The 144,179-nt window shown below is 34.7% G+C and overlaps 1 long non-coding RNA gene across 1 annotated transcript; it reads right to left on the bottom strand.

The window, feature by feature from the left end:
- Positions 1 to 54,485: 54,485 nt before the first annotated feature.
- LOC105709233 (uncharacterized) lies at positions 54,486 to 122,837 on the bottom strand. The gene is made up of 3 exons (XR_001105481.2): positions 122,777 to 122,837; positions 119,526 to 119,569; positions 54,486 to 54,537 (listed from the first exon to the last, which is right to left on the bottom strand). It is a non-coding gene; the product is annotated as an uncharacterized LOC105709233 (long non-coding RNA).
- Positions 122,838 to 144,179: the final 21,342 nt, after the last annotated feature.

Here is a 144,179-nt window from a genome sequence, read left to right as displayed (position 1 = left end):
CCAGGCTCAGCCATTTCCGCAAGAACTTATTTATTTTAACCAAAAAAAAAAAAAAAAAGTAGATAAAGATCACAATCTACATTATTCTGAGGTTCCTATTTTTCCTAGATCTCTTCTATGGACAGAACTAAAGATTATACATCTGTTATAATGGATGAATCTGGAAATCATAATTCTCAGCAAACTGACATAAGAACAGAAAAATCAAACACTGCATGTTCTCACTCATAGGAAGGTGATGAACAATGAGAACACATGCACACAGGGAGGGGAGCATCACACACTGAGGTCTGTTTGTGGGGGCCAAGGGAGGGACAGTTGAGGGGTGGGGAGCTCGGGGAGGTATAACATGGGGAGAAATGCCAGATGTAGGTGACAGGGGGATGGAGGCAGCAAACCACATTGCCATGTGTATACCTATGGCAATAGGTATAGGCTCTTTTGAGAGCCTTTCCATATTGAGGAAGCTCTCAAGAGATAGTAAGGTCATATCAAAAGAAATCAGGAATCCTGCATGATCTGCACATGTACCCCAGAACCTAAAGTACAATAAAGAAAAAAGAATGTTTTATTTCTAATTCAAATTAAAGATTATAGAGCCTCTATTTGACCACTTTCTCTATTGAATCTGTATCTCCTTTATTCCACATCAAGATTTCTGGTACTTAAGAAGAACAGGATTCAAAACATTGGAATCACCCACTCATAGGTTTTATTCCAAAAACCAATACTAATTCTACCCTCAGTGCTTACACTCAGTCCAACTAAATAGTTACTAAAAACATTTTAAAAGCTTTATTTGTATACATTCTTTCTATTCTTCTTGCATTCAAAAAATTGAACTGTATCTTCATTGTTGTAAAACACAACCACTGTATGTATTTTCTCCCTTGTAGTCCTCATTTTGCCTTAATTTTACAAAGAATGAAATAATTAATATTCAACATTTGTCCTTTTTTCAGTGTCTCTCTAGTCATATTTATTTTCAACCTCCTTCTTTGGTAGATTACTGAAGGACAGCTAGTGGAACAGTATCAACTGAGTCTTGAATGTTAGTAACAATGTTTAAGGGCTTTATACATAAAATAGTTGGTGTTTCTGAATTTAAATTTATTTGTTTCACACTTTATTCCTTAACTATTTAAAATATGTCACTCGATTTTCATCTGGCATAAAGCACTGCTGTAAAATTTTAATAATAATCTAATATTAGGCATAGCATAGTGACTCACGCCTGTAACCCCAGCACTTTTTGAGGCCAAGGTGGGTAGACTGCCTGAAGTCAGGAGTTCAAGACCAGCCTGACCAATATAGTGAAACCCCGACTCTACTAAAAGTACAAAAATTAGCCAGATGTGGTGGCATGCAGCTGTAGTCCCAGCTACTCGGGAGACTGAGGCAGAAGAATTGGTTGAACCTGGGCAGTGGAGGTTGCAGTGAGCAGAGATCACACCACTGCACTCCAGCCTGGGCAACAGAACAACACTCCATCTCAAAACAGCAACAACAACAAAATTAATATTATTATATATAGAATTTTGTTTTAACTTTGAAATCAAGAAAAATATTTTATATCTTGGCATTGATCTTTCTAATTCAATATTTATAGGTACATTGTCTACTCTTTAAAAATGTAGACACTATTTAATTTTATTTACAGAATTTTTTGAGTTACAGTTTTTTATTATTATTCGGTTCCTTTACATTAGTTTCTGGCTCTTTGCCTGTCTTCAGTATTTGTCACTATTTCGTATCTCTTTTCAATTTTTTTACCTGTTGTGTGTGTGTATTTCCCTTTTAAAATGGGGAGGTTGGAGAGATTGAAAAGTTGGACTTCTGCCACTGTCATCTTCCCAGAATCTCACTCATGACTTGCATTTTTCATTTCACATGATGTTTTCACAACTCAGCCTCATGGATAAACGTAGCTATGCTCTATTACTTTCTCTTTTATAGCATATACATCTATATGGATATGCAAATAATGTATTTATCCGTTTGTTGGGTTACTTATTATTTAATTGCTTTTTTTTTCTATTGTGATGATGTTTCTATATTTTGTGCACTGGCACTCATACACGTGGAAAAGCTTCTCTAAGGAATTGCCCCTCAAAATGTGGCCCAAGTTTTGGAGGGAAACAGTGAAAATATCAGATAGGGAAAGATGCTAAAAGTGATGGTAGGCTGAGCATTTTGCAGGCTGAGTATTTTTCCTAAGTGAAACTAAAAATTACCTAAAAGGGACTATTTTTACTGTTAGGCCACATTAATTTTAAATTGGGTAAGACTAAAATTATTTTTTCTTGATTGTCAGAAGTCAGTAGGGGCTTGGGAAGAAGAGTCTATATATGATAGAGAGTACTGTAGTCCTGTAGCTTATCTGCAAATCTCAGTTGTATCATGAATAAACTTCCTGACCTTTCAATGCAAAGTTCTCCTAGCTTTGTCATAATAAGAGTTAAAATCCCTACAACCTGTTTTGTACATATGGCTCATAATTTAATTATTATTTCTTCCTTCCTCATTTGCATAAAAGTTTTATTATATAAGAAATAGGCAATCAGAGGTCAGGACATGTCTGGAGATAATAGGAACAGAGGGAGAAATACATCTACTCTATGGAAACTATGTTTATTTTCTGCTGCAGGTTGGAAAAAAACAAAAGCTGGAAAGAGTCCCACTAAGATGAGACAGGAAAAAATATTTAGTCCATGAACTAAAAGAGTTTCCATTCAGTGAGTTTCAAATGGTTTACAGAGGATGTTGTAAGAGACAGGGACTAATCCAGGACAATAATCTGATCTAATGTGTGATGATAGATGGCAGCAAAACTCTTATGTTTTTTGTTTGTAATTATTTCTTCTCTTTCCTGTAAGAAGATTAACTACCTTTCCTTTTTGCCATGTGATTTGCCATGCCTCCTGTGAGAAGAGAGCACAAACTTGCCTCACAGAGTTTCTGTTTGGCCATGTGATATCTTGGCCAGTGGTTTGTGAACAGACGTGATGTTCAACATGTCTGAGTGGAAGCAGTAATATGCAGCATAGCTTTAAGATGTTCCCGTGACAAGAGTATGATGTATATATAGGTCTCTCTTTTCAGGGTGCAAGAAAGAAAAAACAAACACCTGGAGGAGATATACAACCATTAGCCAAGTCACAGCTTACCTTCAGCTAGGAAATTAATGTTTGTTAAGGCAAATGAGATTTGAAGATCATTTGTTAGTGTGGCAAAACTGATCAACACAGAAGATAGTGAAGAGACACTGTGACATATATACATGGTATTTCCCAAGTTTATATTCTTAAACATAACCCCGTAGAGCTAATTGTTTAAAATTGGTTGCCTTAAGGTAAAGATCAGTCCTATAAACTGGAGAAAGAAGAACCTGGGAAAGAAAGTCAGGAGATCTTATTTGTTGGCAGTAGAAGAAAATGGCATTTGCTAACAAAAGGGCTTAAATATATTCCTTGATATTTTTAATGTTATGCTGCAAACCTTGGATTTATCTTATGTAAAATATAACATTTCATCTAATTAGCTTACAAAACATGAAATATTTCATGACAAATGATCTATTTACATCTTTTCCAAATAAAATTTACCATTTGCCACTCTATGCTTACGGGAGACACAAAATGTCTTCTTCCTTCTTTACTTCGCCTGACATTAGCAACTACTAGATGTCTCAGAAAAAAAAAAAAATGCTTAAGAAATTTTTTGGCTGCGCATGATGGCTCACACCTGTAATTCCAGCACTTTGGGAGGCTGAGGCAGGTGGATCACCAGGTCAGGAGTTCAAGACCCGCCTGGCCAATATGGTGAAACCCCGTCCCTACTAAAAATACAAAAATGAGCCAGACATGGTGGCAGAGGCCTGTAGTCCCAGCTCCTCAGGAGGCTGAGGTAGGAAAATCACTTGATTCCAGGAGGTGGAGGTTGCAGTGAACTGAGATGGCACCACTGAACTCCAGCCTGGATGACAGAGCCAGACTCTGTCTCAAAAAATTAAAAAAAAAAATTATTGACAGGCTACAATTTATATAACTTGGTTCAATAAGAATTATCTTCTGCAATTACTTTCAGCATTTCAGAATGTAATAGTTTGTAAACAATAATTGCTCACAATTTTAGAAATATTCATTTCTATTGAAGCCCTAAAATCTATTCCAAGAGAGAATGTTGACCTATATTCTTTACTTGCAGAAATAAATATACGCAAATAATTAGAAAGTTTCCTTTAAGCTTATAACCAATGACAAAATCTGTACTAGATTCCTTGTTTTCAAACTAGAAAGTCTAACAGACAATATTATTTCACTGACAGAGAATGTTTTAGAACACGGTCTTTTTTTTTTTTTTCTGCCTCTCACTGGCTTGTAACTCCTATTCATGTAAAAAGTTATAAATACTGATTTCTGTTGTTATAAATAACTATTATGAAAACGCTGAGAAAATCAGGGTGGTCTAAATTATTTTAAAAATAGTAAATATCAATTACAAAGATTTTCAAGTCAATTGAATGAAGAGTGAATATAATTTGAAAGTAATTTCAGTGTCATTAAACTTTTATATATTTCTGTTGTGTTTTTTACCTTAAAAATTCAACCTAAAAAGTAATTCATTCACACACATTCATTAACATGCAAAATGATGTCTATTCCTACTCAAAATTATGTCTAGTCCTTCTAAGTCTAGGACTTGCACAATGAAGTTGCATGCACATTTGAGAACACCTTTAGGCTATGTTATTTGACTCATTCTATGTGAATGTTCAACAGACCACAGATTGGTATCTTGTAAGCCCATTAAATTTTCAATCTCAAAAACTCATTGATTTAAAAGATAACTGACATTTTGGATCAGACATCTCCTCATCAATGTAATTTTCCGAAGGAGTCTGAATATAAAGTTTCATTAAATTGCAATTAATCTTTCTGTGGAAAAGAAACAACATTGGCTTCTCTCATGGTCTTTTTCATTATACCAGGGCACCTCTATAATCTTACATGTACTCTATTCATATTTTGGGGGAACCCATTTCTTTTTGTATTTTGTAAAATCTGAACATATATCTTTAGACCTAGGAAATAGAAGATAGTATTAGTATTTTAAATTACATTTAGCAACTTGATATCTCTATAATGTATTAATATATCTGTGCCTTACATTAGCCAAAGTATTTGTTTTGGCAGTAAACATAGTGATAATGAAAGTAAAATAAAACCTAGGAAGTGAAAATAATTTTAACTGAAGGAAATGTATACAGAAATAGATTAGTAATAATTATGTGTAAATCACTTGGCCGAAGTATTTTCATGTGTGAATTTTAGAAAATTATAATTTGCATTATAGTATAGTCGTATTACAATCATATTTCATTTAAGAATTTCAACTATGTGGGCCTAGCAAAAAATATAAATCATGGAGAGAGAGAAAGAGAGAGCAAGCAAGAAAGAAAGAATGCAATGAGCTTATGCCTGAAAGCAAGTGCAATATAAAACATCAGCTGTTCATTTCTGTGCATACCAGTTATCTTCAGCTTTTGTATCATACAGTGAAAGATTTTTTTCCAAAGAAGGCATTTTTTAAAAAATATTTAGTTGTTATTGAGTTTAATATTAGAAAAAATGGTAATGCAGACAAAATTTTACTTCAGTGTCTTTGTTGACCATGACATACCTGTAATTTATTAAATATAGATTGTTTATAATATACAGTGCATGTACAAAATAATGCCACATAGTTTTGGCACTTTGTTTTTCAGGATATTCAATAATTATTAGCACATGCAACAATACAAGCACAAATAAGGGATGGATAATTTCTTTATATGTATATAAAGTATTCAGAATATATTATACATATATTAATAAATATTTCACCAAATAAAATATATCCAGCATATAAAATTTAAAATGATAAAATTTTATCAGTCCTCTTCAGTTCTCAAGAGTTTTATGACCTGTGATCAAATCAGACTGTAGAAGTAGCAGGTTTGGAATGGTAAAATAGGAGAAACTTACTTTGTGACACATAATGATTTAGTTTTCTACCATTAGTAAAATTATGAGTAGATACTTAACTATACAAATTTCTGCACAGCAGAAATTCAGGGACTTCTTTATAATATTGATGTAAATTTGAGTCAAACATATTCACACAGCCTTTAAAGTAAAAGATTGGATTAGAACACAAATAGAGTAAGAGATATAGAAAACAGAAATTGATTGAAGATTCAGTTGTAGGGCCTTCCAAGCTTAGAAGTCCATATGATCTGGCTCTGTGTTCCCTTAGAAGGTGACATGGTCTGGCTCTGTGTCCTCACCCAAATCTCGTCTTGAATTGTAATCTGAATTGTAATCCCCATGAGTTGGGGGAGGAACCTCCTGAGAGATGATTAGATCATGGGGGTGGTTCTCCCATACTGTTATGCTATTCTCATGCTATTGAATGAGTTCTCATGAGATCTGATTGTTTTATAATGGGCTTTTCTCCCACTTTGCTCTGCATTTCTCTTTCCTACCAACATGTGAAAAAGGACTTCTTTGCTTCCCCTTCTTCCACAATTGTAAGCTTCCTGAGGCCTCTCTAGCCACACAGAACTCTGAATCAATTAAACCTCTTTCCTTTATAAATTACCCAGTCTTGGGTATCTCATCATAACAACATGAAAATGAACTAATACAGAAAAGAAAAAGATGAGCAATAAAAACTAAGAAAGGGAAGTCTGAGAAATAGGAGAAAAAGTAAGTGCAGATAGTGCCTTGAAAGCCAAGTGAATAAAATGTTTTAAGAAACAGAGTACAATCATGTCAAATTCCTCTGATAAGTTGACAAAGACGAATAATGAGAATTGGTTGTGTTTATTGTGTAGTTATATATGTTTATATACATAGATATTTATATAAGGCACATATATATGTGTGTGTGTGCACACATAGTTTAATGAAAACATCAAGCAATTTCTACTTGCTAAGTAGTGTTCTAAATGCTTTCTCATATATTAATAATTTAATTTTCTACCAATCATGTGAAGTAGAATTTTGTATTATTTCCATTGATGACTCAATACACATGGAGAGAGAGAGAGAGAGAAGTAAACTGCACAGGGTCATACATATGGTAAGTGACACAGCAAAGTCAAATTCAGGCAGCCTATATACACTTTCCCAATAACTGTTTCATTTCAGTTGTCTTCTCTTTTCATAACTTTTATATATGTGTATTTCTAATCCTGTAACTCAGACAGCCAATCATGGATCTGATTTAAATACTGTGTGCTCATAAAGCTTGAATTCCCTAGGATACCATTTTTAAGGCAAAATAAATTATTACAAATTCACGATGTGCTTCATTTTTCCAAGAGTGGTTTTGGATTCTAATTAGCAACATCAATATTTACAATCAGAAAATAGTCTAAGGATTTGATTCTGAAATTCTGTAAAATAATCATTAACACATCTTCATCAATGGCTATGACAGAGAACTGGACTCACATAGTGAGAGTTATAAAATACTGTTTTCTTTTAAGATTTTTTAAACTAAGCAGTAATTAGATCATAGAAGACTAGTTTTGATTTTATCTTTAGGTTAATGTGGAGCTTATTGAATGGATTTACATAGGGGAATATAGTGTGATTAAGTTTCTACTTTCAAATGTGTAGAGAATTAAAATTGAAGACCGATTTAATGAGATAAAGCCTATAATCAGGAAGTACATGGAAGAAACCTCCCTAACAAGTCAGGCAAGGAATGTGATGGAAGTAGTAACTAATGATGGAAATAAGCAAACAATAAAATTTAGTTAAATTCTATTTAACTATAGAAATGGCATATTTAGTGACTGATTGACTATGTGGCTCAAATAACAAGGAATAAAGAATAATCTCCAGATATTTAAGTAAATAAGCGGATGGTGATGTCATTCACTGGCATAGGGATAAAAGGAAGAAATAAATGTAAGGATCAATGCATTAAGAAAAAAATTAATTTTATTTTTAATCTGATCAGTTTGAGATGCTTTTAGAACCTTAAAGCAGATATTTCATTGTCAGTGCTATAATGAACCTAAATATCGGGCTATTGACCTGGGATGGAGACACTTCTTTAAATCTAGGTCAAAAATCATTTCAGGGAAATTTTTACCAAATTTCCATTGTGGAAAGGTACCCCTGATAACTGTTCTTGTATCAACCACATAGGAACATAGAAACCATACAAGTTATTTAAACAGAATTTAATATGATAACTTTTTATAAAGTTGCTGAAAATATAGAAACAATAATTACAAGCAGTAGCTACCACTCTAGAGCTATCAAAACAAAAAGAAGAGGTTACACCAAGTTTGCCAGCATCTGAAATTCTTACTGTTTAGGAAGGGGAAGCTGAGAAGATAGTGTCTACAAGGGGGGTTTCAGAGCTCTGAGGCAATGGCACTCTACTGCTAGTTTTGTTATCTCTGGTAGGGTTCTAATGTGGCAGGCTCTGGAAATATGAGAAAACCTGAAAACTGGAAACAGCTGCTGCTGAAAACAATTCCTGCTGTCTGGAGGATATTTTTGTTTTTGTTTTTTGTTTGTCTGTTTGTTTTTAACAAGAATAGCAAACAGAAAGAAACCATTGACTTATCCCCCTTTAGTGCCCCCTGCTAGCAGAAGCTAAAATAAATTTAACTTTCAAAAAATAAATGTAGTTATTCAAATCCCTGCCCAAGCATCACAGAGCCCATTAGGTTAGCTTTGTGAAAGAGAAAATGGCTTAATAGCAAAAATATCTCTTATAGCATCCTATACTTTCCCTTCATTGCATTTGCAAGAGTTTGCAATTATGTGTTTTGTAATAATATGTAGTTGTATATGATTTTTAAAGAGATAGTAGAGGTAAACACTTGTCATCATTTCTAGACTGTGAGCACCAACAGAGCAAAGAGTATGTACTTTGCTTAGCCGTGTAGCCCTAGTATATAGCATAATACCTGTCTACAGTAAGTGCTATTTGTTAAAGGAGTATATATATAAATAAATAAGATTTTGATTATAAAAATCTTTGGAAATAATTTAATAATCCAGTACAAAAATATTATTTGGACTGAGTCTTAAAACCTATACAAACATTAAAAACAAAATTTATGGTATGCCTTAATCATATGCCAGAGGTAGCAAATTGCCTGTATAACTCTCGGGTTTACTAATGTTAAACACTGAGAATTGTAGGAAAAAAAATAATAACAATTAAACCTCTTATTGAATGAAAATTTAAGAACAGTTAACAAAATATATGTTCAGATATGAATGAACATCTTTGGAACTTCTACATCAGAGAGCTTCTATATTAATATCACAGCCAGAAATAAGGCTAGGTGGGCTGGACAGAGAAAGAAAAATTCACACACTATAATAAAGGCCTACCTCTTATTTATGTTATTTCAACAGGAATGTCAAGAGAGCAAATTAGAAGTAGCTGGTAAGCAACTGCCAAATAAAAAAACAAAATCTAGTTTATTAATATCCTGCTGAACTTGTTACTGTGAATACGTAGTGGGAAAGCTGTGGTAGAATGCTTGTTTTCTAGCAACATGAGATCCAGGGAAATAAGTATGTTGGCAATTATGAATATAAAGTCTTTATTTTCATTCTATTAAATTATGATTCTGCTTTGGATTTTAAAAATCTGTATTTCAGAAGTTGGAACACTGGACAAGAATTTAAAATTCTTAAGAATATAGGAAAGCTAGTGCTAAAGACACATTTGCATGTTAATAGTCTCTGTCAGTAATTATCACTGAAAAACATATGACAAATATAAAATTATTTAAAGTTAATATACCTGAAACATTTTTTTATTACAGAATAAGTGAGACAATACAGGATTTTGTTCATTTAACTCCCACTTCAACTCACCTCATTCTTTTTATGCCCTCTTCACCATTTTTAACAGACAGGTGTTTGTTAAATGGAAAACAGAAAAAGTAAAAAACTCTGTTGATAAAAAAACATCAGATTACAGTATAAAAGAAGTTTCTGACCCCATGCAGACACGTACAGACAATGGCAGTGGGAATGAAATGTTCTAAGATTAAGGGAAAGAAAGAAAAAAAATCAATGTTCAAGAGTTTCAGACTGATAGTCTGATTAGCAATTCAGGTAAAGAACTTTTAAAAATTTAACTGTAGTCTCTGAATACTTATGATTATCCAATAATATTTTTATATTAATGAATCACTTCTTCCTCTTTTCCAGATACTGCAGGGCATAATTACGAAATCAAGCTAATTTCAATCTATTCTACATTTAAATCACATGTCCTGTTCTTGTTACTACACAAATGTCTTGTTAATAATTCTGGCTTTGTCTGAGCTTGGCTCTGGGTTGTTAGGTCAAGAATTATGAACCCACAATTGAGCCTCAGAAAAATGAAGCCGTGATTTTAATAACCTATATTTCAAATTAGGTATATATAAGTATAATGATATTAATGAGAATCCTCTTCTTGAGAAAGCAGATTAAAATGAGTTGTTTTATAAACCACACGAAATGTTGGTATCGTCAAAAAAATTTTCTTTTATTACTTATAAGTATAATTATTTTACAGTTAATTTTGTAGCAGGTACCTTACAGACTTTAGAAATACAAAAATAGGCCAGGTATGAAAGCTCATGCCTGTAATTCCAGCACTTTGAGAATCTGAGGCAGAAGGATCACTTGACCCCAGGAGTTGGAGACCAATCTGTGCACCATGGCAAAACGACATCTATTCAAAAAATTCAAAAATTAGCAGGGCAGGGTAGCACACACCTGTAGTCCCACTTACTTGAGCAGCTGAGGTGGGAGGGTTGATTGAACCCCATAGATCAAGGCTGCAGTTAGCCTTTACCATGCCACTGCACTCCAGCCTGGGTAACAGAGCAAGATCCTGTCTCAAAAATTAAAACAACAACAATAAAAAAAATGCAGAAATACAAAAATAAATAGACACAATAAAAAAACTGCAGAAATACAAAAATAAATAGATAATTGAGTTCTTCCCCTCTGGAATTCTCAGTTCATGAAGAACACAGATAGGTAAAATGTTAATAATTTCACAACAATTATACTTTAAATATGAGATTTCAGAGAGGGGTTGATTGTTTCAGACAAAAAGCTTACATGGCTCCCCAATTTCCCCAACAGTTTTATTCTGTCCTCATCACCCATCTACCTACAAATCTGTCCACTGAACAACAGAGAGAGCTCATCCTGAGAAAGCATGCCAGCTCAACCAGCAGAATGCTAGGAGTTTCCAGCATCCCACCATTTCTAAATGGTGGATGGAAAAATGGGTTATGGGGCATTGAATCTGGCACCATGTAACATATCAATTGTAAAGCAGCAATGTAATGTATCAAATGATGCAACCTGGAAGGGCAGAGATTTAGTTTCCCATGGTTGAACTTTGACCAACGGAAAACAGGAAATGTGGTGGGACATTTTACCTTCTTCCTTTTCTCACTGCCATGCACTTCTCTAAAGAATGGCTGTTCATGTAGTCTTTCCTAAGGAGTCCTGCACAATGAGCAAATGCATCTGCTAGGTGACCTGCTGTGCTTTTCCCTGAATCACAGTGAAGCAGTAGCCAGCAGAGTGACACAGAATTACTGATTGCTTCATATAAAGTATTAACTCCTTAACTCTTGCCCTAGGTTCTATTTCCTAGAGGACCTGAGTTCAGGTGATTAGCAATGGTGTGTTTCTACACAATATAGCCTCGAGATGCAATTTTATGTTTATATTGCCTATTTATCTGAAAGAAATAGGAACCCCATTTCTTATTAAGAAGAATTCTAATAAGTCTTGTCACATAAAAATATTGCACTTATTCTTTCATCTGTGGAAAACAGATGAGATAAAGGGCAGGAAAAGGTTGTAGCATTGATACATAAAATAGCAAGTAGGAGTGACATTAAGTATACATGAAAATGTAAGATTATGGACTAATCTGGCTGCTTCTGTGTTTAGAAGCAATTAGAGTTTCAGGAAAATAAAAGTAATGTAAGCACAGAAATGTCAATTGCTAACTCTAAACATGCTTTGAGTTGGCAATTGACATTCAAAGGGAACACACTGCCAATGTGCAGTGAAGGAAATTCAGTAGTGCAGCAAAAGATATATATATATATATCCTGAATTATTTCTCTAAGAATATATATATAATATATAAAATATATATAAGAATATATATATAATATATATATATTTATAATATATATATGGTTGGTAAGTTTGGAGCCTCTTCAAACTTGGAAGTCAACATATATTTCAACTTAGAATATTGTTCCAAACATTTATTAGGCAACCAAGGAGCCTGGAAAATTTGAATGAGTTCCAGAGCAAGATAGAGCTTTTTGGTAGATTTAGGCTATCAGTGCAAAGTTTTATTTTTCATATGCCATATGATCTAGCAGCTCTACGGTGCTAGTAATACCCTAAGTAATAATATTGGCACATTCAAATTTAAGAGTCTTAGCATTCTAGAGAAGGAGTATGCAGTCTGTGGCCAGATAAGAATCTCCTGTTTATGGAACTCCTGGTATCCCATTGTCACTGGATTGAGTCTCAGCTTCTGACCATGGGACACACCAAAAGACTCTATGACCTGAGGTTTATATCATGAGCTGGATCAAAAGACTATGTGACTGGAAGTTGATGTCATCAGCTAGGTGTTCTTCTCTGAGTAAAAAGGTGTGGATTTACAACTGCAACTTTTGTGTGCTGGAAATGGTATATTGAGGACTGAGTTTGTGCAGGTCCAGAATTCACAAGCAAATCATTTCAAAGCAGTGGCCTAGACCGCTGTCTACTGCTGCATTACTGAATTTCCCTCACTGCACACTGGCAGTGTGTTCCCTTTGAATAATGAATAGAAGAGGAACTAATTCTGCCAGATTCACAGATCAGCTGGCATAATATGTTGGTGCTAATCAAACATGGATAGCTGTCACATGACAGCTCTATCAAAGACCGTCTGTAAAATATGATGTGTGAAGGCAAATCCGTAGGAGTAAAGAGCTGGAGAAAAACTTGGCCACCTACTTCATGTGGAGGGGACATTTATCTAAGATACATTGTGGACTGACTCATGGGCAGATTTAAATGGTTTACTGATTGTTCAGGATCCTAGGATACATAAAACAGGAAGAAGAAAGAGAAAAGAGCATCTGAAAGAAGGTATGAAGATGAATTAATGTTTGATGGAAATGGGCTTAAAGTGTGAAAGTAATTTATTAGCTCATTGTAGCTACCCAAAGATCATATTCTTCTTAGTGTGCTCTGAAAAAAAAAACAGGTGGAAGACTTAAGTTCTATTTACGTATAATCAGGCATTTTCCTTTCCAACCACTCCAATGCTTATGGAAAGGTCTCACAAAAAGAACTAATATGCATGATGGCAGGAAAGAAAGCTATGCATAGGTGCAGCAATGCCTTTTGCCCATTTTCTTTCATGATGACCCATATGAGTTTTGCCATGCTGAGTATCTAACCTACCAGCAGCAGACACCAATACTGAACACTTAATAATACACCGTTCATTGGGTGAACAAGTGACCACTGGATTGCACTTTGATACTTTCTAAATCTGTTACCAAGGGGAGGAAGAATGTCAATTTACCCCTAGAGAATTTGATTTTGAAAACTCCAGATATAGGTGTTTTTCCCTGTCTATGTTACCTTTATCAGCACTGCCATCCCAGGGATTATCCATCTACATAATACCACACTTATCACATCAGTCCAAGGAATCTATATTACAGAAAAAGGTATGTGATGGCATGCTTTTTAAAATGAGGGGTTTTTTGTTTGTTTTACCACACTTCCCAATGCTCAGATACTGTTGACCTGTTAAAATTATGGTATGACTGAAGACACATTCAAGTTGTCCAAAACAGGAAAATAATACTCTTCAGTTGAGATACTGTTCCTTATACCTGAAGTTTCAGTATAAGCAGTGAATTGATAATAGGTAAATGCTACTTTGCCTCCTATTTCTAGAATACATTGACTCAGGAACCAAAAATTGTAAAGAGAAATGGCCTCTCGTTCACTGTTATACCCGATCACATACTATCACACTGTTCTCTCAGTTGTGGAATTTTTTCTTCCTTTTTCTGTAACCCTGAAGTTTTCTAGGAAAGAATTTCTGGTTCCCATTAAGATAAGACTTGCCACGGAATAAAAGTTCTCCAGGACAAGAACACATATAAAATTTGTCCTGAACTGGAAGTGTTGACTGTTATCTGGTCACTTTGAGTTCCTCATAAAGAAAGGAGATAGATCACTATCTCAAATAATAGATCTCCAGCACATAAGGATCCAGAGTTGCCCCTATACAATAAAGTTGACGATAAATACGTTTAAAACTCAGGAAATTCACTAATGTTTCTCTTTGTTGTTGCTTGCTTAGTAAAGAACACAAATAAGTGATAACAACAACACAGTTAGGATGGGGTAGCAAGAATTCTAAAAACCTAAGAATGGAGATATGGCAAATGTAAGCCAGACCATCTGACTTACTAGCAAAATATGAGATGATCTAAAATAGGTAGAGGACAAGGAAGATGATGAATGTAAGTTATGATCACAAGACCACATAGAGCAGCAGAGACCATATCTTATTTTATCATCTCCCTTGCTAAAGTCTTCTATTTTTTTTTTTTACTGGCCTCCAGTTTGAAGAATGGTAAACTTCCCCTTTGAGAGAAGTAGTGAGAATATCTTTATTTGCATAAAAAACTGTAAGCTTAATATTGTAAAATGGAATCTATATATAATGGGAAGACATGAGAGCATTGAGTGGTACAACAATTAGACTGTATCAGACAAATCTTATTTGCCTTTTTAGTTTTTCCTTACTGGTTCTTTCTGTCTGAATACACCTTCTACCTCTTGGACTATGCTGCCACAACCATGACTCTTGTTCTGGAACAGCAAAGCCTAATCAACCAGGTATACTCTGTGTTTTTTGTTTTGTTTTGTTTTATTTCTGGGTCTTCTCTCCAGTTTCAAAATTGAAATGCCATAACAGAGTTTGTGAAATATAAAATAATGAACATTCATCTATGTGATTCTCCAATGCAAATTGGATATGAGGGGAGGTTAATGTCACATGAGGTAAACTTCAACCAATGGGTAATAAGAGGTAAGAGGGAGTTTGGGAAAGAAATTACCCTTCCTTCTTCTCTTTCATGGAATACTCCAAAAGAGAGTTGCTCACTGGTCTGCAAGTCAGTGTGACTGTTGGTGACCTACTGTTGTCTTGCAGCTCATTAAGAAGTGTTAGCCTAGGAAGTGATGCACCTTTTCACATTGTTTCTTAACTTTCCTTGCCCTCATTCCTTTTTCACTTGCTCTTCTCTACAAATAAAGTATGGTCACTTTAATCCTTTTCTTAGGTTCAGTTTTTTAGAGGACCAGAATTAATAGTCTATTATTTGATCTTTATCGAGTAATTAAGTATTAAATTTTCTGATACTTGTATTAAGTTGGTGCAAAAGCAATTGCAGTTTCTCCCATTTAAAGTAATTGCAAAAATTACTTTTGCACCAACCTAATATATTGTAGCAGTTAAAAACATGGACTTTAAAAGGCAGCCACCTGACTGAAATCTCAGTTACTTATCAGCAAAATGTCTTTGGGCATAAAGAGAGAAGAGAAAGAAAAGTAATTTTACTGTTCTTCATGTGTTTGTGCTTCTATAACAAAATACCACAGACTTGGTAACTCGTGAACAGTAGAAATTTAATTATCATAGTTACAGAGGCTGAGAAATCCAAGATCAAGGCACTGGCTTTGGTTTCTGGTGAGGGCTACTTTCTGCTTTCAAGATGGTGCCATGTTGCTGTGTCCTTACATGGTAGAAGGCAGAAGAGCAAGAGACCAAATACCGTGTGAAGCCTCTTTTATAAAGACCTTAATCACATTCACTAAAGTTCTACCCTCATGACTTAATAACCTCTCAAAGATCAAAATCTCTTAGTAGCACCACACTGGTGATTATGTTTCAACATATGAATTTTGGAAAGGACATAAACATTCAAACTGCAGCAAATATTCTTTTGGATAGCTGTGTGTGGTCTACCCCAAACTTTTCTGGTAATCAACTCCCTACTCTCTATTAAAATCCATACGATTAAATAAAAATCTTTAATTTTGTAATACCTAACACAAACTCGACTCGCACTGATTTGTCCTAACCTAAAGCTGGGCATCTGAGCCAGACTAAGCTAATCTGAAGTCATTCTTGGGCATTTATGAACTGAAATCAAGAAAGACTTCAGTCTTGTGAGCTGAAGTTATAAGTTATAAAGGCCAGAAATGCCATTAACTATGTTTTCTGTCATAAAATATTTTTTAATTGTAGGGAGAGCAAATTTGATGGGTATAAATGAGCAGAGACGAGAAATTGAGATAGAGTCTTGATTATTGCTAAAGTACAGTTTCTAGTCATTGACAAGGCCCACTTCTACCTTTTCCCTTAGGGCAATGTGGATCTTCAGGCCTAATTTGAAGTTTTGAGTCAATACATTTCCAATTTTGCTTAAATTAATTTAACTGTACTTTTGTTAATCATATCTAGAAAAAAATAAAGAAAAAATAAATAAGCATTTAGCCCTGTCATTATATAGAATATACTTCGTAAGTGGCATTACACGTATTTGTAAAATAGTTAATTCATTAAAAATAGTAAAAGATAAATTTTTCAAAATTTCTCAGGGGCATACATGACACTGTGTAACTGCTTAATGTAGAAACACTAGTGTATTAACTACAACTCTAAAGGATTGTTTATTCTCACAAATAAATAATAAATAATCCTTTAGAGTTGCAGTTAATACACCACAACTCTCCCAAAGGGAAGAAACAACTAACAATGAAGTCAAATAATCAGAAAGATGGACGTTGACTCAGATGAGATCTCTTTCAACTCTTTCCCAGTGGTACCCTAGTTGAAAGTGACAAAGAAAATCCTAAGGCATTTCCTCAAGAAATAAAAATAATAATGAAATAAAAAGAATTTTCAGGCCTTTGGTCTATATTTCATCATTTCATACGTCAGTTTCTAGTTTCGAAGAAATGTTCAACTTGAGCACTGGAAACCAAAGATTTGCAGAAAGTATGCTTTCAAAGTTAAATTGATATAGGAATGTGATCATATAAAATGAAGAAATCTACTACGTCTTCAGAGACATTAAGGATTATTATCCTCAATTTTTGCTGCTAAAATGAATATTTGGGCATAAAAATTATATTCAGAGAAAATAAACAAGTGAATAGTTGAGAAATTGTCACATAACAGTGACAGTTACATCACTTTATTAAACTTTTTACGTTTTACACTATCCTAGGAAAAAACGTAAAGATTTATAAAAAGCCATTGTTAGAGTATAGTAAAATGTAGTAAATGTTACAATACTTAATTTTACCCGTTAACATAGTTATTTAAGAGAATATATGATAGCCAATAAATAGTTCGAAAAGCCATAACTATAAACTTAGAAAATGAAACATAATTTTTCTTAATGTGTGAAAGACAATGTATTCTTCACTTGAGACAGAAGAACATTATGCTTTTAACCTATGATTTCAGCATAGCCACTCACAAAGAATAATTAAAAGACAGTTATTTTAAGATGATTACTGGAATCTAAGTGGATTTACAAGCTAAAGCACATACTAAAAAATATTGTTAATTTTCCCAATTTGAATTCAGTTGAGATCACATGGAAGGAATTGCCCAAGAAAGAAATCAAAACCCCCAAATATACGAAAATAGTACATTGTTGAAAGAAGTGTTCAAGGATGACATTGCAACAAGATATGGCAACATTAGAGTCTGCCATGTCTTCTCATGTTTCTTGTAAGAACACTCACTCTATAAGACAATTTCCATCAGTTCTTAAACATCTCATCCCTACTTACTCATTCATTTCTTTCTCTGCTAAGCCCTTTCACTTGTATCCTTGGAACACTAAGTTTGTGTTCAGCCATAATCTCCCTGGGTACATGTCCTCCTCTAGCCTCAACTGGCCATGATGCTTAAAAACATTTCCAAGTGATATTATTTCCCTCCTACCACACACAGCACTGTGTTAGGCCAGGATAACCCCTCTGTTTCTAAGGTGAAGCTTTTGTTTTTAATAGATGGGGATTAAAATTAGCTGTTTGTTGAAGTTCAGAAATAAAGTGATGATATGGTTTGGCTCTGTCTGCACCCAAATCTCATCTTGAATTGTAGCTCCCATAATTCCCACATGTTATAGGAGAGCCCCAATGACAGGTAACTGAATTATGGGGCAGATCTTTCCTATGCTGTTCTCATGATAGTGAATAAGTGTCACAAGAGCTGATGATTTTATAAATGGAGTGCCCCTGCACAAGCTCTCTTGTCTGCTACCATGTGGGGATATGCCCTTGCTTCTCCTTTGCCTTCTGCCATGATTGTGAGGCCTCCCTAGCCACATGGAATTGTGAGTCCATTAACCCTTTTGCTTTTTAAATCACCCAGTCTCAGGTATGTCTTTATTAACAGCACGAGAAAAGACTAACACAAGTGGAGATTCTCCTCTTTCTTTTAGAGCTTAAGATAACCTGTTGACTCTTTAGTCAGATGGAGGGCTGTTAGTCTCTATGAGATTTAGTAACTCATCCGTTTTACTGTTATCATTCTTGTAGGCATATCTGTATCTAATTTTTTATTGTTTTTAGAGATACATCTATTACAGTAATTGTCCCAGCTCTGAATGCTTAGATTCATTATCCTAATTCTTATATTATACTTTATGATTAGTTTCTTCTCAGTGTAATTACAGTTTCCTTTTGAAGGTCATTTTACATTACCAACAAAGTACCCAAATCTAACTATATAAGTAAAATAATAGTTGCATCTTTTCCTTTAAATTTCAATTTTATTTTGTATATTCAACATTTTATAGAATATAAGCATGATTTAAAACTTCAATTTTCATTTTTATTACTTGGAAATTGTCATGTGTTTCTTGCTATTTTATTTTGTTTTTAAAATTGACAGCTTTGTATGTTTTTAACATATACAATGTAATGTTTTGAAGTATACATACACACACACATTTTGAAATGGTTAAATATTATAGCAGTTGCTCAGGAAACTAAAAATAGAACTACTATATGATCTAACAATCCCACTACTAGGTTTAGATCCAAAAGAAATAAAATTAATATAGTGAAATGATATCTGCACTCTAGTATTTATTTCAGAACTATTCACAATAGCCAAGACATGGAATCTACGTTCTTCTTTCATAGTTTGGTAGAAAACACCAGATAAGCCAATTAGTCCCGGGCTTTTGTTGGCTGAGAGCTTTTTGATTACTGATCTAGTGTCCTTAGTTGTTATTGGTCCATTCAGGTTATATATATATATATAATTGTGTTTTAGGTTTTGGGGTACATGTGAAGAACATGCAAGATCGTTGCATAGGTACACACATGGCAATGTGGTTTGCTGCCTTCCTCCCCATCACCTATATCTGGCATGGTAGGTTGGATATTTATATCCATTTCTTCTAGGTTATCCAATTTATTGATACATTATTTTCAAAAGTAGTGTCTTATGAGTGATCCTTTGTTTCCTCTTGTGGTATCCATTGTAGTGTCTCTTCTTTCATTTCTAATTTTATTTATTTGAATCGTCTCTCATTTTTTAAAAAAACTCTAGCTTAATGTTTGTCTATTTTGTTTATCTTTTCAAAAAACAACAACAGTTTCCCTGATGCTTTATCTTCTCTATTTTACCAATTGTTAACTAATAAAATTACTGAGCAAAACTAAGTACCTGAAAATATAAACCTAAATATCTAATATGTTTTACTGATTGTATTAGGATTTTAAGAAAGTGTGTGAACATCTACTTGTGTATATAACGTATTTTGTGTTGTGCAGATACAGGTTGATGACTGCCTTTTAATTTTGTCTATTGTATATTGTCTTCTATAATTGCAATGTTTTAATTCACATGAACAGTTTATTTTAATAGTTTGCTTTCATATAAAAACAATTATTATTGTATTAATGGTCTTCCTCTGCCACATATAATTTGTTATGAAGATAAAATCTCCAAGTGTTTGGATACCATTCTCTGAATTAACATTGCTGCCTTGAGCTACTAAAATGTGCTGTGGCAAATTTCTGGTTGAGATAATGAAACTTAAATTTAAAAGTCTCTTACTTGCATACATCTCTTCCAGTGACACAGGATGGTCCTAGCAACGTGTTAATGGGGTCATTTTGTCCTTCCAGTTTTGGGCCACTAAAATTGTATAATTGTGTGGTCTCTCAAGCACTAGTATTCACTGCGAAACATCAACATGGGCAGTGTGGTTGGATCCACGCAGTTTAGATACTTCTGACAAATCTCACAGTTTTGTTATTGTTTTGCTTTTTATGGATCCTCAGACTTTCCTATTTTTCCAGAATTCTATGTTTCTTACATAATTGAAAGAACAACATATTTTTAAACTATGATTGAATTGATGTAAAACTGACAGTGCAAGTGCTCTAGTCTTGACTCTGCCACCAACTCTGTGTGATTTTAAATAAATCACTTCTCTGAGGCTCAGTTTTTCCAGTTGTAACTACTGATATTCTCTTCTGTTTTTAGAGCCTATCTATGTCTTCTCTTAGGGGGCAGTGGTATTAGGGTGGTGTGGCTGTAGATAATTCTGCTTTTTAATTTTTTTCCTTATTTTCCATACTTCTTTTTGTAGTGATTTATCATTAGTTTGTCTTTTTAAAAATAATTTAGTAGTGATAATTGCATTCACATAGTTGTGCAGTAGAGCTCTAGAACTTTTTCATCTTGCAAAACTGAAACTCTGTATACATTGTAATATAGTTATCCATCTCCTTTTCCTCCAAGCTCCTGGCAACCACCAAACTTTCTGTTTCTATTAGTATACTTCATATACATGGAATCATACAGAATTGGTCTTTTCATGACCAGCTTTTTCACTTAGGAATTATGTCCTCAAGTTTCATTCATGTTGTATCATGTGGCAGAACTTCTTTTTAAAGCTGAATAATCTTTCATTGTATATATATATATCACGTATTCTTTATTCAATAATCCATTAATAGATATTTGGATTGCTTCCAAATCTTATCTATTGTGAATAATGTTACAAATCTTTTTGAGAACCTGTTTTCAATTCTTTTGGATATATGCCCAGAAATCGTATTGCTGGATCATATTGTAATTCTATTTTTAATTTTTTGAGTAATCTCCATACTGTGTTCCATAATAGCTGCACCATTTTATATTCTTCCAACAATGCACAAACATTCCAATTTGTTCACATCTTCACCAACACTTTTTTTAAATTATAGGACTGGGTGTGGTGGCTCATGTCTATAATCTCAGCACTTCAGAAGGCCGGCACAAGAGGATCACTTGAGCTTAGGAGTTTGAGACTGACCTGGGCAATATAGTGAGATCTCCTCTCTACTAAAAATCAAAAAAAAAAAAAAAAAAAAAAAAAGAATAGCCAGGCTTGGTGGCATGCACCTGTAGTCCAGGCTACTCAGGAGACTGAGGCAGAAGGATCACGTGAGCTCAGAAAAGTGAGACTGCAGTAAGCCATGATCATGCCACTGCACTCCAGCCTGGGTGAAGAAGCAAGTCTCTCTCTCAAAAAAAAAAAAAGGAAAAAAAAGGTAGTCATTCTATTGGATGAGTGTAAAGTGTTACCTCGTTGTATTTTTTATTTTTATTTCTATTTCATCCTAATAAATACCAGTGCTTATTAAACATTTGTATACATCATTAGTAGAAATGTCTATTCAAGTCTTGCCCATTTTTAATTTTTGCAGTTGAGTTATAGGAGTTCGTTATATAGACTAGATGTTAATTCCTTATTGTGAATACTTTAAAAGATTTCCTCCCATTTGGCAGAAAGGCTTTTCACTCTGTTGTGTCCTTTGATGCATAGAAGTTTTTTTTTTTAATTTTGATATAGTTCAAATTATCTAATTCTCATTTTTCCTGTGATTTTAGTATCATAAGCAAAAAATCATTGCCAAATCCCATGTTATGAAACTTTTCCTCTTTGTTTTCTTCAGGAATTTTATAGTTTTCGCTATTACATTTAGGTCTTTAATCTATTTGAGTTAATTTTTATAAATTCTGTAAGATAAGGTTCCAACTTTATTCTATTGTATGTGGATATATAGTTTTCTCAATAACATTTGTTAAAGAGAATATTCCCCATTGTGTGTCTTTGCATCTTTGTCAAAGATCATTTTGTCTCTCTATTCTGTTCCATTGAGCTTTATATCTATCTTTATGTCAATACCACCATTTTGATTAGTATACTTTTGTAATATGTTTTGAAATTGACATTTCCATACTTCCTATAATGCTTATATTACTTTTTATTTTAATAATAGATCTCTTAAGATATAATTCACATAATATAAAATTTACCCTTTTAAAATGTACAAATCAGTGATTTTTAGTATATTCACAGAATTTTGCAAACATTATCATTATCTAATTTCAGGCAATTTAGTTTCCCCCGAAAGTTTCAAATAGATTAGATATTTCAATATTTGATTTTTTGTGACTCAATTCCTTCACCTAGCATGCTTTCAAGATACATCCATGTTGTAGCGCTTATCAGTACTTTACTGCTTTTTATTGCTAAATAATATGTAATTGTATGGATAAACCACAATTTGTTTATATAATTGTGAGTTGATGGACTTTTAAATTGTTTCTACTTTCTGGCTATTACTAATAAGATTAATACTATGGCTAGGAGCAGCGGGTCACACCTGTAATCCCAGCATTTTGGGAGGCAGAAGTAGATCACTTCAGACTAGGAATTTGAGAACAGCCGGGGCAACACAGAAATACTTTGCTTTACGAAAAGAGAAAAATTAATTAGCCAGGTGAGGTGGCATAAGCCTGTAGTCCCAGCTACTAGGGAAGCTGAGGTAGGAGGATTGCTTGAGGCCAGAGGGTTGAAACTGTAGTGAGCAGTGATCATATCATTTTCTCCCAGCTGACCTGAGAGGGGAAGACCCTGTCTAAAACAAAAAGCAAAAATCAGAATACTTTTAATGCAAGAATTAAAAAGGACCTTTTAAACCATTTCCTGTAGAAAAGCTATATCCAAATTTATAATTTTTAAATTAAGCATAACATGTTAGTCATAATTTGTAAATATGTAAATATTTAACTGCAATTTAATTCTAATATTAACTGCCAAATTTGGTTCAACAGTGAACTTTGGATAGAATTAAACAGATTAGTGTTTTCTAAACATTAGCTCACCAAAAAATGTGAGGCTTACTGGCTCAAAATCAGCTGAAAAAAATATGTTAGAAAGCATGGCTCATAGGTCTTACCCCATAAAGTTCCAATTCTATCTCTGTGTCGGTAGGATTAGTATATCACTCAGGGCTCTCTGAAGAAAAAGAGCAATAAAGAACAGAGAGAGAGAGAGAGAGAGAGAGAAAATTTATTTTAAGTAATTGGCTCACACAATTATGAGTGTTGGCACGTTTTAAGACTGTAGGGCAGGCCAGTAGGCTGGAAACTTAGGCAGGAATTCTCATTTACACTTTAATTCCCTCTCTTCGGGGAAAGTCAGTTTTTGCTCTTTTAAGGTCTTTAATTGATTGAATGAGGTTCACCCTCTACTTGTAATTTCCTTTACTTAAAGTCAACTAATTGTAAATATAAATTACACCCACAAAACATGTTCACAGCCACATCTAAACTAGTCTTTAACCAAATAACTGATGATTATATCCTGGTCAAGCTGATGCATAAAATTAACCATGACAGCCAGTATTTTTTTCTCTAATTTAACATTGTCTTAATGTTAGTTAGAAATGGCCTGTGGAAATCAAACATTTGTGACTCTAGTTCCTTTTCCATTTTGAATTCATTTGGAAATGAACATCACATTTAATATATTCTAATGAAGAATGCATTATTTAGTATTGTTTTAAAATGTGAAAATTCTAAACCCAACATACTTTTATTGACCGTAATTGTATTAATCGATTGCAATTATTATGACTTGCTAATTTTTTTAATATTACTTTCTATACACTTTGTTTTCTCTTAATATTTCTACATGTGTAACTATTTTCCATAAATAGTACTTGAAAGAGGTATATGAGACAAAATTTTGTAAAGGTGAGTGCAAGGAGAAAAAACATACAAAATTTTTCACATTAGAGGGAAAGATGATCATTTGTTTCCCACTCCACCCATCTCCCACTGGTGCAAAGTTTCTCTCAACTGATACATGTGGATGTCAACAGCACTACTAGTGAGAGGAAAAGAATGGAAATATTCTCCATGTAGAAATTATTCCCCTAAGTCAAGGTGGCAATTTTACTCTGAATTATGGCTAAGGTTCTAGAGGAAAATTTCCCCTTACCTTCTACATATACAAAAGCTGAAATAACTATGAAATTATATTAGTAAGAAAAATGGTTCAATCCTGAAGACCTTCTCCCCTGTAGATATGCCAAATGTCATGCAACTTTTATATCAGTAAACACATTTATCTAATTAATGTCCTACTAATCGGATGAAAAATCAGCATGATAGAGCACAGCTAGAATAAGGTTTTTGAGAACAAGTCTATAGAACCCTGGCTTATAAATCTAAGCACAGTTTTGAACTGTTTATTTTATCAGTATTTTAAAAATAGATTTTTATGGAGGATGTTTTAAAAACCTCAACACATTTTCAGCAATAATTCATAAGGTCCTAAAGCAGTATCGCTAATTCAAAACTCCAATATTACTAAATTCTTTTGAAAAAGCACTTTGTTTCAAAACCACTGCTGATCTTAAAAATCAAAATTTATTTCTATCCTAATGAAAACTTACAAGCATTTAATTCAAGGCAAGTGGGTAAAACATAGGCTCATGACTGATTAAACAAAATGAAAATGCTACTAACATCCATTCGAAACTTGTTATTAAAAATCTGGTATTGAAAAGGGAATAAAGAAAAATGTAACTAAAATTTGCTTGGCATAGGCCTGCCAATAAATATTTAGTGGGATAACCAAAGTTACACGATCTGAAGTCTTAGTTTTAAGGAGTATAGCAATATCATATGGAAGCTTTTAGGATGGATAAAATGTAAAGATTTGCATATTTCTGTGTATGGCTTATTTAAAATCTTGGTGTCACTTCTGATAAAAAAATCTTCAATATAAATACTTAATTTTTGTTAAATAGTTAAGATGTTAACACAAAGTCACACTACAGAATTTAGGTTTCATTTCAAAAAAGAAAACATTTTAACACAACTTTGAGAATTTGTTAGAATTTTGATTCTGATGTCAAACAATAAAGCACATGCAACATTCTTATTCTAGTTGGGTTAAAAATAACACTAATATATTTCTATCATTTGTTTAATAAAACTATTTAAATGGTGTAACATGAAACATCAAAAATGAGCTCATAATCTTTGACAGAAAATTTTCACCTTTCTTGTTTTGGTCTTTATACTCTTCTTTTTTAATGATGAATATCAATTTTATCTGTTATTCATCACAATGACTGGAGTAGCTTAATAAACAAAATGAGGAAGCAAGCAATCAATTAAAAAAACAGCAAAAACTAAAAAGCAACAACAAAATAAGTGCCTGGGACCCCACTTTCAAATTTTATTTCATTTAGGCCAATATGAAATTCAGGAGGCATTATTTTTTTAAATACCAAAATGAGTATATTAAACATTTGCTTCTAAGTTTTTGTTTATATGTCTAGGTATACAGTTATATGACCTACAACCAATGATAATATTAGCTCCTTCTTTGAATTTTTTTGCATCTCATCACTTACTCTTCTGCAATTATTAATGCTATGTCTAATACATCCAGAATCAAATTATAATGGTATTTGGCAACTATTTACTAATTATGGTGAAGAGGTTTCTACTGTATTGCCATAAAGGATTATGCTATATTGAGATTGCTTTTTATCATTTTAATACAAGTTTTCTTTTTTAAACATTCTTTAATGCATTTTAAATGGAGAGAATAATAGTAGAACTGACCTCTGAAAATTCCAAAAACCAGAATGCCTCTTCTCCTCCGAAAGATCACAACTCCTCACCAGCAAGGGAACAAAACTAGATGAAGAATGAGTTTGACAAATTGACAGAAGTAGGCTTCAAAAGGTAGGTAATAACAAACTTCTCTAAGCTAAAGGAGCATGTTCTAATCCAATACAAGGAAGTTAAGAACCTTGAAAAAAGGTTAGAGGAATTGCTAACTAGAATAACCAGTTCAGAGAACAAAAATGAGCTGATGGAACTGAAAAACACAGCACAAGAACTTCATGAAGCGTACACAAATATCAATAGCCAAATTGATCAAACAGAAGAAAGAATATCAGTGATTGAAGATCAACTTAATAAAATAAAGTGTGAAGACAAGATAAAATAATGAAAAGGAATCAGTAAAGCCTCCAAGAAATATGGGACTATGTGAAAAGACCAAACCTACTTTTGATTGGTGTACCTGAAAGTGACAGGGAGAATGGAATATACTGGTAAGAAAACAGAATAATAATTTTGATAAATTGCTTGAAGCTGAACAGGCACTAGCTTTAGAGAAACAACAAATAATAATCTCTGGTATCCACAGTCTTTTATAAGCACCCAAATGCATGGGTATTTTCTCCAGGAATGCCACCAGGCTTTTACAGTGAAGAGCCAGGAAATATCCCGTCATGGCTGTAGAGAGAAAGGACAAAAGTAATTATTATTAAATACACCCAGAACCTACACAAAGAGGTACTCTTTATGCAAAAAGACTAGCAGAGCCTTATCCCAGCTAGGAGAAGAGCATTTGTTCTCTAGACTCAGTTAGCGTTCCTATCTCACTTAAGACATAGATGGGGAAGCTAAAAATCACTGTGAAGATACTAACCCAGGGATGTAGTCACATTAAAACACTGAGATTTAGTAAAACGATTATATTACACTAACCCTTCCTCAAACCTTATGAGCATCTACCAAAAGGGTTGCAGTAGAAAACAGTGGATTACAAAATACCTGCAGGATGTAGACTTTGTCTAAAGAGAGGTTTTTAGGGAAGCTCAAAGACAACAGGGGAGGCAAAATCAAAAACAGTAGTGGAATTTATAGTTCCTGATGCCTATAGTACAGAAAACATTAAGCAAGCCCAGCTTCAGGCCAGATTAACATGTAACCATATGTTAAAGACCTATTTATCCCAGTTTCTATTATCCAATAAATTATGTCCAACTTTAAACAAAAAATTACAAATCATGCTAAAAGACAGGACAAACATAATCTGAAGATGCAAAACAGGCAATAGAACCAGATTCACATATGACACAGATTTTAGAATTAAAAATAACTACTTAGGGAATTTAAAGACCTGTGATTAATATGTTGAAGATTTTCACAGAATAAGTAACTGTGAAGGAACAGATGGGTAATATAAGCAGAGAGATAGAAACTCTAAAAATTAATTTAAAGACAATGCTAGAGATTGCAAACACTGTAATGAAATCCTTTGATGGGTTTATCAGTAGGTAGAACACAGCTGAGGAAAGAATCAGTGCACTTGAAGATAAGTAATTAGAAACTACCTAAACTAAAATGAGAAGAAAAGAAGGGCAAAAAATCAGAAAACACCATTGAAGGACTTTGAGACAATTTAAAGTGTGTGACATATGTGTAGCTGGAATATCATAAGTAAAAGAGTGAATAGAGCAAAAAATATTTTTGAAGTCTCCATCTGCAATAGGGGATTAGTCTATTTCTCTTTGATAATAACTGAAAACTTTAAAAAATTAATGGCAGAGGGCAAAGGTAAGGTCTAGGAAGTTCAAAGAACACCAAATAGTGTGTATATAAATATATATACATATATATATATAAAATACCTAGGCATATTATAGTTAAACTGAAGAAAGCCAAAGATAAAGGGATGATCTTGAAAAAAACTGACATAGGGAGAAATCTTAACTGTAGTGTAAGTAAATAATGTGGACATATCACCAGAAATTATACAAGCAAGAAGAGAGTTAAGTGAAATATTTAATGTGTTAAAATCAAAGCAAAACTAAATATCAACATAATTTTATACCCAGTGAAATTATCCTTCAAAAGCATAGTCATATTTCGAAAAGCAATATAAATGAAGGCCCTGGTTATTACCTATCAAGAAAAACTAAATCCTAAATCATACCACTGCATACACTTTAAAATAGGTAAAACTGAAAATATGAAAATACTGATAATACCAGCTCTTGGTATTATGTAGTAACCTGAAACTTCATAACCTTCTGATAGGTAGATAAATAACTGCAATCACTTTGGAAAACAGTTTAACAGTATATACTGAATCTGGCCATATACCTATCTATGAGCAAGAAATTCCCCTCTCCAGAGAATGACTACACAAGTTCATTAAATATGAATAAGAGTGTTTATAACATCCATATATACCTATATGGCTCCAAACCAAGAATAATTGAAATGTCTATTGATATTATAGCAACTAAAATCAACACTATTTTGCTATGTTGGTAACTTACATGAATCCCACAACATAATGTTATGTAAAGAAATGAAAAAATGTATACTCTATTATTCTGTTTAAATAATTTCAAAAATAGATATTTTAAATATACACTTAGATGTTTCTAAATTCAGTCACTTTTACCTTATTCTGTAATAAAAGATTCATAATTTTTCTGTCAAAAATTTATTTTAAAATTTGGTTGATTTTTATACCTAAAACATCATTGCCATTCCCCAAATACCAACTTGTTTTCTCCATTTTAGAAGATAATATGAAGACACACTATTTCATTTTAGCACATAAAAATACTTAAATATTATAACAATTGAATAATAACAAAATTATAATAGTTTATTAAATGTATAAATGATAAATGATAACACATTTAAAATAATTTTAAATGATTCTAAATAATTTTTAATTCATTTCTAAAATTAATTCCTTATTATAAAAGCAATTGTGCTATCATTTAATAATAATGTATTATGTAGCTAAGAAATACACAAATAGGCCAGGCACAGTGGCTCACCCCTGTAATCCTAGCACTTTGCTGCTGAATCTGACTCCTAGACTCTGGCCAAGCTATGGATTAAAGGAGTTCGCAGACATAGGTGTTTTTCATATGAGAGCATGGCTAGTGGACCTGAGGGCTTACAAACCCCAAAGAGGGAGTACAGGGTGCACCCTTGATAAGCTGGAGAAGCTGGTATTAATTTTATAACAGATTTAATAACAAAAGTCCTGAGCAAACACAACTTGTGAGTAATTAACATTGCCAATCCCCCCAAGTAGAGAACAGTCCTGTGTGTGAATGATCAAAGGTTGGTTTTAGGACAACATGAGTAAATAAGCTATTTAGATAAACTCCTCTACATTCCCTTGTTATCTATTCTTTGCTATTAGCTCAAGGTAAGAGGATTAACCATAACTTTTTTCCAAAGCTTTTGCAAAACCTTTCGGCATTCCCAAGGTTTGCATCTTTCCTATAATTTTTCCCACTATACTGATCTATCTGCTACATATCCCCCTTTTCTGTTTTTTGCAACAGGTTTTGGTGATTGAAGTGTATAGATGTGTGCAGCAAAAGGTTTGTTGGACACTGCAGTTATAACTCATGTCCCAGCTTTGAATCCTAGAATTAGTAAATAACATAAGACAAACATAAGTATAATCAATCAGTAACATATTTTCCAAACAAGGAGTGACACATAATGTTATGTGGAACCTCAATCCAATGTGTGCCACTACTGAGGGACCCCACTGGGGGTATGTTAATCCTTTCTAGCCAAGTAGTTGCATCATTAGAGGCTGAGAAGAGAGCATCTGCATAAGTAACAGGCTGAAAAAAGGGCGATCCAGCAGATGGGCTTAACAGAGGTAGCAGGCAAAGTGAGAGAATAAAACAGGAATAAATTATCTGGAATGAATGGTGTTTGTGAGGAACAGGATTCACTCAGTCTCTTGAGTTCTTTTCTTCAGCATCCCACAGGTAATGTCTGGGGCCTGTGTCATCCAAGGAAGCCATTTCATCCAGGGTTGCTGGTCTTGCAGGGTCATTTCCTTCATTTCTGGTACTGGGTTGGGTCCTAGCCATGCCATGGTATGGTTTGATGCATCATGCTGGAATCCAAAGAGGGCCTGAGGGGGTGTGGACACAATCATATCCTCTTCCCCATGCTAGCAAATCATTTGGACCACACCATATATTACTATTTACATCTTTCCATAAAACTGAGGGTCTTGAGAGGTTTTAGCACTACAGGAGTTCAAGAAAAGAACCAAACGAGTGTGTTAGAAGGAAGAGCATGTTCTATATGGCCTGCATAATTAGAGAGTGCTATTTGAAAATCTAGTGATAGACACAATACTGCTACAAATTGCTTTTTACTCAAAGGAGTTCTTATGACATCAGGGTCATAACCTAGCAACAGATTGCATCATCCGCAGCCTGTATAGATGACTTTACTAACTAGCTGGATATAGGGATATTATGTTTTAGTCTCAATATGTGAGCAAAATATCCATTCTAGGAAGTACAGCCCTGAGACCATCTGTCCTGTTAAGGCTGAGGGGGAATGTTTAGTTGGACAAATAAAAAACCGGAGTTGCCTCTGAGAAATAGCTTGCTCTATTTCCTCAATTTCCTTTTTTGCTGCAGGGGTTAAATACCTGGGAGAATCCAGGGCAGCTTTGTCTTTGAAGATAGCAAACAGGTTTTGCAACATATCAGTAGTTATGCCGAAGGTGGGGCAAAGCCAGTTAATATCACCCAGTAATTTTTGATAATTGTTTAATGTATATAAGTTGCTAGTATTTAATTTAACCTTTTGAGGTCTTACTGACCAGGAAGTTAGAATGTATCCAAGATATTTATAAGGGGAGGACATTGGTACTCTCTCAGGTGCTATGATTAAACCTCTTAACTGTGTATTCTTTACAATAGAGGCATATAAACTTAAAAGTACTGACTCTGTTGGGATGTCAGTAATATATCATCCATAAAATGAATAATCTTACAATTAGGAAGTTCTTTTCTACTGAGGTGAAAAGCCTGATTTACATGATACTGACACATGGTAGGACTGTTCAGCATTCCTTGAGGAAGCACTTTCCAATGAAATTGGCGAGCTGGCCTTTTCATTGTTGATATCTGGTATTATAAACACAAATTTTTCTCTGTTCTATTCTGCAAGGGTAATAGTATAAAAGCAGTCTTGTAAATCAATAACGACTATAGGCCAATCTTGAGGAATTGCAATGCAGGACGGAAGCCCCTGTTGAAGAAGCCCCATAGGCTGCAGATTAGCATTAATAGCCTGTAAGTCATGCAAAAGTCTGCATATGCCGGACATTTTGAGAATGACGAAAACAGGCAAATGTTAGATGGTTGTATATGGTTGGCTTTTAATGGATCCTCAATTAATTCATGGGCTCCCTGTAATTTCTCTCCCTTTAAAAGCTACTGTTCTTCCCAAATAGGATTTTGAGAGAGCCATGTCAGGGGTAGGGGAGGAATAAAAGTGGCCATTATTAGAAAAGGGTTTGCTTTTCACCTAAGTCATCAAATTCTGCCCTCCAGTGGACATACTGACTGGTGGCTAAGGTTGTTTTAGCTAGCACTGACCAGTCCCATGGGCTCACATTGGAAGTTGTCTGCTATGGTTTCAATAAATGGGCTAGCAGCTCAGTTTTCTCTAATGCTTTTTCTTATCTCTTTATAAGCATACACCTGATTGCCTTGTTGATCTAGCATTACCAGGCAGGTCAAGAGCTCCCTTTCTAACGCTGCTTGCCTACAGTATCCCATAGCTGTAGTGTCTCCCTTGTCCCTTTTCCAATTTATTGGGGGGTGGGGCTCAGGGAGAATTTCTGTCTCCTCTGTGGCACTTTTACCCGGTAATTGTGGGGCTGAGGGAGAAGAAGGAGTCAGTAAGGTAGGTGATGGTTTCTCTTCCCTTCCTATTTTGGGCCATTCTGTGTAGAGCAGGGCCAGAACAGCCTTAAGTCCACAATGTTAAAGATGTTACTGGGACCCATTGCCCTTGTGCATGATTGCATTTAATATTTATCCCCACTTGTCCCCAGAGCTCTAGGTCTAGTGTGCATTCTGCTGGGAACCATGGACTATGGGAAACTACCGTTTGCATTAAATCCCTTAATTGAGCCTGTGAAACCAAGGCTCTGCTAGCTTTAAGCAGCTGTTTCAATACTTTTATATACTGTTTCTGTTGTGCTAACGGTTGTCCCATGATGAAACCCTAGCTTAAACAATTCCCTCAAACTTGGAAATCTTAAACAGATACCAATGACTTACTGACTTACTGACTGTGTAGTCTCTTCACCTTCATTTTTGAGGGTTCCGTCATGATCCGTTGCAGCATTCTTCATGAGGGGCACTAACTGCCAAATCTGACCCATAGCCGTTGGCTGAGTGACGAATGAAAGAAGTTTGCAGACACAGGTGTTTTGCCTGTAACAGTGCAGCTAGCGGACCCCACGGCTTATACACCCTGAAGAGGGAGTCCAGCTGTGCAGCCCCAATAAGCTGGAGAAACTCGTACTTATTTTAGAACAGATTTTATGACAAAAGTCTCGAGCAAACATCATTTGTGGGTAATTAACATTGCCGACCCCCAAGTAGAGAGCAGTCCTGCACACAAATGATCAAAGGTCAGTTTTAGGACAACATGAATAACCAAGCTATTTAGATAAACTCCTCTACATTCCTTTGTTATCTGCTTTTTGCTATTAGTTCAAGGTAAGAGGATTAGGCTGCCTTCAGCTATAGCCTTTTCCGAAAACTTTTGCAAAACCTTCCAGCCTTCCAAGAAGTTTTGTGTCTTTCCTATGATTTTTCCAACCATCCTCAGCAATCTCACACTTTGGAAGGCTGAGGCGAGTGGATCACCTGAGGTCAGGATTTTGAGACCAGCCTGACCAACATGGCAAAACCCTGTCTCTACTAAAAAATACAGAATTAGCTGGACTTGGTGGTCATGCTTGTAATCCTAGCTACTCAGGAGGCTGGGGTAGGAGAATCTCTTGAACCCAGGAGGCGAAGGTTGCAGTGAGCCTAGATTTCACCATTGTACTTTAGCCTGAGTGACAAGAGCTAGTCACATTTTAATTATCATTGCAACCTTACAAAGTAGCCATTTTTGTTATGTGCATTTTCAAGTGGAAGAAAAGGAATAATGTCAGAAAAGTGGTCAGAATATCACAGTTCTCTAGTAGCAGATCCAAGATATCAACCTGAGCCAGACTCACTCAAGAACTGAACTTTCAGCTTCACATTCTTCTGCCCTGATGAGCCCATTTAAAGCAGAGGCTATAAATTGACCACAGTTGTTTTAGTGCATGAGCAAAAGAGAATTTTAGAAGAACCTAAGCCTAACTATTGAGGAAAACTAGTATTTATGAGAAATATTAACATTTACATGTATACCTGTAATATTTACATGTGTCAGGCACTATTTCCAAGTGCTTCACTTACTTATTTAACCCTTATAAAAATCCTAGAAGATAGGAATCATTATCCCCATTTTTATCTATGAGCAATCTAAGTAGCTGTCATTAAATAACTTGCCCCAGATTCAAATTGCACAGCTGAGAATCAAATCCAAAGTCTATTATCTTAATTTTCATGCTACATTACCCCAGAGCAGAAGAGGAGAGTATAAAGATGGAATAGTAGTAGCAGGTGAAGTGTAATAGAAAAAGAGTAAAGTAAATCTTAAAGAAAGTCTTGGAAAATGTAAAAGACTTAACAATTAAGCTATGCCTTTAAGGAAATGTAGGGCATCAGGGCATCTACAGGCAGGAAAACAGTCAGGGAAGACAAGACACAGCAGGAGCCTAAGTGGGCTAGAAGAGCCTGAGAGCACAGTGACAGGTCATTTGTCCTTGGTGGAAGGATGGAGTGGGAGGTTAGGAGAAAAAGTCAGGCAGATTCAGACAAAAAAAGACATAGACATCAGGAAGAAGATTTATACTTTATGCTGTTGAAGATAAAAACAATATTCATGATAATTGAAATGGTAAGATTTGGGTTTTAGAATTTTTTAAACTATGTTGAAAATATAGTTTGATTCTAACCACATTTGTTTATGTCTATTTTCCCAGCAAAAGTATAAATAGAACCTCCTTTTCCTCTAAAAGATTCTGAGTTAGGATAAAATATTTTATGGTCACTCTAATTTGGACCAATGGTTATACTTCAGATTCACAAAATTCAAAATTTTGACATTATCAAGTGTCAGTGAATATCAAAGTTTTTAAATTAGAACAATTTGTAAAACAACCTCACAGTATTTAAAAAAAAAAAGAAGAAGAAAAGAAGAAAAGAAATACCAGGCTTCTATACCTACCCCAAGGAAATGTGAAAATGTGCATAAGGAGGGATGCAAAAAATATTAAATATCTCATTCCATTACTGAACAATTCAAAAAAACAATTAACTTCCAATACATAAATTTCCAGATAGATTCGATTATATATTTACTATGTACTACTATGCATCTGTTAAAAAGACAAAAGGTCATTCCCATGAGTACTGACATAAAAAACAAACAGAAAGAAATAATAGTCTTATTTTATTTTCTCTATTGATGTAAATGAATAATAAAAGACTAAAGGGAAACATGCAACTCATTAAAGAAGGGCCTTAAGGTTTGTGAGCTAATTAAGGAAGTGTTTATTCGACAAATAAACATTCAAGAGAACATGAGCTATCGTTGTGGCTGTATACATAAAAAGTAGTAGACCAACTCAAAGAATTAGATGAATAACAAGATAATTTAAAAATGATATCAAATAACAAGATAATTTCAAAATGATACAAATTATTAAAATTTGGAATTTCATTCATGTGGATGGTGAAGGAGTGGGCTGATTCAAATTAGGAAGGCTCCAAGTTTTGAACTTGTGTTCCTGGAAAGATAATGATCTCATTTCTGAAATATTGATGGCAGAAAATATATGAAACTGAATACAATGCACTTTATTTTTTTTTACATTCTTTATTTCAAGCTTTGACAGACCTGCCACGTATAGATAACTAGCAATGAATTACAGTTATTCATTAAGACTTGTGTCTACTTGCATGATATTGGATATAGCATTATCACATTGTTTAATTATTGTTCTGTTTTCCTCATGAGTCTGTGAGCTTGAAAATTTTGTTCCACTTCACAAAATCCAAACCAAGTCTTTCCAATAATTACATTCTACATTGCCCATGAAGATAAGTACAATGTCAGCTTTCCTTACAACTTTTTTTTTTTTTTTTTTTTTGAGACGGAGTTTCGCTCTTGTTATCCAGGCTGGAGTGCAATGGTGCAATCTCGGCTCACCGCAACCTCCGCCTCCTGGGTTCAGGCAATTCTCCTGCCACAGCCTCCCGAGTAGCTGGGATTACAGGCACGCGCCACCATGCCCAGCTAATTTTTTGTATTAGTAGAGACGGGGTTTCACCATGTTGACCAGGATGGTCTCGATCTCTTGACCTCGTGATCCACCTGCCTCGGCCTCCCAAAGTCCTTACAACTTTTAAATTAATATTTAATCACTTCAAAATATATCTGTTTATTTTTATTTCCATTTAACACTGTGATATTATATTAATATAATCAAATTTTGAGCCTGAATTATGATATATGATTTCATTTTTTGCTCTACTAGTCATTAACTGGGAGAACAGGTCTTAACTTCTTGTGAATCATACAGTACCTGGTATATAGCAAATATAAAAAAAAAAAGTTTGTTGAATTAAAATGTAGAGCTAGATATTAGAAATGCTGAAATACTTGATAAAAAAGCTAATAGAAATAAATTATCTTAATTTGTTTTTCACATTTTTCTCCTCTTCCTAGCTTCATTTAACATTTCTGCATTAAGACACTATGCAATGTTAGATATCTGTCACTTGCATCTCCCCTGAAGCATTTTAATAAGTAAATTTTAGAGCTATAGTGTTTGTTTTTACAATTGTTTATCAGGCAAAAAGCTAAGCCAGTAAGCCAAGCAGAATGAAACTGTATAGAAAATGTAAAATATTTCTTCATATTGTTCCATTAAAAAAAAAGTTAGGGATATACTGTAACTAAGTGTTACAGTGTTGTTTTTGTTCTAGCCATGCCTAGTTCTTATTGAGCAATCTTACTATTTCTCATTATGTACCTTAGCCTCTGGATGTGTGACTTGAAAGCCAGCCCCATGTAACATCATATGTTCCTATGCTTAAGTTTGTTTGGGTAGCAAAGGGATCTGCCCTTTCTTATTTTGTCCCTATACTTTACATTTTAGTTTTTTTACTTTGTAGGTAAATCAAGTTATTTTAATATCTTACAATGAACATTACTATAATTTCCAAGTGCATGCATTGTAGAAATGATTAATATACTATAATTCACTTGATAGATTGTATTTTTTAATTCCACTGCCGTGTCTCACATGGAGTTTGCAGCCCATTGGCTGAAAATAAAACTTTCTTATAGGGAAAAATAAATTAACATTAGTGTTCATCTTAATAAAGCAGGAATAATAACAATCAGCATCAATTTCACATTACAATTTAGCAGAACATCATAAGATTTTTTAATGTCACTGCATTACAATTTTAAACTTAAATTAAGCATTTTATTTTAAAAGATAAACTAGTTTGTCCACCTCTTTAAACATTCTACAGTGCTAATCAATTCTTTAATGTGCATAGGACACTCCATGCTAAATGTCTGGAAAATGCTCATAGGAATTGAAGAAGGAACATTACATATTAACTCAATTGAAATATAAAAAAGAAAGTACTTTAAATATAATAAATATATTTAAATGCCAAATCCAAATTATCAGTAGCAAGATGTTACTTTATGAAATGTAATATTAGTGTCAAAGATCTGAATTTCTTCTGCAAGAGAAAATTAAAAGCCTACAGCATTCTCACAGACATTAATATAAATAATAAAAGTAAATGTATGCTAAGCCTCGCCTCTTCAGTGTATTAGGCACACTGCTAGTTTTCTAGCTCTATATTTCAATGTAATAAGGGAGGCTGCTCTTTTAACTGTTTGTCAGTCAGCAAAGACACAGAGATTCACAAATTAAACAGTGTGTGTGTTGTACAAGTGTGAGGATACATGCACATCTTACACATAATAATGTGGAGAGATTGGCTTGTTGAGAAATTGGCATAAGAATACAGAAATATCAATCCAGGACATCTTGAATACTTCATCGTCATCGAACATTCCCTGAATAAAAATTGGCATAAGAATACAGAAATATCAATCCAGGACATCTTGAATACTTCATCATCATCGAACATTCCTTGAATAAAAATGTATCTTAGCTGATGCTGAGAATATTTATGAATCAGCACAGACTAATTTTCACTAAATTTTCAAATAGAAACATATAGTGTTAGTTGTTGAATGTCCTGTAAACCTAATTACAAAATAACTGTTGCATAGGAAAAAATTCCATCTTATATGAATAGAAGTAAACTTCAGTGATTATGTCCTCCAGGAAACAAATATTAAGTAAAAGGCTACAACTACTTTTGCTCTGTTCAGTTCTATTTATTGACTAAATAAATCAGAAATATGTAGTAAATGCCTGTTTGCACTTTGTGTGTAGTATTTATCCTTGGTAAGCTGCAAACTGTCCTGTAAAAATGCAGGTGAAAATTAGTCTACTCATTCAAAGATATATAACAAACAAAATGGCAGTGCTAATTTTGCAAGCATAACACAAGAAAACTTTACTCAGTTATACTCATTAGTTTGAACTAAGTAAAATAAATTTATAGGATAAAAATCCTATCAAGAGAAAATATACATCAAGTTGCGCTTTCATAAGTGATTCTCCTTACACTGATAACATTTTAAAAGACTTTCAGGTTATTAACTTTGACATTTCTATTCTAGACATTTACAAACTCTTATCAAAATGTGGCTATATGAAGTGTTCAAAATCTAGAAGCCAATAAAGACATGTTTAAAAAAAGGCTGCATTTAAAAATTTTCTAACTATAAGTACCATCAATCTAAGAATATTATGACTACTTAAATAGTCAACTGTCAGCTCTTACAAATCGAAAAAAAAAAAAAAAGTAAATGAGCTAACAAGCACAGAGAGAACCATATTTAACTCTTGACCTAATTTGTCTCTTAAGAGAAATCAGAGGGAAAAAAATAACTGCTTAGTTTTATACAATCTATATGTGTTAAGGCAACAGTCTCATTTATATTGGCAAAAATGTAAATGTTATTATTATTAATCTCTTAGAGTTAATTCTAATAATTATGTGGATTCTCTGTTCTGCATAAAAGGTGGCCTACAGGATCAGAATTTTAGAAATATGGAACTGAAAGAAGCATAAAAGACAATTTTGAACAAACCTCTTGTGTTACAGATAAAGTGAAGAGGAAAGCTAAATGACAAGGTCATTTCAATTTAATGCATTGCTTATAATTTTCTGATATAGAAAATGTAGTCAAGTTTCTAATTAATATGTCAAAAACGGCAGCATATGCAAGTCTTATTAATATTGAAAAGATACTTATCTTACTCCTACATATCTATTCTTCTAGTTAAACCTTATCTGTGCACTTCTCTTTACAGTGCTAGATTTTTACAAATGGTCTATGCTAACTGTTCAACATTCTCACCCACAATTTAAAATTGTCCCAAGTGGCAGTCCTTATACTAGGTGGAGATGCTTAAGGTTCTTAAAGCTTCTAAATCTGACTGTGCAAACTCAACATTTCTGTATGCATTGAAATATACAGAGAGAGAGTCCTTGGTGAGTCCCTCCCATGTTTGAAGCTACCAAACACTAATTAGTCATACACTACAGGAGATTTCAAAGAGTATATGAAACATAGGTTGTTGACCATGAGGTTGAGAGATGAAAACTTCTGGTGTCATGTCTGTGTTCTACTAGGGAATGGCAATTGTAGAATCCAGAAAATGAGTTAAATTATTAGCCCAAGTTAGTCTAGTGTGAAATATAACAACAATTCTAAGGGGGAAGCTAGGCATGTAAGCAGCTGTCACAGATGTTGTGGGTTAGCAGTAATAGTAATGGTTCCAATAACAACAGTGAAACAGGGTCACTCACATTTTAGGTCATAATATGGACCTCAAGTAACTGCTTCTGGCTTCTGCTCCCACTCCTCCTCCATAGCAACATTTCTTGTTATAGTCACTAATAACCTCCATTGTAATGGATAATATTCCATATTTATTATTGTTTAAATCCTCTGCGTCTGCTCACAATGTTTACAATGTTCTTTATCTTTAAGGTGTCTCCCATCTTGGCTTTATTAATATATTGATTCAATGTATTTTAACACATACATCCTTGATATTATCTTTAATATACACTTTAGGAAAAGAAACTTTTATTCATTAACTTATGATTATCACCACCATAATAGATATTAGTATATGTTACTGGTTTTAATATTATTTCTAGACATTCTGGGAACTTTCTCTATTCTGGATATCCTCATCAAACTCAGGTGGCCCCACTGTTCTTTTTAATACATTAATAAATAATGGGGATGAAGAGTAGGGAGTAGGATTGGTATCTTCCATAATGACAAAGATGATACTATCAAAGTAAACAGTATGAAAAGATGGATGAAAATGAGTATTTGTTCCTCATGAGACTAGACTCTTGTAAATTTATTTCCCCTGAAGGAGTTATCTAAATTATTTCTGAATTTGGCTTTTCAAAATCTACGTTTTTAATTGAGTGCCATTACATTGTATTTCAAACCCGACAGGAAAGTGCACTCACTTCAAATAAACCACTGGGTATCACCAACTCTCTTACATTTATTTAGGCACTGAATTCCTGCACCTGCAACTCATACGCACAGCAGGACAGCTTTTTGCTTAATTTAACATGGAGACTGGCAGTCAGAATCACCAAAAAAATGGTTTTATACACAAAAATTTATAAACTATGAAGAAAATAAGAGAAAAAAAGATGAGAAGAGGTTTATTTTACTCTTTCTATTTTAATTAAATATAGTAGAGAGTACAAAAATGAGTCAAGGAGATTTAAAGAATATGAGCAAATGCTCTTTAGTAAGTATTTTATATATTTATTTATTTAGCAGCAGAGTCTTTGTTGCCCAGGCTGGTGCACAAGCCTGATCACAGCTCGCTGAAGCCTCAATCTCCCAGGTTCAAGCGAGCATCTTACTCAGACTCTTTAGTAGCTAGGACCACAAGTGCACACCACCATGCTTGGCCCATTAATTTTGATAAATAATTTTGATTTATTTTGAGGGTTGTGCAATACACTTTGCTTGGAAATTCTCATTTTTCAAATGCTTAGTTATACTGCAGACCCTCAAATAACAGACCATCTATAATCAGGGTTTAAAAGGCAAAGCTATAAATGATGAGCATTTAAGACAGAATGAGGGTTCATACGCATCAAAACAAGGTAGCACTTATGTAGGTTTTAGGAAATATGAGTTTACAATCATTTTTACTTCCAAGTTTTATTCTGGTTTTAATGTTTCCCCAAATAGCAGTTTCTTTTTGTACCTAAGGTTACCTTCCCAAATACAAAGTTTCATTGTAGATTAGGTTCGGCATCTGTGGTTATAATAGTTACAACATCCATTAAACATACATGATGGTTCTTTCATCAGAAAATTGTGGAGGTGCAATGGTTTGTCACCATGTAACGATAACTCATGTTACTGACTCTTTCTATAGTAGAAAGACAATCCCGAGCAGCAAAGTGGTCTGGTTGGAAAGAATTCTGGCCTAGTACTAGAGACTGGATTTCCAAAACTTTTTCTCCTTTGAGGGTAATAAATTCCAGCTCTACCATCCTCTACTTGTCCTTAGGATTGAATCTTCTCTCAAGTTTCTGTCACCATATGAAATGAAAACATTGGCACATAGCACAAAAGTCTTCTTTCCACAGAATATTTTACTGTCAATGTAGAAAAGCCACCCATTATATTTAAAATTTATCTGTTTACTCTTTGTCTTCTGCACTAGAACATGAGCACCATAAAGGAAGATGCATTGCCTAACGTATTACTACACTTAGCATTTATCACATATTAATTTGGTGCCTAGTAAACCATTTTTAATGTTGGATTATCTTCTTTTTAGTAAGTACAAAGCCCTGAAATAGAAACAAATCTGAGACGATTGAGGTACGTACAAAAGGAAAAGTCAACTGGAGTGAACAGTTGATGAGATGCAGCAGAGATATCAGTAGGGCAGACATGAAGTCAGGTCCTGTGTTAGTTAAGCTAATGCTAGCAGATTTCATAAGTAAAATGAAAATATCTGTAACTTAACTTAATGAAAGCCCAAACACCATTTTTTCTGTTTTTAGGTCAATTTTTTTGGAGAGGGTTGTCACTGCTCCATAACATCTTTGAGGTATCAAGACATAGTGTCCTCTTTAACATATGAGCTCCAAGATTATTTTCTGCTGAAATTCTGTCACCTAGAACACATTTGTAAGGTCGCAAGTTTCTGAAAGGAAATCTGGAATATGCCCTCTAGTTGTCTATCCATGGAGAAGTAGATTTAGTGAGCAGTCAGGCACTCTCTGCCAAAGCCAAGAGGGCCATGATAGGAAGTAGTGCTTTTATTACGAGTATAGTGGAAACACACTGGAAATTTTTAAACAAGAAAATGGCATAACTTATATTTTTAAGAGTAGTATGCCTGTTGTGTTGATAAAATAATACATGTCAACAAATTGAAGCAGAGGAAACGTGGTGTTTCTTCAAAGAAGAAGTGATGATGGCCTAGACTACATGAGAGTGCTAGTGTAGGGAGGTAGCAAGAAATGTTTTCATTTGGGCCATATACTGTTGATGATTTCATAGAGGATGTAATTTCAACTAAAGAGGTTCCCAAGGCTGAGTAATATTCTCCTCTTTTGACCTTTTAAAATCCTCTGTTAAATAACTATTATTGAATTTAAAACCTTCCATTTTTAGTAGCTATTATCTGCCTGCTTCCCTTATTACATCTTGAACTTTATGAGGATAAAGACTACATCTTCATAAACCTGGGTTATGTGATACCACTTGATGAATTGGAGCACACAATCAATTATTTTTTTATCGAATCAGATGAGGAAACTTGCCTGTGGACACAAAACAATTACAAAGTCAGAGACAGTATTGGAATCCTGAGAGGCATTGGCTTATTACAAAATCCATCCTTTTTCCACTATTTTACATTCCAGCAGTTTGTATCTATCAAAGGAACAAGGAAAACTTGTATTTAATCCTAGCTAGTTGATACTCCTGGGTGTCTAATCTGGAAATTAATAAATGACAAAAAGATTCGGAAACTCATAACATTTTATAATAGGTGGATATTTCTGTGAATTGTCTTTTATCTGGATCAAACTTCCAATAGAATTCAGAGGAGAGAAAAATGGAGTCTAGGTCGTTAAAAGACAGGATTAATCTATGTTCATAAACAGAATATCAGACCTCTGCTCAAAGATACAAAAGGCACATATATAGGACTAATAGATATTTGTTAATTGATCAATTCATTCATTCAGCAAATATTGTTATTCATTTGACTATGAAGGAAGAATTGCTATACCTTCTGGAAGTACAGCAGTGAAATAAAGGTTAAAACATCCCAATCTCATAAGATGTGGTTTTTCTTTTTTTAAAGCCCTTGGGGTGGTATTATTCTTTTTTTAGCTTTTATTTCATGTTCAGAAATACATGCGCAGGTTTGACATACAAGTAAATTGCATGTTGTGGGGGATCGATGTACAGATTATTTCATCACCCAGGTAATAAGCATAGGACCTGATAGGTAGGTTTTCAATCCTCACATTCCCAACCTCCACCCTCAAGTAGACCTCACTGTCTGTCATTCCCTTTTTCTGTGTCCATATGTACTCAATATTTAGCTCCCACTTATAGGTGAGAACATGTGGTATTTGCTTTTCTGTTCCTGTGTTACTTTGCTTAGTATAATGACCTCCAGCTCCAGCCACGTCACTGCAAAGGACATTATTTTACTCTTCATATGGCTGCATAGTATTACATGGTATATATGTATCACATTTTCTTTATCCAATCTACCATTGATGAGCACCCAGGTTGATTCCGTCTCTTTTTATTGTGAATAGTGCTGCAATGAACATATATGTACATGTGTCTTTGTGGTAGAATAATTTATATTCCTTTGTGTGTATATCCAATAATGAGATCACTAGGGCAAATGCTGTATTAGTCTGTTTTCAAGTTGCTGTTAAAGACATACCTAAGACTGGGGAAAAAAAGAGGTTTAATGGATTTACAGTTCCTCATGGCTGGGGAGGCCTCACAATCATGGCAGAAGGCAAGAAGGAGCAAATCACATCTTGCATTGATGGTAACAGGCAAAAGAGAGCTTATGCAGGGAAAATCCTGTTTTAAAAACCATCAGATCTCATGAGACTCATTCACTATTACGAGAACAGTGTAGGAAAAATCCACCTCCATAATTCAATCACTTCCCACCAAGTTCCTCCCACAACATGTGGGGGTTAAAATTCAAGATGAGATTTGGGTGGGATCACAGCCAAACCACATCATTCCACCTCTGGCCCCTCCCAAATCTCATGTCCTCACATGTTAAAACCAATCATGCCTTCCCAACAGTCCCCTAAAGTCTTAACCCATTTCAGCATTAACTAAAAAGTCCACAGTCCAAAGTTTCATCTGAAATAAGGAAAGTCCCTTCTGTTTATGAGCCTGTAAAATCAAAAGCAAGTTAGTTACTTCCTAGATACAATGAGGGTACAGTCATTGGGTAAATACTGCCATTCCAAATGGGAAAAATTGGCCAAAAGAAAGGGGCTACAGGCCCCAGGCAAGCCTGAAATCCAGCAGGGCAGTCAAATATTAAAGCTCCAAAGTGATCTCCTTTGACTCCATGTCTCACATCTAGGTGACACTGATGCAAGAGGTGGGTTTGCATGGTCTTGGGCAGTTCTGCTCCTGTGGCTTTGCAGGACACAGCCTCCCACCCAGCTGCTTTCATGGGCTGATGTTGAGTTTCTGTGGCTTTTTCAGGTCCATAGTGCAAACTGTCAGATCTGTCATTCTAGGGTCTGGAGGATGGTGACCCTCTTCTTACAGCTCCACTAGGTGGTGCCCCAGTAGGGACTCTGTGTGTGGAGGTCCCACCCCACATTGCCCTTTTGCACTGCTGTAGCAGGGATTCTCCATGAGGACACTACTCCTAAAGCAAGCTTTTTCCTGGGCATCCAGGCATTTCCATACATCTTCCAAAATCTAGGCAAAGGTTCCCAAAACTCAGCTCTTTACTTATGTGCACTCACAGACTCAATGCCAAGGCTTGAGGCTTGCACTCTCTGAAGTCATGGACCAAGCTCTAAGATGGCCCCTTTTAACCACAGCTGGAGTGGCTGGGATGAAGGGCACCAAGTCCCTGGGCTGTACACAGCACAGGGACCCTGGCCCTGGCCCACAAAACCACTTCTTCCTCCTAGGCCTCCTGGTCTGTTATAAGAGGAAACTACTGCAAAGGTCTCAGACATGCCCTAGAGACATTTTCCCCATTGTTGTGGTGATTAACTCCTCATTATTTGTGCCAAATTTCTGCAGCTGGATTGAATTTTTCCTCAGAAAATGGCATTTTCTTTTAGATCACATTGTCAGGCTACAAATTTTTTAAACTCATATGCTCTGTTTCCCTTTTGAAACTGAACGCGTACAACAGCACCCAAGGCACATCTTTAATGCTTTGCTGCTTAGAAAGCTCTTCCACCAGATACATTAAATCATTTCTCTTGAGATCAAAGTCCCACATACCTCTAGGACAGGGGCAAAATGCCACCAGTCTCTTTGCTAAAACATGACAAGAGTCACCTTTGCTGTAGTTTTCAACAAGTTTCTCATCTCGGTCTGAGACTGCCTCAGCATGGATTTCATTGTCCATATCATTATAAGCATTTTGGTCAAAGCCATTCAACAAGTCTCCAGTGAGTTTCAAACTTTCCCACATTTTTCTGTCTTCAGGGCCCTCCAAACTGTTCCATCCTCTACCTGTTACCCAGTTCCAAAGTCACTTCCACATCTTTACATATCTTTTCAGCAGCACCCCACTCTACTGGTACCACTTTACTGTATTAGTCTGTTTGAACACTGCTGATAAAACATACCTGAGACTGGGAAGGAAAAGAGCTTTAATGGACTTACAGTTCCACATGGCTAGGAAGGCCTCACAATCATGGCAGAAAGCAAGTAGGAGAAAATCACCTCTTACATGAATGGCAGCAGTCAATAAAAGAGTGCTTGTGCAGGGAAACTCTCATTTTTAAAACCATCAGATCTCATGAGATTCATTTAGTATCAAGAGAACAGTGCAGAAGAGACCCACTACTGTAATTTAGTGACCTCCCATGGGTTCCTCCCACAACACCTGGGAATTTTGGGAGTTACACTTTAAGATGAGATTTGGGTGGGGACACAGCCAAATTATATTAAATCGCAATTTTGTTTTAAGTTTTTCACAAATTGCTAAACTGCTTTCCACCATGGCTGAACTAATTTACAGTTCTACCAGCAGTTATAAGCATTTTTTTTCCTTTAAAATCTTGGTAGCATTTGTTACTTTTTGATTTTTTGGTAATAGCCATTCTGACTGGTGTGAGTTGGTACCTCATTGTGGTTTTGATTTGCATTTCTCTAATGATTAATTATGTTGCATGTTGTTTCATATCCTTGTTGGTCATATGTATGTCTTCTTTTGAAAACTGTCTGTTCATGTCCTTTGCCCACTTTTCTGATTCAATAAATGGTTCTGGGATAACTGGGTAGCCATATGCAGAAAACTGAAACTGGACCCTTTCCTTATAGCATACACAAAAATTAACTCATTGTGGATTAAAGACTTTAATGTAAAATCTAAAACTATAAAAACCCTGAAAGATAACTTAGGATATACCATTCTGGACATAGGACTGAGCAAAAATTTCATGACAAAAATGCCAAAAGCAATTGTAATGCAAACAAAAATTGAAAAATGGGGCCTAATTAAACTAAAAACCTTCTGCCCAGCAAAAGAAGCTATAAGAAGAGTAACAAGATAACCTACAAAATGGGAGGTAATATTTGTAAACTGTGCATCTCACAAAGGTCTAATATCCAGAATCTATAAGAAACTTACACCAATTTACAAGCCAAAGCATTTGCTTTTTTTCTGTAAACTGAATTTGATTTTTAACATCTAATAGAAGAAGAATGAAATGCAAAAGCATAGTAGATGCTAAAGAGAAAAGTATAGATCAGAGAAGAAAGGTACTGTTTTACTCCAGATGTACAAGATACAAAGATTGGTGTAGATGTAGAAAAAATAAATACTCTTTCCTTGTTCAGGACTTGTTCAGGGACTGGGTAAATTAAGGCTACTAGATAAAAGTCTTCCGTGTTTTAATCTGTGTGGAACTAGAGAAAAATCATACAGTATAGTGTTCTTATTTTCATTCAGTACACATTAAAGTAGAAAAGATGTATAGGAACAAATCATTAGAGAGTTGTGAGGAAAAAGTGAAGTGTGATGGAGTTTTTGCTCATTCAAATAAATCAAGTAAAACATTCTTTAAATAACCATATTTCACTTTTTATCAATCATTGAAAATATTCTTGACTAAATGATCAATCAGTAATAAACTGTGGGTGCTCTGGTCATGAGTCTTTAATCAGAAGCTAGGGTGGTAAACTTAAACCTCAATCTTTGCATTTTCTCTTCAGAAACTCTTCCCATAAGGAATCTTAAATTTGTCTCCAAGGAGACTTAGGACATTGTTTTAATCTATCTTAATTCTGACTTTATTGGATCCTTTAGGGATTATTGAAGGTTAAAATATTAATTTTTGATAAAAATGTCCTATGTTTATATAGAATATTGTTTGTTCTTCTCTTTATAAATATTTTACCTAAATATTGGGCTTGGTTATATTCCTTAAGGAGAAGGACCCACCCAAGTTGCCAATTCTAAACATAATAATTATGCAGATGAATCAATAGATGTTTCATCTTTCAATCAACTTCACAGAAATATTTTCATCCATATGTCTGATTGTAAATTACTATCTGAGAACCAAAGACAACTTAGCTTCTTGGACAGGCTCAGTAGTGTCATACCTCAAACTATTGCTTTTAGTTACTCAAGAGCTTAACATAAATCTTTCATTGAAATAGTCAAAGCAAACACTACAGGGATACTTCATGTTTCAGATAACTTCAGTTTTCCTAAAGATAATTAATGAAGAAAAAGCACAGCTCCCAACAAAACAAATATAAAATATGCAAGTGATTTCACTTTGATTTTGAGAAAAATATGTCAAATTTTTACATTTACCACTATTTTAAAAATAAAAAATGCATTCCTCAAAAAAAAAATCAAAATAAACAGAAATTAGATTTTAGAAATGGATTGTGAATATGGCTTACTCATAAACAATTTAAGCATTCTAATAAGATTAATCTGCTTTAGTTACTATTGGATACTTTAACCCTAATTAAGAATCAAAGAGATTGGAGAATGTTCAATGCTCAGCTTAAAAGAAATTCAAATTATGATTAAATAATATATCTAAGATTAAAAAAGTTCAGTATCAAAAACAATTTGTTTAAATATATAATTAAAAATAAGGAAATACTTTATTGGATTCATCATACATATTCATATAAAAGAAACACATATTTCTTTTCTTTATATGAATACATAGTTTTTCCTGCAGCACCTCAGCTTATTGATTAAACCTACAAACAGAAATTTAGAAAATCTTATTACAATTATATGCTGCATATAATATCCATATATTATAAATTCTAGTGTTGGAAGTATGATATAACTCACCTCATTTTCGGAACCACCTGTAGTAGAATTACCTGGAATGCTTTTAAAAATGAAAATTATGAAATTTCTCCTTAGACTTGCTTTTCTAGTATGAAAAAGTGGGAATAATAACAGCAACTCATGGGATTTTCATAATAATAAAGTGAGAAAACTCATATAAATCCTTTAGCAGGGTGTTTTGATATCTAATTATTATGTTGTATTGGGATTGGGAATCTACCCTTTTGTTCATAACCAAATTTTGAGAACTACCGGTAATGGATATTACATATTGACCTGTTATCTTAAGCCAAAAGAATCTTAGCTAGAAATGTCAGCTGTGATGTATTGGGATTGGGAATCTACCCTTTTGTTCATAACCAAATTTTGAGAACTACCGGTAATGGATATTACATATTGACTTGTTATCTTAAGCCAAAAGAATCTTAGCTAGAAATGTCAGCTGTGATGTACCTAGTTTTTATCTATAATATGAGAGCTCCCAATTGGATTATTTACACAGAACTTTACAATGTGAACAAAATATTAGAATATCACCAAAATACTGTACAGGGAACCATATGAAGATGTCAGCATAATTTTGTTACCATAACTTTGATTGATACAGGCAGGAGGCAGAGAAATTCTAGGCAAACAGGGGCAGGTCCCTGTTGAAAGTCCACCTTCAAGCCAAAGTAGCCTAAAACCTGTGGTCCAAAGTGAGAACTTCTATTCCTGTTTGTCTGCTCTCTCCTGCTTGGTCCTTTCTTAATAATATCTTTTTACCAATTAAATTTTTGTGTTTTCCAAAACTACCTATGGCCCACCCTGTCCTCATACTGTGCCTATAAAGACCCCAGACTCAGTCAGGAGAGGGGAGAGATGCCTTGACTTTGGAGAGAAGATGGCCAGACTTTGGGGAAGGAAAGATGGCTTGACTTTGGAGAGAAGACAGCTGGACTGTGGGGAAGAGGAGACAACTTGACTTCAGGGAAGGTGGCTGTACTCCAGGAAGAACTATCTGCCCTTTCCATATCCTCTCCACCTCCTGTCTCCTCTGATAGCCATTCCCACCATTCAGTAAAATTCTCTGTCTTCACTGTTCTTTAAGTGCCCATGCGACATCATTCTTCTTGGATGTCAGAAAAGAGTTGGGACCCACCAAGTGCAGATACCCAAAAAGGCTGTCACACTGGCCCTTTGCCCTCACTGGTGGAGAGCAGCTGCCCAATATGATGAGGCAAGGGGCCAAATGAGCTGTTAACACACAGCCATCTGCAGATGGTGGAACAAAAGGAGAGCTGTAACACCCCTTCTGGGGTTCTGGGGACACAAGCTCCCCTACTTGGGCACTGTCACAGGTCCTGCACAGAGCTTGCTCTCAGTGGTGCTTGGAGCAGCCAGCTAGTCCTGCATTTGCTCACTCATATGCTCCCTCCTACAAGGGGTTGAGCACAGTGGGCTGAGTAAACCTTTGTCCCTGTCACAAATCTGATGAAGGGGCCAAGAAAAATCTTGCATCAAAAATCTATTCCCATGTATACCTCAACAAAATCTTGCATCAAAATCTATTCACATATATACCTCAAAAAAAATCTTGCATCAAAAATCTATTCGCATGTATACCTCAACAAAAATATATATAAATAAAATACACATATGATACATATATATATACACACACACATATACATGTATATATTTACATATGAAGTTCCTAGCAGTTTTATTTGCAATAATCACAACTCAAGGAAAATGTTCAAAGCTCAGTATTTTCAGTTTCCTTAAGATCTACAACTCCAACTCCCCACCCTCATACATATACAGTGACTCCTTAGGCTTCTACTCAAAATTATATAACATTGCTTAACAGAATTTGAAAACCTGTTCTATTAGGTAACTTGAATAAATTAGCATTCACTTCTAATTTAGCAAAACATTTTGAAAATGTTTCTTTGTTTTTTGTTTTTAATATCTTTCTTTAATGGAATAGAATTATTTACCAGTTTTATATACATATAATTTTGTTCCTGAATTCCTATATTACCCATAAAATTGCATTATGAAATTTAAAATTTACTTAAATTCTTGGGAACAAAGATGAATTACTTAAGAGAAAAGCAAAACTTAAAAAAATCTTAAGGCCAAGTAACTGAAAAAATTGAAAAGATAGTGAAATAAATATTTAAAATAATGGTGTGATTCTTCCAGTGAGAATCCTCTTTTCTAAATAGGCTATGTGGCAAATGGTTAGTTCTTCCCCAAATCTATTATACGTTTCTCTCTCCGTAAGAGTTTTAACAGTCTGCCTGTCCAGATAATGTTCCCTAACCTCCCTGGGAGCTGGTAACACTTAATAGACATGCTATGGGTAAATTCTAGGTCACTCAATTAAATAAAATTGGTTTTCTTATGTTTCCACTATTACCTCCTGAGTGGGGCCTGAACAACACTGTGGCAATGACATAGCTTTGACTATGTAGCAAGGACAACGCAAAAAAAGGAAGGCTGAGTGAAAAAAGATGAAAGAAATCATTATCTTTAATGTATTCTGTGTAGTGTTGCCATCCCACCAGGCTCTTCCACCAACACCTGGGCTTAGGTAGAAGGAGAAGGAGGCAGAGAGATCACATGTGGAAGGAAGAAAGAGAGAAAGAAAAGGGCAGATTGAAAGAGGCAGAGAGAGACAACTCCAACATGCTAGGCATGCAAAATAAATTATGTAGAAAACAGACATAATATTCTTCAAGTAATAACCACATGAGAGAGATATATATTAATAAAATTATACAATGATTACAAAATCACAAATGTGATGGGTGCATAAGAGATGTATGATGCTATAAAACCCTTTTAATAAGGAAAATTGAACTAATTAAGATGGCAGGGAAAGTTTAACTGGGGAAATGACTATTGAGTAGAGATTTGAATGATAAATAAGAAATGCCTGAATAATGATAAACTGGAAGACAGTGTAATTCAAAGGAAACGACATGTACATATGTCTTCAAAATAAAATATAGGAATATAATGTGTAACTGGAGAAGAAGGTCAGGACTCGAGAGTCCTCTGTAGGGTACCATCAGGTAGAATTCTCTTCCAAACTGGTTTCTTGCAGGTAGAGCTCTTGGTATATTTCTGGCATTTTGTCCTTATTGTCTTAACTCTCAGGAGACAAGGAATGACTTCAACTAATTAGAAAGTTTGGTGAAAATAAACTAGTCATGTTCAACTCTGTTCTGCCCTTTCCTTTTGGTAGTGAATCTGCCACCAAGGTTCAGACTTCTAATCACTGACCTATTCCCTAAGCTTTTCTTGAGAAGGCATTCCAAGCAGGAATTCCACCTATACCTATGGCTTGGAGGTAGTAAAGACTCTGTCTAGTTCAGTTTATTTAGAAGATCTACTTGCAGATCCCCCATGCCCTGATTAGATTTTCTCCTTCATTTTACATTTTATTAGTAAAATAAGTAGATTATTTTGAAATCTTTAGTCTTATTTCTCAAATTTTTGAGAACCTAGATGTTTAGCCTAGGTAGACTTATTTATATTACACTAACAACATTATCAAAGAATCAGATACTTTAAGTAAAGATTATTTCTTAGTCATGCAGTCTCCTGTGTTTCTAAATAACTCTCCAAAGCGGCTGTTTTTTTCGTCAACTCATCATTCCAGGCTCCTTTGATTTCTTGGCACTCCATATTCACATGTGCTTTCATTATTGCTGTGGCAGAAGAAGAGTGCATGGATAATGATTCACGACTTTTAAATCCTTCCACTCAGAAAATATATATGTCAATTTAGGTTCACATTATCTTGGCTAACAGAAATCATATGGCCATGCTCATCTCCAAGGGGCATGTTCCCAGAAGCAAAATAAAATCAGATATCTCAATGAGCTCCAGTGAGGTCTGTACAACCTCTGTTTGGAATCATTTTTGCTTAGCCCAATTTAATAAAATTAAACTAAAGCAAAAGCTGGTCAAAAAATTGATTCTAAGCGTAACTATAGCAAATCCCTCTCATTTCACTCTTTAACAAAAGTAGGAGGGCAAAAACAATACTTTTTGCTATTATTCTCTAATGCTTAGAATGAAAGGTCTTTTTTAAATGTAGAGATATGCAGTTTATAAGAGCATTGCATCTAGGCTTATTATACTAAATTATACAGAAAATATATGAGCATGTAAAAGTATCCAAAGCCTCATTCATTCTTCCCTTAAAAGATATGTGACCCCTCCAAAAGGACCCTAAAAAGATTTTGGTGCCAAAATTACTTCTGATATTTTAATTAGTGTACCCCATCCATTCTCTGCCTTAGAGCTCTAATAAGTTTGGTCAGGTTGTCATGAGAGACACATGGAAAAAGATAGCAGTAATGACTCTCAAGCTGTCTGTGGAAATCAATAGTAGGTAATACCCATTATACCTATGTGGCATTAAACTTATATTGAGTAGCATGACAAGATGCAGTGAAATAAGAGGAAGTGTCTCTAAAATTTAATTTCTAATGTATTATTATGGTGTACATACAAAATATTACTCATATATTTCTGAAGTTGCTAATATTGTTTACTAAATTAAGTTAATCATATAATAACTGTAGTAAATAAAAGTTTTCCTTAAAACCACTGCAAGCAACAATTTTGTGATGTATTAAAATTGGTTAAACTATTCAGTCATTTAATCTACCAGTGTTTGTAGATGTCTGTTGATGACCTGAACAAGGCTATGTGTTAGAAAACAAAAAGAGAAAGGCAAATAAGTGATTGATTTTTTTTTCCCCCGAGGAACTAACAAGGGGTTAGTTCCTGAGGAACTAACTAGACATGGGGTTCCAAAATAAAGATCTATAACAGATATTGGGCTCCAAAATTTAAAACAAAAATAGACAAATCTAAACAAATGTAAAATATGGTTTACTACCACATATAGGACTTTTACTAGGGAGTGACTTTCATTTTACTCTAGTGCTCAATTGCATCCTCAAAGTGACTCACATCCTTCTAATTAAAAGAATAGCACTTGATTAATAACTATAGAACACATCCAATGGACTTCTCACAGTATCTTTACAAATTAATGTCCTTGTTTTTCTTTATGAGATAGTAAAGCTAAAGTATATATCTTCCCATATTATGTATGTCTTTCCATAGGATGATTAGTTATACAAAGCAATCTATGGAGGACCTATCTTCTTTTGGTGTTTTCCCTTCTTCTTAAATTAACTGAAACATGTTCCTGATTATATGTCAATCATCCTGTGATCATAGCAACCAAAATCACAGGCTAAAATAAGTGAAGTAGGAAGACAAAGAATGCCAAGCTGTCAATGCCATGTTAAGCCACACTACCTGCTCTGGATTCCCTCCTTCAGAATGTCTTTACATGAGATGTGTTAACCTATAATTAGTATAAGTCATAGTAGTAGAATTTTCTGTAATTCAGAATTAAATAAAAACAACGCTGGAGTGACTGTCAGAAGACTATTACAGGCCAGGAGCAGTGGCTCACACCTGTAATCCCAGTACTTTGGGAGGCCGAGGTGAGTAGATCACTTGAGGTCAGGAGTTTAAGACCAGCCTAGCCAACATGATGAAACCCCATCTCTACTAAAAATATAAATAATTAGCCAGGCATGGTAGTGAGTCCCTGTAATCCCAGCTACTTGAGAGGCTGAGGCAGGAGAATTGCTTGAACCCTAGAGGCAGAGGTTGCAATGAGCCAAGATTGCACCACTATACTCCAGTCTGGGTAAGAGAGTGAGACCCCATCCACCCCCCGCCAAAAAAAAAAAGAAGAAAGAAAAGAAAGAAGAAGAAGACTGTTACCTAAGAATTCTTAAAGAAGGATCAGTTTTATTTTGTCTAAGTAGTTATTCTCCATTAATTTTGATAGGAGAAAATAAATAGCTAGATTTATTTATGTAAATCAAGATTAAAGTTCCCCTTTATTTTTCAGCAACTTTCCTTTTGCAAAACAAAATTAAAGGAATGAAAATATGCTTCATGTTATTGGCCATGTAAGTAAGAACATTCAAACCTCTGAGTTTATGGTTGTATTTCACTACAAATTTACCCACAGTGAAATGCACACATACACACACATTTAATTCATAGGAAAGGTCAGTTCAAAAGCAATTTTCCATAGCATACTAGAAATTAACCAGACTTCTTTTATAATAATACACATAACACATTTTCAAAGGAGGGCATTTAAAACACTGTATTAGATCAGAGATATGCATTCATGGCCCAGGGCTAAGGGGTTAAATCCAAACCTTCTTATTTGACCTATTGCTACTCTTTTGTTTCATAAAGGATTATTTTTCTCTTATGAATTTACTGAGAGCAAATTTGCCAATCTAAGCCATCTGCCACTTATCCAAGAGAAGATGTATTATTTTCACTCAAAGGTTATTTATAACAAAGAAATACAAATCACTAAAGATAGGTTCTCAGTTTATGATATAATTTTTAGACATGTTTAGTCTGACTGTACCTTCTTGTCCTTGCTGCAGTCATCAAGGGTCCAGCCACTTTCTGCAGAACTGCATCTAGGAAAGTCAAATTAGAGGTAAATTATTTCATGGTGAGAGGACAAACAGATCTGCAATCCTTGACCAAAGCTACTATAATACTTCCTCTTCTAGTTGCTACAAAATCTCTGATTTCTTGTTATCTTAAAATATCCCTCACCACTTATTCATTGAGTAGTTTTACAAAGGAATGCTGTTGCTTTTCAATCACTAGTAAGCAAGCAAAGTGATGAGAAAATGAGCAATTGGTTGGGTTGGGCAGCACAGAAAGTTCACTGGTGATTATTGCCATTATCACAAGGGTGGTGTGTCAAGCAGATGTGGGGGTCACAAAGTAAAGGGTATCATTCAAGGAACAGAATCCCCTTAAATTGTGAATCTGGTCTATACCCTGGTTTATAAAGGTCTACTTTTTAAATGTCTGGATATATGTGTTATTGCAGGAGTTTGATTGCCATATATCAAATATATTTGTGCATATGTGTACCAATTAGCTATCTTAATCAGGGTTTGAGGACTATGTTTCACGGAAGTATGGACTCTAGGAGTCTTGACTATATTCCCATAATTTATCAACATGAATGCTTCTCATAATAGTAACTCTCAAAACCAAAATCCAAAGAGTAACTCTGTGTCTGATATGATCAGCCTTCTCTTATTAAGTATATGATAAAGTAATACGTCAAAGTAAAACTGGTGTAAAGAGGTAACTTTTAGACAAACCACATCGGTAAGAGAGTTTTACACAACTAAAAAAGCCTCAAGAGATTTCACTGTATTTTTCCCAAATCTTTTATTTTCAGTTGCATAAATGTCTCCAATCACCTACAATAGGCATGAGAGTGGGTGGCAAGTTGTCAAATAATATCAGTGAAGCAATTTCTTCTGAGAAACTACAGAACCGTACTGAAATAGACGGAAGGCAGTATGAGTGACGGACATGCAGGGGCATAAGTAAAACAAATTTTGTCCCAAATTACTGTTCTTTCAAGAGCTCTATGTACTTTCTGAATACAAGAAAGGTATTTCATAATTACGAGTTGCAACATAAATAATGTAGAAATTTCAATACAACACAAGGTTTCTGTGATGACATGAGCAATAAAGTAAAGTATCTAGCACAGAGCCTAATGAACCATATATTCATTAAATAATAAATATGATTATTTTATAATTATGTGTAAAATATAAGTGGGAGCTCTTGTTTAAATGTGTGTGAATGTATATATTTATATATTATATATCATTTATTATATGATATTATTAAATATATTACCTATTATATCCTATATATTACATATAATAAAGAATATCATATATAATATTCTTTAGCATATATAATTCATATATCTTATGCTAAATGTATTATATTATACTAAATTATATTATGTAACATGCATATCATATATTATATGCATCATTTATATTATACATATTATATATTTTTTGTTCTTTTTCTGTGAATTTGTCAATTGCCTCATTTGTGGTGCTCCATCAGCTTTTCTTATATTCTCACTTTATTGACAATGTCAGTTATACCACATTTACTTGTGACATTTTTATCCCCTTTGGCTTCAGTGAAGACTGGTTGCTCTTTAGGCTGATGCATAGTTGTCCTCCTGGGCCTTAGATTTACTGATTTCCCAGGTTCTATTCACTGTTTCTTGGAAACATTTTCCTATTTCTCAGTTTGTGTCTTAATTTTTCTGGAGTACTTCTGGTAACTTTCTTTTAAGTAAGGTGCATTGGGTGTGTTTTGGGGGTCCCAACCAACCACATGTGTGGTGGCCCTTCAGAAGAACCTACAGGACCCAGAGGCAGTTGCATTTATGGCTATGGGCTATTAAAACAAGGGGAAAAGACATATCAGGCAGAGCCTGAAAGAGATTAAGAACAGGCTTGAAAGTTTTCTCTCTCAGTTCAGAGGATATTGGGGCTGCAAGGACATGCTCCTTTGTCCAGCAACAAAATGCTGCAACATTTATACAATGTCTCTGCCCAGGGAAGCTCCTCGAGACTCATGTATGACACAGGGTTTTTAATGAGGGTTGGTCACCTAGAAATTCTGTGTTATAATTACCAAATTCCAGACCTCCAGAAGAAAAACAAGCTTTTACCATAAATCACATTTTTGCATAAAGTCTAAATATGTTGATACAGCAGGCCTACAAAACAGTGCCCCAGGCAGACAAAGCAACCTTATCAATTAGTAACATAAGGAACGTTCCAAAGCCAAGTTCCCAGATGTCAACCAACGGCCAACCCCACAAGCATGTTCTCCTAAAGAACATCATCAGGCCTACTGTGTTAACTCTTTGCTGTACATGGGAAATTTCCTGAAAATTTACATGTCTGGAATATTTTTGTCTGCTATTTTGTCTGGGTGTATATTTCTAAATAGGAAAAATTTTCCTTTGAAAGTATTTATGGTAGACAAAATTCTAAGATGGTCCCAAAGATTCTTAACCCATAGTGTACTTGTCTTATATAATCTTGTGGATGAGTGGGACTTTTGAACATGCTGAGATTTCACTTCCACAGTTAGGTTATCTTATATGGCATGGATGAAAGTATTTTGCAGATGTGATTAAGGCCCTTAATCATGGGACTTTGAGTTAATCAAAAGAGAGGTATCCTGGGTGGAACTGATCTTATCAGACAAAGCTTAAGTCTCAGGCCTTCTTTGAAGATAGAGATACAAAGCAGTGAGATGTTCTCATGCTGGCCTTGAAGGAACACACTGCCATGTTCTGGAGAGGTCCACCTGACAGGTAACTGCCCCAGTTCTATGATCACAAACAACTAAATTCTGGCAACAACTGTTGGGAAGAGGAGTCCAAGTTTCAAATTAGAGCACAGCCCTGGGCAATACCTTGATTGCAGCCTGATGATCTTTCAGCACAGTACTCAGCATAGTATCCTCCTGACACAGTGAAACTGCAAGATTAAAAATGTATGCTGTTTTAAGCCACTACATTTGCGGTAGCTTGTTACACAGCAATAGAAAATATTGTTAATCCTTTGTTTTTAGTATTCTGAATGTCTTGTGAGAAGTCAATTAGTCTGTTTCTTTTTTCTTAGTAAAAGTCTCTTAATTCCTGTTCTTCCTGAAAATTTCTATCATACTCTGTTTTGGCATTCTGAAATTACAATGTATCTGGCTATCAGAAAATATATACTAAGAGATCATTAGGTATCATGTTCTATTTTAATTTATGGGGAATCAAGTGATGAAAAACAACAAACACTCTACCATCATGGAGGTCATATGGGCAAAAAGTAAGTTGTCATAGAACAGTCTTAGAAATCAAACACAGTATTTTTGTCTATGTTCTATTAGACAGAAGTTCTAATAGAACTTCCATGCCCAACTGACTGCAAAAGAAGTTAGGAAATATAGTTTAGCTGTTTACCTTAGGCAAAACAAAAACAAGTTTTCAGTGAAGACATAAATCTCTCAGCCAAAGAAGATAAGTGCTGTGGAAGAACACAAGCAGCTAAGAACAATAGAAGGGAAAGGATGAAGTTGATCAATTAGTATAGGGAATTTGGAAAAGAAACTATATTAGAGTCAGTATGATTTAGGGCTTTCTATGCTCTAAGTCATATGGAAATACAGATAGATATTCTAGATAATAGAAACCAAGTATAAAGAGGTCTTGAATTAGTTGGCTATATCACCTCAGAACTTAGTGGCCTAGAACACTTAACACTAATTATTGCTCCTGAGTCTTCAGGTAAGTTGGGAAGTTCGATTTGAGCCTGGCTCAGCTAAACCCTTCTAGATTACACAGTTAACTGGTAGTCCAGCTAGGAGCTGGCTAATCTAGATTAGCTTCATTGACTCCTCTAATGCTTAGGTTGGAGCAATGGGGCACATGTCTTTCATGATTCAGCAGGCTAACAGAGGTTTATTTGCATGTTTGCTAAACAGGGTTCCAAGAAAGATAATGGAGGTATGCAAGTTTCTTGAGGCTTAAGCTGAAAACTGATCTTATGCTGTATTCATTACAGTCTTCTGACCAAATAATTTTGCAAGCTACCCACCACCTGTCCCTATCTCAAGGGATGGAGAAATTGATACCACCTCTTTGTAGAAAAAGCTTCCTACATCTTAATGGACACTAGGAATTGTGGAAAACATGACTGGAGTGAGCAAGGCTGAGTGAAGTCAAAGAGAGAGTTAGGGGATTGACAACACAAAGTTTTTACAGGCTTTGTTTTTTATTGATTACTATGAGTGCAAAAGTAAATTATTTGAATACTTTGGTGTTGCAAGAAAGGAACTGAAAATATCTGTCCTATGTTTTAAGGGGAACATTATGTGCATAACAGGTTGCAAAGGTGAAGGCAGATTGTCAGTAGGCAACTAAAATAATCCAGGGAAGAAATGATGATGAACTGACTCAGGGAGTTAGTGGTAGATAGGAGAAGAAGACAGACTTGAAATATATTTTGATTTTATAGCCAACAGATTCACTGGTGGAATATGAGGTAAAAATAGGAATCACATATAAATCCAAATGACTGGAGTTGCTTTTTACTGAAATGCAGTGGTACACAGAAAAAAAAAGTGGGGTTGAGGAAAAGAAAGTAGAGTTCAAGAGGTATTTTTTAACATGTTAATTTAAAGACGTCTCTTTATATCCAAAGGTGAGATAAAATTAACAGTTTAATGTGGACCAGGAGAGATGTGAATTTAAGATATAAACTTTGGAGGCATCAAAGTGCAAAAAGGATTTCAAGCAATGAGTTTGAATGAGCTCACCTACAGAGAAAAGGTAGTGGCAAGGAGGTCTTGACCTAGGCCTGGGATATTGCACTGTTTGGAGATACAGATGAGGAGGAAACAAGAAAAAATGGCCAATGAAATAGAAATAATTCAGAACAAGAGAATCCAGTGGTGAAACTCTAAATCCGGGGCTGAAGTTCGACCTGAGAATCCAGGGGAAGCCATTGGCTTAAATCTCAGAGTCTTAAAGTTAAAGATCCTAGAATTTCCATGTCCAACAGCAGGAGAAAAGGGTGTTTCAGTTCTAGGAGAAAGTGACAGATAATTATTAGCCTTTCTTCTGCCTTTTTTTCTTTCCAGGACCCGAGCTAATTGAGTGGCACCTACTCACATTCAGGCAGGATCTTCCTCACTCAGACCACTAAGTTGCATGCCAGTCTTCTCTGGAAATAATTTCACAGACATACCCAGGAATAATGCTTTACCAGTTCTCTTGGTATTCCCTAATCTAGTCAAGTTGATATCTAAAATTAACCATCACACTACCTCATCTCAGTTATGAAGGACTAGCAGCAAGTAGAAGATGAAGAGAAAATTAATAAGCAAACCTTACTCTTTTTCCCACTACAAGTTTCCAAGCCCTTGCCAAGACCTGGGTTAGAGAGATGGAAGAAGCCTTATTAGATATGATTGAAGTTTTAAATTAGATTATGTGGAATTTTTTTTCCATTTTTAAAAAATTATGTATTGTTTATAATAATATATGCACATAGTAAAGATTTTAAAGGTACAGCTAACTATACATCAAAAAGTAAGTTGCTTTTACATTTTTGCCATAGAGACACTCAACTCCCCTTCTATGAGAAAACCACTTTTAAAAGCAATGAGACTAGACTAATGAAAAAAAGCTAAATAAACAACATCAGAAATGAAAAAGGAGACACCACAACTGATGTCGCAGAAATACAAAAGATCATCAAAGACTATTATGAACAATTATACATATACTCACAAACTAGAAGACCTAGAGGAATGGATAAGTTCCTGGAAATGTACAGCCTCTCAAGATTGTACTAGGGAAGAAATAGAAAACCCAAACGGACCAATAAAAAGTAGTAAGTTGGAATCAGTAATAAAATTTTTCCCAAGAGAAAAAAAAAAAGCCCAGGACCAGATGGATTTAGAGCCAAATTCTACCAAACATACAAAGAACAACTAATGCCAATCCTCCTAAACTATTCCCAAAAATTGAGGAGAGGATTCTCCCTAACTCATTCTATGAGGCCAGTGTAACCCAAATACCAAAACCAAACAAGAACACACACACAAAAAGAAACTACAGACAAATATCCCTGATGAACACAGATGCAGAAATCATCTAAAAAATACGAGCAAACTGAATACAGTAGCACATCAAAAAGATAATACATCATGATCAAGACAGAGTGTTGTGCCAAGGATGCAAGGGTGGTTCAACATATAAAAATCAAAAACTGTGATACATTACACCCACAGAATGAAGAACAAAAACAATGTAATCATCTCAATAGACAAAGAAAAAGACTTGACAAAATTCAGCACCACTTTGTGATAAAAACTGTCTACAAACTAGGCATAGAAGAAACATACTTTAAAATAATAAAGGCCATATATGGCAAACCCATTGTCAAAATTATAATTGAATGGAAAAAAAGTTGAAAACATTTGCTCTAAGTGCTAGAACAGGACAGGAATGCTCACTTTCATCACTTCTATTCATCATAGTACCGGAAGTCCTACTTGGAGCAATTAGGAATGGGAAAAAGTAAAAGGCATCCAAATGGGAAAGGAGAAAGTCAAATTGTACCTGTTTGCTGATGATATGACCTTATGTCTAGAAAGAATTGAAGACTCCATGAAAAAACTTTTAGGTTTGATAAATGAGTTAGTAAAATTGCAGGATACAAAAGTCAACGTACAAAATTAGTAGCATTTCCATATACCAATAATGATCTAGCTGGGTACAAAATCAAGAAGGCTATGCCATTTACAATAGCTACCAAAAAAAAAGGTATTTAGGAATATATTTAACAAAGGAGTTGAAAGATCTCTACAAGGAAAAGTACAAAACACTAATAAAAGAAATTGTAGATGACATAAATAAATGGAAAATAGCCCATGCTCAGATATCAGAAGAATTAATATTGTAAATTACCAAACTGCTCAAAACAATCTACAGATTCAATGCAATCCCTATCACAATATCAGTCATTTTTAACAGAATTTTTAAAAATCCTAAAATTTTCTTTGGGTGATATTTCAAAGAGAAGTTTTTTTTATTTACATATTTTGAGTTCTGCAGTGCATGTGCAAAATGTGTGGGTTTATTACACAGGTATTCTTGTGTCGTGTGTCATATGTGTCATGGTGGTTTGCTGCACCCATCAGCCCATCATCTACATTAGGTATTTCTCCTAATGCTATTGCTCCCCTGACCCCTACCTTAAAAAATGATTTTAATACAACAGGAATGATTTTTTAAAATCATTTTTTAAGAATCATTCCTGTTGTATAAAAATGGATAGCCACTTTGGCAATTTATTTCATTATTTCTAATACTTTGTCTGTAGATTATTTTTGACTTCCTATGTAAAAGATAATGTTGCCTGCAAATAAATGTTTTTTTAAGAATTTTCAAATAAAAATTCCTAAAACTAAATAGCCAAAAACAATCCAAAGCACAAAGAACAAAGCTAGAGATATCCTATTACCTGAATTTAAATTGTACTACAGTGTTATCATAACCAAAACAGCATGACACTGTAGAAATGGACATGTAGACAAATGGAACATAATAGAGAACCCAGAAATAAAGCAACATTTTCATAGCTAGCCGATCTTTGACAAATACGATAAAAACATACACTGTGAACAAGACATTTTTTCAATAAGTGATGCTGGGAAAACTGGTTTTCCATATATAGAAGAATGAAACTGAATCCCTATCTCTCACTATATGTAAAAATAAACTCAAGATAGACTAAGTACTTAAATGTAAGACCAGTAACTAAAAATATTATACCAGAATAAAACATAAGGAAAATTTTAAGGACATTGATCTAGGGTAATAACTCATATATAAAACCTCAAAAGCAGAAGCAACAGAAATAAACAAATGAGACTTAATTGAACAAAAAAGTTTCTGCGCAGCAAAAGAAATAATCAACAGAGTAAACATATGACCTGCAGAATGGGAGAAAATATTGCAAAATATGCATCTATCTAGGGATTTAATATCCAGAATATAGAAGCAACTCAAACCATTCGACAACAAAAAATAATCCCATTAAAAGTGGGAAAATGACATGAATAGACATTTTTCAAAAGAAGACATACAAATGGCCAACAGCTATATTAAAAAAAATATATACTTAACATCACTAATCATCAGCTAAATGCAAATTAAAACTACAATGAGGTATCATCTTATCTTAGTCAGAATGGCTATTATTAAAACATCAAAACATAAGAGATGTTGGCAAGGATGCACAGAGAAGGGAACTCTTATACACTGTTGGTGAGAATTTAAATTAGTAAAATGTCTACAAAAAATAGTATGAACATTTCTTAAAGAACCAAAAATGGATCTTCCATTTAATTCAGAAATCCCAGGAAATTAAAAACATTATTATATACAAAAGATACTGCACTTGTATGCTTATTACAGCACTATTCAAAACAGCAAAAATATGGACTCAATCTCAGTGTCCATCTACAGATAGTTGGATAAACAAAAGATGGTGTATATGCACAATAAAATACTATTCAACCGTAAAAATAATAAAATCATGTCTCTTGCAGCAACAAGAATGTAACTGGAGGGCATTTTAGGTGAAACAAGACAGATACAGAAAGACAAATATTGCATGTTCTTACTTGTAAGTAGGTGCTAAATAATGTGTACACATGGATACAGAGTGTGGAATGATAGACAAAGGAGTCTTGGAAGGGTGGGGGTGATGAGGAGGACTGAATGATGAGAAATTACTTAATGATCACAATATATGTTATTCAGGTGATAGATACATACCTGAAAAGCCCTGACTTCATCAGTATGCAATCTACATGCATATAACAAAATTGCATTTGTGCTTCGTAAATTTATACAAATAAAAATTAATTAGATTCTTGAACATTGTTTTAGTGATTCTTCATAAACATAGAGACAAATGAAAATAGTAGCACGCCATACACATTGTTCAGAATGTTGCTCTTTTCACTTAAAAATATATTTTAGAGATCATTCATTATCAGCAGTTAATCTATATCATTTTTTCTAAAAGTCTTTCTCTTTTGAATGACGTAATTTATCCAGCCTTTTGTTAAATCATGTTTAATTTGTCAATTATAAACATAGCACTACTTCATAATGTTTTACTTCTGTCATTTTATTCACATGCAAGTTACCAATAGAATAAAATATAAGGAAAGAAATTGCTAGACATGCACATTTAAAATTTTGATAGATATTGCTAAACTGACTGTCACAAACATTTTTCTGACTTATACTCAGCAACATGTAAGTGAACCTATTTCTCACTCTAACACAGATTTTTTGTTCTTTGATGATATGAAAAAACAGAAAATAGTATCGAGTGTAACTTTAATTTGCATATCTCTTCTTGTAAATGCGGCTGAAAATCTTTTAATGTTCAAGAGCCATTTGTATTTTTAGTGTTCTGTTTATATCATTCATTTTTCTTTCTATGGAGCTAGATGTCCTTGTAAGAAATATATGTGCCAGAGTGTAGGAAATAAACTTCATGAAAATTCAGATGCATGATACATTGATAAAACTTTAAAGATTATAGTCATCTGAGGCATGCTGGGACATCCCTACAAAGGAAAAAGACAAGTTTTCACCCATTCTTCTCATAACACCTACCATTATGAAAAGTCAAAAAACTTGGTTAGCCTCTTTGAACTTGGGATGACATACTATACTCAGGAATATTTACTGGGTTACACAGAAGGCTGCCAGTTTAAAGAGGGCCCAAAGCAGTAAAAAGATTAGTGGGAGTCCCATGCTTTAGTGTAAACTTTACTGCCTCTTTTGCCACATGGCCTAGCAAATAAGAAAATAGTTTATGTATCTCTGGTGGTTAAAAATCACAGGTGAAGTCTTCTTTGAGCCCTTATATGATCACTATAGCACTTATCTCCAGAGTTTTAAAATGTGTTTTCTGCAGTCAAAAACTATGCTTGGTACAGCAAAACACCCTTTGCCTGGTACACCCTAGTAAAGATTGAGAACCCAACAATGGGATAAGACATAGTAACCTGACATGCTAATCACGACCTGTGAATCATTAGATCTGCTGAATCACAAAGTCAGGCAGCCACAGAAGCAACACTTTTCGTAAGTGGAAGTGCTGTATCCTGGATTGGGCTCTAACAAATTGTTCAGACTTGATTACATGTACGGCTGGTACCCCAAAGTCTTTCTCTCAACTCCACAATCGTAGCTTGAGGAAAGGTTTCTAATGACCAATAAACGGACAAGGACATGTTACAGGACCAATTCCCAGGCCAATAAACGAGATATATTTGCCCTAATAAAAAATAGGTTACTGACATATTAGAGCCTCAATAAAGAGGGTCCTCAAGGACAGTGTTGAGAAAATCCTGCCAATAGGCAGAGACATGAGTTCCCCCTGGACAAAGCCATAGATAGGTGAGATATGTACAGTGATTTCTGGTGAGTGGTGAGTAGCCTTGCTTGGTTATTCAGAAACCTAGAAAAAAGATTTAAGAACTGGAACTGGCATTATGAAGTTGAAGAGACCACAAACATCGCCAGTTTTGTCTCATCAATATTATTAGAGGATGGTCTCAGTGAACAGGTTGAGTTAATGACTTAGCCTTCTTCTGTCCCTAATCACTCTAGTGCTCAGATAGTTAAGACAGTGACCATGGTAGCAGAGACAAAGAATACATGTGGTATCAATAACATGGCTCTTTCACATAAAGACCAACCTAGCTACTATCACTACTGAGTGACCAACTTGCTATGGGCAGAGACTGATGCTGAGCTCACACACCAGACACCAGGAGCCTGTTGATTACATCAGACCCATTCATATTAAGTGGTACAATAATTCTCACATACCAAACTGATTCATATTCTAAATATGGCTTGTCTTCTAAGCCTCTAGTATCTTCAAGAGCAATACCACCTCAGGGTTTACACAATGCCTTCTACATTGATATATCTCACACATATTGTCTTAGACCAAAGCCTGCAACAATGAGCCCATTACAATGTGTAACATCACTCAGACATAGCTGACCTGAGAGGTGGCTGAATGGAATGCTGAACGGCCAGTGAAGGCTCAAACCAGGCATATCTGGCATTGTTGAAGTGCTCTTCTACAGGATCAAACATAGTCACTATGTCAATGACCAGAATGTGCTGCTGTGTCACTAGAATATGCAGGTCTCAGAACAAGTAGCAGAAACACCGTGCCTAAACATTTTTAATTTGCTCTTCTCTTCCATTTATTCTTAGGATATGACAGATTTGAGATTCTAGTTTTTAGGTTATGGTAGTGGGTAGGAGGAATATAAAATTTGGCTAAGAAAGACAGTAAGGGTTTTTCTTAGACTATGACTCATACCAGGAAACCAGAGAATGAAGAAAGGAGTCATTGCTCTTGCTGAGATAATCGACCCTATTTATTAGGAGCTAGGGCTGCTAATACACAGAATAAAGAAATAAATACATCTGGAATTCAGTAGATTCACTGAAAATCTCTTGATGTTTCCAATTACAGTGATAACTGTGAGTAGGGCCATTCAACAACTGCAACCTGACAAGAGCAAGGCAACTAAAGCTTCAGAAACCATGAGGATGAAGGTTCATGCTATCCTATAAGGCAAACAGCCAGGAGAGGCTAAATGCTACCAGCAGATATGGTGAATGTAGAATGGTTTATGGAGGCAGAAATGATACTTTGTAGACCTAAGAGAGCTGTAGCAGTGAAGGCTATATCTTATTTTTTAACCATTGTTAACCATTTTTATTGCTCCTTTCAAGAACGAAGTGAGAGTACCTCCTTCTCAGATATTTATCAGACATAATATCAGATATCATAGAGGATACTAGATCTGAGTAGTGAAAGGGATTGACTTTTTGCACTTAATTTATGAGTCTTCCCAGATTTATCTGGCCGCACCTACCTTCCAGGTTTCGACTCTGTGGCATGCCCATCTATTAATGCCTATGGTTATCTCATTATCCCCTGAGAGGATATCCAGCTTCCATTCCTCTGGCCACAGTAGGTTGAAGGAATTCTCATATATAAACTCAACCAACTGGATTAATGACAACTGTTTCCTCTTCCTCCCAGAGTCAAATGAAGTGTCTACATCATAAGACATGCAATCTGTCTTACCCAGAGACTTCTTGGTGTGGTCATGTAGCACAAATCAGAAGGGAAGAAGAGTAATTATCCCATGAGCCTAATTTGGTCAACAAGAAAAGAAAGATTAGGAAGAACCAGAAGAGCCATTTCTCTTTCTCCTTGTCAGAATGTTCTGAGGCATAGTACTCTCAGAGAGGCTTTCTGTAGATTCCCTATACTTTCAAACAACCAGTTATGTTTTCTGTGAAACTCAGTAGTTCATTATCACGTATTTTGTTTTTATACTCTAGATCCAAGTTCTCTTGCTATGCTGAAATAAACATGATAAAGTATTAGCACATATTTTCCCCATTAGGTTTTATTTTCTATGCTACTTGGACTATGAAAAAGTCTCTTACTATAATTTCAGCCATATCTACACTCAAATGCTTAATTCATCTTTCATTTGTAAAATATATTTTTTATTTTCATAGCCATCCATTCTTTTGTCCTCTCTTTAGGATGCTTTTCTACATCCACTTTGTCTTCTCATATTAGAAATAATTTTATTTGGCCAGGTGCAGTGGCTCATGCCTATAATCCCAGCATTTTGGGAGGCCGAGGCTTGCAGATCGCAAGGTCAAGAGATTGAGATCATCCTGGCCAACATGGTGAAACCCCATCTCTACTGAAAAACACAAAAATTAACTGGGCGTGGTGGCACGCTCCTGTAGTCCCAGCTACTCGGGAGGCTGAGGCAGGAGAATTGCTTGAACCTGGGAGGCAGAGGTTGCAGTGAGCTGAGATCATGCCACTGCACTCCAGCCTGGTGCCTGGTGACAGAGCGAAACTCTGTTAATTCTTGGAGAGATATTTGGTCAAAGATTTTATCCAATTGGTAGCAACGTTATTGTTCTGATGATGTTCCTAATCTATTTCGTTGTGTGTGTGTGTGTGTGTGTATGTATTCACATTATTTTCCTACTTTTATTTTGTAATACCTTTGCAGAGCTTATGTGATGGTTCACTTTTTTCCTTTTTTTAGCTTAGTTTTAAAAATTTAGTTCTCCCTCATGTTAATGAGAACCCAGGCTGACTTGAATGTTCAATATATTTCAAGCACTGTGTGTTATATATGTCCTTTTAAGCCATACTTCTCATCTGCAGCTCAGAGTATTAACTGTGAACTGAGCACAGTGCAGAATTCATTCCACAGCACCTTCCCACTTCACCAAAAATTGTTTAATTAAAAAAAATGTGTAAGAGGTTTATCATTTGATTCTGTAACCATTGCTTCTTTTAAAATCTAAACCAGGGCTTGTTAAAAAAAAAAAAAAAGAAGAAGAAGAAGAAGAAAAATAAGTCCTGTGTGTCTGTATTGTGTGGGAAAAGAGTGTTCTTGAGACACTTTTTAAAGATCTACGGGAGGCGACTTATTTCTACAGTGTCCTTCACCTCTGTATCACTTCATCGATTTAGAAACCCTTCATTTTATTTAGCAGTTCTAGGTTTCATATAGTCCTAATTTGATTGAGGATGGAGTATACACTCCTGTTTTCTATTCTCTGGAATATGAAAGTGAATATTACTGCCTTGGATATGAGAGTGAAAGCCAAAAACAGCTGAAAGTCCATTCTCTAGACCTTATTTTTTAATAAAAGAATCTTGGTTGCTGAAAGTTCTCTCTTTCAGATGGAATGTTTGACCCTGTAAATTTAGGGAATCTGGAGAGCTATAGATGAGGTGGCAAAAAGTCCACTTTCAAGTTGCTTAATCCAAAAGATGCCAGAAAAAGAAGAAAAAGCAAACAAAGCAAGAAGACAAAGTCTAAATAGTCTAGAGGTCATGTTAAGTTCTTGTATTTCTATATCATCTTGTTTTTTATATATGTGTCTCTCATTTGCTCTTTCAAATAAAATACTGTATAGTGACCAAGACATGTTTTACTATTTCCATTTATTATATTACTATCTCTCATTTATTAAAAGAAACCAGACTTCAGAGAGCTTAAGTTGCCTGATGTAATTTATGGCTGATGATATTAATGACATTTCTTTGAAAATTCAAAGTGATAGTTAAAAGAATAATAATTAAATAATTAAATAATTCATGATTGAATATTAAAATACAATGAAATTTAAATGAGACTACTCTCATTTAAATGTGATAGTTTTGTGTGTCAGCTTGGCTAGACTATAGCACCCAGTTAGTTAGTGAAACACTAGTCGGGTGTTACTGTGAATGTACTTTGTAAATGTGGTTGACATCTACTATCAATCAGTTGACTTTAATTAAAAAAAAAATCCTAATCCATTCAGTTGAAGGCCTGAAGAGTAAATATAGCTAATGTAGATGACGGGGTAATGGATGCAGCAAATCTCCATGGCACGTGTATATCTATGTAACAAACCTGCACATTCTGCACATGTACCCCAGAACGTAAAGTATAATTAAAAAAAAAAAAAGAAGAAGGAATACTGACTAGTGACTACAGCCTGAACACCTGTCTGTGTTTCCAACGTTTTCTATAGATTTTAGACTTGCTAGTTCCCACAATCTTGTAAGCTAATTCCTTAACATAAAAGAAATATCCCTCTCATCCTCTATCTCTCTCTGTTTATATATATAAATATTATGTATGTATATATATATTAAATATACATATACAAATATCTATGTCTTTATATGTAACATACATACAATATGTAAAACATAATATTATAAGATATGATACACATATATATGTGTCTATATTATACACATATAGATATATGTCTATATTACATACATGTATACTATATATGTGTATATATAATATACATGTGTGTATATTGTATATCTGTTTACATATGTATATATGTATAGAGAGATATTTATGCATATACAATATAAATATTTATGTGTGTGTATATATATAAAAAAATTGCTTCTAGCTCTATGGAGGACATTGACTAATACAGTGAGATATAGTCATACTAAAGTAGCTTTATCATCCTATTTTAAGAGAATTCCGTAGGAAGAATGGCTGAGAAATCTGTGCCTCTGGATTCTAGTCCTGTTACAAGTGGGTTCTGCACTCACTCCAAAGGATCCTCCAGGCCACCTTGATTAAAAAAAAAAAAAAAAAACTCCCATAGGGACATGTTTATATTTTGAACAATTGGGAATAAAGAACTATTATCTTACTTGGTAAGAATCTCAACAATAAGTCATGAGGAGACAGTATATAGATTAAACTGAAAGTAGGAATGATGCACACATTTAACAATTAAATGGGTAAATATGACAAAGTCAGAATTATTTTAAATTAGGCATGTCAAAATGTATCACATATAGGAGAAATGGAATTTAATATTTATATGATAAAAAGGATAATTGTATTTTGAATGTATAGAATCAGTTACTTTTACATTAAAAATAATTAATAATCACTGGTCCAAATCTCTGTTTTTCCAGTGCAGCTTTGGAAATGGCAGAGCTGGAGTGGAGAAATCAGGCAAGTGTTGAAATTTCAGGTCTTAGGAAAGACCTGAAATGAGTGAAAGCAAATACGTTACCCTGGGTAACTAAGAAGTAGTTGACATAGTTTAGCAGAATTAATACACAGACAAAGGAACCTTGTTTGAAATTGTAAGGTGAAGGTGGAATGAAATACAGCACGGACACATGCAGTGTTCTCGGGATTTGGTTAGAATTTAGGAAATGCACAGATCCATAAACTCACAGGAGATCCTGAGACATCCAGGACTCAGTATCATCACTTACAGATTATGATGAGCATTTTGAGTGGCTCCAAAGTTTAAATAAGAAACCTAAAGTTGGCCAGGCACGGTGGCTCATGCCTATAATCCCAGCACTTTGGGAGGCTGAGGCGGGTGGATCACGAGGTCAAGAGATCGAGACCATCCTGGCCAACATGGTGAAACCCCATCTCTACTAAAAATACAAAAATTAGCTGGGCATGGTGGCACACGCCTGTAGTCCCAGCTACTTGGGAGGCTGAGGCAGGAGAATTGCTTGAACCCAGGAGGCGGAGGTTGCAGTGAGCCAAGATCGCGCCATTGCACTCCAGCCTGGGTAACAAGAGCAAAACTCCATCTCAAAAAAAAAGAAGAAGAAAAAAGAAACCTAAGTTAATTACAAAGTTGTGACATTAGAACCAAAATGAGTGAGATGTGAATAAATTTTCTTTATAGTGATGGTATTTTTCATTTGCTTTTGTATTTTTTCAAAAAATATTAAAGACATGAGAACTGTTTTAAGCTGAAGAAACTAATTTTAGTTTTGAATTAGAAAATTTGAATTTTTTGCAGAGAATATTATAACCCACTTTTTTTCAACTGTAAAACAATATACTTTTGGACTTTTCTGGCTAATATAAGCTAATGAAAATTGTGTATATTTCCAGATAAGTTGAAGCATAGGGAAAATCTAATTCTTCTTTGGGATTCTTTGCTGATTTTCTTAGTGAAGTGTTATTTGTTTTTTTCTACTGACTTACCACAGTATGGCATCTTCTAGCCTGAGGAGGTTAAGTAAGACAATTATTCTTTACACTCATTTTTAAGTTTGAGATACACATCAGTGAATTTCAAATTCTGCAAGAGAAAGTCTCTTATAATGTTTGAAGTAGAGGAAGATTATTGTTTCAGAAAAAAATTAATTCACCTGGGATTTTATTTTAAAAAATTAGACTTATGAATTCAGAAGCTTTGGGGGTGGGAGTAAGAGAAGAATACATTATTAATAATAGAGGTAGCAGGTATTGCTCCTGCCGAGGAGATGGTCCTACAGTTTCTCATCCAAAGCTTGTTAATTGACTGAATCTTGTTACAGAGAGGAGAATTCTGGCATATTATCACCACAGGACATTGACAAATCATAACTCTTCACTTGAGCACACATAAAATAATCAAAATGTGGAATTCCTTCTAAAAAGATCTCAGAGTGTAAATTTCATCTTAGCCCTGGTTCACTGATCTTAAGGGAAGCCTCAAGATCCATGTTCTCAGTTGGTTTTCTGTTAGTTTATAGAAATTGTATTTTGGTAGAGCCATGGATTTGTCTTCACTTGAACATCTTAAAAAATTAACCAACAGTGATTTTAGCTTGAAAGGCTAAAATAATGAATATTTTTAATTTCAAAAATACTTTCTAAAACAAACCAAAGATGTGTAGAGTTTGAGTTATTGCCACTAATGTCACAATTATCGCATTCATTTATAAAAGTTCTTGCAGGCTGGGTTCAGTGAGATGCATTGTCAGTTGCAGTTGCCATGATAGTCCTAAATATTTAGGCACAGTACTGTTATCATCTCCATTTTATGAATGAAAACAAAATGAAAAACCAAGGAAGTTAACCAGGAAAAGTTTGTAGAAATGGGTAGTGGAGTTCAGTGAACTCAATTTATGTATCACAAAAGATAAAATTTTAAAATATTTCAGACTGATGATTAAGAAAAGAGCATTATGATATCTTTCCAATTTTTAGAAAGACAAGACCAATGTATCCTTTATCTGAAGATCTTTCTTCACTTATAGAAAAATTCACAATGTCTTGCCCAGTAATTTCCACTCCCCTGTACTCTTGTTGTAGTAGGATTATCCAATACTTATTTTTCTAGGCCCCCATGTGTTTGCATGCTTTATGACACCCACTTGTTTCTGCTGGACAATCGAAGAAAGTTAATTTTTTAGAAACACTTGTCTACTATGCACATAGTATATGTTGGCTCTCCTAACTCTGACTTCACCCCTAAATGCTCATCATCCCAATGTGTGAGTGTGTAGCCACATAAAATCAGATAATCTATTTGAACCATAGTTCCTTGACTTTAAACTAGGGATACGAATGTGCCTCCATATAAATTTTTTGTACTGATCCCATGAGAAAATAAATGCAAAGTGCTCAGATCAGTGACTGAAATATACTAACTAAGCCCAGTATCAGCAACATTAGAAAAAGCAAGGGTAATAATAGTGGTCGTAGTAGACAAGGTAGTAGTTGTAGATAAAGTATTTGCTTTGGTATAGTTTTTTTTTTTTGGCTTCTAATTTTAAAAGACAAGAAAAGATCATGGAGCAAAAGTGAAAAGAGTGACAAAGTATTTTATTTTGTTTTTCTTATTTAAAGTGAATAGAGAACACAATGCAATGTTTACTGTAAATTTCACATTGTTCAATAATCTTATTCAATGTGTTTCCCTGGGCTTCCTTCAGGTACAGAAGTAAAGAAGGATTTTAAACTACTTTAAAAATAGGGGTTCAAAAATGAGAGAAGCCTGTTCAAAATCAAGAGTTGGTTGTGAAAGAAAGTAAAATACAATATTACTGCTCAACCTCGATATAGCGATAACAAGAAGATGGTTTTACGTTAATGCATTACCAGTGGAGACATTGTTGGGTAGCATTTTCTATAACAATTTTAAATTTTGGAAGTGCCTTATTTATATATTATCTCCTTTATTCTTTGTAACACAGCTGAGATTCTCAGCAAAGATTGTATAACCATTTTACAGCAGAAAATTCAGGCTTAAAGCAATGGGTCATTTACTCAGTATCAAAGAGGCAAAACATATCTAACTAGTGCTATAAAATTTTTATCCTAATGCACACTGAATTTTTTTCTAAATTGTTTTATAGTCTTCCACTCATAAGATTACATGATTAAAGAATACTGCCTTTTACCTTTTCTGTAGAAGACCATTTCTTAATTTCACATAAGATAGGATAAATGCAAAAATACATCTAAGGCAAAATCATCACTAGACTTAGTTAAAAGCTCCATTTTTATTTTCCAGAGAACTGTTGAGTGTTTTCCAACTCTGACATGTTTCTAGTTTCTAAAAATGTAACCAAATATATATTCAATGACTTAAATGTATAATTAAATAGATTTCAAAAGGAAGTTGAATTCATCTTTACAAATCATTATCATGTATCTTGGTTTTTGACTCTATCAGTAAAGAACTTACTGAAAGATGAAGTACAAAAAGCTTGACTTTTAATGACTATTTGATATACAGTTTTAACTTTAGAATATCAATTGAGTGTGTATGTGTGTGTATGTATGTATATAGATAAACTTTTTGTAGTCAGCATTTTTTCATTTTCCTTTTAAGTCAATTTGTTTTTCAAATTAGAAAACTTCATTTTTGGTACTATCAGGAGTATCACTAGAATATACAATTTGGAACTTCTATTATAAAAGCATGATAGTCATATCTATATGAAATCATTTACCAATCAAATCAAATTATTAATATTCAAATCTAATTAAAATTTTAAACATTCTACAGTCTTATTTTCTTTCTTTTATGTGGTAACAGGGAGCCAAAATATGTGCCCTGATTTGGGAGTGTCACACATTTTAAGAAACCAGTGTGTCTATATTTTCTTAAGGAAAAAAATAAGTCTAATACTGAAAGAGTGGTGTTAATTGAAAAGTTAATCCATGTAACTAATCCCAGAAACTGTATCTGGCTGATGGATGGCTATTTCTAAAAGACTTCAAGCATTGTTTAATGCTTCTTTATGTGAGTTTTGGTACATTGTTAGCTAAGATATCTGCTGACACTGAAAGTGAAGAAGTTGCCTTTTCTTGTGCCATATTTTCTTCAGTCATGGTAAGAATTTGTTGCTTAAAGTGTCAACATGTACCACACCCTGATTAGAAAAGGTGTTTCTCAGTTGTAGTTGCATCCTTGTGACTGACAAAATATAAAATAATATATATTTTAAGATAGATTTCTAAATATTTCTTATTTTTCATTGCCATATAAAACCATAAGAACAGATTTTAAAAATGATCTACAACCCTGCCATCAATTGAATCAACTTGACAATTGTTTTTGTTTTGGTCTTATTCAAAATTAAATAACTATAATTATAAACAGCTTGTTAGTGTTTTCTAAATTTTTGATATTTTAAACAGTTTGCAAAAGATAGAAGAAAGAATCTTTAAAAAAAAATTCCAGTGAAGTAGTAAAATTAACATTGTTTGGGGTTTATATGTGGTTATTCTTGAATAATAAAATAAATCTAGTTGGACCCTAGACTGGTTCCTTCATTTGATTTTTACCTATACTCTGGCATAATGTGCCATGAAGAAATATAAAGCTTTTTCATTTCAAAATAAAAATATTATTAAGCATCACTGCTCAGTAAAAGAAAAGCTGTAACTCTAGCCATACCTATAGTGGCAATAAAATAAGCAGTTAGAATACAAATGCATATCATTTTATAGCAAAGTAAAATAAGGATTCTCAAGTGACCATGCAGCAATGCTGAGCTGTATATCTCAACTAGCATTTCAGCAGGTCAATCAATCATTAATTAACTTTTTTTTTTATCCTAACTGAGAAGCCCTTTTCTGTTGACAGACATCTCGGGAAATTCTATTTTCAATTTGACAGAATGCCAAGTATTCAAACAGATTGTTTATCTGAATTCAGTGCTCAGAGGCTTCTGTCTGAGATGCAGAATGCATTTTTAACATCATAGTTAGTATGAGTATGTTGTCCCACTTTAAAAATGTTTATTGCCTAGGCAGTCAAGCATTGTCAATCAAAGTTAACCTAGAACATTAATTATTTTAGTATATGCTTTTTTCTAAATTTGTCCAGGCTTTCATTTCTTCCTCATGTGCCACCAAAGGCTAAGGCAGAGACTTAAGTATCATGTATAACATACCTACCCAAGCCTCTAGAATATCAAGCTATTCTATAAATCATTTAGCAATCAGAGTCTCCGTGAAATTGTCTTAGTTTCTTTCCTTTTTTGAATTATTCTTGTTCTGAATTCCTATAGGTTTAAAAATCATTTTCTAACTAATACACATCAAGAAATGATAGACAGGCATAAAATTGGAGTTATATCTGTGCTGGAATCCTAGTTCTTCTACTGCCTGGCTGGACAACCTCAGGCCATTGTGGCAGATCCTATTAATCTCTACTGATCTGTGGTTTTCTTCTTCTTCTAGGCACTGGGAGAAGACTGTGATTCTTATCGCCTTGAAGATAAGAATGAACTTGAACCTATCTTTGACTAATGAAACATGAGTAGACATGACGTGTATTACTTTTAGTGGGAACATTGAAGAGCCAGCGTTTGATTTTTTAGAAGCCCACATGCTTAAAAGGCTATAGGCTTTGGAATCTCCCTTAGCCTGAATAACTGGATTGCCATAATGAGGACAACTGCCCTGTAGAATCACCAGAACCTGCAGCTTTTTTTAAATAAGCAAGATAACAAACACTTATTATATTAAGACACTTGGATTTTAGGGTTATTTGTTATCACAGCAGAGCCTTCTCTGACCTGAAAGATACTGTAGATTACTTAAACTTGGTAGTCTTCATTTTCTCATCAGTAAAATGATGATAAAGACACTTATCCCTCAAAAGTCTATTGTGAATATTAATTTAAGGATTTATATTTCAAAGAATTTAAAAATGTTTTATAAAGTGGTCAAACATAGCTACAATTCTATCATTTTGTATCATTTCATAGATAGAATGATGGATGGATGATAGATAAGTTTGAGATGAAGGCTCTGTTATTATGCCTATTAATATTCTGAGTATTAAAAATGCCCTCATCTTTCTGAGCTCTATTTTGAATGATCTGCCACTTAGGAGCTATCCCTGCCCTAGAATTTCTGAAATGTTCTTCAGCCTGATTGGCACTTCCAGTATGTTTGAATAAATAAAATTTGGTTTAGCCCAGTGGAAGTGTTGATTGATCCATTCATTCACTAACTAAACAAATGTAATTGAAAAAAAATTATGTGCAAATTAGCCAGGTGCATTGTCAAGTTTACTTTTACCATTGAACAAATTTTCTACTATGTTGCCTCAGTTTCCCCACATAAAAAATAAGGGCAGTAATAAGATTTACCTTCTGCCTATTTCCTGAGTAATTCATGGTAATTTATATTTTTAATAGATAGTGCTAGTGAGGATAAGAGTGAATGGAAAAAAACTACTACTATTATGAGAGAAAAGTGACTGTAAGAAAGAAATTATTAGGAGGAAATGGATATATCTGATGGTGATGTTCCAATAAATCACAGTACTTTCAAAATAGAGTATTGTCAAAGACTGGGCAAAAATGCCATGGTAAATAGAAGGAAAGAAAATTTCAGAATGGTACCTGACCTGTCAGACCCACTTGTGTTTGTTTTGGATCCACATACTTTTTATTTAAATATATGTTCTTCAAGCTCTGGATTTACAAATAAAAAATTTGCTCAAAACAAATTTAATATATATATAAATATTAAAATATAATATTTTGTTCCAGATCATAAACATAAGTGAGAAGCAGAGTGTAGCTGTATGAAGAGAGGAAAAATGGGTAATGTAAGATAAATGCCAAAAAAAAAATAGAATCACATAAGACAAAATGAGCAAGAACAGTGATTAAATAGTTTGATTGATTGATTTAGACCTCAGTTGTATCACTATTTTCACAATAATAATAATATACTACTTCAAATTCAGTCTTATACAAATATTATCTCCATACTCACAAATATTTTTTTCTGGGGAACTCTGTTTCAAATTGCAAGTTTTTAAGTTTGCTAGGGTTGGCAGATGAAGCCTGGGCTTATCCAGGTTTGGCTCAAGCCTGTGAGTTTAGTACAATCTGCTTTAATATTAATCAGTACAAATTCAAAGCTCCTCAAGCCATTATTTTCGTGTGTGTGTGAGAAGGTAGTGCCCGCTCCCACAGGGGTGAATGGTAACACATAATGCCTCTTACTAAGGCCATGGCTGAGAACTGACACATGTCACATACTTCAATATTCTATTGGTTGTCAAAGGAAAAATCACATAGTTAAGACCAACCATTGAGTTAGGGTTATGTCCTTCTTTATGTAAATTAGCGGTCCGTATGAATATTTGCTGAGCAATAATATAATCTACCATATGAGGCAAAACTATTATTTAAATGTGCCACCCTGTATACCTGAGCATACATTCAATTTGACTCAAAAGAAAAAGAAAACTGGACAGGGTTACAAAGTATAGGCACAGAATTCACTTCAGACTCACAGTAGATAACACAATGCCACAATTATTCATTCTTGGATATGTAATAAAGGGTCTGACTCCAGGGTCCTGGAAGCTTTTAAGCAACACTCCTGCCTCTTTCCCTTTGTCACACCTCTGGACAAGGTGATAAGGAACTCCAGATATTCCATCCATTGGTACCAGCAGAAAATTAAAACGTTTACCCCAGTTCCTCTTCCTAACTACCATTAAAAACCTGAGGCCTTTTCTCACTCTCTGAAGCTATTTTTTAATCAACTTGGAAAGCCTGCCCTACTTGCCTTAGAAAGGCTCATTGTGGCATTTCTGCACCCTCTTGGTGCATCTGTGACATCATCAATCATGATATCCAAGCCAAATTTTAGATGGGGATCCCTTCTATGTCTACTGTGATTATAGCTAGTGGATTTTTGAAGTACAATCCAAGAACTACTGGGGAATTTGTTAAAAATCCAGATTCTGGATCCTTACATCAAACTAAACGAACCTGAACTCTGGACTATGAATAAGCTCCATCAATAATATTAATACAAAATAAAAATAGAAAAAATATTGGTGAACTACTGAATTAAGGTAAATCCTATCATCTGTTCTGTTTCAATCTTTTTTGTTTTATCACATAAAACTTAGAAGAAAGCCTTTGTGAAAAGTCTTGCACTTTTCCTCAGTACAGGAATTATAATGATGATTTCAAATGATGAACAACACTAGTTCTACTTACCTCTTTGTACTAGCATTTATAACAATTTTACTTAATAACTACTCATAAAAGCTATATTTAAAATATGTTGTCTTCAATAGATTTTAACCTCCACGAGAGAAGAAATCATGTTTTTCTTGTTCATTACAGCGTTTCTGTGTCCATCATAGTGTCTGGTATATGGTAGTTCCTTAATATATACTTACTAAAAGAAAAGAACAGAAATAAGGAAAGAATGTAAGCGCATGAGAAAGACAGAGGAATAAAGAGGGGAAAAGGGAAGAAAGAAAGGAAGAAAAGAAGAAAAGAAGGGAGGAAAGGAGAAAGGAAGAAAAAAGGAAGGGAGGAAGGAAAGAGGGAGAGAAGGAAGAAAGTGAAAGAGTTGGAGGAAGGGAGGGAGAGAGGAGGGAAGGAAGAAAGGAAGGAAGGAGGAAGGGAGCGAGGGAGGGAGGGAGGGTAAAGAGGGAGAAAGAAAATAAAGAAAGGAAGAAGAAAGAACAGAAAGCCAAGATTAGATAGTTTGAGATTTTATCTATTTAACAAAAATAGGTATAAATACATTCAGTCTTTTTCAATAGAGGCTAATATTTTTAAATAACAGTTTTGATACGCCTACACCACATTGATATTGTTGCTGTGCTTGTATCACCTTGACTTTCGTTTTCAATACTCTTTCACTCACTCAGAATACAGTGTCATTGCATTGTAAGGACACTGATGATGAGTCATGCAAATTTTTTTCAAATTTCAGCATATAGGTCACTTCCTAAGAACGACCAGCCTTGGCCACGTAACTTCAAGTAGCTATCGACGCATGCCATATATCACTCTGTTTTAGTGCTCTGCATTGAACTTACTGCTTTCTCAGAATTTCTGCATACCTGTTTATTTACTCTCCCTCACTCTTTGTTCTTTCTTCTCACCGCAAATGTTAGTTTCATAAGAGAGCAGAGGCTATCATTGTCTTACTTACTTCTCTATTCCTAGCACCAAAAGCAATGCCTGGAGCTCTAAGTTGATATTAATATTGAGAGAATGAATGAGGCAAAATAGATAATTTGTGTTTTATTAATTTAGAGTAGATTGTTGAAACTAATACCAAGAAACATCAGTTTGACAGGACTTTATAAGGGCTAAATTATTTGAACAAGACAAGTGCTTTTGAGTTTCAAATAGGCTAAGAAACTAAAGGACCTCAAAGTTTGAAGTTAATTGTAAAACCCATGTTTTACATGAGAAGTAATGCATGATAAATGAAGAATGCATGATAATGAAGTTCAATGTGAAGAATGCATGATAAATGAAGTTTTTATAATGCATAATAAAATAAAATTTAACCAGTTGGAAAGAAAAGATAACCATCAAGTAGAACATGACCAGATGATAGATCATTAGGGCCCTAATGTGTGTAGCTGACCCTGGAGGGTCCAGGATCAGCATCAAGGACCACACAGCCTCCAACAAAAAGAACATCTTAAGTAATCCGTATTAATATCTTAGTGGGAGTTGAGTAGAATTAACCTCTACAGATCATCCAGTTCTTGTTCAAAGGAACAATATATGTATATTAATGTATATATGTATGTGTGTGTGTGTGTGTATATATATATATATGCACCAGGGCATGAATAGCAGCCAACATCATATGCATATAAAAATAACCCAATGTATTTTCCTGTAGCAGTGACACATATCTCCTCCCCTAAATATTTAGTTTTCTCCAGAATTCTCATTTCAACCTCTTCTTTTCAATGACCAGGCAAATGTATGTGCCCTAATATTAATGTTGAAGATTAGACACTTTAGGGAAGGGCTTTCTATCATTAATTAGGATTTAATTAAACCACCGTAAGGTCTTCACAAGAGCTTAAAAAACAGTGAAACATCACTTCTACCTCTCATGCATATTTACAAATTAGAGAAATAACAGAAGTAGATTTGATCAATTATATTAAAGCATTTCATACTCTTACTGTTAAATGCTAGCATTTGAACACACATAAGTCCTAAGGACAGTGGTCTTTGTTTTTAGATTTCTTGGCAAAAACTGGCAGAGCAAAAGCATATAAACTTGCCAAGAGGTAGGAACTCACTTGAAATTCAGTACAATAAACATCACCGAAGGAAAGAATTTATGACTTGTGGAATCAGTGAAAGAATGGGGAAAGAAAAAAGTAGCATAAGATAAAAAAAAGCAACAACAAACAAAAACACAGGAGAATTCAGAACAGAACAAACAGGTTTAATGTTTACTGATGCAAAAAAAATAAGCACACCATAAAGTTTGTTTTGCTAAGAGCAGTGCCATCTGTGTCAAAGATTGTTATAGTTAATATTTTCAGTGTTTAAATATTAGGAACTTGAGTTGCTTTGAAATCAACCTGTGTAGCAATAAGGGACTTTTTCTTGAGAACTTACTTATGTCATTAATTATACTACCACTAATATGATGTTCTTTATATGTGAAAATATAGCTAAATTCAAAAAGGGAGTAAAATTATGCAAATTTACTCAAATAAATATTGGTAAGCAACTGAATATTATACCTCTGCCTTAAACTTGAAAATATGTTGTTGGGTCTATCATAACTGTTTGAATCAATAAATATCTAGATCATACACAAAACTGTGCTGTACTTCTGACATTTTGGTGACACTTTGCCAGCAAAATAGGATTAAATCTTAATAACAAGGCTAAGCCATTTTTTTAGAAACTTCAGCATTTTTTTCAAATATTAATTTTATGAACAGAATTAAACCTACAATTCAATGCACTCCATTTATTCTAATATAAATCCCAAACTGGATTATTTGAAGGCATCTCAGCTGTATCATCATAAGATTGCCAGGTATATGAAGGTCATAATTAAATATTTTAAGAAATGATCAATCTTATCACTTAGAATTGTTGATAACCAACTCCCTGATTTAACCCTGACACAGAAAACTCCAATGCCAGAAAAATAAGAAGACGTTGATAAACCTTTGTTTGAACTACTGAGCAAATCTCATTAGGCAATTCCCAAATTCCTCTAGAACTCACAGGGTTAGAAAACTTATCTCTATTCATAGAGATTTCCAATTCCAGCACAGATTAACTAATTCTTGGCACATTATGGTATTTCCTTGGCAGCACACTGAAAAAAATTCAAGCCTAAAGCTCAGGTTCACTTTTTCTCAGTTGCCTCTATGTCTCTTCAGTAATCTCAACAGCAAAAGACTGGCACATATCTCTATCCTATTCACTTCTCGTTTCTATTACCATAGTTTCATATTTAACTTTTTAAATTTTGTTTTATATTTAACTTTTTAAATTTACTTTTCTTTTTTACCTTATTTCAATAACAAGACTTAGAACATATTAACAACAAAAGCAACTTTCAAATATGGAAAAGAAATGGTCACATTTCTCAAAAGACACTCAGAAATTATTTTGCATATATTGCAATTTTGCATAAGAAAATTCATGATTAAAAGATGATTTATGTATTCAAGAAGTTACAGATCAGTGCAGAATCAGAGGTTCATAATAAAAGTTCTGAAATTAGAAAGTAGTATTCCAAATCAATTCAGTATATTATAAATAAATATACACTTGACACTTGAGCATGGGTTGAACTGCACAGGTCTGGTAATATGTGGATTTCCTTCTGCTTCTGCCACCCCAGAGACAGAAAAAACAAGCTCTCCTATTTCTCCTCTTCTCCAGCCTACTCAACATGAAGGTAATGAGGATAAAGACCTTTATAATGACCCACTTCCACTTAATGAACACTAAATATATTTTCTCTTCTTTATGGTTTTCTTAATAACATTTTCTTTGCTCTAGCTTACTTTATTGTAAGAATACAATATATAATACATATAACATATAACAAAAAATGTGTTAATTGATGTTATTGGTAAGGCTTCCAGTTAATGATTGGCTATTAATTGTTAAGTCTTTTTGGCAGTCAAAATTTATGAAGGGACTTTTAACTGGATAGGGGAGTCAGTGCCCTGAACATCCTCATTGTTCAAGAGTAAACTGTACAATCTGGTATGTTTTTAAAGTGGTTGGTACAAGTTTTTCCTTTCCATATTTAGCGCTTCCTTCAGGAGCTCTTGTAAGGCAAGCCTGATGTTGACAAAATCTCTCAGCATTTGCATGTCTGTAAAGGATTTTATTTCTCCTTTACATATGAAGCTTAATTTGGCTGGATATGAAATTCTGGGTTGAAAATTCTTATCTTTAAAATCTTGAATATTGGCCCCCACTTTCTTCTGGCTCATTAACAAGGATATTCAGGACTTGAACTCAGCTCTGGACCAAGCAGATGTAACAGACATCTACAGAACTCTCCACCCCAAATCAACAGAATATACATTCTTCTCAGCACCACATCACAATTATTCTAAAATTGGCCACATAATTGGAAGTAAAACACTCCTCAGCAATATCTAATGTAGATGACCAGGTGATGGATGCAGCAAATCACCATAGCACGTGTATACCTTTATAACAAACCAGAATGTTGTGCACATGTATCCCAGAACTTAAAGTATAAGAAAATAATAATAATAATAATAATAAACATTCCTTAGCAAATGCCAAAAAACAGAAATCCTAACAAACAATTCTAATTTGATTGCACTGTGGTCTGAGAGACTCAGTACTAAGAAATTCACACAAAACCACACAACTACATGGAAACTGAACAACCTGGTCCTGATTGACCACAGGGTAAATAATGAAATTAATGCAGAAATTAGTAAGTTTTTTGAAACCAGTGAGAACAAAGACACAACATAACAGAATCTCTGGGACACACCTAAAGCAGTGTTTACCGGGAAATTTACAGCCCTAAATGCCCACAGGAGAAAGCAAAAAAGATCTAAAATTAACACTCTAACATCACAATTAAAAGAACTAGAGAAGCAAGACCAAATTCAAAAGCTAGCCGAAGACAAGAAATAACTAAGGTCAGAGCAGACTAAAGGAGATAGAGATACAAAAAAACCCTTCAAAAAAATCAATGAATCCAGCAGCTGGTATTTTGAAAACATAAACAAAATAGGTATACTGCTAGCCAGACTGATAAAGAAGAAAAGAGACAAGAATCAAATAGACACAATAAAAATGATAAAGGGGATATTGCCATTGATCCCACAGAAATACAAACTACCATCAGAGAATACTTCTAAACATCTCTACACAAATAAACTAGAATATCTAGAAGAAATGGATAAATTTCTGGACACACAGACCTTCCTAAGATTAACTAGAAAGAAGTCAAATCCCTGAATAGACCAATATCCACTTCTGAAATTGAGGTGGTAATTAGTAGTCTGCCAACCAAAAAAGGCCCAGGACCAGACAGATTCACAGCTGAATCCTACCAGAGGTACAGAGAGGAGCTGATACCATTGCTTCTGAAATGATTCCAAACAATAGAAAAAGAAGAACTCCTCCTTAACTCATTTTATGAGGCCAGCATCATCCTGATACAAAAACGTGGCTGAGACACAACAAAAAAAGAAAATTTCAGGCCAACATCCCTGATGAACATTGATGCAAAAGTCCTCAGTAAGATACTGGCAAACCAAATCCAGCAGGACATCAAAAATCTTATCCAGCATGATCAAGTCAGCTTCATCCCCAGGATGCAAGGCTGGTTCAATATGCATAAATCAATAAATGTAATCCATCACATAAACAGAAGCAATGATAAAAACCTCATGATTATCCAAATAGATGCAGAAAAGGTCTTCAATCAAATTCAACATCCCTTTATGCTACAAATTCTCAATAAACTAGGTATTAATGGAACACAACTCAAAATAATAAGAGGTATTTATGATAAACTGACAGCCAGTATTTTACTGAATGGGCAAAGCTGGAAGCATTCACTTTGAAAACTGGCAAAAGACAAAGAGGCCTTCTCTCATCACTCCTATTCAACATAGTATTGGAAGTTCTGGCTGGGGCAATCAGGCAAGAGAAAGAAATAAAGTATATTCAAATAGGAACAGAGGAAGTCAAATTGTCTTTGTTTGCAGATGACATGATTGTGTATTCAGAAAACCCATTATCTCAGCCCAAAATCTCCTTAAGCTAATAAACAAATTCAGCAAAATCTCTGGATACAAAATCAATATGCAAAAATCACAAGCATTCCTATACACCAATAATAGACAAACAGAGAGCCAAATCATGAGTGATCTCCGATTCATAATTGCTACAAACAGAATAAAATACCTAGGAGTACAACTTACAAGAGATGTGAAGGACCTCTTCAAGGAGAACTACAAACCACTGCTCAGGGAAATAAGAGAGGACACAAATAAATGGAAAAACATTCCATGCTCAAGGATAGGAAGAATTGATATGAAAATGGCCATACTGCCCAAAATAATTCAACACTATTCCCATCAAGCTACCATTGACGTTCTTCACAGAATTAGATAAAACTACGTTAAGTTTCATATGAAACCAAAAAAGAGCTTAGATAGCCAAGACAATCTAGGCAAAAAGAACAAAGTTGGAGGAATCAAACTACCTTACTTCAAACTATACTACAATGCTACAGTAACCAAAGAAGCATTGCACTCATACCAAAACAAATCTATAGACAAATGGAACAGAATAGAGGCATCAGAAATAGTGCCACACATCTACCACCAACTGATCTTTGTCAAACCTGATAAAAACATGCAATGGGAATAGGATTCCCTATTTAATAAATGGTGTTGGAAAGACTGGCTAACCATATGCAGAAAACTGAAACTGGACCCCTTCTTTGTACTTTATACAAAAATTAAGTCAATGTAGATTAAACCCTTAAACCTAAGTCCTAAAACCATGAAAACCCTAGAAGAAAACCTAGGAAATATCATTCAGCATAGAGACATGGGCAAAGATTTCATGAATGAAACACTAAAAGCAATTGCAACAAAAGCCAAAATTGACAAATCAGATCTAATTAAACTAAAGAGCTTCTACACAGCAAAAGAAACTACCATCAGAGTAAACAGGCAACCTACAGAATGAGAGAAAACATTTGCTATCTATCCATTTGACAAGGGCTAATATCCAGAAACTACAAAGAACTTAAACAAATTTACCAGAAAAAAAACAACCCCATCAAAAAGCAGGCCGAGGATATGAACAGACACTTCTCAAAAGAAGACATTTATGCAGCCAATAAACATATGAAAAAAAGCTCATCATCACTGGTCATTAGAGAAATGCAAATCAAAACCACTTTGAGATACCATCTCACGCAAGTTAGAATGGCAATCATTAAAAATAACCAGGAAACAACTAATGCTGGAGAGGATGTGGAGAAATAGGAATGCTTTTACACTGTTGGGGGGAGTGTAAATTAGTTCAACCATTTTGGAAAACAGTGTGGGATTTCTTAAGGATCTAGAACCAGAAATAACATTTGACCTAGCAATCCCATTACTGGGTATATACCCAAAGGATTATAAATCATTCTACTATAAAGACACATGCACATGTATGTTTACTGCAGCACAGTTGACAATAGCAAAGACTTGGAACCAACCCAAATGCATATCAATGATAGACTGGATAAAGAAAATGTGGCACATATACACCATGGAATAGTATGCAGCCATAAAAAACTATGAGTTCATGTCCTGGAACTCATCACTGGGACAGGGATGAAGATGTAAACCATCATTCTCAGCAAACTAACACAGGAACAGAAAAACAAACACCACATGTTCTCACTCATAAGTGGGAGTTGAACAATGAGAACACATGGACAAAGGAAGGGGAACATCACACACCAGGGCCTGTCAGGGGGTGTGAGGTAGGGGAGGAATTGCATTAAGAGAAATACCTAATATAGATGACGGGCTGATGGGTGCAGCAAACCACCATGGTATGTGTATACCTATGTAACAAACCTGCATGTTCTGCACATGTATCCCAGAACTTAAAGTATAATAATTTTTAAAAAATAGTAAACTGTGTATGATAAGGAAGAAGATTTTCAGAACTTGGAAAAAAGGAAAGTAAAACTTGGCCAGATAATCTAATATTCTCTCCATGATAGTAAGTGTTTATGCAAGTTACTTAAATATAAATATTTTATGATTCACTTAAAAATCCTAAGATAGTCTTTGTGTCACCAAATGTATTTATAGCAAACTATGTAGAAAAAACATTTCATTGATGTTATTGTTTCAGTCATTTTTAATGATTTTTATTTAGTATATATAAAGTTCTAAATTAAAATATAAAATTCTCCCCCACTGTCTTTCATAATTGCAGATATTTTTATTAGCTGAATGGATCTTGCCTGATTAATGCAATTACGTGCACAGCACCTAGGAAAAGCAAACTAGGTAAGCTGAACAATGGTAATTTAACTAAATCCATATAAATCTATATAAATGTACTAACTTCCAAAAGTATATACTGTATTGTAAGTTGACTGTTTAAAAGCTATACTAACCTCTTGGCATTTGTGCTTTCTCAGCAGATGGTGAGCTATTTTAAAAAAAGGAGTGAAGTGAGTTAATTATTGTGTGTTTCTGTGTATCACTACTTAAAATAGTACCTCATATGTAATGTGATTCATATATTTGTGTTGAAAAATTAAAAAAAGAATTAAAATATATATTGCAATTCCTCAACTGTCAAGTAGCTTTTACATTGGTAGAGTTCAAACCAAACAAGACAAATTTTCATGCTTATTTAAAATAAGATACTTTTCGGTTTTTAATTGGATTTGCTAGAACATAAATTGCCATTTAAATGGAAAAACAATATACTTTCAAATATCAGTCTCTAGAGAAACAGATTTATAGAATTCTAACCAGGTGGAACTCTAAAGTAAGGAGTTGAAATACTTCCATAGTAGAAATATAATTCAAAACTAGTAATAACTTTTGTGTGTAACATATATTAGGGAGCTCTAAGCAATAAGTATGTCAAAAATAAATAAGGTCTAACATCCACTGATATTAAAGTTATAAAAATCAACTTCATAAAAAGGGAAAAGTGTATTACATTTCTGGATATATACAAAATAATTGTTATAAAATATTGTATATTTTATATAAAATATGGAAAACAAATGGAAAATTTATGTGCAATATTTATGTCTTATCACAAATAAATAGCTCTTCAGTGTTTGAATACTCACTTGTCTTGTATATTGTGTGAATTATCTCAGCATCTGCATGGCAAAAAGTATTGTGTGTTCAAATCCAAAAAGCTAATGATTGGAAAAAGACTTTAAGAGCCACTATTTGAAAGTTCAATAATGTTCTGATCACCCTAACAGCTGATTCAGAATGCAACAGACTCTATGGAGTTGATTCAGGGTTAGAAATGTGTAACAGACATAGTGATTAGAGTAACTGCCAGGTCATTCCTGATCTGAACTCTATGTAGATATATTCTGAACTCTATATAGACATATTCTGAATTAAAAATGTATTCAGAATAATACTTAAAGTTGTTTTTGTTATATTAAATCCATTATTAGATACCTAGAAGTTTTGAGTTCTACATTTGCAGGAAAGTATTCTAAATGCAAATAAAGTTGTTTTTTTTTTAAATAATAACCTCTTACAATTCAGTAATAAGCCCAAAATAATCCAATAAAAATGGATACACTATTTTAATAGTCACCTCGTAAAACATGACATACAAATGACAAATAAGCACATGAAAAGATGTTTAATATCATTAGTTTTCAGGAAAATATAAAATAAAGCTATAATGCAATGCTTTTAGAAATGTATTAGAAGAACCATTAGTAAAAAGGCTAACAACACATTAGACAAGGATATAAAACAACTGGAATTCTCAAAAATTTCTCCTATAAATTTAAAATAACATAACCATTTTGAAAAAATACTGCAGCAGTTTTTAAATAAAATTTAACATACACTTGCAACCCAGAAATACCAGTTTTCAGTACTCAAGACAAATGAAAACACGCTCACATAAAGATGTATATGCAAGTGTTGATAACACCTTTACTCTCAATAGCCCAAACTTGAAGTAACTAAAATTTCCATTAAGAGATATATATTTTTAAAAAACATGTAGTATAATCATACAGTGAAATACTATTCACTAGTGAAAAAGAATGAACTACTCTGTGTTGAGAGAAAGAAGCTAGTTACAAGACATAACATATGAGTCTCGTAGAAAAGATGGAATTAATCTCTTCATGGTGATAGAACAGATTTCCTTAGGCTGGATGGCTGATTTTTTGGGAAGGGAATTTCTTGGGGTATTGGGAAATGTTCTACACTTTATTTATACTGGTGATTCAACTGGTATATACATTTGTCAAAACTCAACAAAATGTACACTGAAAGTAGAAGAATTTTATTTTATATAAATTATTTATCAGGAAAGTTTTTAAAATATTATGCCTCTTTTTGTGAAATAACAAGTGTTGCTATAACAATATAATCTGCCGAAGAACATAGCTGAATGTATATATTAAGGTAAAAATGACAATTTAAAATAAACTTATAATAATGCTAAGAACATTCTTGAAAACTTACCATGAGAAGTAAAGTAACAACATTTTGGAGTGCATACAATACTAATGACGTTAAATAAATGCATTCGGACATTTAACTTTGACCAGATAAGAAAACTAAGGAATAAAAATTTATAACTGAAAAATAAGAATTTTACTTACCTCCTCAAATTTGCAGAGATATTTAGTGTTGCATTAGGATAAAAATCCAGTTCACTCTGAATTCAAAGCCCAATGTCTTAATCATAGTTTACATACCCAGCTTTGGAGAACTTATCTTTGCTCTGAAATCAAAGTATCAGCCATCTCTGTGCAGATGTTCATAAGTTGATGCCCTGAACATCTTTAAATTCCTGATCATTTAGGTGGAGAAAAGCCACAGAAAACGTGTCTCCTATAAGCTTTAGAGTAGCAAAAATGTTCACCAATTTTCTCCTTGGAGAGCTGTCATATTTATTTCCAGTGAATCCAAAACTCTCAAAATCTTGTAATAGTCTGTTCACCCCCCAAATTTCTAACTTATAAGGCATTTCAGGAGAATGAATCAAAAACTGGATTTTATGTATTTTGTTTCTCTTTCGTACAGCTAAAAGAGAACTTAAGAATTTTTTGAAAGAAACATTTTTTTAAATTAAGGCAAAAAGAGAATGACTGATTTTTTCTAAAAAGCAAATCTATTTTATAATATATAAAATGGAAGCATATAACTGACAGAAACACAAATACCGCATTTCTCATTAGGAAATTCTTCTCAGTGAGCACCATTATCCTTTTTATTTTTTCCTTTTATTCATCTCTTTCCATTTTCATTTCTCACAATTTGGAAAGCTCCAGTCACTGGATTTTTTTTTTTTTTTTAATGAAATTCAGCTCTCAGTTGGTAAGGCACTTAAGTGTCCAGGCACAAGTCCAGAACTGAGAAAGGTTAAAGGTTATTTCCTAAGTCCTAAACTGAGTAGGACATTCAACAACAGTTTAAACTTCCTTGAATAAATTTTAAAGCACCTTGGAAAACAGCCCCAAGAGTGGCCTTATATTGTGGAGGCCTTTACTACTTGTTCAGCCAACATATGAATTAAAAAATAATAGAAACTGAGCTAATTTTTAAAAAATTCCTATCTAGACTATTGTAGCTACTTCTTTTGATACAACTCCAAGCTTTCAAGCAGAATATAAAGTCTTCACCAATTATTAGGTCATCACACCAGTGAGTGATTTTGGTACAAAAATATGTTTAAATTTTAATTTATACATTTTCCCTTACAGAAGAGCTAATTGTGATGTTTACACATTTAATCCAACAATCAGCCATTGACAGAAAAAGCAATTATTTGTATATACATTGTAATGTCCCAAATCTCTTTAAAACTATGTGAATGATTCAAAGAACGTGAACTTCAGAGACAATTAACTCCAAAAAGTACTCCCTCTACTTCCTTGTTCTCTCAATTCCTGGGACCTAATACTATCTCTGCTACACAGTAATTTATTAACAAAATGATTGTTGAATGAATGAGTGAAAGAATACATGTATTTTCCAAATCGTCGGGTATTTACACATTTTAGCAACAATATTTTTCAACACTTTTGTCAAGCAATTTTCAAAGATAGAAGAAAGCAAAAAATGTTTATGAGCTGGACAATGGCAGGCATGTAACTTTAGCTACTTGGAAGCTGAGGTAGGAGAATCACTTGATCCCAGGAGTGTGAGACCAGCCTGAGCAACATAGTGAGACCCTGTCTCAAAAAAATATATGTGTTTAAGTAATTTGTACAGGGGCACAAGACCATGCTTTTTGTACACCTTATAGACCCAGGAGCTAAATAAGTCTTTTTGTTTGTTTTATAAATTGCTAGCCTTAGGTATTCTTTTATAGCAACACAAATGAGCTAAGACACATCAATCTATTTTTTAAAAAATTTGTTAACCTTTCAAAGCACATTTAGATTGTTTGCATGTCTTGACTACTGTGAATAATGCTAACATAAACATGGGAATGAGTATGGATTTTCACAATCTTGTTTTCAATTCCTTTGGTTATACACCCAGAAATTGGTACAGGACAGATCTCTGGGTACCCTTGAACTGATCCAATTCTCCCCACATTATCCTTTGTAGTTCTCAAGTATAACTCTTGGCCAGGCACAGTGGCTTAAGCCTGTAATCACAGCACTTTGGGAGGCCGAGATGGAAGGATTGTTTTAGCCATGGAGCTTGAGACCAGCCTGGACAACAGAGTGAGACCTCCGTTTCAAAAAATCAAAAAAAAAAACCTCTAGAATATATTTGGAATGCAGCATCCTGAGATAAGGAGAGGCTAACCAGAAGAGCATGGGCTCTGCTAAGTACCCTCTAAGAAACAAGACATCCTTCAAAACATTAGCTGAGCTTGTCATGTTACCCTAAGGGCATAAAATACAGAGCAGGCTGCTTTTCAGGGTTTCTTAGCTACAGTGCAAGTGAGAATGAACAGACAATATTCTATCTTCTCAGGCCACTTTCCTCAGTCTCGGGGGACCCACTTATGAACTCTAGGCTTCTGCTGAATCTTGATGCCTATCCATAATTAATCTGCTTCATGTGACTTGTTGTGTGGAAAAGTGGTCTGCATTACTGGACTCAGGCAAATTGGCAACCAGTGCGCCATGAAGCTGATTCACAGTGGGATTTCTGAGTCATATGGTGGTTCTATTTTCAATTTTTTGAAGAATTTCCATACTGTTTTCCATAGTGGCTATACTAATTCACATGCCCATCAAAAGTGTACAAGTGTACAAGGGTTCCCTTTTCCCCATATTCTTGCCAATACTTAGCATTTATCTTTTTAGTATTAGCCACACTAACAGATGTGAAGTGATATCTCACTGTGGTTTTCATTGGCAAGTCCCTGATGGCTGGAGGTGTTGAACACATTTTGATATGGCTGCTGGCCAAGACTTATCTATTTAAGTCTTTCTCCATTTTACAATTATGTTATTTGTATTTTCGGTACTGAGTTGGACATATTTGAATATTAACCACTTATCAGATACATGGTTTATAAATACTTTTCATTGTTTTCTTTGCTATGCAGAAGTTTCTTAGTGTGATGTACCCCATGAGTTCATTGTTGCTTTTGTTACCTGTGTTTTTGGTGTCATATCTAAAAGCTTATGGCCAAGATCAATGTTAAGAAGGTTTTCCTCTATTTTCTTCTAGGAGTTTTATAGTTTCAAGTGTTAAATTTATTTTTTAATGCATTTTGAGTTGATTTTGTGTCAGGTGTAAGATAGGAGTTGTTTTATTTTTGTATGCTCATATTCAGTTTTCCCTACATCATTTGTTGAAGAGACAATTATTGCTTTATTATGTCTTCTTGGCACCTGTGTTAAAGTTTGATTTATCATAAATGTATGGCTCTTCATTCTGTTCCATTAGTCTATACGTCTGTTTTCATTGCAGAACCATAGTCTTTGGATTACTATAGCTTAGTAATATATTTTGAAGTCAGTTAGTGCTGCCTTGAGCTTTGTTCTTCCTGATTTATTTGGCTATTTGTAGCTTCATATAAATTTTAGAACTTTTGTTTTCTATTTCTGTAAAATAGGCTATGGGGATTTTGATAGAGATTGCACTGAATCTATAGATTGTTTCAGGCAGTAAAGATATTTTGACAATATTAATTATTTTGATCCATAGACATGGGATCATTTTACTGTGTCTTTTAAAATTGGCTTCATTAATGTTTTCTAATTTTCAGGGAACAGGTCTTTCATCTTTTGGGCTAAGTTAATTCCTATTTTATTTATTTGTATTTGTTGCTAATGTAATGGATAAGGTGATTTTTAAATAAAAAGATAATATTTGTGAATTATTTTAGCATAGGTTATTGTTGATGATTATATATGATACACATTTTCCCATGTTGGTACAAACTCAGATATAATAACTGTTTTACTACTTGTGAGTGAACTTACAACGATAGTATAGCACTATGCTACAGAACTGAATAAATTAGATAATGTAGGTTTTGTCTGTTGAATGAATATTGGTAAAGAGACGTGATTGTTTTCCTGTATATTATCCAGTAAGACTCATAATAATAAATGAAAATGATTGACTGAGGCATTTGCCTTTACAGAAGGAGATATTGGTGTTGCAAATTGAGACAGAGTAAGGCCAAAAATAGTAAGTCTTAAAACTATAATATATACAGTTGGCTCTATGGGTTCTGCATTCACAGACTTAATCAAACATAGATCAAAAATTTTCTAAAAAAAAAAACATAAAAATAAAACAAGTAAAAACAATACAGTATAACAACTATTTATATAGCATTTGCATTGTATATTAATTAGGTATTATCAGTAATTTAAAGATGATCTAAAGTATATGGGAGGATGTGTGTAGGTAATATGCAAATATTACACCATTTTACATCAGGGACGTAAGCATCCACAGATTTTGGTATCTGCCAGAGGTCCCAAAACTATATATAGTAGCTCTTTAGAGTATGCCCTTTTGGAACATGACTTAAATCCAAACAGGTTTAACATGCTTGTCAAACTGGTATATCTTGTTGACATTATCAGTAAATCAAATCTCACTTGATGTCAATAGAGAAAAGCCAACCTGACTTTTTATTTAAACAAAATAAAATGTTGGGCATCAACAGCTATCCACATTAAGTACTTTTATTTGTTGCTGGCATAGAATAAACTGAATACTTTGGGATAAATACAAACACATTTTAATTGGTTTTATTCTTTCCGCATAAAGAGATGCTGTCCTGAGATAACAATAACATTTGGTGTTTTCCTGAATTTTTTTTTCCTGCATATCTAGCACAATGCCTGACATATATAGGAATTCAATATTTTTCTGTTGTATGAGAAATGTTTAATATAACCTGCATAAGCTTGAAAAAATGCTTCTTATTATCTGCCTGAGCTTTCAGTATTACTTTGTATGTTCAACCTATGAACCATCGTATTGAGTCCCTAAAAACTAAATATTATCACATAAAAGATCCATTCAAGAATTTTCAACCCTATTCTTAAAATAAAAATACAATTATAAATGTATTTGTGTCTCTGTTGCTTTCCATAGTAAAATTTAGCAAAAATTGTCTCCTGGTATCACGAAAGGAAAAGTGAACTAATAAAGATAATGAATGTGTACACTTTCACTAGGAATTTCAGAAATTCACTGAGGCAAATATTTCAAATGATAAGAAATATTCAACCAAAATAAATAGAGGAACCAAACAAACAGGTGCATTCTTATTCACAGTGTTAGTCATACAAAAATAACAGTCAATACTAAAATCTATGCAGATGAGTGGAAGGACACTGATTACAAGAAGTAATAATAAGGTAATTTTCTATTCAATAGTCATTTTCGTCTTCAGCTTTTTATTCACAAATTATTATTTTTTAAAGAAATGCAATATTTAAGCTCTGCCTGGGAAATCACAAAACTGTGAATCCTTAACTCAGTCTTCATTAGAAAAGAGACAAACAAGAAACAAGTGTGCTAGCACTAGAAGAGCTTCAGAGCCAACATGGTTATAGATGTCTCATCAGTAATGCATCCTATCCTATCTAGATCTGCTCTGGTCATCAGTGCTTTGATAACCATAGCATACACATGTATCATTCAGGTAAGTGTAAGACACAGTTTAGAAGAAGGAGGTTTACATTTTAGAGACAGTTCTATCAAAATGAATTCTTTAAGACCAGGAATGTAAAGGATTAAACATCAACTAACTGGTGTAGCGTTGTCCTTAATGTTTTACTTTTGAGATCACACAAGTAAAGGTACAACTGCATCTTTATTGTTAGAACAAGGTTGAATGTTTTATAGTGGATCTCATGTCATAATATTTTATATTCTAAATCCGAATTCTTTGGTTTGTAGGTTAAACATATGAATTGACATTAAAATTTTAGGAAAAAGTTGAATTGTTTTTCCAACACTATGCTTGCTTTCTTAAAATTGTCTTGATATTTTATATACAGCAATATGGAGTAGAGAAAAGGCAACAAGATTCAGAGAACCTAACAAAATATCCAGCATGTAATAAATTGTAGCTTTTAATATTATCAGTTTGGAAAGGTCGATAAGAATTATTTGTTTTTCATGGATTGTAGGTTGGTAAGGTTTAATGCCTACAAGGAAATTTTGGTAAGTCTGACTTTTTTAAAGCATCCCATACATCCTATGCAGTAATACATTTGTAGCTGCACTGTTTTTCTGAACAAATGACCATCTTTTGTCATTGCTGATGATAATGACACATGGGTTATAAGTTAAAACAGCAAATTGTCTGTCTGTATATGTTTTAGAGTGAAATTTGAAAGGTCAGATACACACCTTCATCATATCACAAGCTGTTACCCAGGACAGAAGCAATGGCTACTTGTAAAAGACAGGAATGAGCTTCAGAAGCCATGCTAAATGGTCTTCCCAGAAAGAAAGTAACAATAATACTTTGCATGTCTGACAGCATTGATCATAAGCACAATATTATTTCATATACTGCCAAGAAATATAGATATACTGCCAGGTAGTAGTGGGAAAATGCATTTAGAATTGATGAAATACATTATCCCAATGTATCATGCTATTCACAAATGGGCTGCAAAAGCTGGAGGAGCTTCTCTAAAGCATCAAGTCCTCTGAACCATCCTTTTTTTGCCCAAGAAAACTTGTTACAAAATCAGAAAATCAGTGAACAGAGCACTGCACTGCCTCTGCCATGATCGGGTAAATACTTCCCTGACTGCAGAAAGCTGCCAAATGATGGAAGCACTGAATGGAGCCCTGTGAATTCTTCTACCACAATGTGCACCAAAAACTACATGCATGTCCCCCTTCTTATAGTTCTGTTTTCTTCACTTTGGAATACAAACACCTCCGCAGTGCATCTGATTCTCAAAATTAAATATTATCTGGAAATCTAGATGCAAAAGATCCCAGGATATGTAATTCTAGCTGTCCAGTTTCTACAATGCAGAAAGAAATAATACAGAAGGGGCAGGGCCAAGGTAGCCAACTAGAAGCAGTGGCAATTGGAGGCTCCCATCCAAAAGAACCAAACAGTGTGCGAATCCTGCACTGAACTGAATTATCCAGGCTCTGTCATCAGAACTGATTAGACGGCTGGTGTGACCCACAGAGAGGAAGGAAGAGCAGTGTGGTGTGGCAGCCTACTTGAGAGCCACAGGAGGCAGGTGGGCTGCCACACCACACCACTTCGCCACCCCCAGCCAAGAGAGGGAGTGAGTGAGCATGCTACCCAGCCTGGGAAACCATGCTTTCTTCACGTTAACTATGCAACCCACAGATCAGAAGATCCCACTAGCGAGCCCATGCCATGGGGACCTAGGGTCCCAAACACTAGCTGCACAGATTCTCAAAACTGCTCAGCTAGAATCTGCCTAAGTCTGCTGAGTACCTCGGGGGAGGGGTGGCCATCACCACAGCTGCAACTGCCTGCTGTCTAAGCTGGCTGAGCTCCTTGTGGGAGGGGTGGCAGCAAACACTGGGACTGCTAGCTGCCTAAAACACTGAGCTTCCAGGGTGAGAGAATGGCAGCAACCATCTCTATAGCTCCATTTGGCATTTCCCCTGAGCCAGGGAGGCTGGATGGTTTGGTCCCAAGAGGTATGTCCCAGTGGCCAGAGTGCCTCTGCAGGCCTGACTCTGATCCATCCCTCCTTACTGGGCGGGCCTCCTTGCAGGAATTCCAACTCCAGCCAGTGGCTTAGGGACAGAACTCTGATCTCCCTGGGCCTGAGCCTTTAGCGAGAGGAATGGCCCTAGTTTCCACAGACCAACAGACTTAGTATTTCCTCCTGCTAGTTCTAGGAATCTGGGCAACCCAAACAAGTGGGTTTCCTCCCAGCATGGCACACCCCCTCCACTGAGGGACAAAGTACTTCATTAAATAGGTCCTGCATCTCATGCCACCTAACTTGGTGAGACCCTACAACAGGGCTTGTCAGACACCCTATATGGGAGTGTTCCTACTGGCATCAGGTCTGAGTCCCTCAAGGTCAGGTATCCCAGAGGAAGGAGCAGGCACCCATCTTTGCTGTTGTCCAGCCTTGTCGAGTGACTTCTTCAGGTGCAGGAGTGAACCAGATGAATAGGGCCTAAAGTGAACCCCCAGCAAACTGCAGAGATCCTACAGAAGAGGGACCTGACTACTGAAAGAAAAACAAACAGACAGAAAGCAACAACAACAGCATCAACAAAATAAAAGTCTCCACAAAAACCTCATCCAAGGGTCAGCAGTCTCAAAGACTGAAACTACACAAACATTAAGATGAGAAAGAATCAGTGAAAAAACCCTGAAAACCCAAAAGGCCAGAATGACTTTTCACAGAATGGGACTATGTAAAAAGACCAAACCTATGATTGATTGCAGTACCTGAAAGAGACAGAGAGAATGGAACCAAGTCAGAAAGCACACTTCAGGATATTACCCAGGAGAACTTCCCCAACCTAGCAACACAGGCCAACATTCAAATTCAAGAAGTACAGAGAACCCCACTAAGATACTCCACGAGAAGATCAACCCCAAGACACATCGAAATCATCAAATTTTCCAAGGTCAAAATGAAGGCAAAATTGTTAATGGCAGCCAGAGAGAAAGGCCAGGTCACCTACAAAGGGAAGCCCATCAGACTAACAGGTGATCTGTCTGCAGAAACCCTACTAGCCAGAAAAGAGTGGGGGCAAATATTCAACATTCCTAAAGAAAAGAATTTTTAACCTAGAATTTCATATCCACCCAAATTAAGCTTCATACATGAAGAAGAAATAAAATCCTTTTTAGACAAGCAAATGCTGAGGGATTTTATCACCACCAAGCCTGCCTTGGAAGCACTAAATATGGAGAGGAAAAACTGGTACCAGCCACTGCAAAAAGACACCAAAATATAAAGTTCAATGACACCAAAGCAACTGCATCAACTAGTGTGCAAAATAACCAGCTAGCAGCATGATGACAGAATCCAATTCACACATAACAATATTAACCTTAAATGTAAATTGGTTAAATGCTCCAATTAAAACAAACAGACTGGCAAATTGGATAGAGTTAAGACCCATCAATGTGCAGAATTCAAGAAACACATCTCGTGTAAAGACACACAAAGGCTCTGTGCAGATCAACATAAAGGGATGGAGGAAAAATTATCAAGCAGATGGAAAGCAAAACAAATAAACAAACAAAAAAACGGGGTTGCAACCCTAATCTCTGACAAAACAGACTTTAAACCAACAAAGATTAAAAAATGACAAATAAAGACATTGCATAACAGTAAAGGGATCAATCCAACAAGAAGAGCTAACTATCCTAAATATATATGCCCTCAGTACAGGAGTAGCCAGATTTATAAAACAAGTTCTTGGAGACCTACAAAAGACTTACACTCCCACATAATAATAGTGGGAGACTTTAACACTCCACTGTCAATATTAGACTGATCAATGAAACAGAAAACTTAACAAAGATATTCCGGGCTTGAATTCAGCTCATCAAGTGGACCAAATGCATTTCTACAGAACTCTCTACAACAAATTAACAGAATATGCAATCTACTCAGTGACACATGGCAGCTATTCTAAAATTGGCCAAATAATTGGAAGTAAAACACTCCTCAGCAAATGCAAAAGAACTGAAATCAGAACAAACAGTTTCTTAGACCACAGTGCAATCAAATTAGAACTCAAGATTAAGAAACTCACTCAAAACCACACAACTACATGAAAATTGAACAACTTGCACCTGATTGATTCCTGGGTGACTAATTAAATTAAGGCAGAAATCAAGAAGTTCTTTGAAACCAATGAGAAGAAGGAAACAACATACCACAACCCCACAACCACTGCGACATAGCTAAAGCAGTGTTAAGAGGGAAGTTTACAGCACTAAATGCCCAAATCAGAAGGCTAGAAAGATCTCAAATTGACACGCTAACATCACAATTAAAAGAACTAGAGAAGCAAGAGCAAACAAATTCAAAAGCTAGAAGAAGACAAGAAATAACTAAGATCAGAGCAAAACTAAATGAGATAGAGACACAAAAGTCCTTCAAACAAATCAATGAATCCAGGAGCTATTTTTTTTCTTTCAAAACAAAAAAGCTGGATAGATCACTAGCTAGATTAATAAAGAAGAACAGAGGGAAGAATCAAATAGACACAATAAAAATGATAAAAGGGATATCACTCCTGTCCTCACAGAAATACAAACTACCATCAGAGAATGCTATAAACACCTCTACTCAAATAAACTAGAAAGTCTAGAAGAAATGGATAAATTTCTGGACACATACACCCTCCCAAGACTAAACTAGGAATAAGTTGAATGCCTCAATAGACCAATAATTTGTTCTGGAATTGAGGCAGTAATTAATACACTGCCAACCCAAAAAAGCCCAGGACCAAATGATTCATAGGCGAATTCTACCAGAGGTACAAAGAGAAACAGGTGCCATTCCTTCTGAAATTATTCCAAAGAATAGAAAAGAAGGGACTCCTCCCTACCTCATTTTGTGAGGCCAGCATCATCCTGATACCAAAACCTGGCAGAGATAAAACAAAAAAATAATAAAACATCAGGACAATATCCTTGATGAACATCAATGAAAAAATCCTCAATTGGCAAACTGGACAGGTGCAGTGACTGGCACCTGTAATCCCAGCACTTTGAGAGGCTATGGCTGTTGGATCACTTGAGGCCAGGAGTTTCAGAAAGGCCTGGCCAACATGGTGAAACCCTGTCTCTACCAAAAATATAAAAATTGCCTGGGTGCAGTGGTGCATGCCTGTAATCTCAGCTACTCAGGAGGCTGAGGCAGGAGAATCGCTTGAACCTGAGAGACAGAGGTTGGAGTTAGCCAAGATCGTACCACTGCACTCCAGCCTGAGTGACAGAGTAAAGTCCTGCCTAAAAACCAACCAAACAAACAAACGAAACATGATGGCAAATCCAGTCCAGCAGCACAGCAAAATCTTATCCACCATGATCATTCAGCTTCAACCCTGGGATGCAAGGTTGGTTCAACATATGCAAATCAATAAACATAATCCATCACATAAACAGAACCAATGACAAAAACTACATCAATTATTTGGATAGATGCAGAAAAGGACTTCGATAATATTCAACATCCCTTCATCTTAAAAATTCTCAATAAACTAGGTATTGATGAAACATATCTCAATATAAGAAGAGTTATTTAGGCCAAACACACAGCCAGTATCACATTGAATGGGCAAAAGTTGGAAGCATTCACTTTGGAAACCAGCACAAAACGAGGATGCTCTCTCACCACTTCTATTCAACATAATGTTGGAAGTTCTGGGAATCAGGCTACAGAAAGAAATAAAGGTATTCTAATAGGAAGACAGGAAGTCAAATTGTCTCTGTTTGCAGACGACATGACTGTATATTTAGAAAACCACATTGTCTCACCCCAAAACTTTTTAAGCTGAATAAACAACTAAGCAAAGTCTCATAATGAAAAATCAATGTGCAAAAATTACAAGCATTCCTATATATAAATAATAGACAAGCAGAGTTAAATCATGAATGAACATCCATTCACAACTCTACAAAAAGAATAAAATACCTAGAAATACAGTTAACAAGGGAGATGAAGGACCTTTTCAAGAACTACAAACCACTGCTTAAGGAAATAAAAGAGGACACAAACAAATAGAAAAACATTCCATCCTCATGGAAAAGAAGAATAAATATTGTTATAATGGCCATCCTGCCCAAAGTAATTTATAGATTCAACACTATTCCCATCAAACTACCATTAACATTCTTCAAATAATTGGGAAAAACTATTAAATTTCATATGGAAACAAAAGAGAGCCTGTATAGCCAAGACAATTCTAAGCAAAAGGAAGAAAGCTGGAGGCATCGTGCTACCTGACTTCAAATTATACTACAAAGCTAAAGTAACTAAAACCACATAGTATTTGTACCCAAACAGACATATAGACCAATGGAACAAAACAGAGACTTCAGAAATAACACCACACATCTATAACCATCTGATCTTTGACAAACCTGACAAAAACAAGCAATGGGGAAAGGATCTCCTATTTAATAAATGGTGCTGGGAAAATTGGCTAGCCATATGCAGAAAACTGAAACCGAACCCTTCCTTACAACTTATACAAAAATTAACTCAAGATGGATTAAGGACTTAAATGTAAAATTCACAGCCATAAAAGCCCTAGCAGAAATCTAAGGAATATCATTCAGGACATAGGCATGAGAAAAGATTCATTACAAAAATGCCAAAAACAATTTCAACAAAAGCTAAAATTGGCAAATGGGATCTAATTAAACTAAAGAGCTTCTGCACAGCAAAAGAAACTATCACCAGAGTGAACAGGCAACCCACAGAATAGGAGAAAAATTCTGCAGTCTACCCATCTGGCAAAGGTGTAATATTCAGAATCTACAAGGAACTTAACCAATTTTACAAGAATAATCAACCCCATCAAAAGGTGGGCAAAGGATATGAACAGACAATTCTCAAAAGAAGACATTTATGTGGCCAAGAAACATGAAAAAAGCTCAACATCACTGATCCTTAGAGAAATGCAAATGAAAACCACAATGAGATAGCATCTCATGCCAGTCAGAATGGTAATTATTAAAAAGTCAAGATTAACAACAGAAACTGGCGAGGCTGTGGAGAAACAGGAAGACTTTTATATTGTTGGTGGGAGTGTAAATTAGTTCAACCATTTTGGAAGACAATGTGGTGATTCCTCAAGTATCTAGAACCAGAAATACCATTTGACCCAGTAATATCATTACTGGGTATATACCCAGAGGAATATAAATCATTCTACTATAAAGATACATGGACACATATGTTTATTGCAGCACTATTTGCAATAGCAAAGACATAGAACCAATCCAAATGTGCATCAATGACATAGCAAATAAAGAAAATGTGGTACATATACACCATGGAATAATATGATGCCATAAAAAGGAATGAGATCATGTCCTTTACAGGGATGTGGATGAAGCTGGAAGCCACCATCCTCAGCAAACAAACACAGGAACAGAAAACCAAATACCACATGTTCTCACTCATAAGTGGGAATTGAACATTGAGAATACATGAACATAGGAAGAGGAACAATACACACTGGGGATGTGGGAGGCATTGGGGGAGAGGAGGGAGAGCATCAGGACAAATAGCCAATGCACGCGGGGCTTAAAACCTAGATGACAGATGATAGGTGCAGCAAACAACCGTGGTGCATGTATTCCTATGTAACAAACCTGAACTTTCTGCACATGTATCCCAGAACATAAAGTAAAATAAAAATTAATAAAAAATGAATAACATAACCGTGCTGAATTTTAAAAATACAGAATTAATCCAAGGAATTTCTGAACATAGAATTTTGACTATTTGCTGTCAGTGTAAAGAAATATAAAAGAACTGCAAATAAATCTTGAACTCTTAATAAAAAAAGAGAAATAACACAGAAAGTTAGATGTTGAAAAGGATTTTGAATGAGCTATGCGGAAGCTTGAAAGTGAGAATAGATGTTCAGAACCATATTCCTTGACTTTCATTCCATTTCTACTATCAAGTATATTGCTGATTTTGGAATAGAATATAGGAACTGTAATAAATCAGGGATTCCCAACCCCTGGGACACAGACTGGTACTGGTCCATGGCCTGTTAGGAACCAGGCTGCTTCATCTGTTTTTATGGCCCCTTCCCATCACTCACATTAGTACCAGAGCTCCACTTCCTGTCAGATCAGTGGTGGCATTAAAGACTCACAGGAGAGTGAAACCTGTTGTGAACTGTGCATGCCAGGAATCTAGGTTGCACACTCCTTTTGAGAATCTAATGCCTGATGATCTGTCACTGTCTCCCATCACCTCCAGATGGGACCATCCAGTTGTAGGAAAATAAGCACAGGGCTCTCACTGATTCTTCATTATGATGAGTTCTATAATTATTTATTACAATGTAATAATAACAGAAATAAAGTGCACATGCTTGAATCATCCCAAAAGCATTCCCCCATTCCCAGTCTATGGAAAAATTGCCTTCTACGAAACCAGTCCCTGGACCCAAAAAAGTTGTGGACCCTGTAATAAGTAGAATAATACACTCCTCTCCAGAGGTGCCACATCTTAATCCTTAGGTCATGTGAATATGTTAATGCTACATGGCAGAGTGAAATTAAAGTTGCAGATGTAATTATGTTAACAGCTGACCTTAAAATAGGGAGCCTTTCCTGGGTGCTCAGGTGGGCCAGTGTAATTACAAGCATTTTTACCAGTGGAAAGGGAAGGCAGAAGAGAACTAAAGGGAGACGTGGTTATAGACCACGGGCCAAAGTGATGTTGCACTGCTTTTAAGACGGAGGAAAAGGGCCACAGCCAAGAATGTGGGCCTCTAGAAACTGAACAAAGAAATTGATTCTCCCCTAGAGCTCCAAAAGGAACAAAACCCTGTTGACCCCTTGATCTCAACCTGGTCAAATTCACTTTGGACTTCTCACCTACAAAACTTTAAGATAATAAATTTGCATTGTTCTAGAAAGTCACTAAGTTTGTTGTAATTTGTTGCATCAGCAATCGAAAACTAATATAGGAAGTAAGCAGCATAAGCCTCTGCTTAGTCAACTTGTCAACCTACATTCATTAAAAGAGTACATACTTTGTATCACAGCCTTGTGAGGAATAGAGACAAGTAAAGAGATACTGCAATTGTTGTGCCAGATCCCTGTTAACCTCAATGGGTAAGGCACCAGGTACAACAGGCTGAAGAAGAGACCCAGAGTCAACAAACAAGACATGGGGTATATTACAGGCCTAACTGCAGGGGAAAGAGTCCAGTGGCAGGGTTCTGGTCAAGATATCTGCCTTACTGCAACCCAGGATGATGGACTGAACAAAGTAACCACATGCCCAGTGGCAGTGAGCTGAGCAGGAAAACCAAAATCACTTGCAAACAGCACGCGACTTATATAGCATTTTCACTTAATACCCTCCCCTTAAAGACCTCCACCTGATAGCCTTCATTTAAGGGCCTCATTTCCCTATATGGCATGTGTTCCACAAGACATGTGGCTCAGATGTTCTTCATAAGACAAGGAATGAATCTCCAGGTTGGCCACTCCCGGATTCCCTAACTCAGAGCATACATTTAGGTATGTCTGCTATGCAGGCTTATTTTAAGGGTATGCTAAAATTATTGCTATCAGGGGCATTTACCCTACAACAATATATTGTGATTAATATTATAATAGAAAAAGTGTAGACATGACTGGTAAGGGAGATTGTGTGGGAAGTCATATCTTTATGCAGATAAGGCTGTACAGTATTGCTGGTACTTCCTGAGTTCTTATAGAGGTAAGGGTAGGATTTGGGATTGAGTTGTGCTACCAAAAGCAGAAAAACTGCCAGTTTCATACAGAGGGAAAGCTTTCAGATATTGAGTTAAATGATCTGAGAATATTATCTTAAATGTGTAACAGGCTTTATAGCTTCTATTGCATCCATGCTCTTAGCAAATAGGGGGACTTTTCTACAGTTTTTTAAAAGCAATGAATGATTTGCCAGACTAAGTAAAAAATATTGAGACACAATTACTTACTTAGAAGCACCTGTAATATGCTTAAACCTGTTCTTCTGGGCCAATGCTTTGCTAAGAGAGGATATTAATAGTCAGTGTTAATACATTAGAATTCTCCCCAGCACAAACCATTTCAGAAAACTTCAGAGTCTATAATTGCTACTCGACAGCACTGTCATCATGGCCCTTACCAAGGAGTCCTCCCACCTCAATTTTCATAGATGGGAGAATCTGAATGAAAAGGGAGGAGAAGAATCCAATCGAGAGAGGAAACAGACTGTAAATATAAAGCTGCTAGCAAAGAGATTTTTTTAACTGAATCAGTGTTAACTTCTTTTGTTCTTGTCTCTGTTTCAAAACCCAAAGAATTTCTCTGAATTTGATAAATGCTTATTATTCTTATTGATGGATTCTTACATATATTGTCATTGGTATATTTGTTGATTATAGATTCATAAAATGTACCATAAATGGCAATTATTTAACAAAAACTAATAAAATGTACAATAATGATACATGCTTTTTTGTACCCATATTTACCACACATATCCAAAATCTTAAAAGCAAAGACTGTCAAAGCTGGGAGGTTTACCCCTTATTGTTGTTAAGAACCTGATCTTTGGACCCAGACTAACTGGGCCTGAAACCTGACTCAGTCCCTTTCTCTCTGAGTGACCTTGGGCAAATTTTTACTTGCTTCAATGACCTTACATGTAGAATGGTATTAGAAAAAAAAACATACACATGGCCAGCAGGTATATGAAAAGGTGTTCAACATCACTAATCATCAGGAAAATGAAAATTAAAACCACAATATCACCTTATAACTGCTAAAATGACTATTTATTAAAGATGTACTGATAAAGACATAGGAAAAATGGACCCTTTGTACACTTTTGGTGGGAATGTAAACTAGTGCAACTATTATGGAAAACAGTACAGGGCTTCCTCAAAAAATTAAAAAGAGAACTCCCATATGATCCAGCAATTCCACATTTGAATATATAGCTAAAGGAATTGAAATCAGGATCTTGAAGATGTATTTGCAGTCCCATTTTCATTACTGCTTTTTCACAATAGCCAAGATATGGAATCAATCTAAGTGTCTATCAGCAAATGAATGGATAAAGAAAATGTAGTATATACATACAATGGAATATTATTCAGCCTCAAAAAACAGAGATACCCTGCCATCCATAATATTTGTAATTCTGGTGGGCATTATGCAGAGTGAAATAGGCCAGAAACAGAAAGAAAAATACCACATGATCTTACTTATATGTGGAGTCTAAAATAGTCATACTCATACAAGCAGTAAGCAGGATGGTAGTTGACAGAGGCTAGGGGTTTCGGGATACAGAATTTCAGTTACACAAGATGAATGAATTCTGGAAACCTACTATATGGCATAGTGCCTAAAGCTAAACAATATTATACCATATACCAGGTGTCTCCAACCCAGGGCCATGGACTGGTACCATGGCCTACTAGGAACCAGGTCAGACAGCAGAAGTTGAGTAGTGGATGAGCAAGTGAAAGTTCTTCTGTATTTACAGCTACTCCCTATCATTCACATTACTACTTAAGCTCCACCTCCTGTCAGATCAGCAGTGACATAGATTTTTATAGGAGCATGAATCTTACTGTGAACTGTGCATGTGAGGGATTTAGATTTGCTACTCCTTATGAGAATATAATGGCTGATGCTCTATTACTGTCTCCCATCACCCCAAGATAGGACTATCTAGTTGCAGGAAAACAAGCTCAGGGCTCCCACTGATTCCATATTACTGTAAGTTGTATAATTATTTCATTATGTATTTACAATGTAATAATAATAGAAATAAAGTGCACAAGAATTGTAATGAGCTTAAACCATCCCTCTCAACCCATGGTCTGTGGAAAGATTGTTTTCCATGAAACCAGTACCCGGTGCCAAAAAGGCTGAGGACTGCTGCTGTATACCTAGATCTTATGTTAGGTGTTCTTGCCACACACAAATGTGATAATAATAATAATAAATAAGAAAACTTTAGAAGGTGATGAATATGTTTATAACCTTGATGGTGGTGGTAGTTTTACAGGCATATACTGGTTCCCTAACTCATTGAGTTGTGTATATTAAATATGTATAGACTTTTATGTCAACCATACCTCAATAAATGATTTTTAAAATGAATAGTGCTTACCTCAAAGGATTGTTAGAGGATAAATAAATATTGACTTTCACTTAAACTTTTGCCTGACTTGTAATATGTGTTAACTATTTATTTGTTAAACAAATAAAATAAAAGATGATGTGAAATTTCCTTAAGGTCATATAAGGTATTAAAATTCTACAGCCTTTATGTTCTACCGTTTCATGTTTAAACGCACTCAGGGTATTTTCTCATACATCTCTTCAGTCATTCATTTAACATATTGATTTAGTAAGCAGTGGCACATAAAACTAATGCAAAAAGTCTGAACCTTAAGGAATTCAAAGTTTAGTGGCAGATGCATATATTACACAAAGGATTACAAGAGTAATGAGTGCTGTAAAAGAGAAAGCACACAGGACATGTTAGCAACTGCATGATTTGGTTGAAGGAAATATATTTTAAGGTTTAGGGTAAAAAAATTCAGCAATTCATCCAAAACTTTGTCAAAATTCAAATATTGGCCATTCTCTGAGGACTAAATCATGCTGTGTACATAACATGATATTAATGTAGGCACCATGCTGAAACAGCCTTTCTGCCAAGAAGTCCTCATTATGTTAAAGCCAAATGTCTCTTCTACATAAATCAGTTTCCTCTGGTACAGATTTTGGATGCAGAAAAGATACTAGTATCGTTAAAAAGAAATCAGGACTCAACTTTATTTTCAGACACGCTGATATTTCATTCTTTTTAAAGCACTTTTGGATATTTTTATGGAACCAAACTTTTAAATAGCAACTAGCAAAAAAGAGAAAAAAAAATTTATTTGCCTAAAAGAAAAATACATATGAGCAAACAGACAATTCAACCTACATATTTTAACTATAGAAAAGGTCATAAAATTCAAAACTTTCTCATGAATCTGTAACTGTTAATAATTCAAACTCTGTGGGCTATCAGCAAAGGTTTTTTAAGAAATTGGTATTGAACTTTAGGAACAAACCATCCTTCTCTCTTCCACCAAGTAGATTGGAGAACAAATGCCATTCAGTACAAATATAATTAGGTCCACACTATAACAAGTCATTTCCAAATCTCTCACAGTGAAAGAAAAAGAGCATCAATGAGGAGTAGCAGTCATCCATTCATATCCATAGGGCTTAAGAGTTAAGTAGAAAAGCAACTAAAATTACTATTCTGCACAATCGTGTGATGCTGTATCTCACCAGGAGTAGGAATGATCAGGAAAGGTAAGGAAGTACTACCTTCACTGGGCGATGTTCATCAAAGAGCAGAGTACCTTCCAGCTGGTTAAAGCCAAAAGCAATCACCACAAGGTGTTAAGTGGTTTACATAATCATGGGGAGTGCTGCAAACACAAACACACACACACACACACACACACGAGATTGGGCTTTCCAGAAAGACTCCCAAAGGTACAATAGAGAATGAACCACCACAGGATCCACCTTGTATATGAACAGGAAGCAGCTGACGTGAGAGCTCCTTCCTGTCAATCCACAGACCACTACTGCAATTAAAAAGTCCCTTCCATGACTTAGAAGCTGTCATTTCTGCTATCAGCTTTAGAACCTGTTATAACAGTTATGTTCAAAACAGATGACCCACTTGATCCTCTGGATGCCTACAATGCTACTTACTGGACACTGGTACCTCTGCTCATCATTCTACAAACAAATAAATATAGAATTTAATAAGAAAATTAAAAATTTCCATAGCAGTGCCTAGAAGAAAGTCCTCAGAAGCAGCAAATATCCAGCTTTCACCTCAGTTTTCACCTTCTGAAATATGTGCAAATATTTCCAAATCACTCTGGAATCTTAACTGCAAAGAAATCCAAGAAACATGGTTTTCAGTTTTCTCACCTTTGCAGTTCAGAAAAATTCACTAGAAAGAAGTTGGAAAGGATGTCATAAATCAATTCACAACATATTGCCTATGATGAATTTTGATTGAAACACCTATAATAATTAATATTTATTTTTTGGTGCTCCTTAGGAGACTGGTCTGTTTAGTCCAGTAGATCTAACCTCTAAGCAATTAAAGTCATTTACAATTCATTCTTCTGAGAAACCAATAGATTTGGATGAGTTTTTTGAGCCAAGGCCAGAAGAACTTGTCTCAAGGAACTCATCCAAATCTATTGAGTTTCTAAAGAAAGGTAGTGAGGATTTCGATAAATGAGCAATAGCTAGAAATGCTAATATTTCTATCATGGAAAAGTTCCTGGGTGAGAGTGCAAATTAGTTGAGTAAACTTGCTCCAACAGGGTTATGGAAATATCCCAATTTCTTCCAACTTGTACCTCTGCTATCTTCTAGGTGTTGTCCTAAAAGCATGACTAAACCTGAGTTTCAGGCACTTCCTATTTTTGTTTATTAAAAAGAAAATAAATGGTGAAGGGGCTCTCACTCTTAATACCTTATCATCCAGACAAGAAATGACATACATCAATTTCTCTCACATTCCACCAGCGAGCATTTAGTAACTTGACTTCTCCCAGTTGCAATGGAAACAGAAGGAGCGTCTTTAGCTGGGCAGCTTTGCACCTAGCCAGAAATCTTTGATTATAGAAAAAGAGGAAAACAGAGAGATATTAATGGAAACATAGAGTGTAAGCACATGGGAATAAAAAGAGTATTGTTTTAGTGATGGCACTCAGTTCTCTGAACTTCTTCCAAATTTTATCACATATCCAAAAATCACATTTTGATTGACCATCAAAATTTATTTTTAATAATCAAGCTGTTACACTTGTTTAGATTATCCATTAATTTCTTTATTAGACCTGAGTGGAAATATTGTTCATGATTAGAAAGTTGTTACCAATCATTAGAGAATTTATCTTCTTCTTTTTCAGAGAAGTATATTGCAGTAGGCAGATCCTCACCACCTGATGTACACACTATATTTCATCCTCTCCCCTTGAGTGTGGTTGAGAGTGGATATAATGGATTTTACTCTCATTATTAGATTACATTAAATGGCCAAGGCTAAGACATTCTGCAGATGCAATTGAGGTTCAAAATCTGTTGGTTTTGAGAATAAAAGGGGACATATCCTGGATAAATATTAATTAATCCGAAAAGCTTTTAAAAGGGGAACTGAGTCCTTCATGAAAAGAGATTCTCCTGCTGGCCTTCAGGATGCAAATTGTCATGTTTTGAGAGAGGGACCCCATTGGCAAAGCCCAGAGGGCATCTCCCATGAGCTAAGAGTGGTCCTGGCATACCACTAGCAAGAAAACTGGAATCTCTATCATATAACCGGAAGAAAATTAATTCTGCCAACAACCACTGAATTTGGAAGGAGACCTCAGATGAGTCTCAGATGAGTTTTCAACCCTGGTCAAGTCCTTGATAGTGGCTTTGTGAGACCCTGAGCAAAAGACCCAACTATGCCCAAATTCCTGACCCATGAAAAATGTGAGGTAATAGATGGGTCTTACTTTAAGCCACCAATGTTGTAGTAATTTGTCATGAAGTGAAAGTAACTAGTATTATTCAGTCTTTTAAAAGAAGGAAATCTTGCCATTTGTGACAACATGCTAAACCTGAAGGACTTTATGCTAAGTGAAATAATCCTAATACAGAAGGGCAAATACTATATGATTACAGTAATATGAAGAATCTAAAATAGTCAAACTCATAGAAGCAGAGAGTAGAATGGTGGTTACCAGAGACTAAGAAGGAAGAGGAAGCAGAGAGGTATCTGTTCAAAGGGTACACACTTTCACTTTTAGTTATGCAAGATAAGTAAATGTACAGCATAGTGCTTATAGTTAACAGTACTGTAATATATACTTTAAAACTTGCTAAGAAGGTGGATTGCATGCTAAGTATTCTTCTCACAGAAAAGTAAATCCAAAAAATGAAGAGAATGGGAGAGAGGTTTTGGAGATCAATGAGGATGTCTATGGCATTGATTGTGGTAATGGTTTCACAGGTGTATGCTTATTCCCAAGCTCATCAAATTGTATACATAAAATATGGGCCACTGTTTGTATGCCAATGATACCTCAATAAAGTGTTTTTTTTCTAAAGAGGGCACTAAAATAAATGAATACCTACATCAAAAAAGTTTTTTAAAGACCCTTAAACATGCTTTATTTACATTTTTTTTAACTCAGACGTATTTTATTGACATCAATAAATTAATAGGTAATTAGGAAAAACAACTTTTTTCTTTAATACATTTTTACCAGTGTCATAGTTTAATAAAAATTTTCATGTCTTTATCTTTATACATCTTAAATATATTAATATAAAAGACTTGAGGCTACAAATTTAGATCAATCAATTTGCAGAAAATCTATAATATATTACCTAATTGACAGGCCAAATTCTTATTAAGTTAATATAATCAGGCTTACTCTCCATCAAACAAATTCTGATTTCATTTTTAAAATCAAATGTAGATACTGAAATGTGACACCTTGGCACTTATCTCACTTATAAATACAAATTCTTAGATAAATTAAGGATTAGCTAAGGCATGGTCTTGCCATGAGCTTGTTTCATAGATGAATTAATGAACCATGCTATTCAACATTTCTTTCCAATGCTCCTGCTCTTTCCTTTAATAAGCCTTTCCCTCAGGCTTACAGTGTCGATACAGTGTCCTCTGTATCAGCTCACTGCAACCTCTGCTTCCCGGGTTCAAGTGATTAAATTATTTGACTATAGTAGGAAGATGGAAGAGAACATATCATTAAATGAAAATTATCATCACTTGCATTGTCCACTCTATAATATATCTGATTTAATAATATCCTAATATAGTTTTAAATAACACATTTTCTAATGCAGATCTTTGCCCTTAACAGAAATATGTTATATACAAAGAAGTGTCAATTAAAAAAGGTTACCTGAAATCAATATATTGAATTGTCTACCTGTTTGATGCCCCATAAAATTTTGCACTCCAGAGTAAAATATCTTAAGATTCAGAATTGATAAGAGTGTTTCTTTTCTTTTGTAAAGTTTTCTTTAAACATAAAAAGAATGTTTAAAAGGATACCTGTGATCCATTCTCAGATTAATTTTTTGAATTTTATAGATTTTATAAATATGAAATTTTATTCTTGTTAAAATATCTATGCTATGTCTAGATACCCCAGTTTTATGTCTACCAAAAAGAAAAAACAAAGCAATTTTACACACCAATATAGATTTAATATGTACATTATAATGATAGTCATTCTATATCTTATTTATTCTTCCTCAATAGTCACTGAAAACAAAGCCTATTTTGTGGCAAGTAATCTTTGTATCATTTGTATGGTTAATATTCCACAATAATATTCTGATGGACTTTAAACAAGTTAATTCTTGTTAAATGTTGATTATTTTAATCAATGTATCACCACTGACTCAGACTTTTGGGTATACACATCTGAAAGTCCACTCTTCTTTCCATCATTCTTACTCCCTTTAGCCCCAAGATAGTAGCCACTAACCTATTGTTGTTGTTGTTGTTGTTTGTTTGTTTGTTTGTTTTTTGGCCTTCTCACCCAGGCTGGTATGCAGTGGTGCGATATCGGCTCACTGCAACCTCTGCCTCCTGGGTTCAAGTGATTCTTCTGCTTCAGCCTCTTGAGCTAGTTGGAATTATAGATGTGCACCAACACGCCCAGCTAATTTTTGTATTTTCAGTAGAGACAGGGTTTCATTATGTTGGCCAGGCCCGTCTTGAACTCCCAATCTCAGGTGATACACCTGCCTCAGCCTCCCAAAGTGCTGGGATTACAAGCGTGAGCCACCACATCTGGCCTAATTTATTATCTTTTCAGTTTATGTAAAGATGTACCCATAACCATTCCCATTACATCCAATTACGATAAGAATACTGCCAAAATCCAAATAATTTTTGCCTCACATATGCATGCTATTATTCATTCACAGGAAAAAAATGCTATGAGCTGCTTTGAGAATATGTGGTTGGCTTTCTACATCTCCATAATGCCACATTGAAATTATTTCTAGGAATAATCAGATGCTGAAATTCTAAGTTGTCTTGCTTTCCTTGTTTTTTATTTAGCTGCATTGTAACTGCCTGCTAATATTATTTTTTTAGTCTGAACATTTTCAGTTAAACTTTCTTTCCTATTAAGTTTTTCTCTCCTAAGTTTTTATGCAAAACTGCAGCCTATATTCTTAGTTCAATATCTAGTTATTTTAATCTATGACTTTCTTTACACTTGCTTTTTCATTCAGTTAGCAAAAGAAAAATTCCACAGATTTTCAGTTAATAGATTTTCATAACTATTGAAAAATGTCACTTGTTTTAGTTTGCAAAAATGAATTGGCTTTAAAATAATTACCTACTGCTATAGATACATTTAATACTAAGGAGTGCTGTAATGAGAGCCAAGAGACTTGTCAAATCACAGCATGTATTATGCCATATATAAGTTTGGCAAAGAGTCACTCAACCTATCTATGTCTTTCATTCTCCATTAATAAAATAAACTAAGAAGATCAGCTCAAAGTACCTTAGAGATCTGATGTTTTCTAACTTCTGAATACATAATTTTCTCCAAAACATCAAATTCAAAAACCTTTCCTGATTCCTTTATCATTAGTTAGATTTATATGTTCAGAATTTCTTGGGCAGACATGTAGACTTTTACTTATACACAATTTCTACGTCCTAAATTTATTAATGCAGAAAACATGGCAAACAGCATAAAGCTTAGGTATATGTGTGTTTCTTTTTTTTTTCTTGGAAATTCTCCAGTGCCCAGACTTCCCTAGTTAAGAGTTCATAACATTGAGGTCTGAAATGTTACTTCATTGCAGAATCAGAATATCTGCAATCTGCAATGTTTGTTTACCGGCATATAACCCAATCTTCACTCTGTAGTAGAGAAGAACTTCCTACAAAGAAAAACCCACTGCTCTGAGAGAGCTCAAATGATTGTGCACCTACAACATCCAGTGTGCTGTATTCCATGAGAATGTTGCTTCTGCTTTGCTCAATCCCCATGACCAAAGCTTGTTGGGGGCTCCTTTGCTGAGTCAGTTTGCATGAATAAACTGAAGAGTGTTTTGCTCATTCTATCATTAATTTCTGCATTTCCCAAAGCATGTTGAGAAATTTCCAGCATTTCAGAAAAAATGTGGTGCATTGTTGATTGAAAAATAAAAAAAACCCTAAGACTAGAATTAATGCAAAAGGGAAGAGAATAAGATTGGCAGAAAGAAAAAGGTTACTTAAGGAAAGACTTCAAAGGGAAGAGGCAAATATTTTCAGGATTGATTCCTACTTGTTCCACATCAAGAACCAATTCTTCCCACTGGGCTGAAGAAAAGAAGCTTTGCTGCCAGATCAGTGCTTAATGACCTCAGAGCTGGGAGCTCAGCAAGATAGGAGCTAGAACAGTTACTGTTCCATAACAAAAGAATTCCTTCCTTTCAGAAAAGCAGCTAAGCTACTGAAGTATACTCATGATGGTTATTTAAGTAATAGAAATATTTTGGTATATAACAATTATATATATTTAAGGACATGATGAACACATTCTGCTTTATAGATCAAAAAGAATTGTTAATACATTTCCCGAAAATATAATCATATACCTCAAACTGTTTCTTAACTTTCAGCATTAGAAAAAGAGGCATGAGCCCTTTTTCTTTACCTCACACAGGCAGTAAAATTGTAATCTTAATTTTGACAAGAAAAGGTTTGCAAAGATCCCATCGGCAGCCCTCATTTTGAAATATGATTTCACACGGTCATTTAAAAACTCCTTTATTTAGAAAGAAGTTCCAAAAAGAGTATTTGTGCAGAACAATGAATGGAAATAAGGACAGAGGAAAGTAATTAAGACTGGTTATCTAGTCTGTCTCTCTTATGTTACGCAGAGAGGAAACCTAAAGAGGTGAAAAAACCTACCCAAATCAACACAGCAATGTCAGAGAGAATGGATAGGTATAGATATTTCTCTTGTGTCACAGTTGTTTCTCAACTACAGGTATATGTAATGTTTGAAATGTTACATTGTATGGTAAGTGGATATGTTGTGATGCAAATTCCTCAAGTGAGAAAAGGTCATTTTTAGAATTTACAATATCTTCTCTTTACGATTCCCCAAGACTTTTCTGCCAACCTTCCAACCAATCATCATTATGTTAAATATGCTTTCAGGTTATATGGTCTCCAAAGTTACCACATTAAGTGAGAGTCTTTAGAGATTAAAGTGGTGAAATTTCAAAGGTAGAGTTGGTAGTAAGAAAGAACAATAACAGGCCAGGCACGGTGGCTCACACCTATAATCTTAGAATTTTGAGAGGCTGAAACAGGTGGATCACGAGGTCAGGAGTTTAAGACAAGCCTGACCAACATGGTAAAACCCTGTCTCTACTAAAAATACAAACAATAGCTGGGAGCGGTGGCACACGCCTGTAATCCCAGCTACTCAGGAGGCTGAGGCAGGAGAATCACTTGAACCTGGGAGGCAAAGGTTCCAGTGAGCCAAGATTGTGCCACTGCGCTCCAGCCTGGGCGACAGAGTGAGATTCCATCTCAAGAAAAAGAAAGAGCAGTAACATAGTGCAACACAGGGAAATACATAACTTTGCAATACATCATTTTATACAATACATAATTATATGCAATATGCAAACCTTGGACTTTTGTGCAATTAGTTTGGAGGACAAACAATCTATATTTATTCGTATTTTATTTCTCCCCACTTTCCATCTCTACTAAATATGTGTTGAGATGTCGATGCACAATATTCATACTATTGCATGTGACAGCAACTACCAGCGATTTGTCAACCCTATTTCATCATTTTTCTGGGCACACTGCTATGTTTCCTGGCCTCTTTTGCAGTTGACTGGGAGGATGGGCTTGAGTTCCAGCCAATAGAATATGAGAAAAAAATGATGTGTAGTATTTCCAGGTCTTTGCTTAAAAAATAATTTCCCATGTGATTTTCTACACTTTTCCCTTTTTTGGTAGGCTTTGTGAAAATGAACACAATAATCTACATCATGGTAGAAACACAAGATAAAAAAAGGCATCTCAGAACATGACTTAGATGAAAACCACTTGCCAAAAAGTATGCTCAGTTTGGACTTTCGATGAGTAAAATATTTGTTTCAGTTTGTTTGTTTCCTTGCTTGTGACATTATATACTTCAAAGTGTATTTGTTACAGTTGCTAGCATTACATGAATTACTATACTACCTAATTGGTGAGAATCACATTTTATTTTCATATACCTTGCCTTGCCAGAAAAAGTACTTTTAAAAAATAAAATAATAACTACTGCCTAAATCTAAATGACAGTCTACATAACCAATACAGGTTAAATTTAGTGATTTCTACCTGGAGTTTCTGCTTTCCCTGGGTTGGGGTTGTTCTCCTACCATTTAGCTTGTAATTGACAATAATCACTCCTTACAATGGCAGATGGCCCTGATGGGAATATGTTATGCTGTGAAAAAATGTTCAGCAATGTTTAGAAATATCAATTAATGTCTCATAGCTTCTAAGATATCATTTGCATTTATAAGACCCTTTCAACAGCTTAATCCAAAGAATGTTTTTCTCCTTGATGTAGGGATGCCAGTCACTATGTCAGTAGTGGTAAGAGGATAAAAAGGATGAATGGCATATTTTTCAGTGGAGATTACAAAGAAATAGAGGGTCTCAGCCTCGTGAGCCATTCTCAGTGAATGGATATGTACACCAATTCTGCACCAAGTCAGTGCAATCTGAGACACTGCAAGTATGACTTTCGGTTTTCTTTTCCTAGTTTTGAAAGTTTCTCAAGTCTGTCATACCGGACTCTGTATTACGTCTCGATTTTTTTTTTTTTTTTTCACTTACTATAGATCTCTATACTCTCAATTGTTTAGCTAGTACTTTAACATTTACCCTGTAAACCTGTGGCATTTGAGGCTACCAAAGTTATTATTACATGATACAACATATATTTAGTTAAAGGCAATATTTAACTCACGCAGTACAACCAGTCAATCAGTAATTAAACCTTGCTGGCTTAGACTTAAAACCGCTTAATTTATTCATATCTGTACCCACAGCACAGGGATTCCAACAAGCATTTAAAGTAGAGTTGGCAAACATTTCCATTCTCTTCTGCGACAATAATTATTACTACCAACGCTGATTCTGACCAGTGAACTTCAAAATCAATTAAACACTATGCAGAATCTGAGTGAGCCAAAAATAGTTTCACTTTAGGAAAAAGTCTATATCCTTAGATTTGAGTGATTCTCTGTGAACATTTTATTCTCTATGAACATTTTATTCACATATTAGCATATTTAAAGAAAATCTGAATTGATGGATTTTCTTTAGTTTTTATTCTGATACTTTGATGCTAAAAGCTCTTGATTTTAAATTTTTATTGGTGGCTATCTATCTAATAATTTTTATATATTATATACATCAGTAATTAAAAAGGAATAGAAATTTTTATCCTAATTGAGAAATATTATAGGCCTAACTAAATGAGGACAAACTATAAGGAATTTGGGGAAACTATAAGGATACAGTTAAATAGTCACTGTTTTTAGAAATCATTAACTGAATATTGGAATCTTGACATTTGTTGGGAAAATGAGGTGGTAAGTCATCTTTTCAGTGTGAGTACTAAAGAAAATAAAATAGCTCACGCCTGTAATCCCAGCACTTTGGGAGGCCGAGGCGGGTGGATCACGAGGTCAAGAGATCGAGACCATCCTGGTCAACATAGTGAAACCCTGTCTCTACTAAAAATACAAAAAGTTAGCTGGGCATGGTGGCGCACGCCTGTAGTCCCAGCTACTCAGGAGGCTGAGGCAGGAGAATTGCCTGAACCCAGGAGGCGGAGGTTGCGGTGAGCCGAGATCGCGCCATTGCACTCCAGCCTGGGTAACGAGACCGAAACTCCGTCTCAAAAAAAAAAAAGAAAGAAAGAAAGAAAAGAAAATATGGTTAAGAGGACCCGTTTAAAATTCAGAGACTCAGTAGTTCTACAATTTTTGATTTTAAATGTTTCTGCAAAATAGTTTATCTGTATCATTAAAATAGTTTGCTGTGTGACCAGGTTAAACATGAAAGTGGTGTAATTCAAAACTGGATATAGGCAATAGGTATGTATAATGTATTTATTCTAATATGAGAGGGCATATAGAAGTAATTTTCTTGGAGCACACTGACAAAACAGAGCAATGGGATTTCGCCATGGACGTTTCATTAATACCAAAGAGACCTGGGACACTACCTTATAGTAATAACTTTAATATTTAGCAAAGGTGCTTTACAAATAGAATGACAGCAAGATGAGGGGAATGGAAATCATACAGATAAAAAAGATAATCTGATTTTGTGGGTCTCAGACTAGAGATTAGTGTTGATTCTTTTTCAGAGTAAATGACTTCATCGCATTTTTCTGAACTGTCATGGTTGTCATAAATATACTGTGTTCTAACACACTTCATGAATTTAAGGTCTTCAAAGTAACAGAGGCAAAATAACCTATAGGTTCTACCATACTTTCCCCAATTCTAGTGTTCTCGAAAGAGGGGATGTTTTCTCTGAATCTAATTGAGAGTAATACTGTATGGATCGCTAAACATTTCTCCACGTAATTGGAGTAATGAGTGTCTAGGGCTAATTCAGAGAGATCTTTTATGTCTCTTAAAAGAAGCTAATGGTACTCTCGTGAGATGATAATCACCATCACTGACTGACAATTTCTAAAGTTTGAAGGTATATTGAACACTCAAGGGGACCACATCCTTTCTGATTCATGAATCTCTTCAGGTACGGGGAACTTAGTGTTTTCCAAGAGTGAAAAATGCCGAGAGACAGCTGGGTACATAAGAGTATCATTCCTGATATTGTACTCATAGTTACTTGAGCTTCATCTCAGAAAATGGATTGCCTGGTTCAATATTTCTTACAGCTTCGTTCCTAAATCAACTCAACAAACTAGTTCTTTATGGATGCAACAATAATCTAAAATTTTTTGGTGAACCTAAACATGCCTTTTAAAAATTAATATATCATTCTTTTCATAAAAACTTAATGAAAATACCAATTTTGTCTATTGTAAATAGCAGATGATTGCAACAGATGGAAATCACTTCATATCCTACATCTTTGTTAACCCCATAATGACTACTAATAAATAACATAACGAATTTTTAGGTAAAATTTTGAAAAAGTTTTTAATAATTTTGGGCTTCTAGGCCATATAACCCTTCATAAAATTGAACTTTGAAACTCTGGTTGTCATCTGACATATGCAGACAGAACAGAAATATAACCCCCTTTCTAAATGATTACATTGTCTCCCAGATTCAAATCAGCTTGTTGGAAATTTAACCAATCACTGACATAAAGATCCCACTATCAAATAAAACTGATACTTTTTAAAAATGCAGCAAATAAGCACCATTTCATAAAGCAACACACAATTTTGTATGTTTCCCATTCCATTAGATGCTATTATGTTGAATTTGATCCTCAGTCCAACCTGTGTCAATATTTTATCATTGAAATCATCTAAAACATAATATTTACTATTCTCCTGTTGTAATAGTCATATATCTAATATGTTCACATTCTCTGTGTTTATCTATATTGATAATTTTAAAAAGGAAAAGAAAGGGGTCTATAGGAAGAACTTTACATCACAGTTCAGAGTGAACATCAGCTCGAGTTGTCATCAATTTACTAATAAACCCATTTAAGAAAAATTATTCAGCTGGAGAGCAATGAACCTTATTGTCTCTGTATCTGATCCATATTTCTCTACTTGATACATGGAAATAACCAGAGGAGAGTTCTTGTAACATACCTCAGGTACACTGTTGAAAGTAATTTCCTGCTTTTGTGGAACAACTGAAACATAAACATAAATAAGATGGTTTGAAAGGTCAGTTTTTCATCAATGCCCAAATAATTTGTTCTATTAACTTTGCTTGTAATGCAATTAAGGTAAATATATTTATGAAGTACTCACTTGCTAAATTTATAACACAATATATTATCTCATCTTTAATTTTTAGTTGTTATTTCAATAAGCAGCCATCAAATTTAGTTGCTTAAAACAAAAACTAACAATTTGTTAATTTTTGCTGGGCTCAAGAGGATAACATTCTGATTTCCTTATATGACTGATAAAGGCTATATAGTCCAAAGTGACATCGCTCAAATGTCTGGCAGTTTGCTGGTGCTATCAGCTCGGTTCTCCTCCACTTAGTCTCTCTGGTAGAGTAGATCAGATTCTCAATTGGCATTGGTGTCATTTTAATTTGGCAAGCCTAAATTCACTATTAGAAAGTGTCTATTAAATCAGTGTCAGGGAGGACTATACAAGGATATGGATATGAGAATACTTAATACATTGAGGGTTTTTAACATAACAGGCTGCCCAGTTACATTTCCTGTTCTAAACATTTTTCAGATATAACTAACAATCATTTTACAATTTAACTTGTAGATAAATGAGTTTCCTGGGATATAATGTAACTAAGCAAAGTCTTTCATACTAAAATCTTATGATGTCTTTACCTATCTTGGGTTTCAAGAGTGATATGAGAGGTATTCTGGAATAGAAATCTAAAATTAAGACTAGAGTCAAGAATGCCAAAGATAAGGTTCCTATCCAAAGGAAAAGCAAGCAATTGCTATGTCTTGCAAAGGCCAGTGAGCAGACACAGGGAGAGAATACAATTGCCCCAAATAAAGACCACCTTTGGAACTCAGTGATTATGTATGTATACATATGTATGTTATATATACATATGCATATATATGAATATATATAAAACTGAAAACTGAACACATCCATCTACACTATATACATGAAAGTGAACATACTCACACATAGATTCAGTATCAAAGAATTATTATGGACCCTAAGGAAGAAACTAAATGGAATATGATGGTAGCATCTATGACAGCCATGGTGCTAGAACTAGTAGTAGTTCTACTAAGGTGAGAATTAACATAGTAAAAGAAATAAACAAAGTAGCAAGAGAGAGATACATTTTCCCTAAGGCCAGGCTGAATATTCGCTAACAAGGAAATTTCTCCAGCCATTATTTTAATCTGATTTACTCTCTCTGCGGGATGTTCCAGAGTTACTGCCCTCCAGAAATTTTGCTTTCCCTTACAGAGATTTTCTTTTCTATTTTCAGTCCAAATGTTAGTCATTTTGGTAGAGAAGGCAGAAACAATGAATAATTGAGTAATTCTTCAAGAATCATGCTAAAAGGTTTCCAAATCATGAATGTATAATTATATTTTGTTAACTAGATTTTAACCCATGTACCTCATTCATATAGAAATGATGTTTATTTGGATATGCAGTAAATTTCTTCATACGAGTGACAAAAAAAATCTATAAAATATACACAACAGAGATGCTATGGATACTTGCACACATGTGCACACACAAATATGTATACATGGTTTACCATTATTTTCTAGATCATTCAGAGGTCACTATTAATTAAAACATCAAAGATCTATGGCAAATTTTGGGCCACTTCTCCTAAGTCAGGAATTTTAAAAGACTTTAATTATCATAACAATGGAAGAAGGCTGAGAGTTGGAGTAAGGGAAAGTTGGTACTCAGATGTATTAACTATCTTTTATATAGGATGTCCAAGGGGACATTTATGAGATAATCTTAAAAACAAATGAGCCTAAAATATTAATACAGGTTAGTTAGCTGAATTTTCCAGCAGGAAGAAGGAAACAAGCAGTGAGCCAAAAAGCATACAGGATACAGAGGAGAAGGTTAAATCAAGCCATTCCAACAGAAATTGAGAAGAATAAAGAGGAGTTAGAAGATGAGAGCAAGCAATTGCAAGTGGAGTGGGCTGCGCTGGAATTACAGCGTAGAAAATGACTGATTGAGAAAAACCCCAACAAATGTTTCTGTAATGTTATGTACATATGATACATATAGATTTCATCAAGGTATTTAAATAAACCACCTGGCATTATAGCTAATTCCTTAGAAGATCACTTATAAAAGTTTATAACTTTGTGAGGCAGGCTAATAACTTGACATTTCCATGGCCCAAATAGTCTAAAGAACTATCTTTTACACTTTACTGTTTTTTTAATAGGCAATAAGGTGCCCAAAAAGTATTTTATACCAAGTTCAGTAGGTTGATAACACTGACTATAACTGAGCATTGATTTGTGTCTACCCTCAGGCAAATCTGGAGATTTTCTCATGCCTCTTTATGAAAATGGAGAGAGATCACAAGAGATGCTAATGGACAGCTGACCCTGCCCTATCACAGGCTACAGAGTATTAATTCCCAAATTATCCAGACCTTTAGTTCTGAATGTGCAAAAATGGTTTAGGCTCAAACATCTTCGACAACTGACAAGCTCAAGAATTCAGAGGAGGTAGTAACAAGGGAAACGTAATTAATATATTATGTCAAAACATATGCAAAGCACCATAACACCTAATTTTAGATGATGCTAAACACTTAAAGTTCTCCCCTTTTATTTTTGGGGAAAGATGCATTGTATACAAACCTCTATGAACTTCTTGGACTTTTGAAAAAAGGAAAGTATTACCTAAAGACAGTAATATCTTGACTGCTGAAGAATTATGTCAATTAATAAAAATTGCTTCATAAGAAAAAGATGAATTGTCTCCTCAAAGTCTCTTTTTAAGTATGGGTGAGGAAAAACATTCCATACTTAGAAGAAAATATTATACTGTTTTATACAAGATATGCTGTACATGTAATAGAAGATTCACATTTAATAATGTATCTTTTAAAAATCTTAGAGAGGTATAACCTTATAACATGACTTAATCCAAATACATTGAAAACCCTTTGGACTTAGACCTACAGAGAGGTGGTTTTGCTTTTTGTACCATAGCACACATAGTTGAAGCAAACATATTCCTTTAAACATAATACTCCTACATAAAGAAAGTGTTCTCTGTTTTCTGGATGAAAGGCATGAGGTCTTGTGCCTTTAGCAAACTGAAATTGTTAACTATAGAAAGAGTCAAAAATCAAAGGGGCTCTAGTATATTTATAAGCACATTAAATTGCTTAGACTTACCAGAAAAAAAAATTCCTCAGAGAGTCTGTTCTCAAGCTGATGTGTCTTCATTGAATTTGATTCTAAACTACCATTTTTGTTGAGTCCTCTGTGCTTTCAGAATTCTGAAATATAATTTTGTTTAATTTATGAGATTGTTTATTTTTATTTTATCCTATACATTTTTTAACTACCTTAAAAAATAGATCCATCCAGGGTCAAGACACCTTAACTCAATTCTCTATCACTGTAAAAATAGATTTGTTCTTTCTTACAAAAGCACTGCAACAACTACAAAAATTATACCTTCTGGCATACATGATATTTACATATCCATGAAACAGGGGGATTAAAAGATATTTATAAATACCTAAAACCTTAAGTCAGTTTAGCATAGTATTATAAATCAGGTTTGTGGGTGAGATTTTACCTGGTTCTAGACTTGTGAGCAAGTGATTAAGTTTTAGGTTACTTATATTTAAAATTCAGAAAAGAAATGATTGCAATTGCTTTCAAAGAAAGAGAGGATATTTTGTAATTTCTTTTTTTTACTAATATCAAAACATAATATAACATATCACATATGTGAAATGGGTTGATGGCTCACGACCAAGTAAAATACCTCAATATCCCACTTGTCAACATCAGTAATATTGGCCTAAGAGTATCAGTCTACAGGAATTATAAAAAAGTTGTATTCATACCCTGAGACATCTGTACAAACATTATAGGATAGACAAGTGGATATAAGGTTTCTTACTATGTTTCCTTATATATTCAAAATGGGAAAACCAGATGGAAGACAATGCATATTTACTTAGAATTCTAAATGATGTTAATTTTAGAAGCTTCAATGTCAGAGTTACTTTGTATGAATAAGTTTACCTAATTTTCCACACTATGCATATCAAATAGATATTACTATTGCACAGATGAGAAAACTGCATCTCAGATTATTATTATTCATTCTAGTCACAGATATAAGAAATGGCAAAATATTGCAATATAGGCCCAAATAGTTCTTAGTTTAATGGAATATTCTTTCCACTGGACTTCAACTCATTTATCTTATTTATCTATTGATCTAAGATCCGTTGAAGAAAGAGATTTGCAGATGCAATATTTTGGCTAATATATCCAATCTCCTATTTGAAATCTCCTGAGTATCTAGCAGAAAACTCAAATTTAGTATGTCTGAAATCAAGCTGACTGCTGCACATGTTCACACTGAAACAAAGCAAAACAAAATTCCTTGAACAGCTTTTCTCATCTCAATAAATGGCACTACACTGTGCCTGTGTGACTCATGCCCAAAACCTAGTGGTCAATCTATGTTCCTTTTTTTTTTTTTTATTCCCAACACTCTCCATTTCTAAGATTTCCACTTCTACTGTGAACACTTATCACAATGCATCCCAAATCTGCCTCCCCATGTGTCATCTCCTCCCTAAATGCTGTTTTCACAGTAGTTAGAGTGATTTTTTTTTTAAGCACATGAGGTCTTGGTTCTTTGTTCCCTACCTTCTGCTTTAACTCCTTGATTAGCTTTCCACTAATGTAAAGAAAATTCTCCAACTCCTTTTTAATGACTGTAGATCCTGGCTTGATGTTTTCTGCCTACCTCTCGAACCACGTCACACACTTCCCTTCTTTTCTTACCACACCCAAAACATTCTTAATTATTTCTCCAATCTTGGTATATGCCAACCCCTCTTCTGCCTCTGGAATTTTGTGCTTGTTTCTCTTTCTTTCTAAAATAAGTTTTCTGTGGCTTTTTGTACAATTAAATCATTGTTCTTTGAAATCTCAGCTAAGAAGTTTTCTGAAACACCTTAATTAAAGTTCCTTCCCTGGTTACTAGCAGTCTCCTCACTTTGTTTATTTTTATTATAATCTTTAATTACTGTTTTCTATTTGTTTTCTCATTTTTTGTTTCTCCCTCAGGTCAAGATCACATTCAAATTTGTATCCTCAGCTGTTATCAAAATACTAGGTCACTACACACCTATTAAAACAATAAAACATAAAAAATAGTGACAGGAAATGCTGGCGAAGATGAAGAAACTATACCATTCATACACTGTTAGAACTGTAAGACTGGTCATGGTGGCTCATGCCTGTAATTCCAGCACTTTGGGAGCCTGAGGTGGGTGGATCACAAGGTCAAGAGATTGAGACAATCCTAGCCAATACAATGAAACCCCTTTTCTACTAAAAGTACAAAAATTAGCAGGGCATGGTGATGCATGCCTATAGTCCCAGCTACTCGGGAGGCTGAGGTAGGAGAATCGATTGAATTCAGGAGACAGAGGTTACAGTGAGCTGAGATCGTGCTACTGCACTCCAGCCTGGTGACAGAGTGAGACTCTGTTTCAAAGAAGAAAAAAGAAAGAAAGAAAAGAATTGTAAAATGATATAATACCTAGAACTAATTCATCAGTTTCTTTAAAAACTAAACATATACTTACCATATGACCCAGCAATTGAACTCCTGGAAATTTATCTCAGAGAAATGAAAACCTAAATGATACTTTACAGCACTTTTAATTCTAATAGAGAAAAACTGGAAACATCCAAAATGTTGGACAGATGAATGGTTAAATAAACTGTGGTATATCCATATGATGAAATACTACCCAGAAATAAAAAAGAATATACTTTTGACACATGCAATAACTTACATAGATCTGAAGGGCATTATGCTTAGTGAAAAAAAAGCCAATCTCAAAAGGTCACATAATATATGATTTCATGTATATAACTTTAATAAAATAACATACAGATAGAAAACAGATTAGTGATTTCCAGAGATTAGTGATGGTAGGGGAATGTGGAATGAATGTGACTATAAAATGTGAGGAAGACATTTTTAGAATTTTTAGAATAGAGAGAAGAATTCTGTAACTTAATTGTAATATTGGTCACATTAATCAACATATGATAAAATTGACATAGATAGACCTGTGCATTTGTACTGTACCAGTATCAATGCCTGGTCTTGATATTGTACTAAATTATACAAGATGTAACTCTTGGAAGAAACGTATAGAATGGCACATAAGACCTCTCTACATCTGAAATTTCCTATGGATCTATGATCTTTTCAAAAAAAAAAAAGCTTAAAAATGCTAAGTGTTCAATAAATAAAATAGTAGTAACTACATTTTATCCAATTCTTACCACATAAAAATGCATCACATACATTAACTCATATAATTCAATCTATAGCAGAATCATATTGATGCCATTATTATTCCTAATATATAGGTTAGTACCTTGTTTAAGGTCACATAGCTAATACGAGGAAGGGTTATTATTTCAATTCAAGCAACCGGCTCCAGAGGATGTGCTCCCAATAGGCACACCACTGTGTTTCTCAAAAATAATTCTGGATGGAAAGAAAGAAGGGAAGTAGGGAAGAAGAAAGGAAAGGAAGGAAGGAAAGAAGGAAGGAGGGAGGGAAGGAAGGAAGGAGGGAGGGAAGGAAGGAAGGAGGGAGGGAGGGAGGGAGAGAGAGAGGGAGGGAGGGAAGGAAAGGAGGTAGGAAGGAAGGAAGGAAGGAAGGAAGGAAGGAAGATACAATAGGAGGTATATTTACCCAAAGAGAAGACATCATACAACCCTTTTAACAAACAGCCTGATTTCCCAGATTCCCTCTCCATTCAACTTCCTTGACTCTAGAGTCCTCTTCAGGGTTAACAGAAGGAGAGATCAAACTGAAGATCAGAATGTGGCATGTGTTGTGGCATTGCACTGCCAAAGTTCTCTGAGTAAACTTTTCTAGAGCTGGATATTTTGCACTCTATTGGAAAAAATATCTTAGTTACAATGATTCTGAAGATTCATTTGCCATAATGAAAGTAAGTGGTCACATACAATTTGATAGACATCAGCACGAATGACAGGAAAAACTTGGTAAATGTGAAGGGACTGCTTGTATTATATCTGATATTCTATCACCCCAGATCTAGCTTCTTAAATCGTCACATTACTTAGCCTAACCCTATTAATCTATTTTCTAGATGAATCTTCCACACCGATCGGGTTGATTTATGCACACTTTTCCCAAAATTGCTAGGTACATTCCTTCCTAAATCAACTAGTCAGTTATAGTCTGTATTCCCCATGGATGAACGATGGTCACCACTTATGATTCTTAGGAGGAACTTCATGGAAGATCTTCAATGGCACCTGTTGGTACATGTTGGACATTACCTAAAAATGTATAGTTTCAGCAACCAACAGATTCTATTTTTATAGCTGTTGTTCATGCCCAGGCAGTTATGTGTAAATAATTACACAACGTTTCAAAATTTCAAAATGTTTGCCCTCCTATATAAGGTCCTGTACTCTCCTCTCTAGCTCCTAAATGATATCCATAATTCAAAGACCAGTTAAATCCTACAGGCATATTCACAGAATAACTTCCCTGAAAACATTGGTTAAATTAATGAAAAGCATCCATGGGCAATGCTTCTTCGAGAGCTCAAGATCTAGTGAAAAAAAAAAAAAAAAAAAAAAAAAAACCAGAAACAAAGCAGGAATTTCAATACAACGTGATAAAGATTTTAGATTCTTTCTCTCTTGCGAATTTCCACTGCTTGTTTGAACACTTGGGAGAATAGTACTCCTTTCCCATTAAATGTATAAATAAACATAAGAATGAAGGTTAACCTTCCCTCCAAATTTAATATAACATCAAATTATTTAAGTAAAAGATAAGAGGGTTATATAAAAATTAAACTTCATAATTACTTGCAATATAGAAAATAATTGAAATAGATAAAAACACAACCAAATAGAAATGAATATTGCTAAAAATCACTTTCTTAATTAAATTAGTAACAAAAGTAAAACTATTGTTCTATTTATATTGATGACATTACTTCTTAAATTATTCAAATTGAAATATATTCTACCTGTGAGTTCAAAATAATTGACAATAAAGGAATAGTTTCATACACAAAGAAATATAACTTACACTTTTAGCCTAGCAACAAATCATTTACAGAACAAGTTATAGATTATTCTGCAATAAAATACAATCCTAGCATGTTTTAAACCTTAGATCAAAATTCAAATTAGAATTATAAATGAAATGATGTTCTTATTTTAACAATGAATACAGAAGTGAAATGACTTGATCTTTCTGAAGACTGTAGTTTTCAGTGTTCATCTAGGTTTAACACTTTAAAGAGTCCCTTTTATTCCTTAAATAATATTCAGTTTGTGAATGTAAACACACCTTTTTCAGCTCCACTTATACTGCAGAAGGACCCTTCCATATCAAGGATTAACACAATACGCATCATGGGTTCAAAAATTTCAATTTGCAGCTATCTTTAGCAAATAATGAGAACCATCTGGACTGATTGATGTGGAGATTGAAAGTAATTGATCCTGCAATTGAGAAGCTTTTTGAAACATGAAATTAAACAAGATGATATTAAGCATTCTGAAGTTCATCAGAATGACACATCAAATGTGTTACTAGCTCTTCATTTTCCTTCATATTTTATAAAGAGCCTTGACTGGCAGAATGGAACAGTAATAGAAGCTAAAAGACCTAGATATTGATGTATTGATCAAAGACACACAGCTGATTTACTTTGTTATAATAAACATTTTATGTGGTACATGAAGACTTTGATTCCTTGCCAAGTGTCATTTGTAGGTGAGCAATTATTAATAGGATTGTAAGTCTTAATATGCAAGGATCACCATTAATAAAAGTAGATTATTGTAAAGCGAATTAGCAATCATTTTACTTATGTATAAAAACTTATACTATTTCAGGTCATTTTCTTATTGTTTCTTGAAAAGATAAGTCCTTTATAAGTCCAGTTAAATATTACCTAATTTTCAAATCAAATTTTGTTTTAAACAAGGCTTATTCTTCTTACTTTACTGATTTTAAAAAGCTGAATTTCACTGGGAATATAACATTTGTTTAAGACTAGGTAAAAATCTAAGACAAGACCCAAAATTTGTTATTTTCTTTATTTCCAGCACACAATATTTTCCATTATGCTATATTACATCTTGCTAAAGAAGCAATGTTTCTTTAGCAAGACAATTGGAAAACATGAACATTAGTTTACTAGAAAGATTTTTTAATATTCCATATCATTGACAACTATTTGCTTATTTCCAGGTATAAAATGACATTGATTCAATAGATTTCTTCCACATTTGCATGATATTCAGCTATACCACTAACGCAGGCACTATTCACATGGCTCCAGCATTAAACCAATATCTGACAAGAGGGTCTCATGTGACCACCCAATTGAAATAGAAGACAGGCATTTTGTGATTTGAGGGAGACATCCTGTTAATTTACAAATGTCCACAAAGTGATACAAAAGAAAAACCAAAGAATTCAGCCTAGTTAAAAATACTGCTACTATTTCTTGAAATGCGTAAAGCTATAATAAGTATGATTCCCAAATCTGAGGATAGAGTACAGAAAATGGCATCTCCCAATAAAATCCTGGACATATTTGTCAATAAGGAGCACAATGAAATAGGACAAATGGTACAGCAACTTTTAAAAGTTGCTAATAACTCTTTATCTCAGTAATAAAATTTAAACACTGATTCAACCTGACATAGATGAATATAATATACTTATTTTGAAAGACAAATAATATGTATCAGTATTTATGTTATATTTAATACAATTCATGGAACATAGAATTATCAAATTGTATCTATTTACCTAGTAAATATTACCCCAACTTTGTTTCTCTAAGCTTCAAGAGAGATGTCTTGGATAAAATGAAATTTTGTAAGCAATATTAGCAAAAAAAAAAAAAAGATAAATTAAGAGATTATGGAGAAAAACGCATATTTTAGATATAAAATACAGCTTGAGAAAAGCTTGGGGCAAGAAGTAATGCATCACTGGCCATTGTAAATGAACCATTTAGGCAGTAAAATGTGTCCAATCAAGTGGTGAGTCTATCATATTCTCTTTTAAATATCTAGACAAGTTATTTCAAACAGCCACACGGAGCCCTGAGACACTGGGTGTTCACCTAATGTAAGCCCCAATATAAGAGCTGAGGTCAAGTAATTGAGTGAATATGTCCATCAATCAATAAGCAAATTAGAATAAACTAACTGTCACACATTCTTACCCTCATCCCTTTGCTGTATTAACTGAGCAAACATCTCTCTCTAACTATATAGGAAAAGTTTTACTACTTAGATAAAAAGATAAATTAACAATCTGCTTGATGATGTATGAAAAATTGAAGCAATGTGTCTCAGGCTTCTTCAAACATATGCATATTGTAGTCAACCTTATAAGTAGATTTACTCTCAATTATGAGAGTTAAAAGCAAAGAATTATTAAAGAAAATCCTAACTTTTACCCACCCCATACAAAGTTTGTTTTATTAACTTTCTTGAAAGGATGTTTTTAATTTTATCAAAATTTAGTATTATAACTGTTACTATATAGTGATTGAATTTTATATGTTCAATATAATCTAGATGCTTTTTAAACATATTATTTCCATTTATATTACTTTTACAACTATCAAGACAAATCAGCTTTCTTTCAATTCTGGAGATAGATACTGTTATTCTTTCCATATTGCTCATGATAAAATTGAGGAGCAGGAAGGTTGAGAAACTATCCATGATTTTTCACCTATTTAGTGGTAGACTAAGTTTTTCAACACAATTTAGCCTTAGAGACCAATTTATTAGCCCTTCTGTTATATTTTCTATTAGATCTTCAGTTATTTACATGCAGAAAGAAGGTATGAGAAGCATTAGATAAATTATTACCTGTTAAACAAACTGATATAACAAACTCTAATATGTGTAATGTGAACAAATGTTCTCTGAAAATAAATTTCGAGCAAAGAGACTTTATTCCAGTGAACAGTTTGAAAACCTGGAAAATGAAGCCTTTGGTATAAACCAAAGGTGTGTTCCAGAAAACAAAGGAAAGTTTCAGGCTTTACAGCAAAACTTTCTGCCCAGAGTCCCAATCAGTTCCATTTATACCAATCAAAGATTCAAATCTGCTCAGTTCCAGTTAGTTGATACAGCTGAGGCTGGATTGGTCAAGCCAGATGAGCTCTGATTGGTTGGTTCAGGTGAGCTCTAGTATTCCCAAAGTGGAACAAGAAGTAGGAGTTGTCAGGAAACTCAGAGTGCGTGTGTGACCTCTAGTCAGCAAATGGCCACTTGGTGACTGTCATAACTAAGCTCTTTTGAATCCTTAATTCAAATAAATGGACCAGACTGGAAACTTCAGCAGAAAGTTTTGCTATAAAACATGAAACATTCCTTTGTTTTCTGGAACATACTTTGTTTTACACCAAAGGCTACATTTCTTGAGTTTTTAAACTGTTCACTGAAATAAAATCTCTTTACTCCAAATTCTTTTCAGAGAACATTTCAAATTTAGACACAATTAGCCACATGGGATCCATCTTGAAGGATTTGCTCTTTCAGATTCATATTTGTTTGCAATAGTAATTCTCACACAATGCAAACATATTGCTGTACAATAGTTCAAAGCTGGTGTTCCTTATGAGTAGGTTTATCTTCTTAAGGAAATAACACAGGACCCCAGGATTCTACCATTTGATGCCTCTGCTGTCTTTTTCTACTATAATTGCTTATTATTATCTTCATCCAGCCCATACAACAGTGGAAAAGAGTGGAAAGGAGACATATCTGTCTCCTAAAAGCCTTGGCCCAGAAATGGTACACATCATTTTCATGAACACTCCATTGACAACAACTTGTCACATAATCACATATATCTGGAAAATGTACACAAGTTGTGTGCAAAGAAAAGGAAAGTGACTTGGGGGAACAATCAAGATCCTCTGCTATAAAGAGTCAACTAACCATGAGAAGATCCAATGATTGGTTCAGTTTAGAAAGTTTAGTGAAATTGATGATAAACAATAACAAGGTAAGCACATATTTTAAAAACTATAATAAGCACTTAACATTAGTGCTTATTTCCAATTATCACATGCTTTAAACATTCTATATTAAAACTCTAAATTACATTTTAGGTAAATGCTAACATATATTTAATGTTGCAGGACTCTGGTGAGGATACACTGAGCCTGACTTTCAGCATATTAACTCTGATTTCATTTGAACATGATTAAGTTAGTTGATTTTGTTTGGAATTCTCATTAGAATGTGTAATTGAAACAATTTTCTCCCCATACAGAGTGACTTAATTAAATGAAGGTTATGAGCAAATGTTTGATATATGCAGGGTAAAGCATACTTTTCTACAACAGGCACTCAGATGTAAATGAATAAAAAATCCTCATATCAGAATACCTGGTTTAGAAGCGCTTTGTAACTTCATAAGATTGGCTTAGAACAAATTATTCTATCTTCTTCTGAGAAGCATTGGAATAGACAATAGGGTTTGCATTTTTAATATGACAGTGAAATATCATCATGAGTCAGTGTAGTAAGCACAGGTGTAGTCATCAATCCTCAGCTTGGGAGATCCCAAATAAATAGCACTGGCAAAGTTTCTTAGTTTCCTTGATTTTAATTTTAATTATTAATAAAAATGAAACAAAATACACGGCTTCCAAGTTTTTTGTGAAGATTGAGAGACCACATACAAAGGTCTGAGTGATCAATATTACTTTTATTGTGAAGCTTGCATCTCTGTGTTTTGCTCCATACCTCCTTTCCTTTCCTCTCCCACTGCCCATCTATTTACTTAGAGTGATTGTATTTACCCTCCCCTTGACTTCTACTGGCAGAAGAAACCTGAATTTAAAAATGCAAATAAAGAGAAGTTAGAAATTTCATTCTTGGATTTTAATTATGTCAATTCAATATAGTTATCTCATTATAGCCTACACAGGCGTTAAAATTGTTGATTCTAATTTATTTAATCCATATACAAGCTAATAAATTACTACTAGTATCACAAGTGATAATTATTTCTAGTGCAAACAGTAATTAACATTATATATGAGAGACAAGAGGAAACAAATCATGATATATACCATTATAACCAATAAATAACGGTATCCAGTCTTCTAATTCAAATCCAGATGCTATGTCTACTACAACCAATTGCTCCCTCTTCATACACCTTCAGAAGTACCATTCTTCTAAGTAATATTTTCTTCATACAATTATCATACTTAAATGTAAATTATTACTTAATCATTTTATGGGAGAATTTTTTTAATGAAACACAGGCATTGAGGATAGAATTACTGATATAGTTTGGCTGTGTCCTTACCCAAATCTCATCTTGAATATCCACGTGTTGTGGGAGGCATGAGGTGGGAGGTAATTGAATCATGGGGCAGGTCTTTCCCATGCTGTTCTCATGATAGTGAGTAAGACTCACAAGATCTGATGGTTGTATAAGGGGGACGTTTCCCTGCACAAGCTCTCTCTTTACCTGCTGCCATCCATGTTAGATGTAACTTGCTCCTCCTTGCCTACCACCATGATGGTGAGGCCTCCTCCACCAGGTGGAATTGTAAGTTCACTAAACCTCTTTCTTGTGTAAATTGCCCAGTCTTGAGTATGTCTTTATCAGCAGCATGAAAACAGACTAATACTGTAAATTGGTACCAGTAGAGTGGGGCACTGCTGAAAAGATAGCCCAAAATGTGGAAGCAACTTTGGAACTGGGTAAAAGGCAGCAGTTGGATCAGTTTGGGGGGCTCAGAAGAAGACAGAAAAATGTGGGAAAGTGGAATTCCCTAAAGACTTGTTGAATGGCTTTGACAAAAATGCTGAAAATGATATGGACATTGAAATCCAGGCTGAGGTGGTCTCAGATGGCGATGAAGAACTTGTTGGAAACTGGAGCAAAGGTGACTCTTATTCTGTTTTAGCAGAGACTGGTGGCATTTTGCCCATGTCTTGGAGATTTGTGGAACTTTGAACTTGAGAGAGATGATATAGGGTATCTGGTGGAAGAAATTTTAAGCAGCAAAGCATTCAAGAGTTAACTGTTTTAAAAGGAAAACAGCATAAAATTTCAGAATATGTACAGCCTGACAATATGATAGAAAAGAAAATCCCATTTTCTGAGGGGAAATTCAAACCAGCTACAGAAATTTGTATAAGTAATAAGCAGCCAAATAGTAATTTCCAAGACAATGGGGAAAATGTCTCGAGGGCATGTCAGAGACCTTTGCAGTATCCCCTCCCATTACAGGCTGGGAGGTTTAAGAGGAGAAACTGGTTTTATGGGCCAGGCCCAGGCTCCCTCTGCTGTATGCCATCTAGGGACTTGGTGTCCTGCACCCAACCACTCCAGCCACAACTAAAAGGGGCCAAGATACTGTTCAAGTTGTTGTTTCAGAGGGTAGAAGTCCCTAGACTTGGAAGCTTCCACATGATGGTGAACCTACAGGTGCAAGGAAGTCAAGAACTGAGGTTTGGGAACCTCCACCTAGATTTCAGAGGATGTATGGAAATACCTGGATGCCCAGGCAAAACTTTACTGCAGGCATAGGATGCTCATGGAGAACATCTGTTAAAGAAGTGTGATAAGGAAATGTGGTGTCACAGCCCCCTCATAGAATCTACTCAGGCACCACCTAGTGGAGCTTGTGAGAAAAGGGCCACTGTCTTCCATACCTCAAACTGGTAGATTAACCAACAGCTTGCACTGTGTGCCTGGAAAAGCCAAAGACACTCAATGCCAGTCTATGAAAGCAGCCAGCAGGGGATTATATCCTGCAAAGCCACAGGGGCAGAGCTGCCCAAGGCCATGGAAGCTTACCTTTTGTATCAGTGTGACCTGAATGTGAGACATGGAGTCAAAGGAAATCATTTTGGCATTTTAAGATTTGACTGCCTCGCTGGACTCCAAACTTGCATGATGCCTGTAGTCCCTTTGTTTTGGCCAATTTATCCCATTTGGAATGGCTGTATTTTCCCAATGCCTGTACCTCCACTATATCTAGGAAGTAACTAACCTGTTTTTAATTTTACAGGCTCATAGGCAGAATGGGGACTTGCCTTATCTCAAATGAGACTTTAGATTGTGGATTTTTGAGTTAATGCTGAAATGAATTAAGACTTTGGGGGACTGTTGGGAAGGCATGATTGGTTTTGAAATGTGAGGATATGAGATTTGGGAGGGGCTGGGAGTGGAATGATATAGTCTGGCTGTGTCCCCACCCAAATCTGATCTTGAATTCCCATGTGTTGTGGGAGGGAGCCTGGCGGAATGTAATTAAATCATGGGAGCAGTTCTTTCCCATGCTGTTCTCATAGGAGTGAATAAGTTTCACAAGACCTGATGGTTTTATGAGGGGGAGTTACCCTACACAAACTCCCTCTCTTTGCCTGCAGCTATCCATGTAAGATATGACTTGCTCCTTCTTGCCTTACACCATGATTGTGAGGCCTCTCCAGCCATGTGGAACTGTAAGTCCGTTAAACTTCTTTTTCTTCCCAGTCTCCAGGTTTGTCTTTATCAGTAGCATGAAAATGGACTAATATAATTAATAAACATCATTTATGATAAACTGTAAGTATAAATACAAATTTAGTATTTTTATTCTATTTACTTCTATATGTATTTTTAAAAATCCAATAAACACTTGCAAATTTAGTACCAAATCCAAGAACCAGAATTCAAAACTAACTTATATGCACTCCTTTGTTTCACATGTTTTTCTTCTATCCTGTCCTTGTATCAACAACCAAAAATAACTGCTATTCTGAATTGTAATAACTATAATGGTTATATACTCATAGGCACATATACATGCATGGGTGTGTCAGTGTGGTTTAGATTCCATTGGGGTTTTCTTGAGGAACATTAAGTTTTGTGTAGTGTTCTAAGATTCAAATTTAAAGCATTCAATATTACAGTACCAAGATTTAACCATGCTATGCATATACACAGGTTTGTTCATTTTCAACTCTTGCATCAATTTCCATGTTCAGAATACATCACAGTGCACTCACCAAATCACCTATAGATAGGTATTTGGGATTTTTGGTATTATAAAGAGCTTCTCTATAAAAAATCATTGTAATTATGTCTTGGTGCAGATATTCATGGGTTTTTCATGACTATGTATTTAGTGCAATCTCAGGCATGAAAATTTTTATTTTTCACATTTATTACAACAACTTATACATTGTGTGTCAAGACATATTATCCAGAAATGGAATGACTATATAATAAATGGAGGTGGAACCACTGGTGATTCACACAGAAAATAACTGAAATTTAATCTAAGTATCTTAAATATCAGGAACACATATCTAAAATATTTTAAATGAGAAAAAAAATACAAAGAAGGTTTCCACTTTGGACCAAGTTCAAGAAACAGGGAGCACACTTACCACCCTGCTACTCTCCCCAGAACAACTATAAGAAGCTCAAAATATGTGAAACAATGACTCCTTAGACATTAGATCTCAGGCAATAGAAGATAATGATCTCTGAGCGATAGGGGAGGGGGAATGAGTGAGCACTACAATTTCCTCATCTTTCTGACTTGATAGAGTTTCCAGGTCATGGTACAGAGAGGAGGAATAGAAGTAGAGTCCAGTGAATTGAGAACAGGGAGCTGAGTCTGGAGAGAATAGGGTAGCTAGAGTTCACAGGAAAGTACTACAGAGGAAAGAGCAACAGAGAGAGCATCCCAGATACAAGTAACAACAACAAAAAAAATCCTTCAAGCATTCTGCAGATAGTCAGTGCTTGCACATAAGGAAACTAACCCAGGGCTAGAAAGGAACCACCAGAAAGGACTAGATATAAAGTAACAGTGAGCAGGCCTCACACAGGAAAGGGAATAGTGCCCAATTCTACCAACCAGACTGGAAAACAGAGTGCTTTGTAAAGCATTGGATAGAGTACACAGAAGAAATTTGCCTCAGTAGTGGGGAATAATTAGCCCTAGATTGAGAACTGCTCTGATCCCAACTAAAATATGTATATATATTTTTAATGTAAAATATACAAATATATATATTTGTATATAAAATATATATTATACATATATTTATATATAATAAAATATATGTGTATATTTTATAATTACATATAAATATATAAATATACAAATATATAAATGTCAATATATCAATTATAAATACATAATATAAATATATATAATATTAAAAGCTAAATCTAAAAGGATCATACTGTTTGCAAACTTTATGTCAGAACAAAGCTAAAGAAGATTTATGGGAATGTAGAAATAGCTAGTACCCAATGTGTTACAATTCTCAATTTATTGCACCCAATAAAAATGACCAAACAAGCAAAGAGGAGGGAAAATATGACCTATATTGGGGAGAAAAGAACAATCAATCAAAACTTATACAAACTTAGAATTAGCAGACAATTACATTAAAACAATTATGTTTAACTATATCCCATGTGCTCAAAAAGCTAATTAGAGATAACAAATACATAAAAATACCCAAATAACAATTCTAGAGATGAAAACTTCAAAGTATGTCATAAAAAATACATTGGATGAGATTAGCAACAGATTCAACATTGCAGAAGAAAAGAGTAAAACCAAAGACAAAGTAATAGAAACTTTACAAAATAAAACACAGAAAAAAATTATTTAAAAACTTCAACAGAACTACAGTGAGTGTGGCACAACTTGGAGCAGTCTAATGTACATCTTCTTAGGATTTCTGAAGTAGATGAAAGGAAGGAGGGGTCAGATAAAGCTTCTGAAGAAATCATGACCAAAAAAAAAAAAAAAAAAAAAAAAACAGCACACAATTCTGATGAAAACTATAAAACTATAAACCCACATATCCAAAAAGCTTAACGAACTCTAACACAAGGACCGTGAGGAAGACACATATAATGAAATTGCTTAAAAACTAGTGATAGTGAGAAAATCTTAAGAACATCCAGAGTAAAAATCCACATTATGTATACATGAATAAAGAGATGACGAGATTTTTTTTTTTCTTCAAAAATAATGCAAGTCAGTGCAGAGCATTATCTTTAACTTTTATGTTTAAGGTACTGAAAACAATAGATGAATATTGTTCAAGTCTGAACGACTTTGAGGTATGAAATGAATTTTTAAGCAAAATACATGTAATCTCGAAAGAAAAGGCTGGCTTATAAATTAGAGCATTAAAACTGAGAAATTCTTAATAGTATGAACTCATGTTGTTAATAGAAAAATATAGGTTTACTTGTTCTGTCGACTGAAAAGTCCTAGAAACATGACAAACCCAATAGCTAAGGTGCTCACAAAGCACCCAGATTGTGGTCTCTACAGAACATTTCCTGCTCATAGAAATCATGTTTCCTGGAGAAAATGACTGATTCTAGTCAAGGGGGTGTTTTGAGAGCACCCAGGTCATCTGGGGTTACAGTACCAGAATGGCTAGTAACCCTACCATAAGTGGGAATGAAGGGGAGCTGGATGTGGGTGTTTACAAGGTGCCTTTTATGGGATACTTTTTTAACCTGGGATGTCCTAATGTCTCATTTTCTGACCTACAACCAGGAGGTCCCCTACACTGGAAACTTGTTTATACTGGCAGACACTTCTGTGGCTCTTGTCTGACCCATGTCCAGGTTATATCTACCTGATTATCACTCTGTTGCTGGGAGCTCAACCTTGTATCCTCCTACCCACCCCTATGTCCCGGAGAAATTGCCCAAGGAAGCCCCTCCTGGTTCTTCAGATGGAAGGTACAAATTCAATAAATCTCCACAATAGGGAACAAGTTCAAAGATTTTTCCTTATAGATCCTGGGCAGGAAGAACACAATGAGCTGAGTGGGCTGACCTTAATTCCCGGGTCACACTAGGCAGGAAAGCTGAGTCAAGAGAAGGGCAGGGAGAAAATCATGTGGCCATTAGCCATATATGTAAGAGAATAGGGCATAGACCACTAATTTTATGAACAAATGCTTGAGTGCTCTCTTTAAGGAAAGAGGCACAGGAAAACTGGGAGTGCAGTTTGTTGGGCTGCAGATACCCCCTAAGTTCTCATCTCTGACCACCAGCTTGAACTGTGCCAGTCCTGGCTCTGATACAGAACTGGAAACTATTTCAAAGAGGACTGATTCCTGTTTCTGGTAAGAGAAAGTTAAACTTGTGTTCAAAATGGATACTGAGGCAACAAATAAGTATAAGAGTTTACTATTTACTATAGAGAGCAAGAAATGTATAATAGGAGCCTGGGAGATGCTGCCATACAAGCAAAGAGCTGTCAAAGACTAATAAGATGATGTCTGAAACAGATACAGAGCACACCTAGATAAAATCCAGTGGCCAAAGATGGTATAGTTTTAGCATTAATAAAGGACAGTAGCTGCAATTTGAATTAAAATATATAAAATATGTTTAGATCCATGAAATAATTCTAATGTTAAAAATCTAATTGAAAAATCTTTAAAAGATACTAGAAAACAAATATTTTTTAGAAAAGTTACATAAAAGTAAAGACTAAAGCACTTTTTTCTGCTTTATTGATATGTCTGCCTAAAGGCAACAAATTGTTAATGAGGACAAGCTCCTCTTTATAGTAGCATTCCACTAATAAACAAAGAAATAGTGACGGAATTAGAATATTACCTATTCTCAGCATATAGTAAAATAAGAGATAATAGGCAGTAAACATCATTAAGAAAGGCAATTAGGTTTTATATACATCCTGATGGAAGTATATAATATCTCCTATGAAGTAGTCTTGCACAAAAGAAAAAAAAATGAACCTCTGTTTGATTAAGATCCGAGATCTAATAACCAATTTGCACAAATACAAGAGAAATAAGAGCTTTTGAAATGATACTCTATTTCAGAAAAACTGACAAATTATGTTTTTCTCTGCTCTCACACCAACACAACAACAATCAACAGAGAAGACTTTGCTGACCCCAGAACGTGGGGATTTCTATTTCCCAGCAAGCAAGCAATGGATTCGGCAGCAGAAACCAACTGGGTGTCCTCTAGTTCAATTCTGACACTATAGACCTGGAGATAGTGTCAGATCCCATAGGTTGAGTACTCAGTCCCCAAGATGGCCACCTCACCTTAAGACATCAGTCACAAGTCTGGGCCTCTGGAAATTCTGACTAACCATCATCAAATTAGGGTTCCCACAACCCCAATTTTGGGATCAGCAATTTGCTGGGGTGGCTCACAGAACTCAGGGAAACACTTACTTATGATTACCATTTTATTACAAAACATGTTACAAAGATTGCAGATGAAGAGATGTGTAGCGGGAGGCATGGAGGGAAGAGTCAGGAGTTTCCATGTTTTCTGTGGGCTCACCACCTTCCAGGAACCTGCAAGTGTTTAGCTGTCTGGGAGCTCTCTGAAACCTTTCCTCTTGGGCTTTTATGGAGGCTTCTCAAGGGAAAGAATAAATGGTGGAAAAACATATAAGACACTTCTGGAAATTTCAACCAATAACAATGTATGGATTTATATGGGCTTATATCAAATACACTGTTAAGAATGATTGGAAAAATATGAATAACAATTATTTATTAAATTTGTAGGAATGCTAAGTGTATTGTGGTTATAACTTTTTTAAGCCCTAAAGGCCATTATTTCTCCTGGATCAACTGGAGAAACCTATTTTGTTTTGTTTCCATGGAAAACCCTGACTACTACAATGGGAAAGGAAAAAGCTTACAAATATCACCCCCGCACCCCTTTATCTCCACCCTAATACTTACTACCTGTCTGAGTTCAAACAAAAACATACATACCTCACACATTTACCTACATGAAAAGTTTCTTAATAGTTTTTGGAGCTTTTTGGGAATTTTAACAGATGTTCTTTTACTTGAAAAAAAATATGTTTTGTATCATTTAATTATCAAACATGCTACATTTGAAACTGGAAGGAGAATGCAAGGGGGAGAAGAAAGAATATATATAGCAACATTTACTAGATAAAAATAAAATAATTAAGATACTTACAAATTAAATTCTCTTTCTCTCTCTCTCTTTCTGTGTATATACAGTTTTAAATGTCAAATACAAAATTCCATTTTGTGCTGACTTTCACAGACTATTCTAGTATTTATTTGGTCATCAAAACGATAGCATCTAATATCATTCATATTGATAAATTAATGCCAAGACTGCTATGATGTATTGCTTAATAATTATGAATTAGAACAAAAACCATATGTTCTGGAGTTGAAAATACTAATTTGTAAAAAAAGGTACACGAACATTACACATATATCTCATAGCATTTTAATAACATGGGATATATATGTAAATGTTCAGAGGGACAATTTTATTTTCATGTTTGTATTAGTTTGTTCTTGTATTGCTATAAGGAACTACCTGAGTCATATATAAAGAAAAGAGGCTTAATTGGCTCATGATTCCACAGGCTGTACAAAGAAGCATGGCTGGAGAGGCCTCAGGAAAATTACAATCATGGCAGAAGGCAAAGGGGAAGCAGGCACGTCCCATATGACAGGAACAGGAGGAAGAGAGAGTAGGTGGGGAGGTGCTGCACATGTTTAAACGACCAGATCTCATGAGAACTCACTCGCTATCATTAGAACAGTAAGAAATCTGTCCCCCAGATTTAATCACCTCCCACCAGGCCCCTCCTCCAACACTGGCGATTACAATTCCATATGAGATTTGGCCAGAGACACAAATCCAAACCACATCAAATCATATCAGGATATGTTAAAATATTCAGATATACTTGTGAAAGTAACTAAAGAGGTCAATATTAACATATTTATAACTTCTCATTCAAACTACTGTCATTCTGGTCTTTAAGTAATTCTTTTAGGGTCTGACTATTATACAGTTATGAAATCTATTATTCCTTTCCTTTTTAAATATGTTTTCCCATTCAATGGCAAGTATATACTGTAAGAGAATGGTGGGGCAGATGAAAGCGGTAAAAGCACTGAATAGCAACAATTTAGAATTTCTTAGTCTTATGCAAGGTAAATAGGAAGCTCTGAAATTATTGACATTTATTGTGCATCAGCTACTTATCTTTTTTTTTTTAATTGAGATGGGGTTTTACTAGGTTGCCCAGGCTGGACTTCAACTCCTGGGCTCAAGTAACCCTCACACTTCAACTTCTTGAGTACCTGGAATTAACAGCATGCACTACGGGGTTTGGCATTTTAGTTCTTTTTTTTAGTAATTAAATTAAGTACTCTTTTACATCACTCAGCTTAATTCTCTCAAGAATCCCTTGAAATATGTATCATATATTTTTGACAGAGACAGTGGTGATATCTGTATTAGTCTGCTCAGGTTGCTATAACAAAATATCACAAACTGGGTAGCCCTAACAACAGGCATTTATTTTCTTACAGTTCCACAGGCTAAAAGTCCATGATCAAGTTACCAGTCAATTCAGTTCCTGGTGAAGGCTCTCTTCCTGGTTTGCAGGTAGGCACCTGCTCCCCATGTCCTCACCTGATAGAGAGAGATCTGCTGTCTCTTCCTCTTCCTAGAAGGGCATCAGGTTTATATATCCTTTTGACCTCCTTTTTAACCTTAAGTATACTTCCTTAAAGGCATTCTCTCCAAATAGGGTCACACTGTGGATTAGCGTTGGAACAAATGAATTTTGAGAGGACAGAATCCAGTTCACAACACTTTTTAAATATCCTGCCTATTCCTACACATTTCCTGGTCCCACTGCAGTTAGACAGGGACATTGACCAATTTCAGCCAGCAGGATTGCATGCAAGTAATGTGTGTTATCTGGGGATCTAAGTATAAAGGAACTAAAGCAGAACTCTAATAGTCTCTTCCTCTGCACCTCAGGTAACCGAGGAGAGCTGTGTTCCAGATGGCACAATACATGATAGTGGAGTCCCTATCATCCTTGATCTCCGGGAGCATTTACAGATCACAGCTCTTGCCAGCATGTGATGGGATTAAAAATTAAACTTATGCTGAGTTTAGTCACTGCACATTTGGGATTGCTTGTTATTACAGCTTCCCTATTTTTACATCCTACTTAATGATAGTGGCACAAGTTAGGAATCAAATCACCTTGCACCAACTCTTCTAAAGTGTTTGAAGGTGAGCAAGTTTCTTAACATCCTTCACATTTTCCCTTTGTGAAATGGAGATAATAATAAAGTCCGTCTCGTTCCATTGTCATAAAAAAGGTTACGTGTAAAGTGCTCTTTAAAGTGCTTTGCACCTAAATTGCCTTTTATTTTTATGTTAAGAATCCATCACTCATAGTTTATGCAAATGTTGGTGATAAACCTAAACCTCGATCAGTAACCTAGGGAGTTCTCAGAGACAGCTGGTGGCTTGTCAAAGCAAAAAATAATAATTGAACTAATTTTATAGCTTTATATAGACAAGGTGAATGTACACCAAAATTAAAATCCTAAACTGCCCCCTACTCCAACACAAATTGAATGGATTCCCTCTTGGCCAAGGGGATTCCAGAGAAACCAGATGACCTGAATTCCCAGCTATGACAGGACCAGAGTTTGGACACACACCGTTACACTCCCTCCCTTTTGGAGTTTAGGTCCAACTGCCTAGCATTGACATAAATAGAAACAAGACTGAATAAACAGATTATTTGTGGTAATAAGATACTAAATTCAAACCTGACTGTGGTATAGCATCCCATGCCAGATAGCAGACCCTGAAGGAAATCAAAATATTTTACCCCAAAATATATTTATTTGATGTATTTTGGAATGCCTCTGAAAAGCCGCCTTTTGTGGAGGAAATTTGCATCTATAGAGAACTCCACTAATGCAGATAGGCCTCTCCCATACCTAGGAGAAATTAACCAACTTTTACATGTGAAATTGTTACTTGGAAGCTTCATTTACATAAAAAGAACCTACTTTGTCTCCACAAGTCCCCTTATTTTAACTCAAACATTTCATTCTACTGACTTCAGATCTTTCGTCAAAACCTGTTTCAACCAACTGCCGAACAAAATCTTTGAATGCATTCATGATACTTTCAGCTGAAACAATGTACACTTTTCCTGTATTGATCTATGATTTTACTTGCAATTCCTGTCTCCCTAAAACGTACAAAACCAAACTATAATTCGATCACCTTGGGCACACTTCCTTGGGACCTCTTGAGACTGTTTCCTAAATCATAGTCACTAAGACTGTCTCAGAATAAACCTTTTCAAATATTTTACAGAGTTTTCTCTCTTTTTTTTTTTCTGTCAACACCCTAAAAGATTGTGGCACTCAGGTATACAAAGTTGAGTTGAGAAAACTTCAGGATGTTTACACATAATTCCAACCGAGTTCACATTTACCCATGGAGTTAACCACGTAAGTAGGGAGTTGCTGTCATAGAGTAACAATTGTTTCCCTGATTCAATTTGTCAGCATACATTTTTTTTTCTTGGGAATCCATATGTTTCTATAACTCAGCATAATTCCCTCAGATTTTTTACTTATTTATGGAGCCTAGATACGAAAC

Source organism: Aotus nancymaae, unplaced genomic scaffold, assembly GCF_030222135.1.
Source record: "Aotus nancymaae isolate 86718 unplaced genomic scaffold, 86718_ANA_hifiasm-v0.15.2.pri h1tg000006l, whole genome shotgun sequence".
Taxonomy (NCBI): Eukaryota; Metazoa; Chordata; class Mammalia; order Primates; family Aotidae; genus Aotus; species Aotus nancymaae.
This window is presented reverse-complemented; position numbering and strand designations above follow the sequence as displayed.